Source organism: Nothobranchius furzeri, chromosome 7 (assembly GCF_043380555.1).
Source record: "Nothobranchius furzeri strain GRZ-AD chromosome 7, NfurGRZ-RIMD1, whole genome shotgun sequence".
NCBI classification, from domain to species: Eukaryota; Metazoa; Chordata; class Actinopteri; order Cyprinodontiformes; family Nothobranchiidae; genus Nothobranchius; species Nothobranchius furzeri.
This window is the reverse complement of record NC_091747.1, coordinates 40,287,219-40,431,397: the sequence shown is the minus strand read 5'-3', so window position 1 is coordinate 40,431,397 and position 144,179 is coordinate 40,287,219. Positions and strand designations below refer to the sequence as shown.

General features: G+C 40.9%; 2 protein-coding genes across 12 annotated transcripts; one reads left to right on the top strand and one right to left on the bottom strand.

Annotated features, from left to right (window-relative positions):
• Positions 1 to 17,180: 17,180 nt before the first annotated feature.
• rnpc3 (RNA-binding region (RNP1, RRM) containing 3) lies at positions 17,181 to 30,544 on the bottom strand. 2 transcript variants are annotated; one of them, XM_015954907.3, is made up of 16 exons: positions 30,454 to 30,544; positions 29,676 to 29,829; positions 29,554 to 29,601; positions 29,352 to 29,461; positions 29,163 to 29,246; positions 27,849 to 27,960; positions 27,247 to 27,315; positions 26,616 to 26,758; positions 25,251 to 25,376; positions 24,826 to 24,968; positions 23,809 to 23,985; positions 22,925 to 23,019; positions 21,815 to 21,873; positions 19,320 to 19,452; positions 17,594 to 17,666; positions 17,181 to 17,469 (listed from the first exon to the last, which is right to left on the bottom strand). In XM_015954907.3, the coding sequence occupies exons 2-15, from the start codon at positions 29,823 to 29,825 to the stop codon at positions 17,598 to 17,600; spliced, it is 1,518 nt and encodes a 505-aa protein (XP_015810393.1). In that variant the 5' UTR covers positions 29,826 to 29,829; positions 30,454 to 30,544; the 3' UTR covers positions 17,181 to 17,469; positions 17,594 to 17,597. The 2 variants fall into 2 exon arrangements, with proteins under 2 accessions (XP_015810393.1, XP_015810395.1); XM_015954909.3 differs by having other exon boundaries at positions 17,181 to 17,245.
• Positions 30,545 to 61,764: 31,220 nt separating this feature from the next.
• On the top strand, positions 61,765 to 137,189 carry col11a1a (collagen, type XI, alpha 1a). 10 transcript variants are annotated; one of them, XM_054751317.2, is made up of 67 exons: positions 61,765 to 62,037; positions 70,413 to 70,577; positions 70,733 to 70,946; positions 74,995 to 75,157; positions 81,980 to 82,102; positions 84,906 to 84,998; positions 86,017 to 86,109; positions 88,111 to 88,395; positions 89,257 to 89,316; positions 89,470 to 89,511; positions 89,583 to 89,645; positions 90,141 to 90,215; positions 90,300 to 90,383; positions 90,998 to 91,054; positions 91,786 to 91,839; positions 91,922 to 91,975; positions 92,492 to 92,545; positions 92,628 to 92,681; positions 93,245 to 93,298; positions 93,604 to 93,648; positions 93,738 to 93,791; positions 93,877 to 93,921; positions 94,299 to 94,352; positions 95,198 to 95,242; positions 95,534 to 95,587; positions 96,436 to 96,480; positions 96,793 to 96,846; positions 96,927 to 96,971; positions 98,045 to 98,098; positions 98,196 to 98,303; positions 98,388 to 98,441; positions 99,965 to 100,018; positions 101,479 to 101,523; positions 101,658 to 101,711; positions 101,889 to 101,933; positions 105,101 to 105,154; positions 105,615 to 105,668; positions 107,660 to 107,713; positions 108,227 to 108,334; positions 109,156 to 109,245; positions 110,232 to 110,285; positions 111,882 to 111,989; positions 112,075 to 112,182; positions 112,573 to 112,626; positions 112,754 to 112,807; positions 113,164 to 113,271; positions 116,900 to 116,953; positions 117,031 to 117,084; positions 117,196 to 117,249; positions 117,543 to 117,596; positions 119,256 to 119,363; positions 119,762 to 119,815; positions 119,915 to 119,968; positions 120,549 to 120,602; positions 124,505 to 124,558; positions 126,279 to 126,386; positions 126,670 to 126,723; positions 127,012 to 127,065; positions 130,792 to 130,899; positions 131,677 to 131,730; positions 133,128 to 133,163; positions 133,241 to 133,294; positions 133,395 to 133,635; positions 134,224 to 134,336; positions 134,541 to 134,609; positions 135,058 to 135,291; positions 136,903 to 137,189. In XM_054751317.2, the coding sequence occupies exons 1-67, from the start codon at positions 61,923 to 61,925 to the stop codon at positions 137,047 to 137,049; spliced, it is 5,415 nt and encodes a 1,804-aa protein (XP_054607292.2). In that variant the 5' UTR covers positions 61,765 to 61,922; the 3' UTR covers positions 137,050 to 137,189. The 10 variants fall into 10 exon arrangements, with proteins under 10 accessions (XP_054607292.2, XP_054607291.2, XP_054607293.2 ...); XM_054751316.2 differs by having other exon boundaries at positions 89,254 to 89,316; XM_054751318.2 differs by lacking the exon at positions 84,906 to 84,998 and having other exon boundaries at positions 89,254 to 89,316.
• The last annotated feature ends 6,990 nt before the right edge of the window (positions 137,190 to 144,179 follow it).

Genomic DNA, 144,179 nt, shown 5'->3' with positions numbered 1-144,179 from the left:
TTTATTTATTGCAGATGGCTGCACTGATTATTTTTTACATGATTTGTTCTGTAAAAGTTGGCATTTTTGGTAGTCTACAGTTTTTTTTATGTCAGTTTAAATTACAATTTCAGAGGCAGTTCTAAAATATTATGGATCATGATAAAGATCTATATTATGTATATTGCTTTACATTCTGACAGCTTCATAGCAAGTCACCCCTACCAGATTCTTACTCAACTCCCACTTCCTGTTTGAAAAATGCAACAAATGCTGTTGCCTAGCAGACCGAGAGGGTAGAGCCACTAACAAATAAACACACTCATGACATTGTAACATCATAATGTACCATCTAACATCATAGTGTACCTCTTAGCCAGTAGCGATGGCAGATTTAAATTCAAATGCAGTGCTGAGTTTTTTACCTGGCGACGGTGGAACACTGAGTTTTAGGCAGAACATTTAAAATTTAACACCTACAGGTGGTTCAGAATGCCTGTGCTCGGCTTCTAAACAAAGCCTCCAAACACACCCACATCACCCCACTTCTCCTCCAGCTTCACTGGTTGCCAGTCAACTTCAGGGCTGATTTCAACATCCTGGTTCTGGTCTATAGGGCCTTACATGGACAAGCACCATCTTACATTGGTGATCTTCTTAGTCCCTACACCCCCAGCAGGTCCCTGAGGTCCAGTGATCAAAGCCTACTGGTTGTGCAGCACCAGGCTAAAGACCAAAGGTGACAGATCATTTGCTGCTGTGGCCCCCAGACTCTGGAACTCTCTCCCCCTGAGCCTGAGATCAGTGGACTCAGTGGTCTCCTTTAAAAAGCAGCTGAAGACTCACTTGTTCAAGCTGGCTTTTGTATGACCTTCTTCACCACTCTCTCTTTATTCTGCTCTCCCCACCTATTCCACCTTCCTCAGGATCCACTGATTTCCCTCTTTTCCAATCACTCTCTCTCTTTCTTAACATTTTTTTAAATCACAATTGTCTCATTTTATATATATTTTTAACCATTTTCTAAATTCTTTTTTATATTTTTACTTTTTTTTGTTTTGTTTTTTTGTGAAGCACCTCGTGATTTTTATCTTGAGAGGCGCTATAGAAATGATAATTTCTTCTTCTATACAATTTAAAAACAGTCAGATAGAAACATTCCAGTAAAATAGATAAACAAAAATAAAAATAACTAAAGATGCAAACATGTCTGGGAACTTTTAAGATAAAGTTTAAGGTGCTTTTTAAAGGAGCTATAAGTGGGATACTCTCTGATATTCGCTGGGATATTGTTCCAAAATTGACTCCCTCTAACGGACAGTACCATTTGTCCAAACGTTGTTTTTTCTGTAGGGCAGGGGTCGGAAACCTGTTCCCATCAAAGAGCCATTATTACCAGTTTCCCACAGTAAAGAAAACACTGGGAGCCACAGCAGCCGCGGCGTTGTGGGCGGGGCCTACCCTCAGACAGCAGAGCTGCTTTAACCAATCAGAACAGGTGACAGCAGCCAGTACCGGTCGCTCGTGTACGTCAAAGTTATCTTTCATAAGACGATAATCAATAAAACGATTTATATAAAGTGGATCCAGAAGTTGCAGCCCGTCTCTGCTACAATATTTTGATATTTTTCACCCTGTTTGTGGTTTTACTGAGCAGGTGCCACTTTTGTCATGCATTTCTTTTTAAAACATGTTTAGACTGTTCAGAATACAAATCCAGGCTCTGTCACGTTTGATTGTTGTAATTAAACTTTGTAGGTGGGGAAGGTCAGAAAAGGATCCGATCATTTTGTTTTTCCCTCATTTACAGTGACGGAGATAACGGCGCAGTGCGCCTGGCTCTGGTGTTAATCAAGTTAAATTTTATCTCTTTGCAACTATTTTCACAAGAAAACAGAACAGTTAAAAGCAGGGTTTGTGTTGACCGGATAGTTCCCGTATTTGACCGTTTATTTTTACGGAGAAAGAATAGAAAGAATTACCCCGACGCATGCAGACGGACTGACATTATATTCGTTTCGCACATCGCAGATGTAGCTAAATCACTCAAGAAAAGATTCCCATCTGAACATCTGAGCTGGACACTGCTCAGCGCAGCTCACTGTCAGCATGTACGTAAGGTGCACAGGTCCTGGGTCGACTCGGGGGCCTCCTGCCGGCAGGACACGCCCGAAACACCTCCCCGGGGAGGCGTCCAGGAGGCATCCTGACCAGATGCCCAAACTACCTCAACTGGCTCCTTTCGATCCGGAGGAGCAGCGGTTCTACTCCGAATCCCTCCCGAATGTCCGAGCTCCTCACCCTATCTCTAAGGCTGAGCCCGGCCACCCTACAGAGGAAACTCATTCCGGCCGCTTGTATCCGCGATCTCGTTCTTTCGGTCATTACCCAAAGCTCATGACCATAGGTGAGGATTGGGACGTAGATCGACCGGTAAATCGAGAGCCTGGCTTTCTGGCTCAGCTCCCTCTTCACCACGACAGATCGGCTCAGCGGCCGCATCACTGCAGATGCCGAACCAATCCGCCTGTCGATCTCCCGATCCCTCCTACCCTCACTCGTGAACAAGAGGCAAATGAATGAGGCAAATGTCCTGGAAATCCACAGGAGTAAAGACAGACCATGACTGAGAGTGAGGGGGTTGGATGGGGGGTAGGAAGTAGATGGGGGTGGAAAAACTTGCCCTGATATTTCTGATTTTATCCTCAAAGAAAGCTAGAAAGTTGTTAAAGTCAGTCTTTGAGTAAACTGGCAAGAGGGGCGTGAGGTGAAACAATCTGGTTTATGGTGTCAAACAGGTCTTTAGAGTTATTATTGTTTACAGCAATCAGCTGAGCAAAGTAAGTGGCCCTGGAAGTTTTCATCGTCTCATTCAGAGATGTTATCAGTTCTTTAAAATGCAGCCTGTGACTTTCTAATCTAGTTGACTTCCAACGTCTCTCTGCTCTGCTGCATGTCCTTCTGAGACTGTAAATGTTTTGATTAATCCAGGGACTTTTTCTCTTGCTACAAAAAGTAATCTGCTTAACAGGAGCTACTTTAACTAAGATACTGCAACATTAGATAGGACATTAAAGAAAATGCAGCTGTGGTCACTCACATGAACCTCATCAACATGTAAATGATTTATTTTTAGTTCCAAAGAGAAAACAAGATCTAGTGTGTGGCCCATTTTGTGTGTGGGGCCTGAAACGTGCTGCTCTAAGTTAAAAGACTCCATAATAGACATGAACTCCACTGCTGTGCTACAATTGGGATCATTAATGTGTAAGTTAAAGTCACCAAGGATTCAAACTTTTTCTAGTTTGATCATTGATGATAGAAAATCTGCTAATTCAGAGAGAAAAGGGCCAGCTGGACCGGGAGGTCGGTAGATTAAAATACAGTGAAATACATTTTGTAACCCTGCTTTGATGACCTGACATTCAAAAGTTGTAAAAGGGCCATTTTTCACCAGATTACACACATGTTTGTCTTTAACGCTTTGATGCATGACATCTTCAACCATGATTTTTTAACAATTTTTTTCACACATCTTCTGGTGTGAATGAAATAAATTTCAACTAATATTTTTTATAACATTTAATATTTTACTAATAATTTATTACATGTCCACCTCAGTGGACAGCGTGTATTCTGAACATGAAATATGTGTGCTTGACTTACTGAAGTCCAAATAGAGGGGCTCAAATGCAATAAAGTCTTCAACAGCTGTGCTTAACAGCAAAAATAAATAAATAACAATTTTGAGTACCTGTCCACTGTAGTGACCATTATGCATCAAAGGGTTAAAGGCCACAGCAAGACCTCCATCACGGCGTGTCGGGCGTGGTGTGGTAAACACAGAGCAGTTTGGTGGACATATTTCATTGAAATGTACAAAATAGCCATCTTGCTGCCACTTCTCCGTGAGAAATAAATAGTCCATCTTTTCTCTGGTGAACAGCTCATTTAAAATAAAGGATTTATTCAAGATGGACCGGGCAATAGAGGGCATAGCGCTTTTCGGTGGTATCCTGCCATCATTACACTCATGTATCCGGTCCATGATAGTATGTTTACTATTGTGTTTATATATTTCAGAGACTTTCTAACACAGACGAATTTGTTCTTCATTCTCCTCCACCTCTAAACATATGTTTCCCATCATTTCTGTCTACGAATAAAACGTCTGCAAACTTTTTCTGCAATGCGTTCTTCCATCTGTTCGGCGGGGCAATGGCGGTGCTGTTGACAGATTTACAGGAAGCAGTGTCCTGACCAATCACAAGCTTGCAGTCTCTGTCACTTCCGACGAATGTTTAAGATTTGGGGCATGTCTCCATCACCCTCTGTAAGCCTGTCAGAGAGCTCTTGCGCCGACGCATAATGGCGTTGCGTGTCTTCGCAATGACGCAGACGCATAAGTATAGATCAGGCTTTAGGGGTGGAATATCCCTTTAAGAGCTCCCCACAATTTCACTAAACATGACTCAACTTGACCTATCCTGAACTCAAATGACTGAGGCTCTAGCAGAATACCTGTCTGTCTGATTGCTGACGGGCAGACAGACTTTGCTAGAGTTGGCTTTATCTCCTCCTCACTCAAGAACAGATGGCTGATCGGGTCCCTAAAGTCTCGTGTGTCTCGTCCTACTCAGTAAATTGTCTTGTTTTGTTGGGTTCGGCTACCTTATAATAAAACAGTGACGACTTGGGGTTTACATGGAGCTCTGAGGGGGTTCATACACGTGAGGCTTTTTTATACAACAAGTGACCTGACTCCCATTAATGAGCATTAGAGGAGGACTTCCACACAAAGCTAATTAGTGAGCCCTGGCTGTCTGTCTATCATCACAGAGACAACAGAAGAGAATAACAAAGAGCTGCTGTGGGAATGAGGGAATAGCTAGACAGGATTTATGTAAACAAGTGAGAAATGGTTGTTGATGAAGTTCCTTTCTGCTCAGGGGCGATTCTCTAACACAAAGACACGAATTAAGCAGTGAAAACCAACGTTGAGCTGCTGTTTGTGTCGCTGAGTTCCCACCGAGGGACCAAAGCACCTGTTGGATGATAAAACGAACAAACTGCTGGATCACCTTTCCTGAACATCCCTGTTAATTATTCTTGATACAAGGATTATTATCTAATTTGACAGGATGGCTCTTAGTTATTAACGCTGCTACTGAGAGAAAACCTGCCAGGATTACTCCAGCTCACTGATTACTCTCAGCCCAGGAGCTGATTGAAGACTGTGCTGCAAGGTTTACTCACCACATTGATTTCTTTGCCAATATTGAGGATAGAGCTCTCATGACATATCACTCTGCTCTCTCCACTTAGCTCTCTGTAAATCTTATTAGAGGTGGAGCTGATGGAGGCTCCTTCCTTGCACGACAGTGAGATGATCAAAAGATGAAAGAAGAAGTAAGTTGTTCTGAAGATGATGTGATAAATGCTGTGTCCAGCTAAACCCAGCCATATGAGGAACTAAACCTATATTGACTGTTAGTGTTAACACAAGGCAACTAATCTGCTGGAAAAAAAAGAAGATTCTTGTTTCATTATAGTTATAGTGTTTGTGTTAATTAGATGGTCAACTTTGCAGAAGCAATTAATGCTTATGCATAATGATTTTAAGGAGGTCCCATTTCTTCTGATCAGAGTTGCGTACCTCTGAAAACATGTATAGTTCACTGAATGAAACATGTCAGTTTGTCCATCAATCCATCCATTTGATTTCATCTACTCGTCAACTTGGAGATAAAAGATTTAGGACAAAATCCCTCTTTCACAAAGCCTCTCCAGCTCTTCCTGAGGGATCCCAAGGTGTTCCCAGGCCAGAGAGATTAGATAAGCTCTATAGCAAGTTTGCTCAGTGAGGGTTGGAATATATACAAGTGAGTAAAACAAGATCTTTGCCTTTAAACTCAGAACAATGTCTCGTTATGGCAGACAAACCCCTGATCCATCAGTCCATCTCCTGCTCGATCCTACTCAGATAGATGAACTCTTTAACTAGAGGCAGGGACTCCACTCTGACCCAGATGGAGCATTTAACTTTTCTTGTTGAGAAACAGGGTCTTGGATCTGAAGGAGCTCACTCATCCTGGAAGCATCCCACTGGCCTGTGAACAACCCAAATGCATGCTGACAGTTGAGGCTTTAAGAAACCAACAGAACAACATCATCTGCGTACAGCAAAGATGAGTATCCATGAGCACATGACCAGGATCAAGGAAATATGAACTGGTTTCCACTTCACTCTCAAATTCACAAATTCTTGAGTGAATATACAGTGTGTACTTATGGTGCATTCTAAACACCATTGTATTTTATTTCATAGTCAACAATTTACATACATCAGTATGTTAGGACACAGAAGCTCCTTACCATGCATGAAGGTTTCCAACTCCAAGTCCAGCACCCCGAGACTGTATACTAGCCGTGAGTAAGGAGGATGAAGATAGTGAGGGTGAGAGCAACTGTCGAGGATGAAACATCCAAGATCCATTAGTAAATCAAGGATAATGCCCCAGCAGATAATGGGCTCAGTAAGTGTCTCAGACAACAGCAAACAGAGGAGATGCTGGATGTACCACTGTGGGAGGACAAACCCCTACATGGGATGTACCACTGACAGATAATCAAGAAATCCTACCAATGGCTAGAAGGAGGTGGTCTGAAGGACAGCACAGAGGCACTCATCATGACTGCACAGGAACAGGTCCTGAACACCAGAGCCACAGAGGCCAAGGTCTACCACACCAGACAAGACCCAAGGTGTCGGCTATGACAATCCACCACATAGGGTGCAAGATGCTGGCAGGGAAAGCTTTCATGGAATGCCACAACCAAGTGACTGGCATCGTGTACAGCCGGGGTGGGCAATCCTGGTCGTCGAGGGCCACTATCCCACATGCTTTACTGTTTTCCCTGTTTCAACACACCTGATTTCAATCAGCAGGAGATTAGCTGGCTTCTGCAGAGCTCGATGAGCTGCTGAATCAACTGTGTTGGAACTGGGAAGTAACAAAAAGATGCAGGATACTGGCCCTCGAGGACTGGAGTTGCCCACCCCTGGTGTAAAGGAACATATGTGCAGCGTACGGACTGGAAACCCCAAGGTCAAAGTAGGAAACACCCCCTAAGGTGGTAGAGAACGAGAGAGCCAAGCTCATGTGGGACTTCCAGATCCAGACAGACAAAATGGTGAAGGCGAACCAACCGGACATTGTGGTGGTGGACGAACAACTGAGGACAGTCGTTGTGGTTGATGTGGCAAAACCAAGTGATGATAATATCAGGAAAAAGGAACACGAGAAGCTAGAGAAGTACCAGGGCCTCAAAGAAGAATTTGAGAAAGCCTGGACAGTGAAGATGTTGGTGGTACCCGTGGTCATAAGGGCACTCAGGGCAGTCACCCCAGACTGGAGGAGTGGCTAAAGCAGATTACAGGACAAACATCAGACATCTCAGTCCAGAAAAGTGCACTTTTAGAAACAGCTTGCTCCTCTGGTAGAGGACCCGAGCTTGGAAGGATGACACCGCCGGCTAAGGGTGAGATGGTAAAATCTATAAATATATATATGTAAAGAAATGTTTTTTTATGCATCAACTGTATCTCCACCTGTAGAAAACCTACATTTTGTAAGTATATAACTGAAGGAACAGTCACTTGAGCAGTCTAAAATCTTCTGCTGCATTCAGAGCATCAGGTTGTGTCATTTTCAGTGCCAGGCAGAAAGTCGTTGGCTGTGGTTGATAGCACTTTCAGGGTGAAAAAAGACATTTGATAGGTCCCAAATCAACACATATTGATGAGTCAGATCAAAATCAGCAGGCAGCTTTCATTAAAATGTGCAAAAGCTGTGAAAGTTTGATTTCTCCTGGAGTTTTAACAGTTGTGCACTGCTGCTGTTAAGTACCGAGGTATGTTTGTTTATTCTACTCTTTTATGACTCCAAGTCCAGAAACACTGTTAAACTCCTAAACACACACACACACACACACACACGCGCGCGCGCGCACACACACACACACACACACACACACACACACACACACACACACACACACAGCTCATTCCGGTCCCTGTTGGATTTTAGCAAATAGTACCAGCTCATGGTTGATGGATGGCCAGGCGTAGCCTCACTTCAGAGGTGAAGGCCAGCTTACCCACATTAAAAGCACAAAAGCATCGCCATAGCACTGTTTGGCATGCTGCTGGGCTTATGTGCGTTAGTCACACGGAGGCACCCGGGGAATACTTTCTAACACTACTGATCACCGGCCTGCAACTCCTGGCCCTGAGAAATCAACAGCCAGGATTTATAGATTTACCTTAGATTGGCTGTCCCGCATTTGTACCCCCATAAATACTTTTACAGCTTCGCTAATGCTACTGTTGGGAATAAACAAGGTTACGGCGGACAAGATGAGGCTGAGATTTAGTCGGCACGGGGCAGAGCGATGAGAAATGAGGTGTAATGACAGAAAAGGAAAGGGAGGGACGTTCCATTGGGGATGAGCATTTTGTAGGATTGCAGGGTGTATTTTTACACGCCAACATACTTGTTACTGCTCTATTTGTATACCTACTGCATCACTTTGAAAAAAGTTTCTTTGCAAATGTTGAATCAATGAATTATTCTGTAATGTGCCAGACAAATTCCCATCAATAGGATTCACCACAAGTTAAAAGTTCAATTAGGACAAATAAATAAACAAACACCTTAGCTTAAATAAATCGATGACCTTGAACGTAGTTCTTATCAAAGACATTACAGATGAATTATTCAAGCACATTACTTCACTTCAGTTTTAAATGTTACTCATTTGGACAACTTCATGAATCTTGCAAAGTTTAAAGTTCATAAAATATGCAGGGTCAAGCCATCACCCTCTTTATAATGAATAGGCATACATTAGAATTGACACGGTCACTCTCAGCAAGACCGTCGTAGATCGTAGAGTGGACAGAGAAGCACGTGTCATCCCTCTATTTGTGTCTTTAACATCAGCAGAAAGCCCAGAGTTGAGTCAGTCCCAGAAGGAAGGAAATTTAATGAGTTGCATGCTTTATTAGGCTTCCAGTTGAGAAAGAGGTCAGCGAGGGGGAGGAAGTTATTGTTCAGGAGAAAACTCATGTTGTGGTCAGAGGTTTAGCCATACTCACATGGCCATGACTAAAGGAAGAAAAGAAAGAAAGGAAACTATCTTTCCGATAGTGCCTCAAGATCAAAATCACGAGGCTCTTAATTAAGAAAAAAAAAATTTAAATATAAAAAAGATTTAAGAAAAATTAAGATAAAAAATATGGTTAAATGAGAAAAAATGTGATTAAAAGTGTAAAGAAAGTTAAAGAGAAAATGAATAGGAAAGAGGGAAATCATTGGATTCCAGGAAAGCCGAAATAAGAGCAGAACAGGGAGAGGGTGGTGTTGAAGGTCACACCAAAGCCTGAACAAGTGAGTCTTCAGCTGCTTTTTAAAGGAGACCACTGAGTCCACTGATCTCAGGCTCAGGGGAGAGAGGTCCAGAGTCTGGGGGCCACAGCAGCAGATGATCTGTAACCATTGGTCTTTAGCCTGGTGCTGCACAACCAGTAGGCTTTGATCACTGGACCTCAGGGACCTGCTGGGGGTGTAGGGACTAAGAAAATCACCAATGTAAGATGGTGCTTGTCCATGTAAGGCCCTATAGACCAGAACCAGGATGTTGAAATGAACCCTGAAGTTGCCAGTGAAGTTGGAGGAGAAGCGGGGTGATGTGGGTGTGTTTGGAGGACTTAAGCCGGGCGTACACTGTGCGACTTTTTCACACGCAGCACTCAGCTTCACCTCAAACTGTAAGACTTTCTCGCAGAGCAGATCTCACGAGCCAGGCGCTCACACTGTACGACCCAGTTCTCGGATGCGACCTGACTGCTCACACTGTACGTCTGGTAGCAACACGTCGGCCCTAAAAATATGCTAAAAATAGCAGTTTGTACACAACACTTTTTTGGTCTTGTTTTGCCTGTTGTCCTTCAGGAGTGCTGCAGGAGGACACACAGGGATTTATGGGGGTTGGATGAGGAAAACGAAATAAAGAAAGTAAATCTGTGTTTTGTGATCAGTTTAATTTGACATGAACACGACAAACACGCTTTCTTGACAATCTTTGTGAGTAAAAAAAAACGTGTAGAAACAAAAACTAACTGCGTGTGTTATCAGGGAAATAGCGGGGAGCGGTGTTGATGCAGGATTGCGCATGCGCCGTGAGCGGTTCTGATACATTTTGGGTCGCAGCTGCTCGCAGCGCCGCTTCAACGGTGCGATACCCTCACGAGGGACGAGCGAAATATTAAACACGCCAGAAGTCCGTGCGACCTCACAACTGCTGATCGGCAGCTGGTCACATGGTGTTAATCGCCTCTCGTAACCCCCTGTACACTACACGACTGCTCGGCGCAAAACTCGCCCCGATGTCGTGGATTCTCGCACGAGTGGAAAATCGGCTCAAAAAAGTGAAAAAGTCGCACAGTGTACGCCCGGCTTTAGTCAGAAGCCGAGCACAGGTATTCTGAGCCACCTGTAGACGGTTCAGGGAGGTTTTGCTCAGACACGTGAAAAGAGAGTTACAGTAGTCTAAGTGTGAGGAGATGAAGGTGTGGATAACAGTCTCAAGTTCAGAGCGAGACAGAATGGGACTCAGCTTAGCAATGTTCCTGAGATGGAAGAAGGAAGAGCGAACAAGAGAACTGACATGAGAATCCAGGGTGAGAGCTGGGTCAAAGGTCACACCAAGATTCCTGACAGAAGGTTTGGTGTGAGAAGAAAGCTGACCAAGAGAGTCTCCACCTTTGGGAACCAGCTTGTCTGGGGCACAGATGAGGATCTCAGTCTTATCTTCATTTAGCTTTAGAAAGCTCCCCGCCATCCAGGTTTTAATAGTCTAAGCAGGAGTGTAACAGCTGCAGCTTAGACATCTCATGGGGCTTACAGGAGATATACAGTTGGATGTCATCTGGTGGGAGAATCCTTTAAAAGAACTCAGGATGTGTTGAAGTAGAAGCAGATAAAGGAAAAGTAGAGGCCCCAGCACAGTACCTTGTGGGACACTATGGGTGAGGACTGAAACTTGGAGGTGGCCACAGAGAAGGAAAACTCAGACAGATAAGTGGAGAACCACTCTAGAGCATTTCCTGATAGACCCAACCAGTCTTTCAGCCTATCCAGTAGCAGTTGATGGTCAACCCTTTGTGTGTCAAGCAATCTTGAGCTCTTAAAGATTTCTGTCTTTGTCAAGGATTGAATCATGTTTAAAAACAAGAATTGGGATGAGACATTTGAATCTATGGTGGGTTTTCTGCTTAAATTGCAGCTCCTACGTGTGTGTGGTTGTGATGCCAACATTTCTTTGTTCTGTCTCCTAATGAGACTGAGAGTAAAACCTCCTTCTCTAGTGGGACCAACTAGAACGTCACTAGTTCAAACATCTTTTACAAACTTGCAGCGACTCTGCTGTGTTTTGGGAGATGGATCATCTGATTGACTGATTTTTATTATTTTAACATTCAGCTGCAGTAAATTTAGAAAGTTGCATGACTTTAAAAAAATCAGAACAAAGGAGCCTATGTAGTCAGATTTAGTTCTTAGGGGGTATCAGGAGATGGTTTATGGCCTGAGACATGTTGATGTTGTCTTGAGTTTTTTAACTACTTTAACAATATTTTGGGTAAACATGGTGCTTGGTTTGCATGGAAACCATTCAGACCAAAACTATAAATAAATGCTGAACCAACGGCGATCACGGCCTGCAAGTCAAAGAGTGAGCACATCCATGCAGCAATAACAGCTAAAGTAAATCTAGCAAACACAGTGCACACCTGGTCAAGACCAAGCTATGAAACACATCATCATATTACTACTCGCAGCATTAGACTGAAATGAAGCCTGTGCACGGCAAAGGCAGAGCATACATCTTTATCTGTGTCCACTTACAAAAGGTTATCGTTCATTTTGCTCAAATGCTACCTGATAAATGTTCTGGTTACTCTCAATATTTCCACTGCGGGGGTACATTTGTCATCGTTGAGATGGCGGGCAAAGTAGGGCACAGATGGGAACTCCTCCCTCACGCCGATGTTGAAGTATGAGCTGCAGGCTGAACCAGACGAGCGCATGTGATTGATAGGGCTCAGTGACGAAGTTTCAACCGGAGAGAGGCAGAACTCACAGTCAGGGTCAGGAACTCATGAACTACAGCAGAGAAAAAGGCTGAAAGTCCCCAAAATGTATTTTTCAGCCTTAAATCAGACAGAAATGTATCCAGAAAAATGATCTATTAAATGCATCTGCAACTTTAGCAACAAATGCCTTTGTAAATAAAGACCCTTTTTCAGTTATGTTTTTATTTTATTTTTCAGCAAACCAGTTCATGATTTTTTAATACAAAAGAATCAGACAAGATTAACAAAAAAACTGTAATATGGTAATTTAGATTAGATTCATGGTGGCACAGTAATGCTACTGGCGTAGGAAGGTCAAAAGTTCCATCATGAGTTATTGTTGTCCAAAGTTTGCTCCATTTGTACATGTTTGGGTTTTCTCCTAACTCTCTAGGATACAGACCAAAACTATGCTTGTTGTATTCAGATTAAATGGGACATATTCTGCAAAATTCACCTGTTGCATCCGTTTGCAGAAGCATTCTTCACTGATAAAAATCAAAGAGTGTTTCACAAACACCAATAAAACTAATACGGTTCGGGCTAGTCAGCAAAGAAAAAAACAAGCTAAAAGTAAAAGGTGGAAATGACAGATACATTAACATTATAATAGCAGAGATTCAAGGGGGGGGGGGGTGTACTAATCTTGCAATCGTAGATATAGTAAACAGAGAATACAAATAACGGCCAGTCAACTACAACAAAAATCAAAACTAAAGGGTCTCACGCTTCTGTACTGCCATGTGGGCCTCTTCTCTCTATAAATACTCCAAATGTGAAACAAATCCAAGCATTCCTTTTTTGTCAGTGTTTGGTTTTAGGAATTAGGACTAAAACAAGCTATATCAAAAGTCACTGTGACATCACGAACGGGGACTGTTGAATACAACCAACTCACCTGCAAGAGAGAGCTGCTGAGCCCCTCCCGGATATCGACTCTTTGGGAGGAAGGGGCGTGGCCAGCACCAAATTATTTTCCTTAAAGTGGTTAAAATGTGTATTTTTACCTTTAATCTCTGGAAACATCTATTAAAATGTTGTTAAAAATGACTAAAATGATGCCCAGTTGTTGGAAAATATTGGTGGCTTCTTAACCATAAAAATCAGGTCTAAAATAAATGGGAGCAGGTCTAAGTTAGGCGATGCCATAGTAGATGCTGTTTCCTTCTACGGGAGCCCTTGAGGACAAAATGCATTTACTGATTTGTAACAAACGGTTTCAAAACTTTCACCATGCATAAACATTGTTGCTTGTGCTTGTTATTTTACTGAAGTTTGCACTCTCCAGGAGCCTCATTTATCAAGCTTGCTTACGCACAAAACGGGGTCGGAAAATTGCATGAGCAACTTTCCATGCAAACTTTGGGACTTATGAAAGAAAACTTAGCGGAAAAATGTGCGCAACTTTAAGTTGACTAAGGACCTGGCTTACGCACATTTTGGACATGGAGAGCACCTGCAGTGCTGCTGCTGAGAAGGATACAATTATGAAATCCTGCAGCATCATAACTTGTACTGCTTCGTTTTCACACAGAACAAGACCCCCCACACGCACACACACGCACGTATACACACGTGCACTCACACACATGCGCGCGGGCACACACACACATACACACAGCCTGAAGGGCAGAATACGGAATGCAGAATATCAGCAAGGGGACAGATTGAGACAGAATGTCATGCGTCTCTGACAGTATGTGTCCTGTCACTGTGACCCGATTGATCATGCGCCCTGGCTACTTGGACAAGGGAGATTTAGGTGACTGGTTTGCGCACGTGACTTTTGCCCGGGAGTCTGGGGATCGAATCCTGATTGGTCCCTTTTTTTTAATATCTGCCACAGTTGTCTCTGAAGAATTCACAACATTGACGGCTTCAGCAACGCTATGCCACTCCGTGGATTTTCTCATTTGTTTTGCAAAAGCACTTCCTTTCATTTCTCCACCTCACCCACAAGTACCTCAACTTCTGCTTCTGTGAAATTGAGCTTTCTTGATCTGCCTTGATCTACAGTCGCCGTTGTTATTGGCGGAGCGCTGCAACAGCCGGCTTATGTATATGCACGAGATCCACAAGGCACTTTGCATTGACTATTTATGGCAGAAAGTGGGCGTGGTGAGGGCGGGATGTGACTAAAATGCAGCTGAGAAACATTCTCGTTAGTCTCCGATTTATGAAGCGGCGATTGTGTGCAGCTGTGCGTACTCCATGTTTGATTGATCACAAACCTACTTGGCGTAAGTACATTTTTTTTGGCTGAACTTAAGTACGGTTTTAGTAAGGATTCTACGCAATGTTTTAATAAATGAGACCCCTGGGATTTTTGACCCTGATGGGAATCCATTGTTAAGGTCTTACGGCAACACAAAAATGCAGCTTGCTCAAAACAATTTAGGTATCTACTGCCCCCTATCGCCAGAAAAATACAGTGTCACTTTAACTCTTTCACTGCCAGCTATTTCCTGATCAGAAAAACCCTTCGCTGCCAGTGTTTATACTGTTTTATTAAGAGTCACAGTTGTTGTGTGTCAGGATGATGTCAACACCAAAACTAACAAAAGGAGACTCACCTCTTACATCAGGAAGAATCTGTGTGTTTAGAGCGTTATCTGTTCTTTCATGATCCGTTGTCGAATTGTGATCGGCGAAGCTTTTCCGGTTCACGCCTCACTTTTTTTACAGCAGCGGCCCAAAATTATCTCCTAAGACATGGATTTTCTTTTTCCTGATCTCGTGACGTGTGATGTATGAGGATGAAGATCAGCTTTAGAGCTGGGATGTTTGTTCTTGCTCATTCCGAGGACAACACATTAAAAAAAATGCAAATGACAACTTTAGACGTCATTGGCAATGAATGGCTGGATTGAAAATGTTGACTTTTGTCGTCAATGGCAGTGAATGAGTTAAAGTGTCAGAGCCCTGAAATTGCTCATTCTGGAAGGTACTGAAACTGTGAAGAATAAAACTACATAAAAATCTTTATGTGAGGAATTTAGTGCAAAAAAACCAGGTCAACATTATTATAACTTTAAAAAGTCATATGAACCTTTTAAAGGCTTGTAAAAAAATGTGTTCAAAATTTGTTAAGCAAATCAAACTAATAAATCATTTAAGTCAATAATAGTCAATCTATAACTAAACTATATTAAATAATGAGCAAAGACACCTTAACCTTTGTATTGTGTTAGAAAGCTGTTTACACATGTGGTGTTGACGGGGCCATTTGGACCCACGATTTAAAAATGCTTAAAATCACCAGTTTTCTTCAAATGTTGTTTTCAGCTAATTGCTAGCTTAGTATGTATTCATATAAATGGAACCAGTGTGTGAATAGTTTTTTAGTTGGCTCCACAGACAGTATTTTAAAATATACCACTTGTTTTGATTGCAAAAACTGTTTAAATTCACTAAATATGTGTATTTTTCATATAGAATGAGTAATAACAAACTATAGATGTGTTATAAACTAATATTAGAGTACACCTACCCCAAAAAATGTAGGCCTATAATTTTTTTTTTTTTTTACTATTTAAAATTATTAACAATAGTGAGATCTTTGGTGTTTCGGGTCAAAACGGACCTGCATAGATAAATGGTAGGATAAAGACAAGTCAATTTTTTCCCATAAAACCAACTTCTATTTAACCAGACCAATTAACCAAAGAATTTAACCATAAAATGAACAATGATAAACAACACTGTGTGTGGTTGTGTGCACGCACATGCACCTGCATTGATCATAAACTGAACATTGAAAATATGTTGTTAGCGCAGGTATGTTTTTCTGAATTAACCATAATGTAAACAATGGAAACAACCCATAATTTGGTGTGTGTTGGTGATGTGGGCTGATCCTCAGAGCAACCCATGCATACAACAGCCAGTTTTCTCTGCTGGGTCATTTTGGATCCGTAACACCACATATGTAACTTTTTTTTTGAGACCTTTAGAATTTACCTAAATTGTGAAAATTGATTTTGCTGCATTTAAATTGGTGTGTCTGAGGATTAGATGAAGCCTCATTCCAGGACAAAAAAGGAAAGTGTACTTTTTACAGTTAAACTTGAAAACGGGTCAATTTTGACCCCAAAACAACAGAAGTGTCAAAGTTCGTGAGCTTCACATGCTGCTGGAAGAGGCTGTTTGTTGTCATCTGTGCTTTGAGGCAGCATAAACGTTTGCTTGTGGGAATTAGGATGAAAAGTTCATGGGTGGTCAATCATCTTTTTTTCTGCTTTTAATCTACATCTGCTGGTATTAATGCCCTGTAGTTAAACTGCAACAGTGTTCATTTCTAGCCACTGATGGTAACATGGCCCTGGGACAGATCCCTGCCTCTCGCCCAGAGGTAGCTGGAGATGAGACACCAGCTGGAACAAGATTCTCAATGAAGTAAATAATTAGGATGGATGGAACATTTAACATTCATCATGCCTCAAACTACAGAATTATAAAAATGCCTAAAACAAACTTCACACCTAGTTTTCCTGAAGTTTACGTGTTACTTTGTGTGGGCAAACTGAGAACAGGACGTTTTTTAGCCGTTGCTAGCCCGTAGTGCTGCTCTGACGTATTTTAGTGGAAGCTGTTCTTCATTCCCGCTCCAGGTGATGAAAACCACAACGTCCTCTTCACACTTTTTAATGCCATAAAAACAAATTACACACACGTACCTAAACAAAATGATCACTTATCCACCCATATTCTATTACCAAAGATTGACTCAGATAACAGAGATGAAACTTGCTAGGCTTACGAAGCCCAAGCATTTTCCCACAGACAGCAGTGTTTGCTCTCTCAAGGACTCCACTTGTCCCACAGCTCTGACAGCCTACCATCTGCTGCAGAGCCCATCTAGATCTCATCTCCAGTCTGTATTTACTCTGCTGACAAGCCTTTAAGTTTGGGACTAAACATAATCAGTTGTGATCCCCCAGCTGAGGTGTACACACAATCTGACATGTGCTTCAGATCTAAATCAAATAAAAACATGACAACAGACACTTCATTAAAAGAGTTCATTTAATAATGCAGGAATAGAAGAAGACATCCTCTGACGACCACCACCTATTCAGCCGAACAAGGAGGAAATCAGTTCAAAAGAATCCAGATAAGCATAAACAGAAGCTGAAAAACAATCTTAATCAAATGCTCAGGTTTAATCTACCAGACACACACAACTGTTTAGAAATGAACGGCCTTTGCTGTCAAGGTTTGGTTGTGTCCTCCAAAGGATATGTCAGAATAAGGATACAAATGGGTCTGCAGGGCCAAATATCAAGGCTTGGTATCTTAAATAAATCAAGTATAAACACAAATTTTAAAACAGAGTTGCAGTAAATCCTGTGATGTTTAAAAAACAGCATAATAACAGTTTTAGCTGTTTTTACATTAAGACTTCAGGCTCCACCTCACCTGTTCATCGAGGTTTTGTTCTCTTTTTAGGATCAGAGTTGTCTTGTTTCGGTCTTGCAGATCTGGCAAATTGCTGTGGATTTTATAGTTAAGGTCCACAGATGGACAGGAACCCTAAAGCAGAATCCTGTGTGAGGCAACTTTAGCCCGAGTCTCTCTCCATTATAACACCTTTGGCCTAACAAAAATTTAATTCGATGAAAGGTCGCAGCTGCTTCCTCCCGACACCAAAACACTATTGGCCAAAGCCGACCTGATGAGCTCCTGTGCCGTGTTTCTTGAGGGCGCCTCACTTGGTGTGACACATTCTGCCAGTCACACAGATTAATACAATTTCCCTCTAAATGACCGATTAAATAAAAACGGTTTCCATGTGCTGCTTGTTAAAGGAACTCGTAGACTCAAATTTCAGGCAAATACAGTCTGCTGGCAAAACCTAAAATAAAGTTTTCCCATTTAAAAATAAGTGCATTCTCAGCATCAGAATGCATCTTTAACATTCACAAACACCATATGTGAAATCATTGACACGTAGCAGACGGATTAGAAAATAGCGTTTTTAGCCCCGTTGGCTTGCATTCATTTTTTTCTTTCTTCTGGGGACCCATGGTAGGCTCCCTACTGGAGCTGCCGTAGTGGCCGGCTGCCATCTTGGATGGGTCTCCATTCGCCCCCAGTATTTATTTCTACAGCGGAAGGTGCTTAACCAACTTAAACCCATTTTTTATGCTGTTTGGCAAAATCAGACATGTGGTACGACATGAGAATAAAAATAAAAATATAATTAAACAAAAAATATTAAATACAGGTAGAATAACCACTGTGATCTGCTTTCCATAGTACAGCGGTTGTTGAAACTGTAGGCTGCACACAAAAAAATGGGCATAGTTGCTCACTCTGCATGGACTCCAGCTGAGTTTGGAAAGTGAGGAACCCATCCAACATGGCGGTGATGATGTTACCCTCTCCAGCACCCAATGGGGCATCTACATATTCATGCCTATGGCTGCTACAGCTTGCTCCTGCAGATAGCTGTTGCTGCTGCTAGCTGTTACCGCCAGCTGCAGTTGCTCCTGTCAGCCATATAATAAAAAATAACATCTGCATGGACTAGTAAATTTGTTTATTTAGAATTGGCAAAACTCCATTTTGGTCCCCAGTCAGATTAGCTATTAGCTTTTCAATCAGGTCAAAACTAATCTCCATCTATAACAGGCTAATCTTTCCCACAAAAAAAGTAAACTACCCCTTTAACGCACATTAAAACAGCATCAGAGGTACCACCCTTGTTCTATAAGACAAGTTCAAAAGTTGATGCATAATTATGTGTGTAGATATGAAGGAAGAGCAGGTGGTGGTTCAGAGCTGCCAGGAATTAGTCCCCATCCTCCTGAAGGCTCAGAGTGCCTGAGCCAGTAACACATCTGTGAGGGGAGGGTCCATTTAATAAATCAAAGCACATTACTTGTTACACTCAGTGTAATAACTGGGCTTTTCCACGTGTTTGTGTTATCCTACCACCTCTTTAGATGTACTGGTTCCTTTAAACCTCACGATCTCATTTCAACAGCTTTGGAAAGAAGAACAGTGATTTCACATTTACATGTGCCTGTCTACCTTCTCACCCAAAATTAATTAAACCTTAATTCAAACACAAAGCCTGCTGTTTAACTCCTTTTACAAACCTTGTTCTGGTTTCAACCTGTGAGAGGGGATAAAAGGATACGACCACGAGGGGTTTGTCATAAAGAACGAAGCCATTGGTTTCCCGCAGGGCTTTTTCAGCGCTCTGCTCGTTTGGGAGTCCTATGAAGGCCTGCCCTTTCATCCGCCCCTCCTTCATTAACACAATGTCAAACCTGAGGAACAAAGCAAAGCAGGGACACATCGTTATCACTCTGGGCTCGTGGCCTGTCCAGCATAACAATAAACCATGCCTATTGAGCGCCAGAGGAGGAAAGTGCTATCTACCCCTGTAAGCACGTAAAACAGTCAGTGATAGCAGACCAGCTGCAGGTTTTGATTCCAAACAATCGATTTTAACTGGCCAGCAATTTAAGCTAAACGTATTCAGAATAGGACCTGCTGCTGACGGCTGGCTGTCCTCAGAGCCGCTCTCCAAGGAAGTAAAAGACGGGCAGGAAAAAGGATCCCACTCATGTTCAGTAATGTGCAGCATGGACTGTAGCACCAGAGGTTATTACAGGAAATCTGCTGGTAAATGTGATTTTAATTATTTAGCCTGACATAGTTAAGGGGAACAATGGTTAACATGACCACTTATTTAGTCCCGACAGCAATTTAAACTGATTTTTTATAATTAACTCATTAACTGCCATTGACAACTAAAGTCGTCATTTGCATTTTTTTTAACTGTGTGGGCGTCAGAACGAGTCCCTGCACCGTCAGAACTTCCCAGCTGTCAAGCCGATCTTCATCCGCGTTCGTCACATGTCACATGATCAGGAAGCAGAAAATCCATGTGTTAGGAGATCGTTTTGGGACGTCGCTGTAAAATAAGTGAGGCGCGAACCAGAAAAGCTTCTGCCGATCACAATTCGACAACGGATTATGAAAGAACGGATAACGTTCAAAAACGTGCAGATTCTTCCTGATGTAAGAGCAACGTGACTCTACGACTGACACTGTTTGCTCTGCAGTAACACAAGCCTGGAGGACTTCTGCCATGTGGTGGAACCGCTAATGCTAACGGTTAGCGTCTGCTAGCCGAGACGTTCTCTGCTGATTTCTAGACTCTAAACCAACAACAGCCTTCTCCTTTGTGAGCCAAGATGAGTGATTCTGTAAAGCCTACATGAAAGTGTGACTGATTGTAATTAGAAATAATAAGTAAAAATGCTTTTTCAGTGATCCACACCTTTAGGTTCGGCTCATGTGGGTTTATTAAGCAGATCTTCTCCTGAAAACAAAAGTTGGTCTGGATACGTTTATAAAATGTTTCTGCTTTTTTATTTTATTTCCTCCCTTCTAGGGCTGGGCGATACGCAGGGCTGGGGGTAAATGATTATTTTTAAAACGATTATTCTGACGATTATTTTATCGAATAGTCGACTATTCTAATGACTATTTAGACGATTAATCTAGCGATTATTTTTCTATTGCACAATTAAAAACCAAAAAATCTCTAATAAATTCCTCAAAAACTTTGATAAATTGTTACTGTAAGAGAATAAACACTACAGGCCTTCCATTTTGTATAACACTGCTTTTATTGTGTTGCGGTTGGTTATGTTCTGGTGACGTGTAGAACTTGGGAGTGCAGGCTGCTGCCTGAGAGGTGGTTGGAGACATAGTGTCTCCATGCTGCTTTGTTTTGGTCACTTATGTGCGTGAGGCGAGTGGTGTTACGACCCTTCAATATCACGATATGAGGATTTCACCTTGATAACGATAAATGGATGATCACTACAGGTATGCGCAGGAAAAAAAGCTGTCCACTAGATGGGGCTGTCACATGTATTGGGTACAGCTTCTTAACGAGACATGAATGTTGCCAACCTACACACATCTTTATTTTTATTATCAAATTTATTGACATGGGAAAAATTATCTCGATAAGAGTCAGAAATTTCGATAACGATACATTTTCAATTTATTGCCCAGCCCTACTCCCTTCCAACATCAAATACTTGTCAAGTTTTAGTAGCTCAAAACCTAATGGTGCTTATTTAATTACAAATCCAGGAAACTTTAGCAAGGGGGCCAAAAATGTTGACATTTTTGACCAAAATGGGTAAGTTGTAGAATGTTGTTTAGCACAAACATCAAACAGATGTTTGGAATCTGATTTTGTGTCCGACTAAAAGTTTTTGTTGCTTCAAGACAGCAGATATATGGCAACATTCAAGCTACCACTTTTCTCGATTATTATTAACATTATGATCACTACTAACTGAAGCTAACTTGGTAGCCTATTAAAATGGGAGCTAAAGGCCCAGCGGAGCCCCTGACCGAGGTTTTCGGCTCTGTTTTCAGTAGAGGCTTTGATGACTCAGGTGGAAGAGCTATTTGAAGTACTGCTGATGCACAAACATCAAAACGTCCCTCATGATCTCTGGATCAGTTTAGATACTTATTAAAAACACGAGGCAAAGTCAGCATGAATTACCAAAAAGTCTCCAGAGAAAGTGAATAATTGTTGCAGACGAGAATAGATCAACCAGATGAAAACGGGAGAGAGGCAGAGTTGTGTTTACATACATGTTCCTCTCAGCTTCTGAGGCGGGGTTAATGTATCTCCCATAGATGTACTTCAGGTCCTAGAAAACAAAATTAACAAGTGATTCAGCCCAAAGCACTTTCCCTTTCTACAGTATTAAGACTGCTGATTAATGCTGTCATCATATAAAGTATTCTGGTCCATGAGCAGCTCTCTAGTAGCCCGAGTCAGACAGAGGTCGTCAGGATTTAACTAAATTCCTGACAGGACAGTTAAAGGTGTTTCTTCTCCTCTAGAGGCAGTCGGTCTGTAGCGCTTAAACATCACTGGCTAAAGGAGATTTTTAAGTGTTGCGATTTATATAGAACCCAAATTCAGTGACTAGGGATGTCCAGGTCCCATTTTTATTTTATTTTCCTCCCTTCTAGGGCTGGGCGATACGTAAGGCTGGGGGTAAACGATTATTTTTAAAACGACTGTCAGAATCAGACGTTACCTCCTGACATCACTTTGTTGCAGAGACACTATTGGTTAAACGCTGGCTAAGCAGAACATGGAAGCAGCTTGAAGCAGAAAGCGGTTTGGAGGTATAAAGTTGATAACATTACTCTGAAGCCCAAAAGTGAAGAATTTGTTATGCATCACTTCATTGTTGAAGCTACCTCACAGAAGTGCTCTGTCTGTTAACAGAGCTGTTAAATGTTAAAATAAAATTAATTTAATAAAAAATAATAAACATCCAGGATCTGTTTCTCCGCTTGTTTATTCTTTTTTTTTTTTAAATGTTTTCTAGAAGTATCGGATCGGGACTCTGCACCGGTAGATGCTCATGATCAAATGACTCGGACTGGAGGGCAAAAACACCCAATCGGGACATTCCTAATAATGACACTGAGTCTAAGCCAGAGGTGTCCAAACCTTTTAAGACGAGGGTCAAAATCATCAAGTTCAAAGTGCCTACAGGCCACAAAATGTGATTTTCTTGATTTAAAAGTTACAAAACTTATTTGATGATCAGAATTTTCATTTGCACGGCTCAGAAAAGCCTAATGTTGGTAAAAATCTGAACAGGAAATAGTTCAAAAGCATCAACAGCCTACTAGAGGGACCACCATTCATGATTCTAGTGAACGAGCCCTAAGTGGACCTACCTTCTCCTCCACCTGCTTTGCGATGTTCTTCACATACAGCCTGCAGGTGGGCTCGCCCGCTTCATAGCTTTTATAAACAGACATCCTTTTTATCTCTGTTGAAATAAGAGGAGAGAAAAGGAATAACGTGAGAAGAATTGTAAAAGCAGGAACAAAGCAATAGCGGAGGAAGACCCGGTCACTGCAGACGCTCGGAGAACTGGGCTATAACGACTCGCTGACATAAATGACCTGATGAGAGACGAGTGTCGTGGCTGTAATAAAACAGTTCCTTCTCCTAAACGGAACGGCTTCAGAGGAATTTGAGGACAAGAGGAGAATTAAAGCAGGTAACTGGTGTGTTGAACTAAAACCCTTTTGTGATTATTAGAAACCAGAGAGGCTGAAACTTTTTGAATCTGTGTTCAAAGACAATACATCAGGACAGATGTGTCTTTGATGATCGGCTCTGAACATCTGGCACACGGAACCACGGTGGTGATGAACGGAATCTAATTATAAGTGAAACAAAGAAACACACATTCCTCCTTGGTACTTAGAAAGGTAGCGCTGATGTTAAAACCCACCACTCCACGGGGGGATGCATCAGCATCTCATTCCAAGTTGAATTTTACAGAGTTTGCACTTTTATTGTTTTGTTTTTCAGCCTCCCAACTACCTCCTGCTTTATTCTAATATGCATTTCAAACAAACGCCTGCCTCCGTTCCTGTTGCATCACCACTCCTCAGCAGAATGTGAGAGAGGAAGTTACAGATGTTGTGCTCACATGAAAGGGTGAGTGTTGTAACGGTGAGCACATTGCTCACCTGAAACGTTTTCCTCCATGTTGATTTTACTCTACGCATGCGGGATAAGACCTTCTGTGCTTTAAGCTCCTACTTACCATCTTTGGACAGCCGGCCCTTCTCCAGCTCCTTCCTGGAGATGACATCTGACATGAGCTCCCGCTCGTCATCGCTCTGCTCCTCCTGCTGCTGGAATGTCTGAGCGCTGGGATAAAGCTTCCCAAAACCTTCAGCCACCTCCTGACCGCTCTTGAGGAGTTCCTCAGGTTCATCCCCTGGAAGTCAGAGGAAACAAATAACAAAACATCATCTCTGCTGCACTTGTGACTAAGACGACTAATGAATCATGAATGATAAAATACACAGTGTTGCCAGAAGAAGTCCTAAGAGTGTTTTTCTGATTCAGAGCAGCAGGATAACGGGTAAATCCTTTGTGTGTGTGTGTGTGTGCACGTGCACATGCGTGTTGTCGATGGAAAAGAGCAGCAATCCTGGACAAATTCGGAGAAGGAAAGCAAGGCTTGTCAGACACAGAAGAAGGTGTGTGTGAGTACTGAAGCAAGGAGCTTTACAGATACACACTCTGGAGAGGACCAGATCACAGCCTTCACACCTCCTTCCACCTTACCCCCCCCCCCATTTAAATGGCTTGTTTATCAGAGCTACTCCCTCACCTCCTCCAGAACAAGTTCAATTCACAGAAAGACACCCGTCATAGTTTATCTCTCCTGCCTCTAGGAAATCCTTTATGTTCATCTGAGATCTGCTTTACCTTTTAGTGTGTGTGTGTGTGTGTGTGTGTGAGACAGAGGGAAGCCCACACACAGCGTACCCTCTGTCACACACAGATAATAGTTTAAGTTTCTGCTTTGATCTACTGCTGAGGTAAAACAGGGCTATAGCTTTAGCCGAGTCACAATTCCAGTCGACGGGGAAACAAACCATCAGTGTGATAATAAAAAGATTAATAAATAAATAAAATAATACGTACAGAAAGATCAAGAGCCCTGGAATAGCTGACAAGAACAATGACTTTATTTTTTATTACAAAAATGTATTATAAACTATGAGAAACGTAAAAACTCTAAGCAGAAATAGAAAACGTGACCTCTCACCTTTGCGTTTGTCATCAGGATGGCTGGAGTCCACTCCTTCTATGCCGGCAGCCGTTTCTGGAACTGATATGTGGAATTCTATTTTTTTCGGACCGGTGGGATTCGGCTGCTCGAACACATCGGATGGATCCAGAACCGGAGCGCTGACGGCAGCAGAGACAAAAACACTTAACCGGAAACCTGGCTTTAGGTCAGAGATATCTCTGTGGGGTGTGTGTGTTCATAACGTGGAAACATTATGTGTGACGTGTTTATAACGTGTGTGTGTGTGTGTGTGTGTGTGTGAGGAGAACATGGAACACAAGGAGCCTCAACTCGTGTGAAAAATTTGTTGACTTAAGATCTTTGCTTTTAACCTGCTCATTAACATCACCCCGACCAATCAGGCCCGAGGATTGGGACGTGCACGAGTGCTTTCGCTCTACCTTTGGGAATCAGCTTTGGGAGCATAAAGCAGATCTTTGATCTTGGGCTTCTTTCTTTTTGAGGAGGTTTTGGGTCTTAGGGGTCTCTTGCATGTTTGGTTGACAAGATCCATCAGACGAGCAATCCTGAAACAAAACAAGCGGAGGGGGTTAGGGGTTAATCGGGTCACAAACTAGAACCCATCGGGTCAGAACATTGGTACAGACCATATATGAGCAAACTCAGAGCTATAGAAAGAGAGCGTTGCGACATGTTTCGAACTCGCAGACTGTGGTTCATGGCGCTCTCAATAGTTCCAAACATCCCAGCGCCGTAAGTCCGTTTGAACGGCGTATGGTAGGACAAATCACAAAAATTGAATATCGTCACATTTCCCCTGGTGATTTTTGGTCATTATTGAATAATATTATATATTATATTATGTATTATGTCCCAATTCATTCACAAAGTAGCCTATTTATTTATTTTCCGAGCGTTTGTAGGAAGACAAACACCCGTGGCTGTTCTACATGACAGGAATACGACAGGCCTAACACACTGTAGAACACATTTAGACCACATACATTACTATATTATAGCAATAAATTTGATGTAGTAATGCAACACACTGCTCTAATATGAGCACATTTAATAACTAAGTCCTACAAGAAGCCCTAAACTCAAGTTGTAATATCCACAAGTGGTTTATTGAAAGCTAGAATTCTGCTCCAGCTTACCTTGAAGAAAATATGTAGCTGTTTATGCTTTGATTGATGATCTATTATATTATAGTTACATTTTACAATCATTACTTTATATTTTTATGTGAAGACAGTAGTACATGCATCTATAACCCAGTTTATCTGGCTTCTATAGCCTGACTAATAGCAACTACTTAAAGAAAATTTCAATAAAACTGTTTGGTCAAACACAGTAGATAAAAAAAGTGTTAATTGTTAAAAAATGAACACAAACCTTGTACAACATGTATAATAGCATTTTTAATAAAGCATTTTTACCAACATTATGTTTAGTCATTACATGTGCGCAAATAAGCTGAATAATGAATTATGAGCAATGTACTCAAGACCTAATGAAACTTTTGAATAGCCTTGCAGCAGCAGGGCTGTTTGGATCCATTCACAGCTACATGAACCACGTGACTTCTGCATCCCAGTCTTTCCATAGAAGTCTATTGGAGTGTCGTAACTCTCTCTTCTCTCTACAGCTCTGGGCAAACTAAAAGCCTGGAATGCATGTCTCACATCTTTAAGTTAATCAGGGGCAGCGCACGCACCCACACACCCACACCCACACCCACACACACACCCACACACTATTTACTAAAGGGAAGTAACGACCTAAAGGGCCCATTTGCTCCTCACCTTTCTTTGTCTTCATCGTCCCCGCTCTCGTACTCAGACTCCTCCCCACTGGACAGATCCATCTCCTCCACCGGTAAGGGGGGGTAGTCAGGAGGTAGTGGAGGGGGCATGGGGAAGGAGGGAACAGGAGGGCGATGCTCATACTGCAGGAGACGTAAACTATGGGTTAGCTTTTAAAGAGCTGCTCATTGTGGTGTCATCACATTTGAGTTTGATTGAAAAAAAAAAAGGTTTTGGTAGTTTTCAGGGAAATAATCACAAAAGAATCAAGAGCAATAGAACATGAACATACTGTTAGGCAACTACAAAACATACAGAAACTTTTTGGAAATTAACACAAAGGAAATTTTAAAAAGGTGAAAAAATAAAAAACATAAATGAGTCTGGAAAAATAAAATTATACGATACCACAAATGCTATTTTATCTGTTTTTAACCAGGTGATTACAAAGATAAAGCGGCAGAAGAAACCTTCGTCAGAACCTGTTTGTTTCCTCCTATTCTGCTGTTTTTACATGATTTAACACCATCAGTGTTTTCTCCACTCAGTGATCTGTGATGACTGCCTTCATGACAAACAGCCTCATGATCTAATAACCAGTGATGTCACCAATCCAAGTCCAGATGCTCACCAGTGGCGGTCTGGCTGTGACGGGACCAAACGGACTCGGTAGGTTCATTTTGTTCATCAGATGGAGAACCTGTTAAATTTAAAGCACACGAATGAGAGGCTGGAAATCGCCGCTATCGCAGGCTCCGTGTGTCAAAGAGCCGGTCCGACTCCTGCATACAGACACCAGGATGAAGGTGAGATACCTGCAGCAGCCTCTCTGTGACACACCAGCACCACCAAGATGCTACAACAGGAAGTACCTCTGCTGATAATCCTAGGCAGCTCTGCTCCAGGGAAATGTTAAACCCATAACTCGTGCCTCCCACTTACGCTTTATTATTAATTCTTGCTCCCAAAATTCAGATTTAAAAGGCAAATGTTTGCTGTTTGATCTTTAAGCGCTTGGCGCCGTCCTCAGACCCCGGGGACTCGTATTCCTGAATCAGCTGTCTATTTCATATCAACCCAAAGGCAATAAAACGCCTTATTTTTGTATTTTTACTGCAAATTCACACTTTCCAAAGATTAGAAAACGGGTCAGCATTCAGAATTAAAACACAGAAGTTTCACATCAGCACATAAAAGTAATAAAATTCTATCAGAAAGAGAGATTCTACTCACCTGAACATAAAACTTAGGCACACTGATGAGGGCATGTGTTATATTAGTCAGGATGCTGCTGGATGGAGGAGGGTAGAAATACTTCAGGGAGGGATTTGACTGAAATTTCAACCTGAGGGATTAAAAAAGAAATAAATTACGAAAGCAAACGTGTCAAATGAAATGGGCAACATTAAACACAAATGAAATGGGCAACATTAAACACAATACATATTCTTCAAACCTACTTTTGTGGCATCAAAATCTTAAGAAAAGTCCTCAACAAGCATTTACAGCCCTGAAATGAACCTCAACAGAAGAAGAACTCCTTGATCATCTGAGTGTTTTACCCAAAGACAAACGGAAATGTGCAGAGCTACGAGAATCTAGGAGGATCTGAGGTCTGATTCAAAACACTGGTTTGGGATTGATTCTAAAATCTAGATGGTAGAAATGATAAAAACACATTTATGTGCATCCGTTTCTGTAAAATGACTAATAAGTGACAGCAATAAGAAGGTAGAGCCAGGAGGACTTTAAATCAGAAGCAACAATAAAATGTGTTGAAAAAGTAAAGATCAAATCCGTCTAATAAATTCATTTTGGTCAATTTGAATAAATAAAAAAATAAAAAACTGATCAGAAACCAGAGATGTTTTCAGAAACCAGAGATGTTTGAAATCTAAACTTGCCTTAGGAGAATCTAAAAGTGACACTTTCAAAAACAAATGTGTTTGAAACATCTTAAAAATAATTAGCTCCGTTTTTCTAACCTTGTGTAAATTTAACGTTTTAGACAGCAAGTCAGGCGCTTGTTTTCCGACAAATTTAAAAAGAGATTTTAAGTTTTCCTTCACAATCAACTGAAGCACTAATTCAGCTGTGAGCTTTTACCTATCTGAGTTAAATGGTCACATCACACGTAAAGCTGGAAAGCTGCCCCTAATTCTGATTTCACCCCATCTGGATAGCAGGAAAGGTATTTATTAAATGCTAAATTCTTTAGTTTGTCAATCATTTTCAAATGTATGTAAATATATAAAACTAAAGTACCAGTAACAAATTATGTCGCTTACAAGAGGGAGAGGTATCAGAGACCACCTGGTCACCTCAGCCAGATAGACCAAATTCCTGTCAAAGCCAAACTGGTTGTCTACCTGGACCCAGTTAGACAGCTCCTAAATCCAGACCTCAGATCTGGAGCAGAGTCAGCCAGCCTTCAGGCTGATTCAGCTGAAGAGCTTCCATCTCTTTCTGGCTTCCTCCCTTACACTCATGACTATGCAAACATCAGTGTAGTTTGGGTGAAACGATGACAGTGAGGAAAAGGCTTACCCAAGACTGGGTGCAACACCTGTATCCATCAGTGGAATGTTTGGTAGTTTTTGCTCCTTTGTCTTCTGCTGAACTTTGACAAGACTGTGCCAAAATAAAAATAAATAAATAAAAAAGCAGAAAATAAAACCTCATTGATTTGTCATCAAGTGAAAGGGGTGACGCTCCATGGTTGATTTATGCACTTACCTGTCAGTAACTGGTTGATCCTGTAGAACTGTAATGTTATCTTGGCCTTTTGCAAACTCCACGACAAGCGTCTGATTCAGGATCTCCAACTGATGGAGCCTGCTGAGAGCCTACAGGTTTAGAGGAGTGAACAGTATTAAAAAAAAAACTGAAATAATATCCAAAAATCTCATTCAATGGCACCCGAACAGCACGTACTGACCTTTGCTGCCATCTTCTCACTTCTAAATGTTGCAAAAGCTGCATGTTTCTGTGGAGATGGACAAATCTGTTCACGTCAACTCAAAAGACATTAGACGTAGGACTTGACGAAGCATAACCTACCAGACGACCCCATTTTGAGAAGACTCGGACTGATTCAGCTCCAAAATATTTCAAGAGGTCTTCCTTCTCGTCATTGGTCAGCTCAGCTGGTAGGTGGCGGACGAGCAGCGTCCTGCTGTTAGTTTGGACCATGTCTTCATTTTGGTCCATTTCTCTGTGTGTAACAAAGCAGAAAATATAGAAGTTATACCACACAGAGTCTTGAATCAGCTGCCACTTGAAAACAGTTTTATTTTTATCAAGTTGCTGTTTTTCTTTTGGCAGTCACATCACATTTAATCTAGTAATTATTACAATTCCAGTATTTTTACCAAACATACTTTATTGCTAACATTCCTACCAGTTACAACCGTCAATGTTTGTTTATAGGTTGCTGAGATTGTGACAAAAACATTTGAGAGGATTTAAGCTTCATGTGCTGTTGCTCATGTGCTGTTGCTTCGTGAACAAATTCTTTAAAATTACGAGATTTCGAAGATAAATAAACATTCCCGAATTGAATAACCCACTCTACTGCTTCCATATACAGCTTTAAACGCATTTAAAGCATATGTTTAACAGTGAACGAGCTATTTAAAGTTAAATCACCATTTGTTTTAACGCCATTCTTCTCGACTACGAGCTAGCTTGTGGCTAATGCAAAGACAAACGAGAAGTAAATTTGTAGTTATCCTGCTAACCAGAGACACAAAAATGTGAATTACATTAAACACAAAGCAAAAATAAAGAAATAAAACTTTAACGAGCAAGCAATAAAACTAACAAACTTGTTTCATACCTGCAACCCAGAGCTGTGTGTAAACAGTACTGCTTCCGGGGTTTTCCTCTACTTCATTATATTCTGGAAGACTTTGTACGTTCAAGCGCACTGCTGCCCCCTACCGACACGTGACGCTTGTCTAGGCATTGGTTTTCTGATGTTTCACAGCAGAGTTAAGCAGAGAACGTTTTCACTTATGTAAACTACCCAACTACTAAAATGCAATGAATCCATTTCAATTGTGATCAACAAGATTAATTCTACAAGCTAAATCAATCCTGCTTAAACATATCAGATTAGTTATTAATGATCAAGTTATTAATATAAAATACAAAATAAATATATTTACTTGCAAATTTTGTTTTACAAATTTCTAGTTCCTAACCAAACATGTTAGATTAAAAACTATTTGTTTTTAGGTTCAAAGTTAAGTAAATACACAGCTGAATCTATTAAACACACTCAAGACATTGATTTTTTTTAAAGGTCCATATTTTGTTTTAAACAGGAAAAGCATAAATACATTTGGATGTCACAATAAATGTATAATCTACTTAAAAATTAAACAGAAACTGTATACAAATAAAATACAAATAGGTAAAAAAAAAGAGTTACATTTTTGATCACAACAGCTTTGAATTATATGGAATATGATTTGAAGGGTAACATGGAAGATAAGTAAAATTTAATAACACATTTTTAGTCACTAATGAATGTAGATGAAACCATCCATTCATCAATTTTCAGCCGCTTATCCAGGGTTGGGTCGCGGGGGCAGTAGCCTAAACAGGGAGGCACAGACGTACCTCTCCCCAGCCACTTAGACCAGCTCCTCTGGGGGAATCCTAAGGTGTCCCCTGACCAGCTGTGAGTCATAGTCTCTCCAGCGTGTCCTGGGTCTTCCTTTAGGCCTTCTCCCAGTTGGACGTGCCCGGAAAACCTCACCAGCGAGGAGTCCAGGCAGAATCCTTCCCAGATGCTCGAGCCACCTCAACTGGCTCCACTCGATGGCTTTCTGTAGATGAAACACATTCCCAAATCACTCTTATTCAAGCTTTAGCAACCTTCCAATAGATAATGTGTGTTTGTTAGAGCAGTCCACCATAAAAACAGACAGTCAGCTTTTCCTTTGTTCACACCGAGTGCCTCAGATCCCCTTTTTCTTCCTCACCTATTGTTTAATCCAGTTCTAACATTTTCCCCACAGACGTGCTCACTCTCATCTTTTTTGTTAATACAGACATTGTTAACGTAATATTAGCAAAACATATTAAGAACTGGCCACTTATATGCTATTCTCATTTAAAATACATGCAAATGTTGTGCAGTAAACCCACATTTAAAGTTTATTTACATGAAAATAAATGTTTTTTATGCATTTTATCAAACTCTTTTATATGTTTTGCTTTTAATTAATTAGCATTGTGGGTTTTTGCATAGCAATCTGTGATTTGTTAAAGCTGGCAGCGTTCCTCTCTCTAGGCCAAGGCAGGCAGCCCATTATAAGATGCTGCAGGTATTCTGCTTATTCATAGCTTTAATCTGCTCACCTGTAAACAAAACAGCAGCAAGGATGATTTTCACCAGCAGGTGTCAGACTAATCCTATGTTACAACACTTGGGAGTGATGTTTAAAAGTATTATAATCTCTTATATATATATATATATATATATATATATATATATATATATATATATATATATATATATATATATATATATATATCCTCTTTCCAATACTAGAATCTGGAGTTTTTTTTTCCAACTGAAAAATCAAAAGTTGGGGGAAAATGGTCAAACTGAGATTTTTTTTTCAGAAAAACTCCAGTTCTAGACCTCTGCTGACTTTACTTCTACACCTGTAGTTCATTTAACTGAAGTACAGATAGATACTACTTAAAGGAGGCATGTCCCTCTTTTGCAGTCTGATTTTCTGAAGGTCACCGCACCATTCCCACTCTGGAGAAAATCTGTCTTACACTTCTCGAGATGTCTCCAAATTCCTGGCTGGATGAAGCCTTTTCTTTGACTAGGAACGCAAGGGCATTCCTAGTTAGGGTGACACAATGCCCCCTTTCACCGTGGCCTGGCTCTGAAATTTCACAGGTGATGGGAGGACCGGTGGACACTCGACCCTCCTCCCTCATTTCCACGTAATACATCGCACGGAGGGGCAGGAAAAAGGGAGAAACGCTGCTGGGAATGCAATGGCTGCTGAGAAAAGCAGTAATGGGCTGATTGCAACTGCAGCAGCTGATCCGTGTGTGACAGTAAAACTGACCAAACGACATGTCTGACACTCTGGAGCTGGCAGACGATCACTGGCCTGTCTTACTGTGAATGAAAAACCACGTTTAGCTCACACAGACATGATTAAAGGTGGAACATCAACCAGCATTTGGTCTTTTCATTGGATAAACAAACCAACAAATCATCACACTGATGAACTTGCTGCTGTGTTCTGGCTGGCCTGCTCTAATGGTCATAGACATATACAGGTGCTGGCCAGTAAATTAGAATATCATCAAAAGGTTGAAAATATTTCAGTAATTCCATTCAAAACGTGAAACTTGTACATTATATTCATGCAATGCACACAGACCAATGTATTTCCAATGTTCATTACATTTAAATTTGATATTCATAAGTGACAACTAATGAAAACTCCAAATTTGGTATCTCAAAAAATTAGAATATTCTGAAAAGGCTGAATATAGAAGACACCTGCTGCCACTCTAATCAGCTGATTTACTCAAAACACCTGCAAAGGCCTTTAAAAGGTCCCTCAGTCTTGTTTTGAAGGCACCAAAATCATGGGGAAGACTTCTGACTTAACAGCTGTCCAAAAGACAATCATTGACACCTTGCACAAGGAGGGCAAGACACAAAAGGTGATTGCTAAAGAAGCTGGCTGTTCGCAGAGCTCTGTGTCCAAGCACATTAACAGACAGGCGAAGGGACGGAAAAAATGTGGTAGAAAAAAGTGTACAAGCTCTAGGGATAACCGCACCCTGCAGAGAATTGTGACGACAAACCCATTCAAAAATGTGGGGGAGATCCACAAAGAGTGGACTGCAGCTGGAGTCAGCGCTTCAAGAACCACCACGAGGAGACTCATGAAAGACATGGGATTCAGGTGTCGCATTCCGTGTGTCAAGCCACTCTTGAACAAGAAACAGCGCAAGAAGCGTCTCGCCTGGGCCAAGGACAAAAAGGACTGGACTGATGCTGAGTGGTCCAAAGTTATGTTTTCTGATGAAAGCAAGTTCTGCATTTCCTTTGGAAATCAAGGACCCAGAGTCTGGAGGAAGAGCGGAGAAGCACAGAATCCACGTTGCATGAGGTCCAGTGTAAAGTTTCCACCGTCAGTGATGGTGTGGGGTGCCATGTCATCTGCCGGTGTTGGCCCACTCTGTTTCCTGAGGTCCAGGGTCAATGCAGCCGTCTACCAGGAAGTTTTAGAGCACTTCATGCTTCCTGCTGCTGACCAACTTTATGGGGATGCAGACTTCACCTTTCAACAGGACTTGGCACCTGCACACAGTGCCAAAACCACCAGCACCTGGTTCAAGGACCATGGTATCCCTGTCCTTGATTGGCCAGCAAACTCGCCTGACCTTAACCCCATAGAAAATCTATGGGGTATTGTGAAGCGGAGGATGCAATACGCTAGACCCAACAATGCAGAGGAGCTGAAGACGACTATCAGAGCAACCTGGGCTCTCATAACACCTGAGCAGTGCCACAGACTGATCGAGTCCATGCCACGCCGCATTACTGCAGTTATTGAGGCAAAAGGAGCCCCGACTAAGTATTGAGTGCTATACATGCACATTCTTTTCATGTTCATTCTTTTCAGTTGGCCAACATTAGAGAAACAAACATTTTTTCATTGGCCTTTAGAATATTCTAATTTTCTGAGATACCAGATTTGATGTTTTCATTGGTTGTCACCTATAAATATCAAAATTAAACGTAATAAACATCGGAAATACATTGGTCTGTGTGCATTGCATGAATATAATGTACAAGTTTCACGTTTTGAATGGAATTACTGAAATATTTTCAACCTTTTGATGATATTCTAATTTACTGGCCAGCACCTGTAGTATGCTATAGTACAGGGGTGCCCAATCCCAGTCCTGGAGGCTGGTATCCAGCAGGTTTTGTGGTTGTTCCTCTTCCAACACACTTGATCTAGCAATTGAATCACCTGTACAGCAGCTCATCAGGCTCTGCAGAAGCCTGTTAATCACCTGCTGATTAAAATCAGGTGTGTTGAAGTGGAGTTAAAACTAAAACATGCTGGATACCTGTCCTCCAGGACCAGGATTGGGCACCCCTGCTACAGTAAATTATAGTAGAAGTTTATTAACAGACAGTGCACATTTTGACATTAACCATAAAGGAAAGAGGCATTGCCACCAGGTTATAGCAGAGATGCTAATTTCCAGTTCCTGGACAGGTTGATGTTACAGTCATAAAACTAAAAGACTAATAATCAGGATCTGCTCCTGTAGGTCTCCCTTGTTAGTGTTAATTGAACTCACCTGCACCTCATTACCCCACCCATCTATTTTCCTGATTGTCTTCGTGTATTTAAACTGTTTGTGGTTGTCGGTGTCAGATCCTCATCTTATCATCCTATCATGTCATCGTACCTGCCACTGTTAAATTAAATCAGTTCTTTCTTTACCTGCATCATTTATTTGCTCTCCTGCATTTGGGTCCCAACAACTCCACAACATGACAGAAGGATCTGACCACAAAGGTCTCAGCGGTGAGCAGGCTGGATTTTTTTGTTTGTTTTTGTTCTGCCAAGAAGCACTTGGAGATGTGAGGTGGCACACTCTGATGCATCCCGGATGATCGGACATGCCCATTCACACCTCTGCTGCTCACTCAGACCCTGCACCTGCCATCCTGCAATGCCCTGTCCAGAGGATCCAGCTGGGCCACCTGGAGAATTATTTCTCTAATCAGATAATCTCCAGCCTCATGGATTGTTGCCCCACCCCTTTTTCATGTTTTGCATTCTGCAAAGCACGTACGCAAACACAGCTTTTAGTTCCAACAGTTGCAGGTAAACAAATAACCAACTTATTGGCATCTAGGATGCCATGACAGGAGGACAAGACGAGGATCTGACAGATGAGCACAAAGGGTTTAAATACATGAGGATAATCAGGGAAACGGGTGGGTGAGGTAACGTGGGGCAGGTGAGTCAATCAACACTAACAAGGGAGACACCAGACACACAGGAGGCTACAGGAGCAGACCCTGACATTAATATATGTCCATATCATTACTAAACATTTATTACATACATTTAATTTACACATCCTGAAACGAAAGTGGATGACTGTAGCTGGGCGTGCATTTGCTCTGCCACAGGATGTCAGACAAGCCTGCTTGGTGGAAGTTTTCAAAGCTAAACTGGAAACGCACCTTTTATTAAAGTGTTTACTGATTGATCATTCAGTTCTTTTTAGGCATTTTAACCTATTTCCTGTTTGTAGCTTATTTTATCTTTGATTTTATTGCGTATGTGTATTTTACTTGTAGCTGATGCTGTTTCTATACTGGGGTACTATTTATCTTTTATGCTGTGCAGCCCTTTGTTTAGAGGCGCTGTATAAATAAAGTTATTATTACTAATCTGATCAAAATTAAAACTATGGTTCCAAATCAGATAAAATGCCCTGCTATTCCCAAGAGCAGACACCCACTCATTCTGATCTGATGAGGTTGTTGTGTGGGGTTATGCTGATGCTCTTTGGCATCAAATGTTGAGACCAGAAACTTGACGAGTTGTTGAGTTAATGATCATTCGGCAACCAGACTTGGTGCAGCGTGGTCAGTTTACAACTCCAAACTGCGCCCAACCTTTCTGACTAAAGTGGCGCCAACTCATTGTGTAGGAGTGACTTGATTTTTATATTTAGCAGAAAGATGAGAATCGGTTTCTCAAAGTTTGAGACCATGGTCAGAACACGGTAGAAGGTCTTTTCCGGGTCAGGGATTAGGTCCTGCGTCCTGGGTGCCTCACTGGTAAGGTTTTCTGGGCACATCCAACCAGGTGGGGACCTAAAAGAAGACCCAGGACACGCTGGAGGGACCATGTCTCTCGGCTGGTCAGGGAACGCCTTAGGATTCCCCAGGAGGAGCTGGCCCAAGTGGCTGGGGAGAGGGACGTCTGGGCCTCCCTGCTTTGATTGCTGCCCCTGTGACTCAACCCAGGATAAGTGGAAAATAGATTATTGGCAAACATAAAAACATTCTAAGATCAAAAATAACAGAGTAAGAGGCCTGAATAAGGATTTAGATACATACTTCTAGCATTCTGGGCTGTCTCAGACTGATCTGCTGTGGCAGCCATCTTTAATCAGGTGGACTCCAAAGAGTATCTGGTATGGATGGTTGTCCAGTGTATAATTCATGTTTATTATTTCTAACACACACACACACACACGCACACACACATACACACACACACACACACACACACACACACACACACACACACACACACACACACACACACACACACACACACACACGCAATAGGCAAAATATTATGACCAATTTTTTATCCCTCAGGTTGTGATAATCAATAAAGCAGCACCATATTTGTGTTGGTGAGAGGAACTGCAACATCAGGTAATTTTTATGTAGTTTTGTCACCTCAAGAGACATCTGTCTCTTGAATACACATTGAATTAGTGGACTCAGTGGTTTTCTTTTAAAAAACAGCTGAAAACTCACCTGTTTAAGCTGGTTTTGGTGTGACCTTCATCGCCCTCTCTTTGTTCTGCTCTCCCCACCTATCCCACCTTCCTCAGGATCCACTGATTTCCCTCTTTCCTATTCACTCCCTCTCTTTCTTTACATTTTTAATCACAATTGTCTATTTTCGCTCATTTTAAATATATTTTTAATCATTTCTAAATTATTTTTTATATTTTACATTTTTTGTTTTTGTGAAGCGCCTCGTGAAATTTATCTTGAGAGGCGCTATAGAAATATTTTCTTCTATAAATGTCAGACAGGCTTCCCCAGAGTTGAAAATTTCTTGATCTTAAACAAGTCGTTCTACTTGCATTTCTTGACACACAAGTTGAAAAGATACACTGAAGTAAAGTACAGAAGATGTTGGTTCTACTTTCTCTAGTGGACTGGTTCCGGTTCAGATTCAGTCTAATGAAGATGATGCTAGCCTCATCACACTGTAATCTTCATGCAGAGCCACCTTTATTCTATAGGATATTTTGCATCATCAAGGACGGTCTTAAAGTTAATAGTGTGTTGAGTAATGAGCAGGAAACATTTTAGAGTACAACTAATAAACTAAACCAAATTAGAGATTTAGGAGCAAATCAGTCACACACACACACCGCTGTCTAAACCGCAGCTCCCAGTCTGTCACACTGAAAGTTACCTAAAGGTTGCTCCAGTTCTCATTGGTTCCTGGTGGTTTGTACATTCCCCGGCTGAACACCAAGAGAAGGCTAATACACCTTAGCACAGTAAACTGAGGTCATGCCCAGCTTCCCAAGCTGTAAATGGCCTCTTTCATGATTCAGCCGATGAATGGGGCTGAGAGGCCCTGTGTGGTGGGATCGTGTGGATTTCTACTAGACCGTATGGAAAAATTCAGTCTGAAGAGTGTCTGAAATTATAAATGAAACAAGCACCCGACCTTGGCAAGTCATGCACGTTGCTACTGTGTGAAGGGGCAGCTGTTAAGGGCAGACGATAGGATCTTAATAACGCTACACATCTCACGTTGAATTCATGCGTTAAAGTTGTAAAAATGTGGCTATCTGTTAAGACTTACTCTGAATCTGTCAAAGTCTCTTTATTATGACGGAAATGTAAAAATAAAAAGTTACTTCTGTAAGTCATCATTAGATGTGATGCATTCATGCTCTTTCATGCTGCTCTGTGTTCACAGGCTAGACTGAAGAGTCAACGCTGGGAAGGTTCAGACTCGAATCCCAAGTCACTCAGAGCATTCCTCACCAATCCGAGAGACGGGCTCTCTCATAAAAACAAGAAAGAACACATAAACTCAACATAAGTGAGAAGAGCCATCATTGATCAGATGGATGTCAATAAAATGAAAAGTGTTTTTGCATCCTTTGTTAAATTTGCACATAAAGTTTGAAACTGGATACAGAAGCTGCTTGAAATTGCACATCAAACAATCTGCATCATGTTAGCACCATCTTCCAGCACATAGCTGCATCCTAACAAGATCCGTGCTGCTAAAAAAGAATTTTATGGAATTTCCTGTGTTTTTACAGCAAATCTGCAAGATGTTCCACGTGTCATGTTTTTATTATCACTCCTGTGTTGTGGCTGATTTTCTGGATCCTCAGGGCAGACCCTTACAGATCTTACGGTCATGTCCTAGTCTCCTAACATCTTGAATAAAACCAGAACATATTGCCAGATTATTTTTTGAAAAATAGGCCTGAGATAAAAAAAAACATTGATCAAGTTACTAGGTTGGCAAATCTGGACTCAGCTAGGCATCAGCTCTGTGAGGAAGTCACGGTGTCAGTCTGCTTCTCCCAGATTTAATGACTCCATTGTGAAAACCAGACAGACAACGCCTTGTTCAGGGGTCTCATTTATCAAACATTGCGTAGAATCCTTACTAAAACCATTCTTAAGCTCAGCAAAAAGATTTACTTACGCCAAGTAGGTTTGTGATCTATCAAACATGGAGTACGCACAGCTGCACGCAATCTCCGCTTCATAAATCAGAAACTATCTAGAAAGGTTCTCAGCTGCTTTTTAGTCACATCCCACCCTCACTACTCCTACTTACTGCCATAAATAGTCAATGCAAAGTGCCTTGTGGATCTCATGCACATACATAAGCCAGCTGTTGCAGCATTTCAATCACGATCGCAGATCAAGGAAGCGCTATTTCACAAGCAGAAATTGAGGTACTTGTGGGTGAGGTGGACAAATGAAAGGAAGGGCTTTTGCAAAACAATTAAGAGAAAATCCACGGAGTGGCACAGCGTTGCTGAAGCCGTCAATGTTGTGAGTTCTTCAGAGAGATCTGTGGCGGATATAAAAAAAAGATGATCCAATCAGGATTTGATCCCTGGACTCCCAGGTGAAAGTCATGCACGCTAACCAGTCACCCAAATGGAGATCTCCCTTGTCCAAGTAAGCAGGGCGTATGATCAATCGGGTCACAGTGACGGGACACTCACTGTCACAGACGCATGACATTCTGTCTCAATCTGTCCCCCTGCTGATATTCTGCATTCCGTATTTTGCACGTCAGGCTGTGTGTGTGTGCGCGTGCGTGTGTGTGCGTGCGCGTGTGCACATGTGGGGGGTCTTGTTCTGTGTGAAAACGAAGCAGTACAAGTGATAATGCTGCAGGATTTCATAACTGTATCCTTCTCAGCAGCAGCACTGCTGGTGCTCTCCATGTCCAACATGTGCGTAAGCAAGGCCCTTGGTCAACTTAAAGTTGCGCACATTTTCCTACTAATTTTTCTTTCATAAATCTCAAAGTTTGCGTGGAAAGTTGCTTACGCAGTTTTCCGACCCCGTTTTGTGTGTAAGCAAGCTTGATAAATGAGGCCCCAGATCTCCAATCAAAAAGTCTCGAGGACATGTCTACAGCTCCAATACAGCTTGTAAATTATCTCTGAGCAGCAGACATGACACATTGTTCAAATGTAACGATGTCCAACCATGTTCGAAAACCATCCTGCTGACAGACTCCATAAACTCAAGTCTCTAGTGACCCACAGATGGGACACACAAGTAACTTTTAATACGCTGATTAAACATCTGATGACAGAAATAGTTGTGTTACATGTAATTGTCAATGTGCAACAACTTTGTTGGTTCACACACATGGCTGAGAGCAGAGAGAAGCAGACTGTGTTTGCACAAGCTGCTAATAAGGGCACAAAGCTGATCTCAGGCTCCAAGCTAACCCCCTAATTCTCTGGTCCATCAGAGTGCAGACAAAGACAGAAATAACACAAACAGCAGCTGCCTTTGTTTAATCAGCATCCAGCGACAATCGTTTGATAACTATTGACTTAGAGGAAATGGCCGAGTTGGGCTGGTTGGTTATATTTGATGTGTAGGTACCAAATCAAACCAAACACACACTTTATGAGCAGGAACTGTGCATTAGAAGGTTTAGAGCTGTTCCAAGGCTAGGAGGTGATGAAAAGTTGCCAGAAATGAATCTGGTTTGATGTAATTAAATGAAACAGCTAAAACTTTTAAACCGGACCGGAGCGCGCACATTTCAACTACAACAGAATCTCATTAGACAAAACTAAAGCCATTTCTTTCCCTGATTGACTAGCAAAGGACTTGGTGGAGCTCAAACCTAGCCTAGTGAACTAGACCAAATTCTTGCTTTGCAAATTTTGGTCTAGGAACGCTCCACTGGAACCTCTGCAGCTCTAACAGCATTCTGGCTGGCCAATCACAGCTCTCTAGAGGGGTTACAAACACATAAAGACCTGTGATTGCTCCATAATGGTGGGCCAATCATAGTGCTCTATCTGCTTAGTGAACAAATCACAGAGCTTTATCTGCTTTGTGGGCCAATCAGGGCACTCTATGTGGGTGGGATGATGCAACAGAGTGAAACAAGAGTATGTCACATTCATTGTCCAGCAGCATGCGGAGATCATTTGAAAGACAATGGTAGAACCCGCCCCACAACCGAAAGCCGTCAGTGGAGCATTGCCAGACTAAATAGTCTGGCTTGCCAGGCTAGCTCAAACCTGCTGTCAGCGTCTGATTGGGAGTGAACAGAGGTCAGGAATCCAGAGCTGACTGCGAAATGTTGCCTCCAGACCCAAGAAGCAGAGCACAGAGATAAGCATCAGTAGAGTTAAGGCTCAGGGTCAAAGTTACAGGCTGAGACTGTTCAGAGAGGCGTGAATACAGATATTTTAGTTTCTTGTCCAACTCTTCCATTTTTGACCGTCAGACTACGATAAAATGACTTTCCACAATGAGAAATCAGACCATTTACAGATTGTGGTGTTTGATTGTGATTATTATTATTATCATTGTTATTGTTCAAAATTAATAATGGAAGGATGAGGAAGCCAGCACACAATTACCCACAATGATATCAAGCTAAATTCCGGTTGTTCAGTAATCGGAAGGTTGCAGGTTTGATCCCAGCTTCCACCAGAGAATGCTGCTGTTGTGTACTTGGGCAAAACACTCAACCCACCTTGCCTGCTGGTGGTGGTCGGAGGGACCGGTGACGCCTGTGCTCGACAGGCCTCGCCTCTGTCAGTGCACCCCAGGGCAGCTGTAGTTACATCGTAGCTCACCATCACCAGCGTGTGAATGTGTGGATGACTGATTGTGTTGTGAGGCACCTTGGAGGGTTGCAGAACCCTAACAAGGCACTATACAAATACAGGCCATTTACCATTTGTGTGTGTGTGTGTGTCTACATGTGTGTGTGCGTGCGCGTGTGTGTGTACTAATTCAGCAGTTGTGGAAGAAGTACCGGATGTTCTAGATAAACGGGTAAAATATAAAGTATTCAAGTAATGTTCAACTAATATAAAAGTCTAGATTTTCAAATGTACTTAAAAGTAAAAGTTTTGAACAAACTGTGTAAGTTCATTTTGTGTAATCCTTACATTATTATTATTATTATTGTTATTTTTATTTTTATATTTTTTAAACACAGCGTAGTAGTGGGGAAGGGGGCTAAACACACATTAAAGTACTTTTACTTTTTATGAAACGTACTGGAGTATTAGGCACAAATAATTCCTTTGTGGAGTAAAAGTAAGAAGAAGACCAAGTAAATTATTTCATTAAAGAAAGAGAAAATTGTACTTAAGTGTAAAGAAGTACTGCTATTTTGTTACATTCCACCTGTAATTCTGTAAGAGTTTTGCTGTTTTAACTGCTTTTGTTTTAAAGGTTTTTGGTTTTTATGTTCATACCGATTTCACGTTTCCATGTATTACTGCAATTTACCCGGGTACTAAATCTAGTACTTTGGGTCTGATTTTGAGTATGAGTATGTTTTATTTTATAATAAATGTGAAAGTGTTTTATTCAGAAATTGTGCGTGGTTCCATCCTAGAACAACAAAACTACCGGTTAAAAAGTTTGTTTCAGTCAATAAAAGAAAGCAACTCTGTTCAGGAATGATCCAGGAGCCTTTAAAGGTTAGTTCACAACCTTTTAGATTCTGTGGAAAATGTCAAAAAATGTAATACCTTACCTTTAGATGAAAAGCTTTGGAGAAATAGAGATTAGTTATGGTGAAACATAAAAACATTTAGTCACACTGAAACTATTCCAGTCGCCGCTGTTTTAGCTCTGAGGAAGGCTGCAGTGTGAGTCAAAACGTTAGCGAAACAAGGTCAAAACAACTCTTTTTGCTGCATTAAAAAGAGAACCAAGTAATACAGTTGGAAGAAACCCACAGAATGAACAAGATGTTCAAAGTGAAGCCCAAACGGGTTTTATTCAGCAGCTGTAATAGAGGGATCCACCAACTTCTGCACAGCAGGTCAAAACTTCTCATGGACTTTTTAAAACAACATTTAACAAAGTAAAGCGTGTGTGTAACGTTCTCTGCTTTCTGTAAGGCAGAATAACCAACAACACTAATCTTTCAAACTGCAATGTCACAACAGGAGCTCTGTCCTCTCAGAAACCAACATGTTTATGGGGACACACCTGCTCTATTTCTGCTCCCCATCCCAGATTCACAAGTTCACTGAAGAGTCTTGAACTCTGCACTCTGCTGTGAGATGTAGTCTCCCCACACCATCCCGATCCACCCATTCAGCCCGGCTGCCCTCTCCAAACGCTTAATTATCTCACTGATGCAGGGCACCACCCTGAGCTTTGATTGGACCACACGGTGAAAGACGGTGCACAGCTGGAGCGCAGCAGGCATCCTGTGCTTTTTTTCCAGCAGGAATCATGCTCCATGGGAGACATGCTGAACCTTTGAAGGTTGTCTTTCTTGGCTAAGGCAGCATCTGAATGCTTGTGGCAGTTTTTTTTTACAATAAAACCACGACTGTTTGTTGTGTTCTCTGTGATTATGACTGTTGTAAGAACACATTTCATTTTGGGTACATGCTGACATCACCACAGAAACTCCCCCTAACATTTACCTTGGGGATGGTTAAGATCTGAAACCAACAGGGTTTACAAAACAAGAACCCTCACTTTAAATCATCAGATCTTTAGGGTTCATCTTGCAACTGTTAAAAAAAACAACAAAGAAAGCTCCACTTTGCTTTAACAGGACTTAAAATGTACCATCTGAGACTGGAAATTTGTGGTAACAACAGGGTGCACATGTGGACATGATTCACTACTAACAGATCCCAGATGGATAGTTTCAAAGTTTTCCTCGAGACAAGTGCTGACAGAGATGGACAGCTGCAGTACTGCTAATGTTTCTCTTTCTTGTCGTGGTGTCTATCTTTACATATATTTGAATAAATGTTAATCTTGTTCATCAATCCATTCATCCATCATCTGTCACTTAAATAGAACTTGGTCACACCTCAAGCACATCTCCAGATGTAAATATTTCTGTCCTCCAGCTTATCCTGAGGGACTTTAAGGTGTGATAGTGTCTTCATAGAGTCTACAGTAGGTATGGAAAGTATTCAGACCCCTGCCAATGTTTAACTCTTTGCTAAAATCACTTAAATTCATTTTTGTCCTCATTAATGTCCACACAACACCCTGCGTTGACAGAAAAACACAGATTTACTAAAAAGACTAATTCAAATGTCACATGGTCCTAAGTATTTAGACCCTTTGCTGTCACTCTTCTATTTAAGGTGTTTTCCATTTCTTCTGATCATCCTTGAGATGGTCCAACACCTTCATTGGAGTCCATCTGTGTTTGATTATACCGATTGGACTTGATTAGGAAAGCCACACACCTGTCTAAATAAGACCTCACACACTCTAAAAAGTATAACTGACATTTACTTAAATTTCTTGATGCAACATTTTTATACTTAAAAATAATGAGTAAATGTAAAACCAATCAAATCTCTTTAATTTACCATATCAATTAAGTAAATCAAACTACGATGAAAGAAGTTGTTCTGAATAATTAAAGCTGCCCTGCGATGGACTGGCTATCTGTCCCGGGTGTACCCCGCCTGGTTGCCCATTGACCACTGGAGATAGGCACCAGCCCTAGTTATGTCTCTCTCTTTATTTACACTCAACAAAAATATAAATGTAACACCTTTGTTTCTGCTCCGATTTTTATGAGATGGACTTAAAGATCTAAAATTAATTCCAGATACAGAATATTACTATATCTGTCAAACATTGTTCACAAATCAGTCTAAATGTGTGATAGTGAGCACTTCTGCTTTGCTGAGATAATCCATCCCACCTCACAGGTGTGCCACATCAAGATGCTGATCTGACAGCATGAGTGGTGCACAGGTGTACCTTATACTGCCCACAATAAAAGGCCACCCTGGAATGTGCAGTTTTGTCTCACAGCAAAATGCCACAGATGCCACAAGCATTGAGGGAGCGTGCAATTGGCATGCTGACAGCAGGACTGTCAACCAGATGTTGCTCGTGTATTGTATGTTCATTTCTCCACCATAAGCTGTCTCCAAAGGCGTTTCAGAGAATATGGCAGTACATCCAACCGGCCTCACAACCGCAGATGGCGTGTAACCACACCAGCCCAGGACCTCCACATCCAGCAGGTTCACCTCCAAGATCGTCTGAGACCAGCCACTCATTTTTACCGTATTTACCAACATCCCTCAGAAAGCCACGCCCTCCTCAGATACAAAGATTTCTTAAAACTGAATAAGAATCTTTAAAACTATTGTGTGAGGTGCAATTAACCTTAATGAGTATCTTATTTTAATGTGTATGGTGCAAGCATTGATTAACTTGTTAAATAAAACACATAGTGATTTGTGATATACCGTATTTTCTGGACTATAAGCTGCTACTTTTTTCCCACGCTTTGAACCATGCGGCTTATAATGAGGTGCGGCTTTACTGAAGATTTTCCTTCACCTGCCAGGGGGCGCTTTAGCAGAAAGTGAAACAGGTGGAAGTCAAAAGTGGAAATCGAAGAAAGTGCTCATTTTAATTTAGCTCATGCAAGCAGCCGGCACGACGAAGAATTTTTTTTAAATCCATACCCCCTCATCATGGTAACTACACGTATGAGTTCCTTTGTTGACACATTTAAATTGAAGGCCATCGAGTAAAGGAGGAAAACAGTGCTGCCGCACGTAAGCTTGGCATGAATGAATCCATGGTTCGGCGCTGGAGACGGCAGCGGGAAGAACTCATTCAAGCCAGCTTCACCCGGGGATGATGACAGCAAGACGGACAGCGACACTGACATCGCCACAGAAAAGGTCTGTGACGAAGCTCTTCTGAAGGTGTTCAACTCCGACACTGAAGAAGATGACTTTAATGGCTTTAGTGCACAAGAGGAAGATGAGAGCGAATGACTTTTTCTGGTTTTATTTACTAACAGGCATGTTTTGTGTGCAGTTTTTATTTTCTAATCATCCAGGGCTTATTAATGCTGTCAGCGCTGTTCTTGTCTTCTAAACATGCATGCAAATTACCGGTAATAACGTGTCAGTGCTGTTTTTATTTTATAACCATCCAGAAATATGAATGCTATCAGTGCTGTTTTCTAAACTTGCAGGCACGTTCACCCGTGTTTAAAATTCGTTTTGTTGAATTAAAACAATTTACCTCAGCTGCACCTTGCCCACTGCATCTCCACGTAAGTTTTGTTGTATTGATGCTTTGTTTGGGTAATTTGTTTGACACTCTATAGTCATTGTTTTTCTTCTCCATCACCTAGTCAAAGCTACAGATAAAGCAGCTTTATGAGGGACTATTGTTTTGTTTAGCAGCCTTGGCCAGCGGAGCAAGGTAAATGTAAGAATATAATCTATTTTCTGTTGTGACATTGAATTTGTGTTCACCTTTATTTATGCTTTGTATATCTTTAAACAGTTTTCACGGTGCAACTCATGAAGTGATGTCCAAGGCATTGGACCAGAGAAACAAATAAAAGGTTATGCACCTGTCGAGGCTCTCCATTCGTTTCTTCAGGGGCAGCTACATATCTAACTCAAGAAACCACGTTGGTGATATTCAGAGATTTAATCAAGGTCATCTAAATTATAATTATAACAATATTTACTAAGCCCCTTAATTATGGTTTTAGGGTGCAACTCACAATGCATGTCAGAGCAAATTAGAATCAGGAGGTCAAAGGAACTGCCTAAAGAGAACTTAAAATCCGCAATTTTTGAACACTAAAGGAATAAGTTGAGTACATTTTACGCTTCATTTTATCTACTAATCTCTTATTCCTACTGTGGTATATTCACATATAGGTTTGATTACTAACAACACTGATTTACATTTAAGTGTTTCATCTTCTTTATATTACTAGTAACTATATTATTGATTCTTTAAACAGATAAGTTCACAGATATATTTCTGCATTATTTCATTACAGCTGGTTTGTTTTCCTCAATTCTATTATAATCAATTTTATTTTGATTGTTACCAGTTATGGGCTACAGATTATTTTGCCCTTCTATTTAGATAACATTGTTGCTCCAAGCATTGATTCTCCCTTACATATATCGTAGGGTTATGTTCATTTTGTTCTTTTTGCAACACTTTTCCAGTACACGTAGTTTACTGCATCCATTTCTCTCACCTGAACTCCGTTCACATAATTTGCTTCACATAGCACGTATAGGCACATATAGTGCTAGGTTTATTTTTGTTTATTTTGCATCAGACGCAATCTATGTGTGTCTACATTGAAGTGCCCTGTCTCTGCTCTTCCCTTCCTCTGGGTTCGCCTGTGGTCCTCGCTTCCTGGGAAGACCTCTCTACGCCTGATTCGGCTGCTTGCTGCCCTGAGGGTTCTGTTCATTTGGGTCTGGACGTCTTATGGTTCCTGCCTAATAAATATTTGTTTATTACCACTTATAATAATTATAGTATGATGAAATGCTTCATTAATCTGTGCTCACTGAATGGATGTTATGTTACGTTTATGTCTACTACAACCTGCCATGTGTTCAACATGTTTTGACGACGAGGTCCTCACATCTGCACTCATACAATAACAAGTACGGCAAAGTTAAACTCCAACACATAGAGACTTTTAAACCAGTCAGAACATCCTGTATCAAGAAGGCGTGTTTCTGAGTTGTCTTGGTAACGTCTCTCAAACTTGTCAGCCTGTGATTGGCTGTGCAAGTCATAAAATCAAAACCTTAAAACTGGATCATCCTGAGTGATTTGACAGTTCTAGAGAATCACTTCAGGCCGGCCACCTGTAGTAAACCTCTTTAACCATCAAATGTTTTGAAGCGTTGTCAAAACCTTTTTGCACCTGCAAAGCTGAAGAGCAAACAGTTCCTGCAGAAACAAAGCTGATATTGTTAGACTCCTTAAGAGTCCACCAGACGCTCGGTTCCATCCAGCTGTTGTGACCCGAGACATCTCTGGACTGAATAGTCGGTACCACGGCATTCTACAGCCCTCCAGTGCCAGAGGTCAGCCGACCCCTGCGACTTTTGGATCCACCAAGAGTGCTGCTCCAAAACGGGTGAAGTAGACATGGCAGAGTGTGTCTGATGTGCTTCTGATGATAACAACTTTGTAGCTTAGAGCAAACCGAAATTGTTCTCACCAGAACTCAGCTTACTTTGATAAGGAAGCTCTGACTGACATCGCATTCACACATAGGTTCCTTCATCAGGTTTAGTTAGTTATTAGTCATGTTTTAATTGTTTACAAAATAAATTCTCACTTTTAAAAACCTGACTCTTTCTTGAAGTAACACAAAGTATGGTTGATCACTGAAAAAGCAAAGAACCTAGATCTTCTGAATTAAAACCTAGAATCTTCTGATAATTACAATAAAGAACCTAGCAGGTTAATATTTTATATTTACATAGAATATTACATCTTCCTGGTCATAACAAATAAATATCAATTAGCCCACGCTACATTTAATGACGTAACCAGCCAGGCTTATTCATATCAATTTACACTTCATGACAATTCTCTCATCCATTAAAAGCTGAGCTGTGCAGCTCCTCTCTTTTCCTCTCCCAAGCCCACGGTGAGGGGAGGATTTATTTTTACTTTTAAGGGTGCCTCTCCGTAACTTCCTCTCCCGAGGAGACAAAGTGAGAAAACCTATTTGGTTACCAAGTCTGTATCATCAAGCGTTTGCTTTCAACTACTCTAAACTCCTAGAAGTAAGAGTGTCCTTTTGTAACATGTGTGTGTTCATCTGAATGCATTTTTGTCACTGTCGTAGGCTTGTGTTAATCCGGTAGCTTCTACAAAAGCTATTAAATCCAGTTTACACTTGTAGCAACATGAATGACCTCATATTTGTGACCCAAAGGTCACACTTTCCCAGCTGGGTCGAGCTGTAACCCATCAGGAGCCGGGATGTCTGCTAAACACCATCTTTAACTGCTGCTGTTCCGTCCCAAGATGAAGGACACTTCAAGATTTTAAAATAATAATTTAATAAACTGTTTTACTGTTTATCACAATCATATAATAATTATCATAAATAATCATCTTGGTTCAGTATGAATGTAGTTTATTACTGAAATGACTTATTATTCTTTGGGTCAATAATAATTATTATTTATGATAATCAGTAATGTGTGATCATCAACCAGAAGGTCAATGGCATGTGTACACATCATGCAGAGGGGCTGATCCAGGGTAAAGTTAACCACCTCACATGTCTTTACTCCATAACATCAAGCTTTCTGACGCTGAGAGGGCGTGTTCTGAGGTTTTGTTAAAACCAAATCTCTGCAGCTGAAGTTCAGTTCTTGAACCATCCCAGAGGACGAGGGTCGGCCGCCTGACTCCTCACTAAGCATTCTGTCACGCCGATAGAATTGCTCCGAATAAACGCACCTGTAACCAGCTGACGCAAAAACTCCTTCAGAGTTATTGATTTTGAGACGCAAATAGTTTCATGAGTCGTTGTGACCCACGGAGACATCTCAGGACCGTTTTGAGTCGCACCAAGGTCCCTCTACCAACCTCGTGTCCGGAGGACATCATCTCCACCTGACATCTCAGATCCACAGAGGGTCTCCTGAACTGGGTTAGGTAGACTTCCCGATAGATGGCGTCTGTATTCTGTTCTCTCTAAGAAACCATCAGTTAGCTGCGAAACAACGTTTCACCCAGATTGCTTTCTCTCTCTGAAAGAAATCTTCTGAGATTCATTCACGCATCCAAACCTTGCATTTCATTTTAGTTTTCCATTCAGACACAAGTTTTAATATCGAGCTGTTACAAATTGTCAGTTACAAACTGTCATTTTTAAAAGTGTTAGTAGTAAATTCTTAACTTTCTAAAACCTGACTCTTCTTTGAAATGAAACACAGAATGGTGTATTCGGTTACTGAATAAGCAAAGATTCCTTTAAGCTTCTGCTTCAATAAATAAACTTTTGCTAAATATTAATTTAATTTTCTTAAATTAAAAATTAATCTTTGGATTAAATATAGAACAAGCTCGTTGGCATATGAACTTTGATTGAATATATTAATATCCTAGATATTTATATATGATAGAAGCTTCATTTGCTAACTCGTTTGATCTTCTTCAGAATCTAGCAAAGCTGATAGCAAACAGTGTTAATTCTAGTATGTAGTTTAACCACGCTACACACTTCATTTAAAACAAAATTAAGCATTCTGTGGCATCTCCAAGATGGCTGTAGATAGAGATAAACTTTTGATGTGTAGTGGTGTAGCCCTGTCAAAATAAAAAAAACAAAAACTTCATTCTGGTACACTTTTGATAATGAGAACAGCCATTTTTACCGCAGTTTGCTCAAAAACATCAGTTCAGTCCCTGTGATCCACTCGCTGTTTACGTCCTCTCTCTCTCCTCTCCTGTGGGTTGGCACGGTTTCATCAAATCCATGCATCTTTTTTCTTGGCTGGGATATATTTTAGATTCCTGGAAGGAGTGGAAGATCATATGCCTCTCTCAGCTGTCCATTGAGGACATCGAAGACCTGTCGATATTTGGTCTAATGATCACTGGATTTCTCCCGATTGGAGTCGGAGGATATCTAGTTTTCTGGAAATTTGGGAAGACAGGAGTGATTGGAGGGCGACCCGCACCCACGGAAAGCACCGTCCGTGTCGAGACTTCTCAGACTGGGACGTTACTCGAGGTGAATCGTAAGCTAGACAATGTTCTAGCTGCGATACCGATATTAGTGCGCAAAATGGATGTCATCTCAGAGAGAGTCACCGGACGGTCTGGACAAGCTTAAAACCCAAAATTGGCTTCACTGAAGGACTGGAAATGATCAGTTTAAAGACAGAAGGCAGAGAGGAAAATTATCTCAGGCTGACCCAAACAAATTCTTGTTATCTGAATCTGACGCCCTGGTAGCCTTGAGCCGCAAGCAACTAAAACCCCCATGAAGGAATGCAGACAGATGCTGTGACCCCCCCCCCCCCCCCCCCCCCCGCCCACCTTCGGAGTGGTGGACTTCAGCCTGGCTAGGTAATCAGCTGGAGGAGTCAATGTGCTCTTCGCTTCTCCCAAGATCTCCCTCCCACCTGTGACTGTACAGTAGATGAGTACAGTAGATGGCTGCTCTCGCTGGGGGAAACAGGATCCCAGCCCCCCCCCCCCCCCCCCCCCCCCGCCTTCCTATTGGAGTCTCATGTTATGTTGTGTTGTCTGAAGTCTGTTGCATATCTGTTTGAGGTGTTTTTTTGCAGAGCAAAACTGCCCTCCCAGTGGAGGGTAACTCCGAAGTACCTTTTTTTTTTCCCTCGACCAGAACTAATCCTCATGTAACCCTCTTATCTCTGTTAAGGTAGCGCAACTCGGGTTGCGTATGACCACAGTCACCAATTATTGTCATGTGTCTTGCTCATGTATATCTGATCTCTGAATTGTGTGTACTGAAACTTTAATTTCCCTCTGGGATTACTAAAGTACTGATTGATTGATTTATTGATTGATTGATTGACATGAATTAGACATTTAAGTCAGAATGATTAGATGAGGTTTGTCTTCTCTGAATAAAGTAGCTCCTTCACATCAGTCTTTTCATGCTTTTACCTACATGAGGAAGCTTGCCCCTGAAGGCTGCTGAAGCATTTCTGCCAGATCCTGACTGTGCAAATGAAAATATAAGTAATATAAAAAAGACAGTTCAGACTGAAGGTGAGAGCCATGTGACTTACGTTTGTTGTGACCTATAAACCTTTAAGGTCAAAGGTTAAGCACAGCAGCTGCAATCAAAGTCAGCACAACACTAAAAACTTTCAAATGCAGTTCATTGGCAGTGAGTTTTTGGATTAACAAACATGAAACTCATTTATCAAACAATATTTTTATTCAAATCTTTCTGATGGTGGTGATGGTTTTCAGTTGGGTTAATGCAAAATCTGGACAGTCAATTCAGCTCTCTAGGATGAGCTATTACTCTCTCTCAAGACATACAAGACACAATTATGGGTTTGTTTAAGGATATGAACACATGATATGTGTATTTTTATGATTTGGGGGTCTTTGCATCTTTCATAGTTTTTGTTTTAGCTTAAAAGAGAGTCATTGGCATGAAATAAAAACCTAACATTAATAGTAAAGTAATAACTAACTATTGTGTGAAGGAAATGGTTAATTACCTGGTCATGTGGACATTGGATTGGTCTCAAGGGGTTTTATGCATCATAATACCAATAGCTTGGTAATGTTTGTATGTTTTAAGTCTAACCTGAGGCAGTCAAAGGCAGACAGACACTGTCATTATATAATGTGAATAAAGAAATACAGTTTACCTTCTACAATGCAACATTTGCCATCCATCTTTCTGTCTAAAGGCAACAGTTTTTCAGCGCCACTGCTGTAGACACACTCTGTAAGGTTAGAGGACAGTCTCAAAAAACCCTTCACACAGCAGGAGGAAAGATGCATGAAAAGAGGCATTATGAATGAGGCTCAACGCTGCTGCCCACAGAGCAGACCAGGAAATGTGAGAGAAAATATTTTAGGAGGACAAACCTCTGCTTCTTATTGGTAACACATGTGAAGCCATGGTGCTTGATAAGATTCATATAACTACTTATTAAAAATGTGCAATGCCTGTGTTTGACTGACTGGCCTGTCAATTTGTAAAACATCTCTCTCTCTCTCTCTCTCTCTCTCTCTCTCTCACACACACACACACACACACACACTCACACGCACACACACTGGTTCTAACCTTATGAAGGAAATGTTCACAGTGTCAATGAGCAGTCGACGTAGGACCCAAGTGCAGCAACAGGTAGCTGAAGAGCTGCAGAAGATGGTATGGTTTAAAAACAACAAAAGATCTTTACTTTAGGAGCTCAGGTATGGGAGCAAAAGGAGACAAGATGAACCAAAAGGGAATAGAGACTGAGCTGGGACTAAATGGGGTGCCCAATCCTGGTCCTGGAGGGCAGGTTTCCAGCATGTTTTAGTTTTAACTCTGCTTCAACACACCTGATTTCAATCAGCAGGTGATTAACTGGCTTCTGCAGAGCCTGATGAGCTGCTAAACAGGTGACTCAACTACTGAATCAAGTGTGTTGGAAGAGGAACCACCACAAAACCTGATGGAGACCCACCCTCCAGGACCAGGATTGGGCACCCCTGAAATAGACTGTGACATGAATAAAAAGACCATGGAAACAAGTGAGATGATTGCTGATGACAAAGGGCCTGCAGATGTGACTAACTGACAGAGAAATGGGAGGCAATACAAATACACAAGAGGAGGAATGAAAACTATTAAATAAAGGAATCCAAACATGAGGACACTTGGGAATTGGGAGAAAAACATGGAAGGGAATGGGGGGCACGGGACATGACACACAGTTCTATATTCATCAGTTTGTTCCCAATTGATCCTAATTTCATTCACCATCAGGTCCCCTAAAACTTGCAGTGGGAGTGGTCGCCCCTGGCTCTCGGGTCATTGGGTCCCGGGCTCGGCCGGCTAGTGGGTGGGAGAATGCGGGCGGGCCTGTGGGCTTGCCACCGATATCTCCCTGGACTCTGCCGGCTGCTGGTTGTGGCCCCCCGGGGCGATCCTCTGCGCCTCTGAGGGGGGCGGGGGCTTTTCTGGTTGCATTCTCCCTGGAGTTCCTGTGCTCTGGGGCAGTTCCTGGATCTCTGAGACTTGGAGCTCCCTCTGTCTCCTACACATCTTTGGGGGGCAGATCTGTGACCCCTCACACTCTCTTTTGGACGCTCCTATAGAGAAACCTTACATATACAAGCGCGTGTACACACACAGGTGCTCACATGGTGCTCTCATAAGTATGGACTTGGGCACGTTCAACACATGTCGTAAGGCTGTGGTTGGCACTAAATGCACTGTGATTTATTATCATGTGATTGTTCAGTTAAACAATGTTGATTATATATTTCTTCATCAAGTTGACGCAGTGATAGCTTGCTCCTGATGTATTGTTGTTGTGTCCCATTTTTTTGTTTTTTGTCTTCTCTCTTTCTGCAGGTCTAGAAAGTCCCCCCCCCCCCAATCTTTTGTCTTTTCCTTTCTCTTTCACCTCTGTCTCCATGTCTGGTCGGAATAAAAAAAAACACCAACAATAACAATAAAGTTTTAAGTATCAGGCGTGACATTAAAAGCAGAAGCTTTGATGCTCCACCTGAGAGTAAATCTGTAAGGCTTGTCACCAGCATTCAGACATCAATTCTGTTTGCTTCACAGCCAGAGAGGACACACACACAAAAATAAATACTTGCAGTGATTTTTTTTTCTCTCATCTTCAAACTCACAGCAGATTTCAGTTTTAACTCTCATCACCATTTCCATTTAGCAACTCGTCGTCACGGCTGATACACTTATATCGGTTAAGCTGCATCTATAGATGCCCCCCAGCTTCAGAGTATCCAGACCCGTGAACATTCCTGTCTTTGTCACACGTGCAGTCAAAGCAGCTTGGTAAATGTCTGGCTGCAAGATTGCTGCTTTCTATCTGCTATGTTCCGATGAGTCGAGCTGCTTCCTATTAGGAACACATGCAGGCCTCACCAGGCTGATTCAGACCATGACATAGCACTTTCATTTTCTGCCAGAGTCTCCTTTTAAACTAGGAAACACAAGTTTATGTTTTTTACAGTGTACTGTAGCTAGAATAGTATACATATATTTAGATTTATACGATTGTTTAAACTGGAATATGCTTGCATTGTGTTCCTATAGAATCTGACAGTAAAGTAATTTTTAAAATGTCTATGTGTATGTTTCATCAGCCCACCAGTGCAAATGTTTTCACTCCAACAACTTGTGAGGATTTTTACCAACATGCCTTTTATGGATCTACTTTTAGGAGTGCACAAGAAAAAAATCCATTAAATCATTTCAGATTAAAAATGCTGTTGTCCTGGGGGACTTTACTGCTCATGTGGGCAACAACAGGAGGTGTGGTTGGGAGGAATGGCCCCTGATCTGAATCAGAGCAGTCTCTCACTCACTCACTCACACACACACACACACACACACACACACCCACACACACACACACCCCTTTTGCATACACAGCCAGTTTAAGGTGGAAAAATGTAAAAGTATAAATGTAAACATGGTAATAAGAAAAGTTCAAACTACAGGCGGAAATATAAAGTTAAACTAATATAAATGTAAACAGTCACATGTTGAGGTTTCAGGATTGACTAGCTTAATGTGAAGGTCCTGCAGAGCACTAATTGTCCAGCAGAATCACTAGTGTGTGACCTTCTAGCATCAACATCCAGCACAGTGATGAACACCATTTTCAGGCATAAAGGTGGATTTCTAAGCACAGCCAAGGCGTTGAGGGCATCCGTTTTGGTGGCCTAAGGATCAGGTCTCTGCTTTTTGCAGATAATGTGGTCCTCTTGGCTTCATTAGTCAGAGAGCTCAAGCTTTTGCTGGAGCAGTTTCCAGCCGAGTGTGAAGCAGTTGGGATGAGAATCAGCTCCTCTAAATCCGAGACCTTGGTCTTGAGTCGGAAAAGGGTAGAATGCCTTCTCCAGGTCAGGGACGAGGTTCTGCCTCAAGTGGAGGAGTTTAAGTATCTCGGGGAGATCGATAATCGGATTGGTGCTGTGTACAGTACTGTGGGCAGAAGCCGGAAGGCAAAGCTCTCGATTTACAGTTCAATCTACGTTCCAACCCTCATCTATGGTCAGCGTTGGGTAGTGACAGAAAGAATGAGACCACAGATACAAGCGACCAAAATTTGTTTTCTTCACAGGGTGTCAGGGTTCTTCCTTAAAGATACAGTGGTGTGAAAAACTATTTGCCCCCTTCCTGATTTCTTGTTCTTTTGCATGTTTGTCACACAAAATGTTTCTGATCAAACACATTTAACCATTAGTCAAAGATAACACAAGTAAACACAAAATGCAGTTTTAAAATGGTTTTTATTATTTAGGGAGAGAACAAAATCCAAACCTACATTGCTCTGTGTGAAAAAGTAATTGCCCCCTGTACCTAATAACTGGTTGGGCCTCCCTTAGCAGCAATAACTGCAATCAAGCATTTGCGATAACTTGCCACGAGTCTTTTACAGCGCTCTGGAGGAATTTTGGCCCACTCATCTTTGCAGAATTGTTGTAATTCAGCTTTATTTGAGGGTTTTTTAAGGTCATACCATAGCATCTCAATATGATTCAGGTCAGGACTTTGACTAGGCCACTCTAAAGTCTTCATTTTGTTGTCCTTCAGCCATTCAGAGGAGGATTTGCTGGTGTGTTTTGGGTCATTGTCCTGCTGCAGCACCCACGATCGCTTCAGCTTTAGTTGACAAACAGCTGGCCGGACATTCTCCTTCACAATGTTTTGGTAGACAGCAGAATTCATGGTTCCATTTATGACAGCAAGCCTTCCAGTTCCTGAAGCAGCAAAACAACCCCAGACCATCACACTACCACCGCCATATTTTACTGTTGGTATGATGTTCTTTGTCTGAAATGCTGTGTTACTTCTACGCCAGATGTAACGGGACATTTGCCTTCCAAAAAGTTCATCTTTTGTCTCAACAGTCCACGAGGTATTTTCCCAAAAGTCTTGGCAGTCATTGAGATGTTTCTTAGCAAAATTGAGACGAGCCCTAATGTTCTTTTTGCTTAACGGTGGTTTGCATATTGGAAATCTGCCATGCAGGCCATTTTTGCCCAGTCTCTTTCTTATGGTGGAGTCGTGAACACTGACCTTAATTGAGGCAAGTGAGGCCTGCAGTTCTTTAGAAGTTGAGTCTTCTGTGACCTCTCGGATGAGTTGTCTCTGCGCTCTTGGGGTTATTTTGGTCGGCTGCCCACTCCTGGGAAGGTTCAGCACTGTTCCATGTTGTTGCCATTTGTGGATAATGGCTCTCACTGGGGTTCGCTGGAGTCCCAAAGCTTTAGAAATGACTTTATAACCTTTGCCAGAGTGATGGATCTCAATCACTTTTGTTCTCATTTGTTTTGAATTTCTTTGGATCTTGGCATGATGTCTAGCTTTTGAGGTGCTTTTGGTCTACTTCTGTGCCAGGCAGCTCATGTTTAAGTGATTTCTTGATTGAAACAGGTGTGGCAGTAATCAGGCTTGGGGGTGGCTACAGAAATTGAACTCAGGTGTGAAATACCACAGTTGGGTTATTTTTTAACAAGGGGGCAATTACTTTTCCACACAGGGCAATGCAGGTTTGGATTTTGTTCTCTCCCTAAATAAAAACCATTTCAAAACTGCATTTTGTGTTTACTTGTGTTATCTTTGACTAATGGTTAAATGTGTTTGATGATCAGAAACATTTTGTGAGACAAACATGCAAAAGAAGAAATCAGGAAGGGGGCAAACACTTTTTCACACCACTGTAATGTGAAAAGTTCAATCATCCGGGAGGAGCTCAGAGTAGACCCACTGCTCCTTCCCAATTGCAAATAAAGAGACTATAGGCAGTTTTGTCTTGCTTTTAGCACCCCATTAGTGTTTGTTTAGTAGATCCAAAACTTATCTCCTCACTGTGCTTTCGTCTTTTCAACACTTCTATCTGAAATGCCTCCCCAACCTTCGTTAGTGTCTACAGGAGCAGTTAATCACTAAATTAAACAAATCTGATGTGTTCATGATCTAAAAACATGCAGGAAACTGTCATGTTCTGAGGTAGATGTCTAACCCAAGACATGCAGAATCAGAGACGGAGACGTGGATAAAGGAAAAAATAATAATATTTATTTTAAACAGGAGAAACTAAGGGCGCACTGGAGGTCCAGTGGATGAGGAAGCAAACAGGAAGCGGCGTCTAGGGGAAAACAGAGGTGAGTATTAGGAATTGTAGTTCTGAGGGGGATTGTTTGGAGATGGACTTATGATGCGGAAGTTCAGGAGGGAAATGGAGGGGGAGTGAGCCTAGGTGATATCCAGAGAAATGATTACGGTCCAGGAGGATGAGTAATGACGAGAGGAGATGAGGAGGTTGATCCGGAGAGGGAGCGTGAGCGTGATGGAGAGCGGGACGGCTGAATGAATGGTGATCCAGGAAACGAACCGGAGAGATGTTCTTCCAGAGAACAGCAGAGGATCCAGAGATGAAGCAACCTGAGGTAAGTATCTAGAACAAGATATCCACATTAAAAACGAGTCTTCCAAAAAAACATGCACAAAAAGGAATCGAGTGACTAGCGAACACAAATGGCAAGAGACTACCAGTCAGTAGTAATCATCCAGCGTCAGATCATGATCACAATCCTCCTTTTAAAGCCGACCCGCTGATAACGCTGATGTGGTTCAGCTGTCGCTCCCTCTCCTGCAATCAGAACACTCAGAGATGGTGAATAGCGTGAAGAGTACTCACCCCGGCTCATGACAGAAACGTGCTGGAAGCAGACTTCAGTGCCAGCTAAGTCATCTCCATTTTTTTATAAATCCAGCAGACCGGACCAGCGCTCTGAAGTTGCAAATTGGTGGGGGTCTGAGTGGCCTTTCATTAACCCTTTAAAGGGTCATTTTAGTCCATACTGGCTCAAAAAAAAAAATTAAAATATGAAAAAGTTGCAGAGTATTTTACATGATGGTTAAAAATAATTTTTTTTGTTCTTTAAGAGAATATATGTCCAACAAATAGAAAAACCTGATTTAAACTAGCTAAACTAAAAGCTATAAAAGTGAGTTTATACAAGATCATGGAAACTGTGTTCCTACGACCAAAAATAATCCAAGAGAAGTGAAAGGTGTTTTTTTTTTCCTGAAGAAGAAGAACCACTGAGTGTAGAGAAAGAGCTCTTTATACTCCGTCTGTAAACAGTGACAGGCAGTAAGGTTTACTTGTGAAAACTGCTGGATTTTTTTCACTTTGTAACAAAATTTAATTTAATATTTTTGGGGGTATAATGTAATATGCTATTAAAATTTTGAGTCACTTGTGTTTCAGTGCAAAAACAAGCAGTTGTTAGTTTATCTATTTTACTATAAAACACTGATCATTAACTTACATTATTATGTGAAAGCTTTTCTTTAAATTACAGTTTTCCTGCTTCTGTTTTAATGGTTATGCTTATGCCCCCATAAATACCAGAAAACATTACTCTTCAGATGTGAATGCTTTTCTAACCTTTACAAGCCCAAAATATCATGTATTTATTTATTAACCCTGAACAAGTGAGGGACACCTTGAATGGGTCTCCATCACCTAGGCACAACATGGACACCCCCACTTTCTAATCTTTCTAAGTTCAGCATCTCTAAGCTAATATTCTTAAGCACTGGTTGAGATACCTACTGACTCCATCTGCACAAGCCAGTGACCTGCAGATGTGAGCCTTGAATCTTTCTGTTGGGTTATTAATGAAATTGTGATGCACCTATATGACATTTTTGGGCCGATACCGATATTAAGATCAGTGTTATGGCCGATAAGTGATATACTGACATTAATGCTTCTTTTTTTTCCGTGTCCTGTCCGGCTGTGAAGCAAACAGGGTTCCACAAAAATAAACCATCAATGATAAACAGGGGCTCTGCTTCTAGACCTGCAGAAAAGGGGCACACAACAATACAACATGAGCAAGCTATCACTGCATCAACCTGATGAGGAAATATAAAACCAACATTGTTTTACTGAACAATCACGATAATAAATCACAGTTCATTTAGTGCCAGCCACAGCCTTAAGACATGTGTTGAAAATGCCCAAGTCCATGCTTATGAGAGCACCATGTAAGCACCTGTGTGTGTACACGCGCTTGTGTATGTAAGGTTTCTCTATAGGAGCACCCAATAGTGTGTGTGAGGGGCCACAGATCTGCCCCCAAAGATTCGTAGGAGATGGAGGGAGCTCCAAGTACCAGAGATCCAGGAGCTGCCCCAGAGCGCAGGGACCCCAGTGAGACTGCAACCAGAAAAGCCCCTGCCCCCCTCAAGAGGCGCATAGGATTGCCCCGGGGGGCCACAACCAGCAGCCGGCAGAGTCCCGGGAGATATCAGCAGCAAGCCCACAGGCTCGCCTGCAGCCTCCCATCCCCTAGCCAGCCGAGCCCATTAATGCTTCTAAATTTAGCAGATTTTGTACAGAATGAAAATTATTAAAACTGAATATACATTATTTTGTTCACACAACACACACATTTACAGTTCTGGAATGTTTTCATCCACTGTCACATGACTAAACCATTACACATCACCCTCCATCGTCTGAAACAGGCAAGCAAACGGAGACGAGATGGAAAAAATATAGTTTGTTAAAATTGGTCCGGTTTTATTTATCGAACTGATACATCGGCCGATACCGACATTGATGCAGATATATTGCCCATCCCTAAAATGAAAGATACATTTCGAAGCTTTAAACTTCCTAAAACCCATCTGATTTTTTTCTGCTTTTGTTACATTTTATTTTTCATTTCTATGTGGTTATTTTGAATTGCGCTAAGAAGCCACTGCTGTCATCTTTTTAAATTTCTGCCCTTGTTTAATGAACCAGAAGGATAAGATGCAGCATGAAACCCTTTCTGTCCATAAATAAATCCTCTCCAGACAGATAACGCATGCCCTCTGCCACTGGGCACCGAGGAGCAGCATCTGATACTACTTTGGCTGAAAGTGGGTCGAGTCTGGCTGGCCAGGAAGGATGAGCTGCCAGATGGAGAGAGCTTGGTCAGCATCTCTTCCTCCTCAGAAGAGAGCCAAGAGATCTCATTCACAAAATAACTTTGAGATAACACTCCAATGAAATTCTAGAAAGCTGGAAAGATGTACATCCTGAATTTGTATCTCATAATATGGACCGAGTCACACAAAAAGGTTCAGAAAACATCTGTCACAATATGTGACCATACACACGGATGGATTTCTATTAATGTTAGACTCAAAATGAATAGCTGAATATAGCTAGATTTAATTTACCATGAAGTAAAATGGGATGTGAAACTTTTAAAGTAGTTTTTTGCTAATTCAGACTGGTGTTGTACCAAAGCAGGGTGAAGAGGTCCCCTGTCTAACACCAGGGAGTTCATTTGATGGAGTCGTTTCAGCCGTGGATTCCTTCTCCACTTTAAAGTTAAGGCTCTATCAGCACATATAAACAATCCCTGGTTAAATACTCACCTTTATGTTGGGTCTGATTTGTTAGTGAAACCCCTTTGTGATATATTTCTTTCTAGATTTAGACTTTCAGATGTAACTTTACATATTTGGATTTGATTGGCTTGTTTTTAATTACATTTAAAGACAAACATGGTCGAATACATCAGTTAATGCATTAGTTTAGTGTTGAAACCCCATATTACCTTCTTTAGAAAAAGTTTGTCTCCTGAAGTTCAACAATTTCCCCAGTTGACCTGTTACTGATTTCAGAGAAATTTTATTTTAATTTTTTTATTTCTACACTGAAACGTATCCTCCTTCTGAGTAGATCTTGGTGTTCCAAAGTTTTGATAATTAATTTAACTCTTGTTAACTAGCTGTTTCCTCTACCATGGCGCACTTCTGCTGGATCCCGAGACGCACTGAGAGTTGACTGCTGGGGGCGCGTTACCGAGCCAATGGGAGGACCCTTGGGAGAACTTCCAGCCCAATGATTTGCTAACCGGGGGCCGGTTCCCGTGTCACTCTCCTGTAATCGTGGCTCAGGTTTGCGGAGCTTACCCAGCCCTCCTGTCCGGGCACGCACCGAATGTAGAGGCTGCGCTTGAGCGCGTTTTGGTTAGAGCCTTTTACTGTGAAGGCTGGGCGCTGGGAAGGAGGACCGGACCCTGTTTGAGGCTGAGAGAAGAGGCTGAAACTCCCCACATATGGCTCTTTCATAGGAACATTTACTTTTTTTTTTCTTTCGGGATCGTGGAGAGGAAGTGAATTTAAGATAAATCACTTGAAGTCGCCCAGAAGGTGAATTTGTGGGCGAATCATGGAGATGCAGAGGTGGTCCACAAGGTGGAAAACGAAAAGATGGTTTATGGATTCCACAGTAACAGCTTTCATCACTTTAACCCTGGTTCTGCAGGCTGCTGATGTCAGAGCAGGTAAGATGTTCAGGAACCAAAGCAACGAACCTTGTGGGACCAGATGGAGCAGACTCACCTGTCTGCGTGCTGCCACATCCACAGCAGCATTAAACGCGCCAAACAAAATATTACAACTTTTAAAAGGCTTTTCAGATTTCTGCAGTGGTGTTTTTACGCATGAACGGACGGCCCCAAAAGATAAATATCACTTTGCTTAATTAAACTGATCCTAAACTGCTGGTATGTGCTTGGGAAGAAAAAAATACAGGGAACAGGGCAACATTCCCTGGATTGTAAGATCCTCTCGGGCTCATAGGGACCTCTTTGTTTGGGTCTGTGGTCCTCCAGGTGGAGCAGGGTGGATTCTGCTGCTGCTGACACAGAACAATTTACTCCAGTCACTTTAACATCATATCTTTGGTTTATTGGGTCAGGCTGGATTCATGTTTAAATTTTATGCGGTGAAAAATAAAATTTCATATTGAACATGCTCCAGAGTGGACACTGTCCCATTCCCTGGAGAGGACATGCTCTGCTGGGTGTGGGATTAATTTAAAGTTATGGTGGACCCAATCTGAGATTAGATTAACTAGATTGAAGCTGACTTTGACAGAAGTGGTCAAGCAGGTTGACCCTATCTCCAGACTGTCCTGGTCCACACTAAAGCCCAATTCCCCCCCCCCCCCCCCCACACACACACACACACACACACACCTCACCACCCCCAAGCTGCTAAGTTTGCACTTAGATGTTTGGTCGGCTGCAGGACAAGGCTGAGTTGTGTGATTGGTGGGAATGCTTCCTCAGTAAGTACTGAGCACTTATTTGATGATGGTCCTTGTTGCCCTTCCCTATGATTTCAGAGCCTTCAAAGAGCAGGCCTGCATATCGGCCCGGCTCACAGCCTTAATAGCTACTCATCTCAGGGTTCGGGATTACTGAGGCCTCACACGTTGGCTTATAAACTAACTCTGAGGATTTAGACTTTAATTCTAGATACTGGTAGTCTCCATGACAGTGTGCGAGTAATAGCAATGGGGTTTATGCAGTTTGAACAAAAATGGCGGACTAAATTCCTCCTCACCTTGAGCATGTTGCTTACAAATAGTCCTACAGTTCTGCTGGCTGATTACTGGAGGAGCATGTTCTGATGAGAGAGAAAAAAAACTCTCCAATTCCTGCCTCTTGAGGTATTCAGCTGCAGGCTCGCAGTCAGCTCCTCCTGCCCTTTCTAGTCATCAGAGCTGTTTCTGCAGGGTGCCTTCTCCATCTACAGACACGTTTTCTCAGCCCCTGGGGCGCAGGCTCAGATGTGCATTCCAACAGACAAAGCTAGCATTTCAGAATCCTCTGCTTCATTTGTTTGACTTGGAAATTCGGCTTGAATAAAATGAAGTTTGCTGAAACTCCAAAGCAGCGATTACAACATAGTATTTTCAGAAACAAGGATGGTTTATTTTAATACCTGTTTGAAGTTAGAGAGCAGGTTTACATGTTGTTGAAGAGCACATGGTCCTGTTTTCACCATAAAAGCAAGCGTTAAATACGTTTGTAGGAAAAGTCACATTTGAGGAGTGTAGAGGAAAGGAATGCTTTGAAAACCTGGGTAGGTCCTGTTGAAGTTTCCTTGGTCTGACACCAGGATAAAGCCGTCTTGTTTTAGCCGGCAGCATGATGGGAGCTGGAGGAAGCACAGAGGGAGCGTTGGGGAGAGGGGGCACACACTGACTCTAGGTGTTGAGTCTCAGGGAGCTGCAGGGGAAAAGGTTCCTCCTTTATTTACCAGCTATTTACCTTGTGAAGACATTAGTGGGATTAAGGAATGTGGATATGACACAGGAGCAGCTCAGGGTCGGGATTTGGCTTCAGCCCAGATAAAAAGGGTTACTTTAACTCTCAGAACATGGATTACAGTACAACCATAAACACAAGAGGCGATGTGATGTCTGTGAATGTTTTAAGGAAATAATGATGAAAGATGGATCAAATCTGAGTGTTTGCTCACCACCCAACACCAAACTCATCAGCAGGCTTTTAAACTCTGCACACACTCATTGGACCACCTTAACGGGCCGACCAGTGTTGACATTTTCTCATCACCTCTGTGTGAAGTTCCCATCCCGGTCACATCTGGGACACACAGGTCCAAAAACACTGTGGTGTTCTTACAAAGAAATAGTTGATTTTGTTTGTACTTTGAGATTTTTCTGCTCACCCCACTCCATCAGCTTGATACGCATCACAGAAGGACATCAATGCTTTTGAGGGACCACGGATTGATGGTGATTGTGAAATGGTTTGTAGAGATGGACTGAAACTGAGACTAATCCGTTCTTGTGTCCTGCACCATGGCTGGCAGCTAGCCATTTGGTAAAGAATCAGTAAAGTCACATAAAAATATATAATTTATTGGATTGTAAGAAGGTTCTGTTTAAATAATGTTTACTGAGCCATCCCTACTCATACTGTCTACATAAGTGTGTCATCTCTAAATTCAGCATGAAAATATGAAATTAGTCCTTAAAGCAACACAAAGTACACTGTTTAATTCTACTAGATACTAATGGAGAGAGAGAGAGAAAGAGAGAGAGAGAGAAAGAGAGAGAGAGCGAGAGAGAGAGAGATGTGTCCCACATATCAGCTTGTTGGACAAAGTTTCTGAGTTTACTGACACTGGCATTAATGTCTTTCCTCAAAAACACATTAATTTCATTATCTCAGATCCCCTCTGATCATAGTAGAGATCCACACTCTTGTACGATGTTTGACTTGTAAAAAGACCTAATGGTTAGGTTTGGGATCAGGTTTCTCATGAGTTTTAAATGCGTATCTACATCATTTTAAAGGATTCTGTGGAAAAAGTTAAAAAAAGAAAAAGTACTTTCTTTCTTTTGATTGAGAGCTTCATGAATTAGGGTTATATACTGCTAACAGCTAGTCTAAACACCTCTAGGACCAAAGTGTGTGTTTACCACCTTAACCCTCCCACTGTCCTAATGGGTGTGACCCTGTGAGGAAAGATGACCATTGAGCAGGGTTGATGGTTTATCGCCTGGATCCACGTGGCAGGGGTGAGGAGTGAGCACCACCTCACCCCTGCCACGTGGACCTCAAGGGATAAACCATCAATCCTGCTCAATGGTCAACTTTCCTCGTGGAGTCACCCATAAAGACAGTGGGAGGGTTAAAGGTGTGTTCCACTCATTTAATCGATGCATTTGCAGTGGTCCCTAGTAGGAGTGAATGCCTTGTAAGTCGTACTCTGAGGAGGAAAAAAGCTCTGATGCACCTGAATCAGGAAGTTCAATTCAGCTGGAGGGAAAAGTAGCCAGGATTTGACAGGATTTGGAGTCTTATTTCCTGAAATTGGGACACCTCGCCTCTGATTGGCTAACAGCAATGCAATTCTTTCACTGACTGTGTTTTGCAACGTTGGTGTTTTATCTCCACAAACAACACAAGCCTGAAGGACTTCTGCTGGAGTTGCTAGTGATTAGCTTCTACTAGTCGAGACGTTTCCTGGATGCTAAACCACAACAGCCTTCACTGTTGTGAGTCAAGATGAGTTAGTCCATGAATGTTAAATGACAGTGTGACGTACTGTACGTAGATCTGTCAGGATTTTCAAATCCTAGAGTTTCACCGTCTATTTTCAATCAGAAGCCAATTCAGGAGATAGGTGTAGGAGACTATTTTCATGTTCAGCCTGCATGAAAAACTCACTGTGTCCGATTATAATCAGAAACAATAAATATGAAATGTTTTTTCAGTGTTCCACACTTTTAAAACTTCCAAATTTCACACTAGCTCCTGCACAAGCCATTAATCAGAGACTATATGTTTATTTACATAGAATACATGCATAAAATTCCCCAGCAAGAATGAAATGTAGCATCTCTGTTAAGTTCGTTCTGTATTGCTTTTCCAATTCTGTTTTCTACTTCTTATACACAGAGTAGTAAAAGCAAAAATGTCAACCCAAAAGGTAAAAACAAAGCTTCTACTACTAAGAACTAAAAATTGAACTGAAATGTGGTAGTACTAGTTGAAAAAAATCCTCAGATTAGAAAACCCAGTCAGATCTATGTTACACTGTAAATTAACATTCAAGGACTCACCCATCTTGGATCGCTATGCAGAAGACTGTTGCTGATTTAGCATGCAGGAGAGAGCAGAGCATGTCTTGGCTAGTAAGCTAACTGTAAGCATTAGCATCTCCACAACATGGCAGAACTCATTCAGGCTTGTGTTATTTGTAGAAATCACACTTCAATGTTGCAAGGCAAACTAAGCTGGTGGTAGAGTTGCATTACTGTTAGCCAATCAGAAGAGAGATGTCTGAATATCAGGAAATGTTGCCATCTGTAGCTCACCTCAGATCACTAACTTCACAAGGCATTCATTTATATTAGAGAGCACTGCAAATGTGTTTAAAAATTAATTAAACACTGCCCTTGGTCTTTAAAATACAGAAGCTTAAGTTTTAATCCCAGACTGTTTTGTACTGAGTGGTTTGTACATCGCCCCAAGCCCTTTGGGCTGCACTTTTAATAATAAAGTCTTTATGGTTTGTTTTTTCACTGTTTTTGTCTTGCTAACATCGCCCAGGCACTAATGATTCCCGGTCAACACTTTAGATTCTCCCCAAAGCTGATGTTGTGTTTTATACTGAGAAGGTGCTTTGACAGGGGGGCATACTTATAACGCTTTCCCAGGGGTCTCTATGGGCACTTACACTGGCTCCTTTATTTTCAGAGCACCAAATTGAAAAGCCTTATCAAGGTAACCCAATCCAGATGGGATAGAACTTGAACTCTGCTGGCACATTGTTCATTTTGGGCTCAGTATGTAGATATTTGCTGCCAGGTGAGCCTGAACCAAATATTCCCAACTCTTTAGATGTGTGACAAGTTTACAGAGTGCTGCCTGGAGAGATCTGACTCACACAGGATCGGATCTTGCTGTGCTGTATACTATCAGACAGGGTCTTGGCAAGGTCTTGAGCTGTACATTAGAATCTAGTGATACAGACGAAATTAGAAACATTTGAATATGGTGCAAAAGTTAATTTATGTCAGTGATTCAACTTAAAAGGTGAAACTAATATATGAGATAGACTAATTACATGCAAAGCCAGATATTTCAATCCATTGTTTGTTATAATTGCGATGATTATAGATTACAATTTAAGCATAGAACTGCCATTAATTTTGGATTATTTAGACTTGGGCTTTTCTTTGAGGCATGAACAGACAGATGAACTTAATCCTTTATTTAAAAAGAAGATGTATTTGCTGTTTTGGCAATGGGGAAAGTTTAACCTACCAGTTGGCTGCAGTGATAGCTAAACGTTGATTGTTTTCCAACGCAAATAATACGCTACAGTATTTGTTGCTCTGATTGGTCTTAGTGCTGTCCAGTTAAGTTCAGACACTTTGATGGACAACTGTTGATTTTGCCCATATGAGAGCTATTTCAATGGTTCATGGTCAAACTGGAAGTACCCAGAGAGAACCCACGCATACAAAAGGAGGCAACACATTCTCACTTCCAACGCGTCGAAAACAAATGCTTGGTCAGCCACCCACTGCATCACATCCCCAAACACCAAAAGTGCTCCTTTTTGTCACTTGTGTACGAAAAGGGTTTTTTCCCGTTTCTGACTGCAGATCCTAATGCAGCGTAAAGCTAACGAGATGGGATGTCCGCTGCTGCGGCACCAAACCAGCTCATTTAACCGCACCCGAACCATAACATTTTGCTGTTTATAACCTTCCCCTCACCCCCATCCTAATCGTAACCCTCTTGCTACATAAAACGTAACCCTCACAGTGACCAAGCGTTTGTTTCCCACGCGTTCTGACTGTGAATTTTCTGGTTTGCCGCCCAGGCGAGGGGAACATTAGAACATACCATCTGGCTAGGGGTAGGTTACAACTACCCTCTACGTCTAACCTCCCCCTTGGTAGTTATAACCTCCCCCTTGCTAGATGATATGTTTCAAAGTCATCGTTGCCTCGGTCCAAACCCAACTAATTTTCTGTGGAAGCAAATGCTTTGTCACTGTAAGGGTAACATTTTAGCTAGCAAGAGGGTTAATGTTAGGATAGGCAACGAAAAGGGACACTTGGCATATGGGGTCTGGACGCGGAGGGTGGCTGACCAAGTGTTTGTTTTTGATGCATTGGGAGTGAGAATGTGTTGCAGGAGAAAATACCAAACTCCAAGCAGAAAAACCCAAGGATGGAGTTTGAACCCAGGAACTGGGATTTGAACCCAGAACCTTCTTGCTGCAAGGCAACAGTGCTAACCATTGCACCACTGTGCAGCCCTGCTTATGAAAACTCCAAATTCAAAATCTCAGAAAATAAGAATATTGTGAAAAAGTTCAATAATCTAGGTTCAAAGAGTCTCTCTCTAATCAGCTAATTAATTTAAAATACCTGCAAAGGGTTCCTGAGCCTTAGATGGTGTCTCAGTCTAAGTTGAACTACTGAAATGAATGGAATTTTGCATGATAATCTAATATTTCCAAGTTTCACCTGTAGAGTGTAATACTTAGTTCCACACTGGTTATGGGCACAAACCAAACTCTGGTAGTGATTTCATTGTGGTTCATCTTTAGATCCTGGGAGAAGCATGGTGGAACACATTCTTGATGCAGAGTCCATTAGTGCACCTATTTTTCTTGGTTGTTGAGATTTTGAAGGCTCAATGACTTCATGCCTAGATCAGCATTGTTTTAGCATAGCATGAACTGTAGCATGTAGATTCACCATGAGCTCCTAGAAATGTTTGCCTGCATGACATGCAGAGATTGGTGCATCTGTGGAACACTGGGGATTTTGGCGTAAGAGTGTAGCTGCATCATGTCGGTCCTCACCATCGACATATATACTGGACAATTCATTTCCATAGGCTCCAATAACACATTTTTGAGGCTAAATGGGAGGTGGCCACCACCGCCATTTTGACCGTGTCACAGGTTCCGTGAAGCCCAGACAATCCCACAAAAGGGAAGAGAGGTGGAGCTGAGGGTGTGGCTGTAAGGCTGGGATCAACTGACGACACCCGGTCGAACTAGCTACAAGCTAACCTGAAGCTAACCCAAAGCTAACACGGAGGTGGGAGCTAAGCTAACGGAGGTAGCAACCTAGCTACAACCGGAGTTAATTGTGCACAACACCAGAGCTTCTGAGTCAGAGATACGCTGGGCTGACTGCTGGGTAAAACCGGGTCGAACACCAAGGTCTCCCGATAGCTGTTGAAAGCCGGCAGCCCGCGCAGCAGACAGAAGCCGCGATCAGACAGAGATGCGCCGAGCTGCGGGGAGGGGAGAAACGGGTGGAAAACAGAGGTCTCCCGAGAGCTCCACAAGCCGATAGTCGGAACCCAGCTCCACCAACATGTTATATTTTAACCCATTTTCTAAAGTGCAGCATTATGTTAAATGCACTGGGTTTACCCTATTACATTTAAATTTCATGGTTAAACAGTACATGATAAAATCTAAGCTCAGCTCGGTAGTGACCTAAAATACATAAATGTAATTTTACTTACGGAAAAAAATGAAGTGGAGAAGCTTGGACGCTCTATTAGTGCAATTAATGCAACAGCAAGTCATTTTGTCCAACAATTGCACAAAAAATATCCAAAAAAGAATACACAAACACAGAGACTCAAAATCCCAGAACAGTTTCCAGGCCAGACCGAGGCTCTACTGAGGCCTTTCCACTGAGCTAGCTCTGTGGTCACGTGGGTCGGATGCTCATTAATTATACAGAATTTTAGGCTTTTAATACACTTAAACAGAAGAGTGAGAAAAAAATTCACCCCCCTCAGAGTTGTCATGAGTGTAAACTAGATAATTTAAACCAAAAACATGTTTTGGTACCAGGCTGTAAGCATGTTTATTTCTGCTGTGAAATTGGTATTTTTAACATGGGAGTCAATGAGGATTTGCTCGCTTCTGACACCAGCCCCTAGTGGGTGAGGGTGGAACTGCAATTTTTGGTACTTCCAGTTGGCCTCAATTTTTGAGCCGCATTGTGGGGGCTTGGTCTTCACACAGAAGGAGGCTTTTGTAAAAAAAATTTTATATTCAGCTCATAGAATGTCAGTAAACATCCTTGTCTGCAATCTGAATGTAATATAAATGTACCTCTGCAGAAGATATTTTAATAATAATAATAAGATGTATGCAAACTGTGCACACAGTAACAAAGTTAATTCAACTGATGTGTGTGCATTAATTTATGTATTAATAATTGTTTATATGTGTTTTTGGTGTCATAAAACTGTTGTGTTTATTTTCTATGTGATGGTCAAGCTAACTATCTCATTAAAAGGTCTCCTAAAACAGAACTAACTTTGTTTTTTGTCTCTTCAAACAGCAGAACCAGTGGATGTCCTAAAAGTATTAGCATTTCAAAATTACCCTGAAGGAGTGACGAGAACATCGGGATTTTGTACAAACCGAAGAGCATCGGAGCCCGACACAGCTTACAGAGTTTCCAAGCAGATCCAGATCAGTGCCCCCACCACTCAGCTGATCCCTGGTGAGATCAAAGCCCAGACTTCACTAAATGATGGTTTCTGTTTGACTTAGTTTACTAAATTATTCATTTCCTTTAAAATTATATTTTTATAAAATCTCTGATCATTTTGTAACATGTTGCAAGTGTTGACCTCTTTGGTTTAAAATGCTTCACAGGTGGTGTTTTCCCTGAGGACTTCTCCATCCTGACCACAGTGCGACCAAAATCCGGCCTCCAGTCCTTTTTGCTGTCCATTTACAACGAGCAGGGAGTCCAGCAGCTGGGCGTGGAGGTGGGACGCTCACCTGTTTTCTTGTACGAGGATCAGACGGGGAACCCCGCCCCCGAGGACTACCCCCTGTTTCGGGCTCTGAACCTCGCTGATGGAAAGTATGTCAGATCTCAGACATGTAGTCAAAATCGGAAACACACTCAAAGCCTCCCAGCTGTATCTGATTTTATAACCTAGAGTAAAGACACCGAGGTTTTGGTCTTCAAATCCTAACAAAACATTAGTGTTCTGCTGTTTTTACAGCTGATGGAGCGTGGTTGTAACTTCTGATGGTTCACAGATGTTTTAAAGTTGCTGCTTTCATTTATTTCACTGGTTAGAATTTTAAAAACATTTATTTCTGGAGAAAACAGTTGAACTAAAACACAACTTTTCTACTGAATAAAACAAGAAAACAATTCAGATCTTCCCCTTGTTGCGCTACAGGTGCCCGTTCTTGGATTAGCAGTCCCATCGGGGGTCTTTGGGCACAGACGGGTCAGAGCCAGAGAGACGGTGGATTATTGAGGCACAGCAGGGCTGTTGTGGGCAACCTGACCTCCTCCATGAACTCACTGCCTCTGTTATTTTAGAGGAGGGAAAAGGAAGGAGGGGACTGAGGCAACCCTACCTTTCCTTTCCGGCCTGTTGGGTTGCCATATCCAACCAGAAACAGTGCTGCTAACCTTTCGGCATAAACCTGATTATCTTCTTCTCTGCTCAGAATCCCAGAGTTCAGCCGAATCAGCCCTCACGAAGGAGCAGAGTAAAACCAGTCAACAAATTCTGAGAAAGCATCTGTTACATGATCATTTCAAATATTCTCAGTGGTTCAGTCAGAGGTCAGCTTTACTTAGTACTCTGTAAAACCACAGGTAAATCCTTTAAAAGGAAAACAACAACTCCTCAAAGAAAAAAAAGAGACTCTGAGCTGTATGTTGTGACAGGTTTCTAAGCTGTTTTGTTTATTGGGGCCATTTTTATGGACTACTGTCCATGAAGTGGTGCTTTCGGTGAAGGATTGTGTTAATTCCTGGTCTGGATGAATTCCACGACTGAATCCTCAGGCTGTGTGGATGGATTATTTACAGCTGAGAGGGGAAAACTCCCAGAAGAACAAGGATTATATAGATGCGATTTGAAGTGTTCTGGTCTTTATGGACTTGTAATCATCATTTCCAGGATAAATTAGTTCCCTTTTCTGATTTGGACAGCAACATCTGATCATTTGATAAGAAATCAGAAGTATATGTAGTTGTGGTATTGCCAGGTCTCCTCTTGCACCTCAGAACGGTGTCTTGACTGTGTGTCTCCTGCCCTGTCCAAGCAGGCACTCCTGGATCTTGGCACACACTTTCCACAATGTTCACCACGTCTGTCATGCAGAGTTACCCAGAAGGAGGATTAAGTTTGGAGTTTAATGAGTGTAATCCTGTGTTAAACAGGGCCAAAGTGTGGGGCCAAGAATGTGGTCCGCTGCTGCCTGGTATGCAATAGCTCTTAAGTGCAAATGGTCCAATGGGAAGGGGCGGTGTCAGACTCACGTGTGACCCTAGTTAGCCCTGAAGCCTAAAGGGTCTTCGTGTTATCAAATATTCTGTGGGCGTTCAGGAAAACCCAACATTTTCCTGCATTAAAGGGATTTTAGTTTATTCTTCAGGACAGAACAGATTTGTTTCTTCTCACAAGATGCTCACTTTCATTCCTGCCACAACAGTTCAACTAAGGTCAGGACTTTGACTTGGGTGTTCCAAAACATCAACTTTATTCTTCCCTTAAACCGCGTGAGTCATAAAACTGCAAGTCATCTCCGTGCATGGCTCATTTTCTGTTTGGATTCAGCTCTCAGACAAATATTGGTGTTTAGAATTTGCTGCCATCATTCAGAATCCACTGAGCCACCGCTGAGTTTAGCTTTCATCCCAGTTCAAGCTTTTCCCCATGATCAGTGATTCAGTTTTACTCCTAACATTAGCCAAGGAGTTAAAACTGTTTCTCCATAAATCGGTAGTCATTGGGCTGCAACTGTCGATGATTTGGTGGAGACACAAGATTGCGAGAAGTTTTCACTGAACTCGATGTGACACATTTAAGAGATGTTTTAAACGTGATCTCTGATGCAAATTAAACAACTGTAAATTAATTGGAACATCCATGCAATTGTTGCAATTGCAGATTCCATTGTTGCACTATAAGCCTGGCTCCACAATTACTATAACGGCTCTGAAGATAATCCTACCATCTGTGCTGTGTTAGCTGTCTGGTTTGCTCGGAAGGTCCGTAGGACTGCTCTGAAAATAAATCTGGGCTTTCAAACATGTTGGATTGCCTCGGTCTGATTTTCGTGCTGTCTGTTGAATGTGGCATCTAGCCAATCAGAAAGTGAGGTGTTGGAATCGTGCAACATGCTCCTCCACCGCCATGTTTGTTTACTTCAAAGTTACATTCTATCTTATGATATTTTTTGTCCAAGCCTTTCTCTGGATCCCATGATTACCTTTGATTTTTCTTTTTTTTTCATTTTCCCCCCTTTTCATTACAATATATGTTTAATCATATATATATATATATATATATATATATATATATATATATATATATATATATATATATATATATATTGCTCTTGTGAAGCACCTTGTGATTTTTTATCTTGAGAGGCGTTGAATAAAAATAGTTTATTTTCTTTTATTTAAAAATTCTGCCAATTGAACCAGGCTTTAATCACAAAGTATCTCAACTATAATTAAATTATTTATCCTTTTACCTTCATTTTGTTTGCAACATGATCGTCAAACAATCTAAAAATTGCTGCACACAATTTTCACTTGATGTAGTCCAACAATTAATGATAAATAGTTAAACATTTTGCCACAGACCCTCTTTGTTTTCAAAGTTGCCCCAACAGAGAAAAGTGTGGTTTGCTCAAGCCTGGTTCACACCATTTTATAATACCTCCTTCTGATAAGCATAATAATGCACTTTGCTACTCTAAAGACAATCTTATCAGATATTCCTACCGTGTGTGGTGTGTTAATGGCACTCTGATAGAAAAATCTGAGACATTCAACATGTTTGGTTGTCTTGGACCGATATTACAGCCTTTAGGTTGTGCCATGGGAACAAACAAGCGTACAGTCTGTTTAATGTGACATGTGGCTAATCAGAAAGGGAGGTAATGGAAGTACGGTAAATCCAAATCCTACTCCTCGTCCACCATGTTTGATTTACTCTGTTGTTTGATGTTGAGATTTTGTGAGATTTCCCATCCGACCTGGAAATTTACGTGAGTGAAATGGGTTTGTATGTGGTTTGTTGTCTTTGGTCTCACATAACATCCATCCATCCATCCATTGTCTGAACTTGCTTCGTCCACGTAGGGTTGCGGGGGGGCTGGTGCCTATCTCCAGCGGTCAATGGACAATCAGGCGGGGTACACCCTGGACAAAGAGCCAGTCCATCGCAGTCTCACAAAACATATCCATGATTTTTTTATCCACATGTGTGGTCTCATGTTTTACAAATCTTTATATAATTTTAAAATCTTGAACCAGGCCTAAACTGCAGAATTAGTGGACCTTTCAGTGTTGCAGCAGGAAACTGTAGCACGTTGTGCCAAATCCTGTTTCTAATCTTTTAATAACTGAAACACACAAACAGAATCCTGTTGCAACGTAGACGTTTGACCATTTGGGCCAAACTCAGAAGTTTGTAGACTTGTATAGAAAATTAAAGATGACAGAAAATCCCATGTTGGTGAAGTGACCTGTTTTCATGGGCATTTTCCATTTATCTTTATGATTGTTGCCTGATGTTTTTCAATTTTTATCAATGATGTCCAGTCCTGGTCCTGACACTGTTTTTCATGATTTGGAAGTCTGTTGTTAACATACTGAACAGGTCAATTAACCAATGAATCAGGTGAATTAGAGCAGGGACACGCCTAAAACAAGCAGGATTGTGAACTTCGCAGTCATGTTCCACACGACTGATTCCACCTCATTTATGGCAAGAGAGTTGATTGGAACAGGGAAGTCATTTGTATCTGAGATGATCTGATATGTCCGTAACATCTGCACTCAGAAGCATCATCTGATGTCTTTGATGCTGCCTGACGTTTCCTTCTTCTTTTATATACAAACATCTGTCTCTGCTGACTTTTGCCAGGTGGCATCGAGTGGCCATCAGCGTGGAGAAGAAGACGGTCACGATCATTGTCGACTGTAAGAAGAATATCACCAAACCTCTCCTGAGGAGTGAGCGGGCCTCCATCAGCGCCACCGGCATCACCGTGTTCGGTACCAGGATTCTGGACAAGGAGGTTTTCCAGGTAAAGCTGGATTGTGTAAACACGCTCCACATGAGGGTTATTATGGGACTGACATCAGTTTGAAATCATTCACTGATTCTCCTTTGCTGGTTTTTATTTATTTTTTCATTTTTGTGATCTAATTTAATGTTTGGCCTGAATGCTTTTAGTTTGAACCTATTGACTCACAGCTGGACCCTTTTGATTCAGCCAAAAAGGAATGTGGAGCTGATAGAAACCAGGACAGATGCAAGGAGAGACAGGCTTTTTGGATTTTATAAGGACCTTCACACATGTATCTATGGTCCTCTTCACACATCCGAGGGCTTGTATGACAGCCGGCTGACCTGGAGTCTAGTTTGATTGCTGTCAGTCTTTTTTTTCTCTATAAAGAAAATGATGTTTCCTGTTTGTTTGGACGCTTTAATGACATTTACTGCAGATACTTTTTTATATTTTGTGCTCATTTTTTTCAAAAAGTGATGAAAATGGGATTTCTTGTGGTGTTTTCTGACACCAAAGTCATTATAAACTTTTCAGGTTCAACTTCTGGTTTGTTTGCTTAACTTTATGGGAAAAATCGAGCCAAAATGACAAGGAACTCATTACACGTTGCTGTACTTTCTGACCTTGTGAGTGAATGTGTAGGTGAATCTTTCTATTTTAGGGTTTGTTTATCCTGCTGTCATTCGAAAGTTTTACTAAAAGGACAAACAGCTGATGAGTCGTAGCATTTCTAATCTTTACTGTAAAAGAAGGATGCTTTCTGAGCGGCTGTGTTGGAACTGAATGAACATTTGTGCTGCTGTAATGTTATAGAAAACGTTTCCTCTCTTGGTGAGGGAGAACAGGGTTTTTCTGTCACTATGCTCGTCCAGACAAATCTGGGTTGTTTGGATTGTAACAGACTCTCAAATCACAGAAACTTCATTTTCGTTCATAAACAATCAGTAACATTAAAGATATGTTGCCTCTTTTAATCTATGAGCTATTAGAACCAGGAATATTGTGTCAAATTACATTTTTATAAGCTGATTTATGCCCAGATTTGTTTTTATTTGTAATTTTGCTCTAATTCCTGAAAGATCTCTGATACCAGAGAATAAATCATACAAACCAGTGCAAAGGACAACATAGGAGACACCAGTCAGCTAACAGGGTCTTTTCTTTGGAGGTTTTGGAACAGATCAGTTGTTTTTTTTTAGTCCTAGCCCTCCTCAGAGATCCACAGGAGTTTTTGCATGCTGGGGTACAGAAATGTTTAGGAAGGAAATAAATATCTTGGCCAGAAGTTAGAATTAAAGTCTGCAGAACATTCTCTCTCTCTCTCTCTCTCTCTCTCTCTCACTCTCTCTCTCTCTCTCTCTCTCTCTCTCTCTCACTCTCTCTCTCTCTCTCTCTCTCTCTCTCTCTCTCTCTCTCTCTCTCTCTCTCTCAGCTCTGATTACTCTATTTTTAAAGTTAGGATTTTCTTTTTCCCTAAAGGAAGGGAAATTATGTCTTATAATTATAAAATATAAATACTGCCAGTTTCTTCTGAAAAAGTCCAGCATTTTTTTTAGAACCTGACCTCCATTTTTCATAATCGTCTATTCATGCCTACCTGCTCCAGGTTGGAAGCGACCACCAAAAGGATGAAGCTTAGATGAATGGAAGTCTTTCATTCCACCATCAGGCCTCCCTTATTTCCTCAAATAGTCCCCTCCCTGTGTACTCTCCACTGCTGCTCTCCTCCCCCTCCCTCTCCTGCCACTTGGAGCCCCCCCCCCACCCCCCCCACCCCCCTGCTCCTGAAGCATGAGGCTGCCTGTTCATGCCCGGCAGACATGGCTGCTTTGAATCGGGCTCACATGTATAGACATACCTGTTCCTGAAAACAGTCATCTGAGCTGAAGGAGTTGGTTTTAGCTGAACAAGCTCCTGCCTCCACCGCCAGCATCGCCAGGGGACCCGGTGCAAATATATGCATTCAACAGTGTTGGATGCATTCCTAAAGAGAAGACAATATTCTCTGTGCTGTAATGGGAAATCAGCACTAAATGGATGATTATACATGTTTTTATACAAACTTTGACTGTCAATTAGAAGTTGATTGATCCGTTTTATCCTTAAAATAATTCCTTATTCGTGTAGCAAGACTCATAAACTAATTTAATCAAATATACATCTGATATATCAGAGCTGTTGATAAATTGGAAACAAGTTCTAGATCTCAAAACCAAAATGGGGTCGTTTCTGTTCAATCTGCCTTTGTTGCATCTTCTTTGTCTTGCTTGATAATTAACAGACGATGAAGACACAGCTGAGCATGTGAGTCAATTATTTGACTTACTTCTGAAGCAATTTTTCAAAATGTGTTTGTTTCTGTATCGTAATTTATTTTTATAATCTTGATCTCTCAGTTATGGAGACACACACATGTCCGATCCTGATTTATACACTAACGGAACAGGACCGTAATGACATGCTGTGCAGGATATCCAAGCATTTCGGAGCAGCCGAAACCAGGATTTATCCACGAGTTGTTCTCTTCTCTGCTGCTGCTGCAGTTGTTGTACATTCTGTCTAATTATAGGTGAGTGCGGTTGCACCAGAGGTCTGTTGCTCTTGGCTCTGGGTTATGTCCGATTGTGGTTTTGATGCCCTCTTCTCAGGATAATTGCAGCATGCTGAAGTATTTTAGTTAAGATGATTTGAAACATGAGCTTTGCTCCACGCTGCACTTTCCTTCTCGCTACAGTGACCTTTCACTTCCTCCCATCCTGTAGTGGCTTTTTATAAGGAGCAAGTCATGTCTGACCTTGACTGAATTTCATTGCTGATCATTAACCAACTCCTTTATCTCAAAGACAAACATCAGCTTATGTATAAGTAAATTTGAAATAATTTTTCTGAGACACACAAAAGCTCCAGTTCTACATATTATACAATAATGATACAAATAAAATCACCTGACTTCACCAGAAGCATAATAAATCAGTGTAGTTACGTTGCTTCCCTCACTGACCTTTGACTTTGAAGTCAGCAAGGCTAAACTGCACTAAACTGCAGATCCTCTTTGAGATGTCAGAGGCTTGATTTTATTTAAATGTTTCCATTATGATATAAATATGGTACAAGTGAACCTCTCTTATCATGACAGCTGCATTATAAAATCCTTTAGATTTGATCCTTGTGATTCACTGAAGGAAGACGTGTGTGCATGAATTCCAGTTAAACCACAAAATATGTAAACTAATTTAACAAGGTTAGTAATGGTAATCTGACTGATGCAGGGGCTTGTATCAAAATAAAATGTGAAATATATTTTTAATGCATCCATTCATCAGTGATAATCCTGTTACATGTTATTCTGTGAAAAGGTGAAAGGTGTGATTGATGTCAGATGGGTCACCTTATAATTAGTTTATCATATATTAATGTAAGTTATGTGCAAACATATTTTTCTCTAAATAAGAGTCTGCAGCATCACTGGGTTCTCTAGCGGTCTAAATGTATTGTTAGTTACTTATTCTTGATTACAGTACTATGATTCATAATGCAACAGTGACATGTTCAGTCCATCAGTGTTTGGTGGAACATGAGGTTTAGCGCCTGGTTAGCAAAAGTCAAAGTCAAATTATTCATCACACACTGGTGAAACCCATCGCTTTGGGGAGTGGTGGGCTGCAGCTGTGGCTATTAGGTGGTTTAGAGGACAAACAAGTGACAGGCTGGTGGTAGTCTGCAAGACAAAAACGTGACTCACCCAGCATTTGAAATGTTGGGCTTTTTTGTTTCTATGAGTCATTTTAATTTAACTTCAGACATGATGAATTTTTGAAGAAAATACAAAAAAAAGTTAAGAATACAGTAGGTTTGACCGAGGCTTTTATTGTGAAAAGGTTTCAAAACAAGGAACTGATGCTGTCAGAAAAATAAAAGTATTATTTAGGGTCATCTAATCAAAGTGAGTTTTTTTTCCCATTTTAATGAACACTTGTAACCTCTGCTTGTAATAACGAATGAGATTTGATGTCTGAGCCACAAGTAATACCATTAACATCTTATTTTACATGGTGTCAGGGTGGGCTCACCCCTGATGGACTGCTGGGTAGGTCATTCATCCCATCTGCAGTAAGAGTGTAAAACTCCTTAGTTTAACTGGTGCTGGCATTATACTGGTACCCAATAACACCACTGCAATAGTCAGTATTTGTTCAATACTTGTGCAATACCGGATGCACATTAGTATGTGTGTGTCCTTTATGCTACATAGTTCTGGAAACACAAGTTTACTTTTTGTTTGTTATTTTTAGATGTTACAATACACGTTACAATAATAGCTTACTGCCTTTGCGAGTTTACTTGTAATATTATTTCCTTCTTCCTTTTCTCTAAGTGTATGTGCTGCTGTAGCGAGTGAATTTCCCCACTGTGGGATAAAAAAGTCTATTCTATTCTATTCTATTCTATTCTATTCTATTCTATTCATGTTGTCCATAAGGATCTTAGGACATGTTTTCCCCCCTTTATAGATGTTAGAAAGACCACTGGAGCACATTTTCTGCTGTTTCTTCATGTTTAGAGCATCAGTCACCACATTCTGTGTTAATTGTAAATAAATCTTGAAACTTTAATGCTAGCTACAGGAAATGTCACCATTGAGGCTGTTTCATCAGGATCCAGGTTAAACTCTCGCTTGTGTGCAGATGAGCGGCTCTTAGACACGTTCTAATTAGAGCTGACTCAAGGCTGGGTTCAAGCATCCACTGTTGCTCTTGTGGTGACACATGAGGTAATGCATGTCAGAGTGGTTCAGGAAACAGTTTGATCTCTTTCAGGCTTCTTAATGATCACAGACACACACACACACACACACACACACACACACACACACACACACACACACACACACACACACGCACACACACATGAACGCACGCGCACACACACACACACACACACACACACACACACACACACACACACACACACACACACACACACACACACCTGAGTTCAGATTTACCCACTAGTTCTACATCTATAGCTTTAAATATGATGTTTTAAGTAGATGGCTGATTAATGTTCTTGGTTTGGGAGAATAAAGTTTGAATTCTTCAGGACTGATAAGCTAACAGCTAGTCAGACAAGACCAAAGGATATCGCTGCCTCCTTCAAACCGCTTAATTTTAAAAGGCCAGTGTTGTTCAAGTAAGCACTATTTTTAATCTTCACAACCATGTGTTTCAGATCATTTTACATAGAATTTTATTTAAAGTCTTTGGACTTGGCTGAGCTTAGAGGCTGGTCAGAAAGCGATGGCATGCATTTTAGCAATGATTTATCATTTTTACACATGAAAGACGGTTATAAATCCCTTTAAACGGAGATCATGTAAACTAGGCCCATTGCTGTGGCTGATACTAGATATTGGAAATGTACTCAGACTGTAAGAGAAAGTCGAAACTGTGGTTCTTCCTCTCAGACACATTCCGAGAGAATTCTCTGAGCTGCCAGACTTGAGCAGTGAACCAGGATGATGATGGATAGGTACACAGAGAGAGCAGCGCTCAGTTTCTCCTGGAACATGCCTCGGCACAGCGTTGTTTACTCTAAGGTACATATTAAGGATCCATAGATTTGCTCCTTAGACTTGAATGAGATACAAACACCACACACACACACACACACACACACACACACACACACACACACACACACACACACACACACACACACACACACACACATGCACGCACACACACACATTCTCTTGACAAGTTGCAGCCTGCTTGATTGTTCCTGGATTTTGTTCAGATCCTTCTGACCAAATGTATTCCCTGCTGACTCAGATGCATTTAGGTCTGGTCAGCTCCTTCCTTACCTGTTTATGCCCCTCACATCACCTTCATACACACTTGTCAGCTCTCAGTAAAGAGTGTATGAAGCTTTATAGTAACTCAGTTCAGTCAATAAGAAACTCCTAAAAGGTCTTAGCATGTTCCAGTGCTATGCTAACTGTCCTGCAGCGAGCCACGAGCTTTTGCTGAAGGATTTGTAGGAAAAGCTCTGGAAAGGCATCAGATTGAGTTATTTTAAGATAAAACTGTTGGATTTGCTCATCCCAGTTGTTTTAATGAATCGTAGCCTACATTTAACCTACATGACAGATTTGAGCTAAAAACCGGGACAGTTGATGCATTTAAATGAAGATGTTTATTTTTATTTTTTTGGAAGAGTTGCAAAACAGTTGTGTTGATCAAACGTTTAATCGACTTGGCATACTTTTCAAATGGTTCAATTTCTTTTTGCAATCCATTTTTTTAAATTCATTTTTTCCAGATCCGTTCGATTTAATTATTTTCAGTGACACAATTAACTGAAATTATGCAGCAACAAATGTGGAAAAATGCATCTAAAGTTATAAATGAGAACAAAACTATACAGAGTTGTCGCCGTCATCCTTGATCAGTACACACTGTGATTGGGTGGGTGTATGGCAAATATGGTAGCACTTTGCCTCTCTCATGGACCAGGTGTTGCTTTAATCTTGGTGATAGGTCTTCACCTGATTACTTGAAGTGAAGCCAGTACTGATAACAATAATCCCCCTAGAGCATCAGGTTATTTTCCTCCCTGCATCATGTACGTGTGGATACGGGAGCCAAGTGGTTTATTATACAAGCGTGTTAAAGTCTGCCAGACTCCATAAAACCTAAGAGATCACATCCGTGATTAAAGATTTTTATTTCTGCTTCTTTGCTGTCTGTGTGAGTGAACAAGATGAAACGCGTCCTCCTGTTAGCTGATAATAATCTGGTTTCATCAGCTCATCAGTAACTGTTCTGTTTTCGGCAGGGTGACATCCAGCAGCTCCTGATTGTTGCTGATCCCAAAGCAGCGTACGACTACTGTGAACACTACAGCCCGGACTGTGACACCGCCCACAGGGACTCCCTGCAGGCCCAGGAGCCATCAGAGGTCAGGCGTCAAGGGCGGGTGGGGGAGGTGACACCAAGCACACGTCAAGGCTTCTCAATAACTTTTCCTTTGAACATGATTTACATTAACATTGATGGGAGCGTATAAACATTAGTGGTACCACATCATTTATTGAGTTATTCCATATATTCAAATTACAAAAACATTGATAAAAAATTCTAACTAAAGCTGAAGGCTCAGATCTTTTGAAATTTCCTGACCTGGTTGGGAAAAAAAATCAAGATTTTTTTATAAGATTGATCAGCTAACGACTAGTCTTGAACTCATGCTAAAGTAGATTACTGGTGCACTTAAACAACTATTTATTTTATTAACAGTTCAGGTCAATGCCACTTCTTTAACATGTATTTTTTAATGTTGCTACTAGAAGCTTTGCAGCTAGCTGCTACATGCATTTGTTCAAATTCATATAAATGTGACCATCTCATTATAATTTGACCATTGTTATGTATAAAGTATAATTTTCAATGATTTCTGTAAACATTATTTTATGCTAGTAGTAATCTAGTCTGTAACCAGTCCTGCTCTGACCAGCCGTTACCGTGTCCGTCTAGTCAGAAATAACATCTGTTTCTATGTACTAAGGTTACTCAGCGATCACATTTAGGAGAGTTGTTGTTCATAACCACTGAACTCACTTCAAAAGGTCTGATTTAAATTAGGTGATTACTGGACAATTCAACTGCTTGTACAGTATAAATTTTAATGTTTTTATAGTTTCAAGTCAGCACAGGTTTTTTCTACCCTTGTCAGTCTTGAAATTTGCGCCTCGTGATTTTTATCTTGAGAGGCGCTATATAAAATATGGTTTTCTTTTTAAAATTCCTTTTAAATGTCAGTTAAAGAGCAATAAAATAGAACAATTATTAAATACATAGAAATAAGTGCATCCCATGCTAAAGCCAGCCACAGGAGCTGCTCAGCATTCATCATATTGTAAGATGCTGATTTTGAATTTTTGTTCAAATCAACAGTAATTAACCCGCTGTACCCCCAACCTCTTTCTGTGCTTTTGGATGCCTTTACTGTGCAGATATATTTCAGCAGCTTACTAACGCAAAGCTTTTATTCACAAAGATTGGAATTAGGATTAAACTCAGCATCTGCATATTTAACATAACGCTTAAAGTGACAGTGTGTATTTTTCCTGGCGATAGGGGGCAGTAGATACCTCAATCAATTCAAGCAATCAGTATTTTTGTGGTGGAGTAAGACCTTACCAACAGATGCCCATGAGGGTCAAAAAGCCCTGGGGGGTGCAAACATTAGCAAAATAAAAAGCACATCAGACTTCCTCTCATCACTGGGAGTAAGTGAAGTAGTAAATGTGTAAAACAACAACATTTAAGAATGATGAAAGTTTTGTAACCGTTAGTTACAAATCAGTACATGCATTTTGTCCTCATGGGCTCCCGTAGAAGGAAACATGGCTTCTAATATGACGTCGCCCAGAGACTTAGACCCGCTCCCATGTATTGTAGACCTGATTTTTATGGTTATATGTTATGAAGCTGCCAATATTTTTCAACAACTGGGCATCATTTTATTCATTTTCAACAACCTTTTGATTGATCTTTCCAGAAATTAATGGTAAAACCTACACAATATCTCTTTAATTTAACAAGAGTTGAGTTGAATGTTGCAAGTTGCATTTAGCCAGAGTACATACTTTCTGACACGAATCAGTTTAAGACGAATTTATGAACTTGTTAAACTGATAAATAGTTTAATTTTATAGTTCATATGTTTAAATGTGGGTTCTGCAGAAAAGATGTAAATAATCAATATCTTGTACTTAAGTAATACATTAAATCAGTAAAACAATCTTAGTTATAAAGAAATGAGTTTAATCCTCATTTGATTGACAAGCTAACAGCTAGTTTAAGAGTGTCCAAGACCAAAGAGGTTTGCTGTCATTCTAAAACAGCTTCAGTCTCAAAATTACTGTGATCATTTATGTAAATGATAATTTATAAACCTTTAAATAACCATCAGATCTGTGTTAAACGAGTCAGAAATATCATGAAGCTCTAGCAAGGTAAGTCTCAGGCAGCGCTAGAAGTGCTACAGCTAATTATTGCTATTTGCAAATAATCACATAATCCTACATAAATACCCGTATAAAGCTATGCTGATGATAAGACGTACATTTGTTTGCTAGTTTTGAGAATCCATATGTTCTTGGATGTCTGTAATCCACTTTGTTCTAAGTTCTGTTTTAACTAGCTGTTAGCTCATCAGTCAGGTGAACACTAACCTCTGCACCTCCAAACTCAAGTTGTTCTAGGAACTTTCTACAACTTTTAAGATAGTAAACCTTTCCTCAAAACATTGCTTCAGTAAATCCTTACCTTCTTCTTTACATTTGTGTCCTGATCCAGAGGAAGGTGGCAATCTTGTCTAAAGTTAATCTCCATCTTCCAGCTGCTTCCATGTTTTCCCTGAGAATTTTCCATGACGCTATCTCGTTACTGCAGCCAGTAATTTAGTTTCTGGTATCTCTGCTTTTTATGAGCCTTTTAAACAGCCCAGCTGCTTGTGGGTAAAATCTCAAACAGCAGGTTCCAGCTTTTGTTTACTACTTTTATGCATCTTTATCTTATAAATGTTTGATGTTCTAGTACAGGACATGTAAATAGAATTGGAACATTTTGAAGATGCATCTTGGTGAAGATAACACACCGACTCTCAGCTTAGCAGAAATCATGTTCTGCATTGTTGTTGCTTTTCGTGCATACTTAACCCCCCCCCCCCCTGTCTCTCTCTTTCCCGACCCCTACAGTACAATATTGATGATTTAGATTACTCTCAGTTCTATGATTACTCTGAGGGGCCAACAGACGTCGCCCCCATCGATGGGTTATCTGAACCACAGGTAAATGAAAAAATTAGGGAAAATAAAGATGTTTTGTGTCGTTTCTCTGTCTGATTTGTGTGTTATCTCAGTGTTTAGTGTGCATGCACATTCAGTTTCCTAAGGTCATGTTACAGCTTTTCAGTAATAGTTCATTAATAGCTAATTGGACAGTCAAGTCTCTGTTGGTTAAACTATAGCTGTCAGAGCCTTTTGTGTACACCATGTAAACACTCGATATGTCTCTTTGTCTTGTGTCTGTTTTGTCAGTCTGCCGCCATCTTTGGTAATGCCGTCTTTTCTAAACGTGTTTCAAGTTTTGTTTCAAACTTTACCTTCACGCCAATCTGGTTATTGCAATAGTCGTAAAGAGCTGCTAGTAGGAAACATTGTTTTTTTTTTTGTGCTGTTTTATATGTCCTCAAAACCTTTAGCATCACGAAAAACACAGACCACAATTGTTCAGATGTCCCGTTATGATCCGTGTTGCAGCGGCAGCCCTGGTAGATGATGTCCACGAGCGATGTGTCCCATCAGCTCTGGGCTGCTAGAGAAGCACCTTCAGTCTGACAGCTGAGTTGGAAATCACTGTGATGAGAGCTTTCAAATCATTTCTGTCTTGGTGTTCTTTTGTCACCACCACCTCTTCCAGAGAAAGAAACGTAGTGTCGCCGTGAAAAAGAAGATGACCAGAAAGTCCTTCAAAAGGTCTAGACCCAGGTTTTTAAAGTTGATTCCTGCCAGAAAGTCGCCAGCTAAAAGGTTTGCCCAGAAGAAGCGGCAGATGTCTGGCTACCAGGCCACAGCGCCCGAACAACACAGTTTTAGGGTAAACATCAGTCCAAAGAGAAGTCACTGAATCCCATCAAGATTTTCCAGCTCTAAATGATGAAGAGAAAATCTGTGATGACCGACGTAGCGCGTCCCTAACCTGTAGAAGTAGCTGAGTGTATAGCCTTGAGAGGACCTCCTTTAACACCCTCTGCTGTGAGTCTTTATTAACTCACATTCTTCTTTCCTTCTCTCCAACATGACTCAGCTAAACAATGTAGAGGGAGATTACAATACAGACTACAGGACTGTAGATGCTACTCAGACTCAGTCCCCCGTTGACCCGAGTGGACCCAGTGAGGTAATCTTCTCTTTCCTTCTTGTTTACTTTTAAAAGCTTCTGTTTGATGTTTTTGGAGCCTGAAGAAAGTTCTTGGTATGAGATGGTATGAACGTGTCTTTTATTGTTTTCAATTCTGGTTTGTGGCCAAAGTGATGGACACAAGACAGTTTTACAAACACTAGATAATAGTCCTCTACTGAAACATGCATTAGTTTGGTTCTCAACCCATCAGCACATGCATCAGAAGTCAAAGCATGTTTTGAAGCGTGTTTATATGTAAAAGTTATCAACAGTTATTTATTTACCTGTTGTAGGTTCCTTCCTCTGGTCCTAGGCATTAGAGTCTATGTCCTAGAGGACAGAAGGAATGCCACTCTTGAAAATGTCAGTGTTTCATGCAACACAATTTTTTACACATGGCCGTCAAGTTTGCATTACCTCTGGACTTGACCGTAGAGCACACCAGAAATATCTCATTTTGCTGCTGACAGATTTCTACTAAAGGGGACATATTATGAAAATCCAATGTTTGTGCTATAAACACTTAAAATGCAAAAAAAAAAAAATAATAAAACGTTAATCTGTTTAGTTAATTTCTGCTTAAAACAAGCTGTTTTCAAAAGTACTTGTTTGTGATGTTCGCTAACAGAAAAAGTAGATTTGAACCTCCTCTCACGCACAAGAGCTAGAGGAGCAACAACGTTACTCCAAACCTCTCCAAGATCTGTAAGCTCATCGCCACATGGCAGGTTATGAGTGGGCGTGGTCAGTTCCAGCTTGTTTTCTCAATGTGCCCTGAAACGGCTCATTTTGGAAGATACTAAAATGTCACGAATATAATTGTTGAAATCGCCTCGTGGGAGGGAATTAGTGCAAATAACTTCGTAAACATGTTTGGTATTAACGATAGAACTAATATAAAGTCATAATTTGTCTTCTTAAACCACAGACTACCATGTAAATAACTATGTATTGTGAAACTCAAAAGTGTTGTATATTATGTCATTGACTGTGCTTAGACTGGCCTTTAGCTCCTGCTCTTTCTCTAAACAGAAGCCGTTCAGGAAAAGTGAATTGGGTCAGAAAGTAATGAATCATGTTTTCTGGTGAGGAACAGTATAGCATGGCAGAAAAATCCCATTTACCATGTTTTAGATCATGTTAGAATAGAAAACACTTCTATATAAAAAAGAACTGCTTCGATAAGAGACAAGCTGATCCATTCCAAAGGTCTGTTTACTCGCAGTAGCTTGTTAGAGTTCTAGCTCACATAAAAATGGTGATTTGACCTCATTCAGGTCTAAAAGAAACCAGCAATGCTCATAATGACACAGATAATCTGTAAAACATGTCCTGCTGTCCATCACAACACAAGATTGTTTTTGGTGAATAGTTCTGTTATTTCCCTCCAACAGAACTATGATCAGCCTGCTAGGATCATGCTTGGCCTGCTGCATTATCTGACAAATTAGATGTGATTACAGTCTGATTTAAAAGAATAATTTGGCAGGATTTATTGCTGTCATTAACAAAGTGTAATTACATCTATTTTGTCTTGCTCTAATGTCTAAATCCATGTTGATTGCCTTGCAGAAGTATGGAAAAGGTTGTGCCAGGTGTTTGTTGTTCTGGCTCCAAATTGAGTGCATCAGGATAAACGGAAAGACACAAAACATTTGAATCAAAATGATTTGTTGATTGATTAAATCTGATCTTTGTCTTGATGCACGGCTGCCACAATGTTATTAATTTAATACATATGCTAATTAGGATGACCTTTTTCCCTTTGAGTTACAGTAGAATGCTGTTAGTGACAATGATAACACTTTATTTGTTATTTTGACCTCAGAATGATTTACAATGTTTTAAATAAGGTGTTATTTTGTCACTATACTTTTTTCTGCAAACATTGCTTTTTGCTTCTGTAGCCTTTAAGTGTAGCTTCTGTTTGCTTAGCTAACTGTTCCCTCCGTTGCTCATTCCTTCTTTCTCCCCCTTTGTTCGTGTAACACCTGCAAGGCTGTGGAGGAGGAATTTGTTGGTGCGTTTGTCACCGAGGCCCCTCCCGTTGCTCCTGAGCCCAAAAACGTCCCCGAATCGGTGGGCAACGTGGACGCTGGTGGAGAGGTGTATGACTTTAAGGAGTATGATCTAAATGAGTTTGACTTGAGTGAGACAGACAACAAGCTGTATGACTATGGGTCCTATGATGAGTTCGGAGTGGCCCCATCCAAACCCCCCGCAGCCTATGAGGAGGAGGTGGGGCCAGGGGTTGCCGCGGAAACTGATGTTTCTGAGAGTAATGTAAGTACCACACCCTGACCTGGTGAAGCAGGGGTGTGTGCATGACTGCATGAGGAATGTTATTGTTGTTTGATGAGGGACGATGCATGCAGAAGATGTTGGGATAAAAATGATGTTTCCTCACTGAGGAAACTCGTGTCTGGTGTATAGACTTATTCTGTCACACTTCATCTGTTCTCTCCCACACAACCTTCAATCAGAGGATGTTAGTCCAGCCTTCACCACGTCCATAAATACTCTCCCCCCCACATGTCTCTCAGCAGTCAGATCCCATCCCTCCTCCTCCTCCTCCTCTGTTTTAGTGAGGAGCGTGTGACATGTATCTCCCTCTTTGCCCTGACTTCAGAATAAATCATGGGAGTCTGCCTGCACACACACACACACACACACACACACACACACACACACACACACACACACACACACACACACACACTGCAATGCTCTTTGAATGAGAAACCAAACGTATACAAAATCTGGAACAAAATTCAACTTTTTGAAAAACATTTAGGGTTTCTGTACTTTAGACACAGTTATTTTTAGAATAAATGTTTCTGCACAAATGAAAGTTGATAATTTCCACATGTCTCAGTAATACTTCACTAAATCTCATTGTTTAATATTCACATTTAATTATTTCCTGTCTGTGAAGTAGATGTGGGTTTTTGGTCCTCCGAACTAACATTTTGCCTGTTTGTCTCAGTATCATCCACGATTCACTCTCAGATCACCAACTAGCTAATTAATACCCTCCAAACATTCACACCCATTTTTCTCCCAGATACCTCTTTTTTGGGGTTTGTTTGTTTTGTTTTTTGTCTATGCTGCGTGAAAACTTACATCATATTCTCTTTCTAGCAGGTTGTTGAAGCAGCTTTTGGGCAGAAGGGTGAGAAGGGCGAGCCGGCTGTGATTGAACCTGTAAGCGGCAAAATATGAATTTGTTTTACTAACTTAGTGTGGTTACATGAAATCTGGAGCTAGGAAACATTTGCTCACAAAGTGCAGTTTTCTGACTCATCCTGAGTTTGCAGAAGTCAGGCTTGGTGTGATACGAGTGTTTGTGGTTTTTAGGGCATGCTGATTGAAGGGCCACCAGGGTCACCCGGCCCAGCTGTGAGTAGAAAAATGAAAAAAATTTTAGAAAAAAATCCAGCTAGTCGGTTTACCTAGACCTGCTCTTCCAGGGCCTCCCAGGACCATCAGGCCTACAGGGACCCCCGGGTCCTGCTGGAGATCCTGGTGACAGAGTGAGTTCATGATTAATTCCCTAAACCAGACATAATTTATTTGTGTGTGTGTGTGTGTGTGTGTGTGTGTGTGTGTGTGTGTGTGTGTGTGTGTGTGTGTGTGTGTGGTAAATTTGGTTTATGATTGTTCTAAGAAGAGCAGCTTTATTTAATGATAAATCATAAAATATAAAGTTGATTTAAACTTTTAACGCATTAGTCCATTTGTTTAGATGCTGCAACGCTAACATCAAGATCAATAACTAAATAAAGGATGGATGGTTTTTATGAACATTTCCTTTTTTATGCATTAAAACTCAAACGGGAAAATTCCTTCGTGACCCTTTATCTCTCTTCTCTCATCTCTTTTATCTCTGAGCGACTGCCTTAATAACAACAACTTATAGGCTCAAAGTTCATTTCTTTGCCTAACAGTTATCTGCTGTCACATTTCATATTTGATCTTGTTAAATCCATCAGCTGAGTTGTTTTTTGGGTGATGTTGCATTCCTGCAGGGTCCTCCTGGTCGGGCGGGTCTGCCTGGTGCTGATGGTTTACCAGGACCTCCTGGTACCATGTTGATGCTGCCGGTGAGTTCTCTGTCAGATCACTGAGTGATCATAACAGAGATGATAACCGTAAGTGTTGCTGGTGTGTGTGTGTGTGTTGAATAGTTCCGTTTTGGAGGAGACGGTGAGAAGGGTCCTGTGGTGTCGGCTCAGGAGGCCCAGGCTCAGGCTATTCTCTCCCAGGCCAGAGTAAGTGGAGAGGACACTGGGACGGTAACAGCTTGTGGACAACTTATTTGCACACAGCTGGGGGTGGGGGGTGGGGGGGTGGACTTTGGTCAAAAGTAAGGTTAAAAGGAGACCTACTGAGGTTTGCTGAGGAGCAACAAAATAAAAATAAAAAGCCACTTTTAGGCAGATAGACAGGAGAGAGCAGTAAAAACACCCTGAACAGCAACAGGTGTAGAAAATACACGTGTTAGATGAGAAGCAGGGTTCCCAGACCATTTCAATTCTGCAGCTTCTGACTCACGGATGTTTGTTGGTGTTTCCTGCAGCAAGAGATAACGAAATCATTTCAGTAATTGGCCCAGAATGTGGATCATTTCTAAATTAATAAATTGATTTAACTTTTTTTTAATAAACTGTAGCTTTCAGATTTAGAAAAATCAGCAAGGTCTACATAGCCTGGCTCCCAATAAAGACTTGTGATGAACAGGATATTTAACGCAGTAGGTCATGAAAGCAATGTGATTTCTTAGTTTGTGTTTCATTTCTGTTACCTGATGCATGAAAACCAGAAACAGCAGCATGATCTCTGATTGAAATCTGCTTTTGGGTTTGTCTCTGTTTCTGGCCTGCAGCTGGCTATGAGGGGACCCCCTGGACCAATGGGTCTGACTGGAAGATCCGGGCCTGTGGTGAGTCGTGGTTTAAAAGATGTTACCATTTGGTTTGCGGGATGGTTTTGTTTTAAAACAAATTCCTTAATGTCAGTTTGGATCAGACATGTTATAACCCTAACCCTTCTTAGAAGTGGTTATAAGTGCACATTTTACAACTTGTTATTATTTCACTTCACTGTTTGAGTGCAGCTTTAAGGTCTGCTTATTGTATTGATATTTTTAGGAGGCTTGAACATTACCCCACAGTCTTCATTTCTATATTTATGATGGTCCCACAAAAGAAAGAAAAACACAAACATCAGTAAATCTGTTAAATGTGCTCTAAGTGAATGAAATGAAAATGAAAATGAATGAAAAGCTTTATTTGTCCCAGGGAAGGGAAATTAGAGAGGTGGAGTGATTTGTGGTTGCAATGATAAAGTTCTGGGGGTTACGCTCAGATTTATAACCAAACTGGTCTGATAGGTTCTTAGACAAATAAATAAGCAAATAAATAAACAAATAAATATGTGTGTAAGATTCAGTTAGTCCATGGTGTCCGAAACCACCCTACTGGCTCAGAGCCAGTAAAGCATCTTCTTCAGATGCTCTGCGTTTCCATGTCAGCAGATCCTTGCAGAACATGTTCTCTGGTTAAATGTTGCCCTCTGCTGTTTCACTGAAATGATTTGTCTTCACTTTTTCACTACCTGAGTGTTCCAGCAGCACAAATCTCCACATAGGCTACGTTTGGTTTGTGTCTTTAGGGTCTGCCTGGTCCAAGTGGGCTGAAAGGGGAGAGTGGAGACCCTGGTCCTCAGGTGAGTGAGGAGTGATGATGCGTCTTCCCCAGGTTAGGTTAAGTTCTGTGTGGCTCTAAGTGTTGCTGGTGTGTCTGTGCAGGGGCCCCGCGGCATCCAGGGGCCTCCAGGACAACCGGGCAAGGCTGGCAAACGGGTGAGTGAACTCCCTCACCTTCAGTGCGTGTGTGTGTTTGTATTCGTGGCCGCTTCTCAGATGCTGAGAGGATTATTCTCACCCCAGAAACAATCTGCGTGATCAGTAATGGCCCGTGCTGCCTGCCTCTAATCCTGGGATCAATGACCAGGACAGTAATCCGTCTGAAAATGCCAAAATGGGAAAAACTGGCTCTGAATGTGGTTTGTCACGATGCTGCGAGACCAAAAACACCCGGACCCATTCTGACACCATCAGACAGAAGACAGCTATGGACAAATTAGGATTACAAGGCTGATTAAACAGGCGGTTATTAACAAAATCCTAATGCAGGAATAGAGACTTTCACACTTGGATGTCGGATGTAAACGACTTCTTTAAGGTTTTATTATAATACAGCTGCTGCTAACCCAGATTCACTGAACATAAATTCACATAAATTATAACTCTGTTGTTAAAAATAAATCATAATTGATTTAATCTGTTTTAAATCCTCTGTGATATTTTGATCTTTAGGGCCGTGCCGGCGCTGATGGAGCTCGCGGGATGCCCGGAGAGTCAGGCGCCAAGGTATCAACACGTAGTTTTTGGAAGTTATTTCATTCTTTAGCACCGTGGTTCTGATGATGTCGTCTCCTGTGACGGTTACCAGGGTGACCGAGGCTTTGATGGACTTCCTGGGCTGCCTGGTGAAAAGGGACACAGGGTGAGGAATGCCATCTTGTTTGATACGTTTAGAATATTTTAAAATGTGAAGTGTTACAAAGGTGGATTTTATATTTTTTTGGGGGGGAGAAAAAACTGATAAAATTTGGATTTTCACTTTTGTTGGATAAGAAGTTGAACTTCTTGAATGGTTTTAATAAAAAAAAACATGTAAAATGAAATTATATGATTGTCTTAGGTTTGTTTTTATTATTGATTTGAGTTTTAACATGTTAATTGAATCAGTTAAAACACAAGTTTGAATGCTTTTTGTATCATAGGTGAACTACATTTGCAACAATGAATGTTTATAAGAAGTAATAAGGATAAAGAAGCAGTTAGTGACCATTCAGAATCTGAGTAATTAACCAATCAGATCTCAACTTAAGTTGATACCAAAATAAAATGAAAAACAACACAAACAAGCTGGTCTTTTCAAATTAAAACTCAATGATTTCAATATAAAAAAAATATTCAAAAAACTTTTTAAGCACACCAAACGGATAGTCAGAAAAATCTGTGATTTGCTCCATTAACGACTAAAACTGAGTATGTTTTTCTCAGGGGGAGCCGGGGCCCATCGGACCAACTGGAGCTCCTGGAGAGGACGGTCAGAGAGTGAGTTCTCCCTCTTTAGCTGCGTCTTCACTGGTGACCCGCTGACAGTCCTGTTTAAATCAGCTGAGCTCATCCAGCTCAGGCCAGGGGAGGAAAAAATGAACTGAAGGGGAGGAGAAGAGTTCAGCCCTCCCCCCCTCCCTCACTCCCCCACCCTCACCTACCCTTCACCTTCAGACTGCTGATTCTAGACCGTCACTAATAAAAAACATGAATAAAGTTATGATTGTTTACTTTGCTTGTTCAAATCAAATCATAACATCTGCATCCTAAAGCAGCTCAGTTCAGCATGTTTCTGTCCTCAGGGTGAAGATGGAGAGATCGGACCCAGAGGCCTGGCTGGAGAGAGTGTAAGGCCTAACCGGCGCACGTATAGTATGGTCTGAAAGCATTATTTGTGTATTTCAGTTTAACACTAATCTTTTTTTTTCCTTTGTAGGGTCCCAGGGGATTGCTGGGACCTCGTGGTCCTCCAGGACCTCCTGGATCACCTGTGCGTACCATTCATTTGAACACTTCTGACATCACTTCCTATTGGTTTAGTAAATCCTGAATTTTTGCTGATGTGTCCTCTTCAGGGTGTTGCTGGAGTCGACGGGCCTCATGGTCCCAAAGGAAACATGGTACAGACTTCCTGACTTACCTGTGCAGATGTTCTTATTGAGCTTGCTTTCTTGGTGTCAGTGTTCTGACTTTCAAAATGCCTCCAGGAAGCACAGTTGTGAGGTTAAAGGTCATGCCGATGCATTGGAGCAAGTGAAAGACAGAGTAGAGGGTATTGGAGAGGGGTTTTATTTCCATCAGAGGTTTATATCCCAGACAAGCCCCCAATAAAACAATGAGAAAAATAAAATTATGCCTAAAAAGTATTTCCAGTATTCATAGACTTAGGCCACTTAAAATTATTAGATACTTCAGTTTGATGTGAAATTACACAGAAATGTGCACAATGAGTTTATGCTTTAAGATTTATTTTTGACTCTGATGATCTTTCTTTAAGGGGCCTCAAGGAGAGCCAGGTCCACCCGGTCAGCAGGGAATCCCAGGAACACAGGTGAGCAAATCCATTATAGATGCATGCAACCTCAGTATGCTCATCACGTCGTCCAACTGCAACAGAGTTTATTTAGAAATGTTGGAGGTATTCAGTCAGCTTTACTGCTTTTTTATGATAGGTGATTTTTGGTTGCTGTATGGGCGAACAAATGAACCTACCAGAGAGTTACTTTTATTTGACGATCCCAAATTTGAATTCAGAACTGATTTTGTGGTTTCAATTTGCTTTTCATCTTTGCCTTTTCACACATTTTCGGTTGCTGCTTACATCCTCTGGAGACAAAAAAAATTCACACAAACACACTTTTACATATGTGTTGTGTTTATTCTGACTCCGGGTTTTTTTTCGGAGGTTGAACGATGTTTTATTCCTGCTGCTAGATTTTCTGTAAGGTTGTCACACCGGTTAGAGGAGCGGGCAACGCTTCTAACTTCACCTCTCAGAGATGCAGGCAAACACACCCACAAATATTTAAGTGGTACACAAACTAAGCACACACACACACGCACACGCACACACACACACACACACATGCACACACACACACACACACACACACACACACACACACACACACACACACACACACACACACACACACACACACACACACACACACACACACACACACACACAAACACACACACACACACACACACACACACACACACACACACACACACACACACACACACACACACATTTAGCTTAGTCCTCTATCAGCTCGACTATTTACAGCTCCAACAAGGTCTTCAGTTTGTTCAGATTGTATACTTGAGAGAGTTTGCAGTTGCCATGGTTACAGATGCTCATTTTCCTCTGTATGTGTTTTTGTTTTGAAGGGTCTTCCTGGTCCTCAAGGTCCGATTGGACCTCCTGGAGAAAAAGTATGTTTCTACAGTATTTCAAAATACTTGTCATGTAAATATTTGTATTGAGACAAACATATTGAAGATGATATTCAGCATATGATTTAATAATATTAATGATTGTTATATTAATATTTCAGAAATAATGTCTAAATAATGTTGCAGCTGCTAGATTAAATACATATTTATGTGACAAACACAAATCACCATCCTGTCTGCGGTCAGCGCAATGATGGATCTTTTGACTTAATTTTCAAATGAGACGAATCTGAAAAGAAGTGTGAAACACGTCTCCTTCTGTCATCACAGGGACCCCAGGGCAGGTCTGGACTAGCTGGGCTACCTGGAGCTGATGGACCTCCTGTGAGTGCACTTCTCGCCTCTTACGCTACATCACAAACACCTAAATCATCAGTAACATCCACTCAGACTGTGTGTATGAGTGTTGCTGATTCTCAGATGTTTTTGTTTTTTTTAACACATGGACAAATCCCTTCCTGTTCACAGAGTTTAAAATCTATTTGAGGAGTAGATAAAAATAGGTGCATTAATGATCAATACTAAATGCAGTAAATATCCATTTTTCATTGCTCATCCTTTTATTTCATTATTATTTTAGGGTTTCTCATGTTATATTTTTTAGTTTTTAATGTTAATTGGCTTCACCATGAGATGTTCTGGACTCCAGGCCGGCCACTCCAACACCTGGACTTCAGCTATCGTAGTCCTACTGAAATACTTGAGATCTGCTCTGATAAACGGCAGTTTGCTCATGTCATCTCAGGGTTGTGCTATTCAAAGAGACAGGCGCTCTCAGAGCTGCCCTCAGGTCTTAGAGCTTCTGATTTACAGCTCTCTGCATCAACCTGCCAGGTGTTCACAGCTACAGGTTTATAATGTTTTAGACTTTTCATCATGTATTTTGTTGATCTATGTGGTAATGCTGAACTAACAGAACTGGGTTTTCTAGGCGTAAACAACAGAACAGTTGAATATTTTTCAGACCTCAGTTGTTCAATTAGATATAAAGCCTTTCGATAAAACTGAACAATTCACATATGTATTTTGGATTTGAAACACTAACCTCAGGGTTGGCTGCTGATCTATTTTAGTCATAAAATGTTTCTTCAGCACAAAGTCAGGTGACCGGAGCTAAATAACATTTGTTTTCACCACCACTGCACATGAAGATGAGCTGTTTTGTTTTACAGGGACATCCTGGCAAGGAGGGTCCATCTGGAGAGAAAGGTGCACAAGTAGGTGGCCTTCAATAAAGCAGCACCTGCACTGTGACCAAAGTCTAACCTAGCTTTATATGCTTGAAGGTTTAGCAAATAGTGTTTAGATGATTAATTCAGATTGATTGATTGATTGATTGATTGATTGATTAATAATACACATTATATTCCACTGTAATGCAAGTTGAGTCTTTAAGTGTAGTATATAAATGAAGTAATATCAGGTATGATAGGGATTTTTGTCCATCTTTAGCTTGAAAAAGAATAATGGGATTTTCAAAATAAAAGCTTTCAGCATTTAAAGGTTGACTGACTGATTCTTTGCAACAGGGTCCTCCAGGTCCGCAAGGTCCTATTGGTTATCCTGGCCCTCGAGGCGTCAAGGTGTGTTATTTTATGGCTGCTTGATTGAATGATCACATGAATCATCCATCTTCCCATGATGACTCACATGTTCCCAACAGGGTGCTGATGGTGTCCGTGGGCTCAAAGGGTCAAAGGGAGAAAAGGTATGCTTTTACTTTTAAAGCTGACAACACCTGATAGGAAGTGTATATTTTTTATCTTGCACAATAAAGTTTTGGTTTCTTTAATGAAGCGCATCTGCACATATTAAATGCACTGATCTGTGATGACTGTCACATTTCCATCTAAGAATAAAAACATTTTATGAGATTCTTTTTCACAGCCTGTTAAACCTTTCATAAATGTGACAGACTGTTGATCTAAATTCACTCTGTGCTGAAAGAAAAGGCAGGAGGATTTGATATAAAAAGCTTGAGCGCTGCTTGTGAGCGTGTTCATGTCACAGAGATTCAGTCTGAAACTTTGGCCACCTACCTGTCGGCTCCATTTTGACACATTTAAGCTGAAGTGGACGTCTGAGCAGGCAGAGCACAAAGCCGGGGGTCATTCAATGGGCGTCCTCGGTGGAGGCAGGATGTCTCTTTGAAGTGACCCTCAGCCACTCGGCGTTGGATCTGAAGCTTTCCTTCTCAAATGCGTTCGGTTTGAGAAAACTCTACAATCAGACTCGAGCACTTCTGAAGCATCGCTCCTCATGGCTCGATGCTGAATTTAAACTAGCTTCAACACAGAGGATTTTATTTAGGATCAATACATTTTTAAAGCAGGATAAAATCTATTATCTGACTGGAAGCTGTTGTTCTTGTGACTGTGACAGACACTGAATTATTTATGTCAGGAGGAAACGCAGACCTTGAGGAGAAAGGTTTTGCTATGAATAAAGGATGTTTTCTACCTGAGGTATTTGCATGTGTCTGGGTTGGTCTTCTACAAGCATGCTCAGTGCCGCATTATGCATCAAAGATAAGGTGTCTAAGAGAATGGCTCCTCGGAAAAAAAAACAGCGTGAGTTAAGTGTGTATAATTAAAAAGATACTGATGTAAGGCTATAAGTTACAGATTTCTCCAGTTGTTGCCATGTGCCGTTCCGCTTTACAGCCAGCAGATGGCTGCAGCAAACCTGGGATGCACTGAAACAACAGCGATGCTCTCATTCAACAATTGAACCTCTTTTCAATCATAGATCAAGCAATGTTTGAATTACTTCTCCTTTTAGGGTGAGGATGGTTTCCCAGGATTCAAGGGAGACATGGGAATCAAAGGAGACCGGGTGAGGAGCTGGGATAAAAATGACACAATCTTTTGTTTATATTTACATTATTCAGTTAAAATAATACCGATATTCTCTGGTTGTTTGTTGATCCCAGGGTGAGATTGGCATGCATGGACCTCGTGGAGAAGACGGTCCAGAGGGGCCTAAAGGCAGAGCTGGTCCCAATGGAGAGCTGGGACCTCTTGGTCCAGCTGGAGAAAAAGTAATGAAGCTTTTTCTTTCTTACTTTGATCTGTCTTTTTATATTATGGTTCTGCTCTTTACTCTTTTTTTTAATGCATCTCAGGGTAAACTGGGGGTACCAGGACTGCCAGGTTACCCTGGAAGACAAGGACCAAAGGTATGTTTGGGTCACTTTGACTAATACAAATTATTAAAGAATCAGAGCAGTCTGGGTAGAATATGTGTGGTTTCATCTCGTTTTGAAGGTCAAAGGCTCTTTTTAGGTGCTAGATGTTTGAGTAGGTCACAATACATCATCCATCCATCCATCCATCCATCCGTCCATCTATCCATCCATCCATCCATCCGTCCATCTATACATCCATCCACCCATCCATCAATACACCCACCCACCCACCCATCCATCCATCCATCCATCCATCCATCCACCCATCCATCAATACACCCATCCATCCATCCACCCACCCACCCATCCATCCATCCATCCATCCATCAATACACCCACCCACCCACCCACCCATCCATCCACCCATCCATCAATACACCCACCCATCCATCCATCCATCCATCCATCATGTAGTGAAACATGGTTCAGTGAGTAAGTTAATTAACAAAGCTAGCTCGGTTCTGAGCTGCCCACTGGATTCAGTTGAGGAGATGTGTGAAAGGAGGATGCTGGTGAAGATAACCTCCGTCTTAAAAAAATCCCTCACATTCACTGCATTCCACTGTGGAGACCATGGACAGCTCCTTCAGCGGTAAACTCAGACATCCCAGATGTAAAACAAAATGCTACCACAGGTCATTCATCCCCTCTGCAGAAAGAGTGTACAACTCCTCAGTTTAACTGGTACTGGCATTATCCTGGTGCACAATAACACCAATGCGGTATTCATTAGTGTTCAATACTTGTGCAATACCGGATTTATATGGTATGTCTGTGTCCCTTACTGTATGCGGCATAGTTCTGCGACCATACTTCATTTTTATTTTTGTTTTCTGGTGGTCGAAGGTTACAATACTAGCTTACTGCCTATGTGTATCTACACATACTTTTGTTATTATTTTTCTTCACATTCTCTACGTATTTGTGCTGCTGTAACACGTGAATTTCTCCATTGTGGGATCAAAAAATATCTTCTATTCTATTCTGTTCTATTCTATTCTATTATATTCTATTCTGATGCCAGTAAAGTTTTTTGTAATGATTTGATTTCTAATAAATCTCCCAATGCAACATGTGGTGTGGTTCTGCAGAATGGGTAAGCTGCTGTTTGTCTCCTCCTCATTGAGTAGAAGGAAAAACACATCACGCCACTTTGTCTTGTGCTTGCAGCTGTTGTGTGTGAGATGATTCATTGTCGGATAATTCTCTGTGATTTTTCTGTTTGAAAATGGTGTTTTCTTCTGAAAACCATCTTCTTTTTGAGCTATATAATGCAGAGTGCTATTCATTACAGATAAAGTACAAACCTGTTTTTCAGAGAAACAATAAGAACTCAGACTGTAGAGTGTTACAATAATGATATGATCCGTTTCCTAAATGAAATTAAAAAACTCATATAACATTGTTGTATTGTTGTGGTAGAAACATGACATCCATTATTACTGCAGCGTTTTGTAGAAACTAACCTTTCTTGTCCCGTTTTCATCAGTGAAATCTCTCTCATCTGTTGACAGGGCTCAAGTGGATTTCCTGGGTTCCCTGGAGCCAATGGCGAGAAAGGAGCAAGAGTAAGAAACACACACATGCACACATACTCTGTCAACACATTGATTGTGCATGAAATCGTATCATCACATTTCTCCGAAACAGAATGTTAATTCCTTTTTAAATGCTTCTGGATGGTGATTTGGTAATAATTATCACTGGCAGGAAACAACTGATGCACAATCTGTTTTGATTGAGCTTGAGGGCGTGAATAAAGAATTCCCATACATGGTGTAAAGGTTTCTGGAAGCTTAAAGGGCCTATATTTGATTTAGCGCCTTCTACAGTCCTGGAACCATCCAAGGAGCTTTACAACATAATCAGTCATTCACCCATTAACACACATTCACACGCTGGTGGGGCTGAGCTACGATGTAGCCCCAGCTGCCCTGGGGCACACTGACAGAGGCGAGGCTGCCGAGCACTGTCGCCACCGATCCTGACGACCACCACCAGCAGGCAAGGGGGGTTTAGTGTCTTGCCCAAGGACACAATGACAGCGAAAAACTGAGTGGGGCTCGAACTTGCAACCTTCCGATTATGGAGTGAGCACTTCAACAGGCTTTAACAGCCTCGCCTCTGTCAGTGCACCCTAGGGCAGTTGTGGCTATATGGTAGCTCATCACCAGCGGTGTGTGTATGTGTGTGTGAATGGATGAATGATACACTGTGGTGTAAAGCGCTTTGGAGTCCTTACTCTGAGAGGCGCTATACAAGTGCGGGTCATTTATCATTATCATTTAACTCCTGTGCCGCTGTCTCCCATCTTATATAAATCGATTGGGACATTTTGACTAAACGTAACAGGATAACTTCAAAATATTGTTGCTACCGATTTTATAACTTCTGTCTTCCTCTTTATTTCATCAAAAACATGCATGTGTTACATTATGACTACGTTTTTTTGGTTTTTTTGCACTGACAACTCCATCATTACATATCAGCATCCTGTGTTTAATCACTTTGACACCCAATGAGTGCTTTTTACTAGCAAGCACACAACTGTAATCTCATTGTTTAATCATGACAAAGAGATGGCTCAGATTCACAAAACAGCTGATTTGATGCAGGCACCCTCATCCATTCTGACTTACTTTTCCTGACACGCCTGCCCCAATTTTGTAACGGCAACTGTTCAGTGGTTTGTTCTTCCTCATATTCCTCTGCTGCAGATAACAGAAGAAGACTAAATATTTCACATAACTGCTGTTTACAAACACAACAGGTCTTTGGGGGATTAAAAACGTTAATACTAGCTTAATTACATAGTTATGGATGGGAATTCCGCTAATACGTCAGGATAATTTTGAGAATTTTTGAATCCAGGCCTGTAGTTCTGATATCACACTTTGTTTTATGGTACAATAATGGAATTGGTCTGTTTTTATGGGCCAAATGTTAAAATCCAGTAAGAAGTGGGTGATGCTGGGTGATGGACTAGCATTGTAGGTGATTAAAATGTTTTATGTTTATTTATTAACAGGGAATTGCTGGCAAACAAGGTCCAAGAGGTCAAAGAGGTCCAACGGTATGTTCTGTCTGCTCTATCACTTCTTTGATTTATTGATTTGATAAAAACTGTTAAAATACATGATTCAATACAAGTTTTGTTGAAGTTTGACATCAATAAATTGGAATACTGTCTTGTTTATTCCTCCTTAGGGGCCTCGTGGTGCTCGAGGAGCCAGAGGTCCTACTGGCAAACCTGGACCAAAGGTGAAGACTTTAAACCCATAATAATAAAACTCTGTACGAGGATTTTTTCAGTGTAGTTTATCAGTCAGTGCAGCATTGTGTTGGAAATAGTCGTCTTCTCTTGTTTAGATGCCTATGGAATCTGACTAGTAAAACCTTATTAAATATTAACATGTGATGATTTGTTGTGTGTTTTAGGGAACAGCAGGCAACGATGGTCCTCCGGGTCCACCTGGTGAGAGAGTAAGTTTGTAAAATAAACAGATTTCTGTTTGCAGGAACATGTAATTATGATGAAATGATTTCTAAAATATTTATACATTCAATGGTATCCGTTTCAATTAGTGTTTTGTGTCTGATGTAAAAGTGGAACATATTTTCCTAGATGCACCTCTTTTGAGCCAAAGCTGAGTGAGGACATTCCACCGGAGTGTCTACCCCATGTTTGCTGCAGTTTTTGTCTATGTTTTTACTTCCTGTAGTGTTTTACCATCAAACTATTTTTCTAGAAAGTGTTGGAGCATTTTCATTTTTATTTATTTATTTGATTTGGCGGCATGGCTTAGATCAAATAAATGCTATAATTACTAGAATTAGACTGTGTTGGATTTCTGGTGTTAATTTTATTTTATGAGTCAGTTTCAATGTATTAGATCATGTTTGGATAGTGTGAAGTGGGTTTTGGAGAAAAATTATAAATGAATATGAACTTCTGGAAGTTCTAGATGGCTCTTTGAAGAGATTCAGTTTGAAAAAAGTTCAGATTATTTCTGAAAGAATTGACAAGCTAACAGCTAGTCCAAATGGGCTCATGACCCAAGTTATTTACAGTCATTTTAAAACAACTCCCACCTTAAAAGATTCACACTGGCTCATGCAGACACTGTTTTCTTGAATCTACACCAATAAGTTAATGCATCGCATGGTTATTTAGTAATGATTTTATGGTTGTTTACTTTGGAAGTTAGCACCAACAGCTACTGTGCAGCCAGTGCACGTCCTGCAGGAATATTACTTATTGGCCAGGGATGTCCGATATTATCGGTCTACCGGTATTATCGGCCGATATTGGCCTTAAAATGTAATATCGGAAAATATCTGTATCGGTTTTTACTCCATTGTGACCCAACGTTTACATACCATTCGCATATTACCCCTCAATCTCTTCAGCTTCATCTCTTCTCTCTCAAAATGCAAAAATATGACAGATCTAAGGTTTAGTTTTTGAGATTTTGGAGTTTTATTTGGCACAGCTGAACTGAAAAATTAGGAATTGTGTAGTGAGGATCTGCTGTTCTTTGCATGTAGCTGTGTGTAGCTAGATAGCAAACAACTAAAATAGACCCAAGAATCTTCACCCAAGACTTACTTTTCTTACATAAAGATCTTTATAAATGTTTAATCGCCGCAACTACAATATACAGTAACAGAAAAAATACATTACTGACGTCTACACATGTTTTAGCGCTACTTTTAGCAATTAGCCTAGCTTAGCATGTGTACACTAATGCTGCTTATATTGAATCAACTAAGGACCTTTAACACACGCCCAAACATTCCCATAACAAATCAATACTTACAAAGACAAATGCTAACTTGCACTGTTTAATAACTTATTCCCGTTATGAACTCAATAATTATTTGAGGCTTAACAGCATCACAAAGCATTGCTCAGGATTATATCTAGGAGAATGCCATTCAGCTGCTGTTGGAGACAAATTAAACATGACATTTGTTTTATTACTAACTTAAATTGAAGTGTTAGTCACTTTGCACTGATAACGTTTCAAGCTTAAATCCATCACATCAAAGATACGTTATTAATCCCAGAGGGAAATTAGAGTTTCAGTACACACAAGTCAGAGATCAGACATACATGGGCAAGACACGTGACAAGAATTGGTGACTGTGGTCATTTGCAACCATGAGTCGCGCTACCTTAATAGAGATAAAAGGGGTTTACATGAGGGTTGGTACAGGTGGAGGGGGAAAAAAGGCACTTCAGAGCTACCCTCCATAGGGAGGGCAGCTTTGCTCTGCAAAAAAAAAAAAAAAAAAAAAAAAAAAACACCTAAAACATATATGCAACAGACTTCAGACAGTACACAACATAAGTGTCCACTAGGTGGGGTGGTGGGTTGGGACTTTCCCCACTTCAGTTCCTGCAGCCACGATAGAAGCAGCGCATGACACCTCAGTGTGGATAGGGGGAGGAGTATTGAGGGTTGGAGGGTTGCAGTGACCCTGGAATGTTTTAGCTGCCTTCCCGCAGTCCCGCCCAGGCTGGGAAAGGAGACAGAGTTGAGTTGCCATAGCGACGGCACATTCCACATATCTTCTGAGGGGGAGTTTTCGTTGTAGCCTTGCAGGCATTCATGATAGGAGATATGTGATGTCAGCAACCCAAATTATTTATTTTATTTATTTACTTATTTTTTAGGGGGGACCCAGCATATATCTGTATTGGTTTATAGCGGTATTGGAAATTAAGAGTTAGACCAGGGTTAGGCAATCCTGCTCCAGGAGTGCCGCTATCCAGCATGCTTTATTATTTTCCCTATTCTAACATATCTGAGTTAAATCTGGAGATAATTAACAGGCTTCTGCAAAGCTTGTTAACTGGATGAACGGGTGAATCAACCATTCATTGTGTGCTGGAGCTAAAAACTACAGATGGGGCACTTCCGGACCAGGATTGCTTAACCCTGAGTTAGACAATATCAATTATTGGATATCGGTAAAAAAGTCAATATTGAGCATCCTTAATTTTGGCCCGAATAATCATTTATTGTTAACTAGATTACAATTTTGAACTTGAATAAACCAGTGTGATATTGTTTTTTTAAATTGGAGTTAATTTGAAATGTTTACTAGCTGTTAGTCTGTCAATCTGGCTAGAAATAAAGTCTATTTCAATTCAAACAGCAATCTACAAAAAGTGCTCTGCCTATTAGCTTGTTCTCTTCCTACATGTATTTTTGTTCCTATTTCTGCAGTAATGGTCCTCAGATCCAGTCAGATCCATCGCATTTCCTTCCTCCTAGATATGCTGAGTAATAGAATTCCCCTTCTCTAGCCTCCCACACTACTTCACCCCTGCAGCCTGTTTTAATATGTGACATTATGCACCCACGCAAAATAATTATATTAAAATCTCTGGTGGACTTGAAGTTATCATAAATGTTTTCTCCAGTAGATTTTATTAGAAAAGAAAAAAAAATGGACTTAATTCCACCAAGCAGTTACCTCAGCCTGGTTTTATCCTTTCAGGTGGACAATGGTAGAATTGCGCCTCCAATTTGAAAATTATCATTTCTAACCAAGAGGTTCTTTCATTTTAAAATATCCAGACTCAACACAAATGTTGTTTTTGCATCACAAATCAGGCCAAGTGTTTTTTCTGATTGCAGGGACCTCAAGGGCCACAGGGACCAGTGGGATTCTCTGGACCAAAGGGTCCCCCAGTAAGTTTGTCTCTTTTCTTTATCCAGGAAACACTGGAAGCTGTTGACAGTAAAATCATGAAGCCCAGATATTTCAGCGCTTTTCACTGAGTCTAAACTATTCTTCATTTCCTCTTCCTGCTGTTGGAAGAGAAAATTAGTCCAGTTGAGATTATGATAGACGGAAATGGAGGCTTTCATGTGATGTTATATTACATATCCGTACTATTGGTGCTATTGAAGCAGGTCTATTTTCTCACACTCCAGTTCAAACAAGCAGCACTTTCCTCGTATTGATTCCAGGTAGATTTATAGCTACCTCTCAGGCTTTGATTGAGCCTATTGTTTTATTTTGTTTCTATCAGCCTGAATCTGACTTTTCTGATCTGCATATCTTATGGTGGATTGGGCCCATGTAGCATACTTGCATCAAGAGGTAAACCTTTAAATTATGTTGATGATGTTGATGTCTGTCTAACAGGGACCACCGGGGAAGGATGGGCTGCCTGGACACCCTGGACAGCGAGGAGAGACGGTGAGACATTTGTCCTCTGTTCAGGCTCAATCTTTGTCCCCATACTGATTATGGAATTAATCAGCCGGACTAAACAAATATTGTAATGTTTAATCCAGTCATTAGATGTCTATTTATGTATAAACACAACTTAGACTGTTAGGAAGCCCCAGATTTGTTAGATTGCATCCACATTTATTTCATTCAGGAGCTCCTGGATTGGTTTCGGTTTGTTTTTATGTTTGAAGCCATCTCTGCTTTATAGCTTCCTCCAGGCTGCAGGTTTCTCTGTGTCGAGGTGATGACTGCAAACCGTTAGAGAAAAAAATGTGTTTTGTTATCACATTGCAACACCCTAGTTGTTATTTTTTGCATGTATGTTCATGATTTAATCTCAAAGATGTAAAGATTCTAAACACTGAATTACCCTGTAAGACCTTCCTTAAAGTTTTGATTTTATAAACTTCCTCTAAACAGCAGAATAGATCAGATTCCCTCAGTCAGTGGAACAGTATTAACATTCATCTGTGGCTCCTTGGAAAAAATCAGGATAAGACATTTGAGTGAGTAGCCGAAGGGCAGTCATGTGTCATAAAAGATGCAAGAACAAACTTCAGAACGTCGTTTGAGTCGTTTTTTCCCTCATCAGTCAAATGAAGCTTCTTACATGTCGTTTCTTCATGTTTACAAATATCCTAGATGGAAAAAATAAGTTTCCCAAATGAAATAAAACAGCTTAAGTTTGAGAGATAAAGTCACCAAGGGGATTAGCTTCAGCAGTATTCAGCTGTAATTGGTTTGTAACATCTGAGATCAGAATGACAAACGTCTGAACTAAACCTAGAGTAAAGATGCATCGATGCAGTGACAGAACAAAAAAGAAAACTATGTTTAAATTGAAAAGATCTGCTACAATCCCCCAGCTCTCATCTTCGACCCCTCTCTGTTTAGTATGCATCACTGAGCTTTAGCTCCACTAACCTCAGAGGCTACAAATTCGGCTACAAGCTCGACAGATCATCGACTCCATTATTTAAGCTTTCCCCTCCACCTGGCTCTGTCCTATAGATAATGTAATGCAGGGGTGGCTCCCTGCTTTGGCTGGGTGTCAAGCAGCAAATGCTGGTCCTCATCGGAAAGATAATGGCTGCAGATTTATGAGCTGATGAACAGCACTGCAAGCATCCGATATGAGCCGTGATCACAGGCAATAAAGGTGATTCCGGGTGACCAATCTCAGAAAATCAAGTCGAATTTGAGAAAGCGGAAATCTTGGTTTGATGCCAGTGTTTCTGTTGCTTTGGCCTCACATCTTATTATTATTAATAATAATAATTGGTAAATGGCCTGTATTTGTTTAGCGCCTTCTTAGGGTTCTACAACCGCCCAAGGCACTTCACAACACAATCAGTCATTCACACACTGGTGATGGTGAACTACAATGCATCCACAGCCCTGGGGTGCACTGACAGAAGTGAGACTGTTCTCCAGTAATCAGAAGGTTGTAGGTTCGATCCCGGCACCTCGGACCAGACACCTCACCCTCCTTGCCTGCTGGTGGTGGCCTGTGCTCAGCAGCCTCGCTTCTGTCTGTGCACCCAGGGCAGCTGTGGCTACATCGTAGCTTATCACCATCAGTGTGTGAATGGGTGAATGTACTGTAGCGTAGAGCGCTTTGGAGTCCTCGGACTCTGAAAGGTGCTCCACAAGTGTGGGTCATTATCATTTATCAAAAATAACAATAAGACGAAGAGGCAGGGGTTTATTTATGAGCATCCATTAGACCTGACGTGTTAGTGTGTCTCATTGTGGACATTTGTGTCTAACGATGTTGGTATTTGAGTCAAATGTGCTTTTGAACTTTATTAATTCAATAAAAATAATAAATAGACATGATCCAAAATTAGATCAGATTCAAATGTGATTTTCTTTCTATTCCTGTTGTAAGAACTGTCATAACTAAATGATGTATTTTCATGATGATTGTTAAAAGTTTCCGGGTGTTCTTTCAGGGTTTCCAAGGAAAAAATGGTCCGCCAGGTCCCGGAGGGGTTGTTGGTCCCCAGGTAAGAAAACCTTTTTCCACAGAAAACAATCATTTTTTAGTAAACAGAAGCCCTAAAAATAGTATCATAATAAACATTTATATTGCACCTAACCCTAACACTTAAAGCTACCAGTAGAAAATCAGTTCACCTAAATGTTAAATGTTTTAGATTACTCGGCATTTTAGCCAAGTTACCTAATGCTGTCCCGATTTCCCTCAAGGTTAAAATGTGTACAGTATAAATATAAATAAGGAACTCGTCTTTTTTTTCTTAATTAAAAATGAAGGGGAATTAATGAAGACGCTAACTGTAACCACTGTAAATATAGTTATCTTTGTTTATAGAATTTAACAAGTTTTCAACAAGAAAATAAGCCTTAAATGTTTCCAAATGTACTGATCACATAAATATTAAGCATTAAATAAGGTTTATGGTGTGAAAACGTATTATTCCTAACATGCCAAGCCACTCTGTTTTTGTTTTTTATGGCAGACATTGGACTAATAATCTAAACGTGTTTTAACTTCTCAGGGACCCACAGGAGAGACGGGGCCTGTTGGTGAGAGAGGACACCCAGGACCTCCAGGCCCACCTGGAGAACAGGGTCTTCCAGGAGCTGCTGGCAAGGAGGGAGCCAAGGTATGCGTGGGCAGGGAGGTAGAAAGTTGATCATAATGATATAAACGAGGGTTTAACACACTCTCTCTCTCTCTCTCTCTCTCTCTCTCTCTCTCTCTCTCTCTCTCTCTCTCTCTCTCTCTCTCTCTCTCTCTCTCTCTCTCTCTCTCTCTCCAACATAAGCTTTAAATTGAATTCACGTTATAAATTCAGATTTAATTCCTCAGATTGCTGAACAAACAACAAATTCCATCACCTATAGACGGTATTTATTTAGATCTCTTCTAGGGTTGGACGATATGGTCTAAAATCAACATCACGGTATTTTGAGAACGATGAATGAACGATAGCTACATGTATGCTCAAAAACAAAAGGTGCCCACTAGATGGCGCTGTTACATGTATTGTGTTTACTCACATTGTCATGTGGCTGAGGCGATACAAAGGGACATGATTGTCGCCACCCTACACACCTTTTCATTTTATTATTACACAATTTAAAGATATGGGAAACATGATATCGGTTAGAGTCAGAAATTTTGATAGCGACACATTTTTTATTTATCGCCCAGCCCTAATCTCCTCCTAGTTTTGTTCCCTCACTAATCCCTGCAGCCGAGGGCCCATTTGTAGCAGAGATCCCATGTTCTGTACAGAAGATGCGCTGTTCCAACCAAATCCCATCCTCCTGACACCATTCTGCATCCTCCTCTTCTTTTTAACTGTCATGCCACCTCTTTTCTTTTCTCCCCCAAACTGACAGTTTAATAAAACCAGTCAGCCTGTTTAAACTATGTTTAAACATTGAAATAAGTCTGTGTGTGTGTGTTGTGTGCATGTAGGGAGATCCTGGACCACAAGGATCCTCTGGTAAAGACGGTCCCCCAGGCCTCCGCGGGTTCCCCGGAGAGCGAGGTCTACCTGGTGCTACGGTAAGAGCAGGACTCCCTCTGCAGCCATCCATCACAGTTTCACTTTATGTGTTCTGTTGGTAGAACGTGATGGACCTCTGCTACATAACAAGTGAAGCAGCATCAGTGTCGAGCTGCTCACTTCATTAGAGGCCGCAGCCCTGGAGTTCACTCGGAGCGATCAATCTGCTGCAGGGGAAATCTGAAGCGACATTTTCCAAATAAACAAGGAAGCTTCTGCACATGGACTCTAGAATTGAACCTCTCAGCGGGAAAATGAACCTGTTACATCACTTTTAGTTAATCTTTGATTTTATTTCAAAGTGCGGCAAAATAAATTTGCATTATTTAGTGAACTAATCGTTATTCCAGACCTGTTGGTAATTAATGGAAGTTTTGTGGGGTTGGATTCACGGTAGATTTGTTTTACTTCTTCTGTCCTCAAGGTCAGTGAAACGCTGCAGGACAGCAACACACCTGATTGCTTTCTGCCTCTGTGATTTACCCCGCCACACAACCTCCATCTACAAAAACCTCATTACCCATACGGGTGTGTGCTGCCTTGTGGCTCACCCGGTAGCTAAATACACACGAGTGTCACAAGCACACAAAAACACACAAACACAAGTCTTCTGAAAACGCACAACAAAAAGTCACACCTTTGTTTGGATGAAGAGAAGAAGAAACAGATTGTTTCTGCCTGCTTAAACACACAATGCTAGTTTAACATTTACATTCAAACAGTGTGCAGGAAATCCTTCTGTTTAGGTGCAGCCTCTGTGAAAACACAAATATAAAGTTAGTTCCCCTGAACGTGTTTTCCTGTGTGTTGGATTGTCTTTCATCCATGTTGGTCTGTAACCTCCCTACGGTGTACCTGGTTTTAGTTTTAAACATGACAACAGCGTCTGTTTCAAGTGATAAACAGTAAACAGGAGACTAATTCAGATTTATGGCTCATTTATGCAGTTTAACAACTTTTTTTCTGTGATTTTGTTTCACCTCAGGGTCCAGCAGGTTTGAAGGGAGGCGAGGGTCCCCAGGGTCCACCTGGGCCTGTTGTAAGTACCCCGTGTGACTCTGTGTGGCTGATTAAATCAGACGTCTGTACAGTTTGTCTCGTGCTCCAGTTTGTATAGTTTAAAAAGGAAAGTCGTTAAACATGTTGTGTGCGGCCAATAATAACTCATCAGTGTTTAATTTATTAACTGCAGCTTTAATGGTCTCCAGCCTGATTTGAGTCAAAATGGACTTTATGCTAAAACACACACTCACACACACACACACACACACACACACACACACACACACACACACACACACACACACACACACACACACACACACACACACACACACACACACACACACACACACACACGGACTGTTCACTGCTTTAGCGAATAAATGGACCTTTCCAAGGAGGTTTCTTCCTGTTAAAGGGGAATTTTCCTCTCCACTGTCGCTACATTCTTGCTTAGTATGAGGACTGTGGTAAAGACACTAACACAAGTCAGGAAGCTTTCAACTAACTGTCATGGTGAACTGAAGTCACTACACTGAAAAAAAGCGCATTTGGAACGTTTACTTTGTGAAGTGCCTTGAGACGACTCTTGCATTGATTTGGCGCTGTATAAATAAACTGAACTGAACCATAAAGAAGTCCAGATTGCACCCTGTGCTGATCAAGCATGTACTTCATCTGCACCGTTAGTTTTGACTGTAATTGAGGCTTTTTGTTCGCATGTCTCTTTGGGACATGGAGACACAAACAAAACAGAGATGATCAGCAGAACCACACAGCCAGCAGGATCCATCTGTTTGGTGACAGATTCTGGTCCTCGGAGTATCTCCTTCAGTCTCACAGGTTTCCTCTGGAGCTGCAAACATGTTGGATCTGTATAATTCAGACTAGTACAGATGATCTATGAGCTTGTTTCGGGGTTATTAGTTTATTTTTATTTATTTTGCTTCCACATAATACATTTTAAACCCATGAAGTCAAGTCTCTGGGCTTTTAAATGCCTTAAAGTAAAGTAAAAAGTAAGATTTTTATGTAAAATCCATAGTAATAAAAAAGACATTTCACCTTGCTGATATATTTAGTTTTATTATACATTTTTTTTTATTTTGTTCATCTTGGTTAAAAAAAATTGCAGCTGTGAGACTCCACCATGATGTATGTGCTCATTAGTTTTTACCCAAGACTAAACATTTTTTACATGAGACAAGCTTTTATTGTATTTATCCATCTGTTTGTGTATTTATTATATCTTAATTAAAATCCTCCAATATGTATAATCTTGCAAGAAAATGCTTGATGCATTTTGCAACAACTAATTTGTTTGTTTCTTTACTTTCTGCTATCGTTGTAGATCATTAGTCCTTTTTGAGTGGGTTGTTGTAAAGTTGGATTAAAAGAGATTTATGTGTGTGTGTGTGTGTGTGTGTGTGTGCGTGTGTGTGTGCGTGTGTGTGTGTGTGTGTGTGTGTGTGTGTGTGTGTGTGTGTGTGTGTGTTTCGCCACTGTGTCCTCTTTAAGGGTTTGTTAATGCTGCATGCATCGATCCGTTAGCAGTAGAACTCAGTTGGGTCGGTCAGAATCTTCATGCATTTACTCTGTGTTTTATTTTACTGGATGTCTTTAATGTTAAAAGGGTTCTCCTGGTGAGAGAGGTCCTGCTGGTGCAGCTGGTCCAATCGGTCTTTCTGGTAGACCTGGTCCCCAGGGTCCTCCGGGTCCAGCTGGAGAGAAAGGTGCACCTGTGAGTATTTTAATTTACTAAATTATCTTTTTTCTCATTTACTTTTAATATATAAAGGTTAATTGGAATCTCTTTGTAATTTTAGGGTGAGAAAGGGCCTCAGGGTCCTGCTGGTCGTGATGGTGTCCAGGGTCCTGTGGGTCTGCCGGGGCCCGCTGGACCACAGGGACCACCGGGTGAAGACGGAGACAAGGTCAGTTGGGATTGCCACCACCATTTTCATCAGTACTCATGTCTGTTTTCACTCAAAGACCAGCAAATGAAAACAGCCCAGCATTCATCTCTTCTTTTCTCAATGATGTCCATCCCTTCTCGTGTCTGAGTCGATCATAAAAATCTTATTTAGTCATCTTGCTCGGTTCGTATCAGAATCTTGTTGAGCTGCGAGACCCAAGTCGCTGCAGAACCTCACCTCACCATGAACCAGAATGGACAGCTTGTCTTTATCTGTGCATGATCTATACAGAACCATCAGGATTACAGAAACAGCTCTGCACATGAGGAGCATCAGTTATGTTGGCATTCAGAAAAGAAGAAACAAAACTGATGTGAGACAGCAATCATGTGTGTTTCTGGTTCACAGGGAGAAGCCGGCGAGTCTGGACAGAAAGGAAGTAAAGGTGACAAGGGGGAGCAGGTGGGTCAGAGAGTCACTACAACCTCTAATCAACATGCATATTTCAGTCTTTATGACATTAATTCTTGGTAAATTCTAATCATCGAAAGATGTTTGTCATTAACGTGGTTTTGGTTTGTTTGTTTAGGGTCCTCCTGGACCAGCTGGCCTCCAGGGTCCCGTAGGAGCCCCGGGTCCTGCTGTAAGTACCACGGACCTAAAGGACCGTTACTTTAAAAATGAACCTGTAAAGAGACATAAAGGCAGAGAATTCTGTCAGTTTTAGAAGCAGTTGCTGCAGAAAGCTCTCTTGTAAAAGTTAGGATTCATTAATCACTTCTGATCGAAATACCAACAAGCTGTCACATGTAGGTGGAAGTTTCAGCAACACATGAAACATTTAAACAACGTGCCCCTTATCAGCTGTAGAAGGTCAAAAAAAATCTGTGTGTGCGTGTGTGTGTGTGTGTGTGTGTGTGTGTGTGTGTGTGTGTGTGTGTGTGTGTGTGTGTGTGTGTGTGTGTGTGTGTGTGTGTGTGTGTGTGTGTTGTTTCTCAGGGAGCTGATGGAGAGCCCGGTCCCAGAGGTCAGCAGGGTATGTTTGGGCAGAAAGGAGATGAAGGCCCTAGAGGTTTCCCTGGGCCCCCTGGTCCCATCGGTCTGCAGGTTCGTACCAGAACCCTTTACAGTTAGACTCAAGGGCGTTTCACTGTTTGCATTATAGCCACAGTGATTACTCTGTGTAAATAATATGTTTTTCAACCATGAAATGTGTTTTAACAAGACAACAATCATGTTAAAGAAGTCCAGACCTGAAGCACATCAGCCTTCACCGGTTTCGTCTGTAAATGCTTCACCAAACCAAACCAAACAGCTTTGAATCTGTTCTCCACAGTAAAGGACTTCTGACTTTCAAGGTGTATTGAAACTTCATGTTTCTGATGCAGATTCATTCACTTTCTACAAGTAATTCAGTTCATTTATAACTCAGCAGACTTAGCGTCATTTTCAAGTATTTAAATGTGTTAAATCCGCCACCAGTTCCAACTTTGCTATTTTAGCCAAGAACATGAAAACTTGTTAAAGTCCAGTTCTGAAAACGATCCATTGTTGGTGAGTTTTCTCAGGTTTCCTCCTTTTTGTAGCACATTGATAGTGACCCTTGTTTTGCGACATTTGCTGTTCATGCCACCTCAGACAGGAAGAGACGACACCCTCCCACCCCCCATTAGAGCAAGCTAGTTAGTGCTTTTAGCCAAACAACATCTGAATGATTCCTATTTTGGTTTTTTAGAGAAGTTCACTTCGCCTTCAGTTTCTGACATCAGTAGCAGGCGTAATCACATAAAAAAGATTGTGACTTTTTTCTTAAACCATGCTGCAGTAGGAATAAAGACAGACACACACTCTCACACACACACTGCTGCCTGTGCGGTTTAATTGGATCTGCGGGGCATGGTGTGGTGACCTGCAGTGATTACACCCCTCACCTCTGTTCAGAGGCAACATCCATCTTTGATTTCAGCCAGCGTTTCCTACTCAATCCTGTCTTAAAAATACGAATGTGGGCTACATTTTTCTGTCATAAAATCCATGTATTGATTTAATAGGATTTGTTTATTAATAGGACTCATCTCAGGTCATAGAAAGCATTTCAGCTTGGATTAAAATCGTTTCCTTAAAGTAAACGACTCTTCAAGCTGCTTTGCAATCAATTTTCCTCTGGGATTAATAAAGTATTTTTGAATTTGAATTTGAATTTAATGATGTTTTGTTGCACCATGATTGAGATCTAATGATGGAGGACCTTTCCCACAGTTCTACTCAATTTATGTGTAATTATCTGTTAAATAGTAATCAACTCCTTAAGCCAAACACTTTGAAAGTTTCCTGCCGACTTTGAGGGTCATTGTCTTGATGAAATTACTGCAACTCCTGATCATCATTCCTCGGTGCTCCAGGATCTCAGTGGGATTGGATTCAATGGACTTTTAATTGGGAGTAAATTCACTTCCCACTGCAATCTCATTAATTGTGTTGACTGACCCACTCCAGCAGCCTGTTGTTCATCAAGCACATTCAATGGGCTGCATAATTAGCACCACGCTAACTGATTTTAAGATTAGAGAAGACCTTTGCACTGATGATGGCTCTCTGTGTGGGAAGAGTTGACATGCAGCTTAAACCGAAAGCTCAGATATTAAGTGGGTTTCTGTGCAAAGGTTAGAGTAGTGTTTTCAATATTTATGTCAGCAGGGTTAGTCTTCCCAGCTTTGCAAGTTAGCTATATTTAGTGAGTATTCTTTTTTATTTATTTATTTTTTTTGTCACTAGCAACAAATCTAGAAACTTATTGGAGATTGCTGTGAAAGCATGTGCCATTCTGTTGCACTGCGGCTTTGGAATGATCTTTTTTATCTGTGTGCAGTAAAGACAGTCTGGACACCTTTAATAAAACAGCTGAAGACCCTTTTATATAAAGCTGCTTTTTAGACATCTGATGGGGCTTAAAGGAGATGTACAGTTGGATGTCATCTGCATAAAGATGGTAGGAGATTCATTTAAAGAACTCTGGATGTGATGGAGAGGAAGCAGATAGAGGAGGAATTGTAGAGTGAACCTGACTGAACATCAGCACGGCCTACACTCAGTGGATCATTGCTTACAACAGTTGTAATTCTGCTTTTAACCAGAAGAGAGAGAAGTGGGAAACTTATTGTTACTTTAAGAGCAGTTCTGAACACACTGATGAGCTAATAACTAGTCTGAACGAGGCCAAAACGTGAAGTTCTGCCACCTCAAAACATTTCTAATCACTAATATGTCACAATCCTTCATCTGACTGAAGTGCTTAAATTATTATTGGATTTGCAAACATAAACACGCTACAGGATTTTTGGTAACACATTACAATAAGGGTCCCTTTATTAACGTTTCTTAGTGCATTTTTAAACATTAATAGACCATTAAATAAAGTGTTAACAACAGCTTTTATGCATTGCATGACATTAATATTATTTAATGCATTATTAGGCAGTTAACTAATGCATTAACCTTAGTTAATGCAGTACTAAGCTATAACTAACACTTGCATTGTTTAATTTCTTTGCATAACGTGTGTTAATTACCATGTTAGTTAATTTGAAAATTAACTCTTAATAATTATTAACGTAATCATGTATTATGGTTGTGTATTTGCAGCAAATAAGCAATAAGTAGCAGCTAGCTAATGCATCCACTTATCCTACCCTGTACCTTGGATGTTACTGGATGGGCATTAATAAACAAGTAATTAATGTCTTACTAATGCTGCACTGTGTTTTTCATTAGGAAGCCCTTACCTGACCTTAGGTAAGGTAAAAACATCAATCTCCTTTGGAAACACTTTATAAATGCTTAATAGACTCCTAAGCATTACTTAATCATATTGAATCATTACTGAATGGACTTTAGATCCTTATTGTAATGTGTGATTATCTATCCCTTTCGGAAACTCTTTCTAAATGCCTAATAGACTCATAAGCATTACTTAAGCACTGCCTAACCATAGTTAAACATTACCAAATGAATGTTTGGCCCTTATTGTAAAGTGTAAACATTTATCTATTTATAAACACTTTCTAAATGCTTAATAGATGCCTAAGAATTACTTAAGCATTACTTAAGCATAATTAATCATTACTGAATGGATTTTGAACCCTTATGTTCAGTAATAGACATTCGTTAACTGCTTAATGACGCATTAAATGATATGTTTAGTAATGCTATGTAATGCACAAAAGCAGTTGTTAACACTTTAATTAAAGGTTTGTCTATGCTAAATAATGCACTAAGTAATGTTAGTAAAGGGACCGTGCTGCTCATTGTCCATGCATGACTGAACTCACTGTGAAGAAGTCACTGACTGTAGGAAAAAGAAACCAATTAGAAGATGTGTTTTTTTTACATTGGAGTGCAGAGGTGAAGACTAAATGATACAGGTTATGCATGACCAGACTCAGGCCACCTGTTGAGGTCAGACATTAGGTGTAGCAACGTGTCCCTACAAGCCTGTCCCACTATGGGTTTTAATCCAGTAATGTTATTCTTGAGTGGCTCTGCATCAGATTATATGATGTTCCTGTGAACTGATAATTGGACCAGTTAGCAGCTAAAACATGGACTCTGACTGGTCCACAGATTTATTTAATATCTGCTACAATGTATTCCTGCTGTCAAGACACATTTCAGCTGTCGTCCACAAAATGGAAACAAATATGGAAACTTGACTGTGTTTACTGGTAATTGTCTCCAGGGTCTTCCAGGACCTCCAGGTGAAAAGGGAGAGAATGGTGACGTTGGGCCTATGGTGAGACACCCGCTCTTTGACAGCTCCTGTGACCATGTATTTAACTATTCTGATGTAACACTTAACTCTTTGTGCAGGGTCCTCCTGGTCCCCCTGGTCCTAGAGGTCCTCAGGGTCCAAGTGGAGCTGATGTATGTAGGACCAATGAGAATGAACCACACATTGAGAGGGTTTACCTCCCAACTGAGGGTGTGGAACATCATCAGAAATGATGGAACATCTTTGTTTTTGTCATTCTGCAGGGCCCACAAGGTCCTCCAGGTGGTGTTGGCCCAATGGGATCTGTTGGTGAGAAGGTAAGAGTCTTAACACGACATCCTGGTTTTACTTAGTTGATGCGGGGGGGGGGGGGGGGGGGGGGGGGGGGGGTTAAATGTTGCTGCCCTCATTTGTTTCCACCTGCTGATGATTCATCTCACAAACTCAGCCTAAGACCTGAATTAAAGCTTTGACACAAATAAAGTCTGTTCAAGACAACCTTAAACCCTTTTCTTCGTTTGGTTGTTCTTTCTTTGTTTGGGTTTAGAACCTCTGCATGTGTCAGTTTGAAGGTTTATCTGCTCAGATGCTGACATTTATTTAACCACAGGGTGAGCAAGGTGAAGCTGGAAACCCTGGACCACCTGGAGAGCCCGGCACTGGGGTAAGAAGACTCTTGTTTGATGTTGAGTCGAGATGAATGTGTAGCAGCATTGTCCTGTGTTGTATGCAAGTGTGTGTGTGTGTGTGTGTGTGTGTGTGTGTGTGTGTGTGTGTGTGTGTGTGTGTGTGTGTGTGTGTGTGTGTGTGTGTGTGTGTGTGTGTGTGTGTGTGCTGCAGGGTACGGGTTTTGTTTTAAGCACAACTTGAACTCAAATCTGCATTCCCCTAACTTTGGGTGGATTTATTTTCGCTACAAGATAGCTGACGGTGTCAGCAGCATATATTTGGAGGTTGTCTCAGATGGAACATTGTGGATTGCTCAGGGGCAGAAAAGAATACAGTCTAATGAGGAGAGGGCTGCTGTGTCCATCAGTGAGAGGAACCGTTCCTCCCATTTAGGCTGGTAGATCGTCTCAGCAGGATGCTCTGGTTTGCACCACATGTGGGCGGGGCTTACCAAACCAAACACTTGTTGGACTCTTAAGATATGATTATGAGGCTGATGCATCTGCTTGGTCAGACCTGAAGTTTTTTTTTATTTCACATGTTACATTTAAATGATTTTACCCTGTATGGTGGCTTGGGATGATCCAGACAGAAATAGGAGAGACAAGTTGGTAAACAACAGTATACAGAAAAATGTGCCTTTTTCTGGCAGAGAGCATGGTTATAACTTACAACAGTGTATTTATTTATGTGAAGGTTGATTTGTTACAACAATTGTGTTCCATAATCCAGCATAATCCTGTTTTATACTGAAACTCAAAAAAACTTAAAAGAAACAAATGATAACTAAGATGAAATTAGTTCACACACACACACACACACACACACACACACACACACACACACACACACACACACACACACACAAAAGACCACATTTTTGAAAAGATAAAGGGAATTAATTCATTACCCATCAACAAATACATATGAACATGAATCAAGTCAGTAATCATACTAAATGAAAGATGAACTCTTATATTTTATTGGTTGTTTGTCTCGAAGCAATTAATTTCATTATGTTCTGGTTTAAACTGAAATATCTAAAAATATACTGTATTAATGAATAAAAATTAGAAGAACATTTAATTTGAGTCAGATTTATTGCAAAACAACTGCTGATTGTTTCATATAGTTTTATTAGTTTCTGCTCCTCCCATCTACAGGAAGCTGTTTTAGTGAGAAAGCAACAGTTTTGATGTCTTCGTTCGGTTTAAAACTCAGAAACGTTTAGTAATAATGATGCTGCAGCCAATTTCACACATGTTATTACAGTTTTAACCTGTTATTGGGTTTCTTTTATAGCTGAAATGATCAATAACTGAGGGGAAATTAAAACCTATATCAAAGTTGTGATTGCTTTTGTAAAATTAGCTAAACTGAAAATATTCTCTAAAAAATATGCTTCAAAGATTTTCATCTTTGAAACATATTTTTGAGACGTAGAGACTTTTTAAAAATCCCAACTTTAAGATTAGTTTCCTCTTCTTGGCACTGAGCCATCATGTCTACGACGACAGAACATCATCCTGTTTTATTATTTCAGTTTTGAGTTAGCTATGTGGATCATCCAGGGTCCTACAAACACCAGCATCCTACTTAGACCTCATATCTAGAAATGGCAGCCTCAGCAGTAAAGACTCCTTCATCTCTACAGGGACCCAAAGGTGAGAGAGGAGAGAAAGGAGAGGCTGGCCCCCCTGGAGCTGCTGGACCTGCTGGTGCCAAAGGACCCCCTGGAGATGATGGTCCAAAGGGCAACCCTGTAAGATGAATAAGTATATTAGAAATCTGTTTTAAAAAAAAGGACGATTTCTGATCTCAGTCACACTCAACCTCTAAAGAAATGTCTGCTGCAGCCAGAAGGCTGGCATTTTTATTCTAGCACATGTTACAGAGCTATAAAGCTGTTTTCTATTGAAGGAGATTATGTTTCTGCTGCATGGCAATGGGATGCAGACAGAACTTCCTTCATGGCTTTACGGCATCATCATTAAGTCTATCCAATTTCCTTCACAGGTTGTAACCAGGTGCACCACGACTAAATCACTGTCCAAATTACTAACCATGTCCTCAGTTTCCATTTCCACACAAATGATACCCCATCAGCAGTCCTTCAGGCGTGTTGTTCACACTGAGCCATCTAATTTCACTCTCTTACAGGGTCCTGTTGGATTCCCTGGAGACCCTGGTCCCCCTGGAGAGCCAGGTGTTGCTGTAAGTATGAAGCTTTGCACAGGAGGGTTTTGTGGACCATTTTATATCCACAAATTAAACAGACTTAAACGTTTTTCTAACTTCTTGACTGTCTGGCAGGGAACTGATGGAGAACCTGGAGAGAAAGGAGAGGACGGTGAAGCTGGTCTACCAGTAAGTTACTGGATAAATAAATGCATACTTTTAAATTATAATACGTTTTACAAGGATGGTTTACATTGTGATGGTCTTTATTTCTACTGCTAATTATCTATGCTGCAATGTTTTCTCTCTCAAAATTTGTTTAAAACCGCAGTTATGGAATTTTACTTTATAATATTTAAAATTATTCTGTAGGCTCTTAATATATAAATGATTACGTTATATTTGGTCATAAGAATATTTTCTTCCTATCCCATTTTGAATATAAAACTGAGCAGTTTTGTTATGACTGGAGTGACATTTCTATTGCTTTTACATGTTATTGTATCAATATTTGTTTTTCACTCTTATTTTTCAATCACGTTCAAAATAAACTCATAAACTAATTTAAATTACTTTTGTTTTTGTTTAAAAGCTCTGATGCTTCCTCAGACCAAGTAATCTCATTGAAAATCACTAGGAATAATTACAGATTACTCAAAAGTTAGTGATCACGAGTGTTTTAAAAAAACCTAGTGTTTCTGTGTGTTCAGAGCAGAAAGATTTGCAGGATTCAGCTGATGTCATTTTCTGTTTCTTTGCTTGTTTTCAGGGATCTGCGGGTCCATCTGGAGAGGCTGGTCCACCTGGCCCACCTGGAAAGAGAGTAAGTCTTTTACTGCAGTGTTTTTTCATATATTGTGGCCATCTTTAAAACGAGTAAATTGCTTCGATGTGCAGCATTTTGGTTTGTTGCCATCATCGTGTTTTAGTCCATTGTGTATCTGCTGGCATTGTTGTTCTTGCTCTTTAGCCGATGGTTTAGCATTGGCAGCAACTCGGCAACAACAACTCGGTTTTTGGCAGCAAAGCTGTTGCGCTTCATTTTCGTTAGAAGCAGAGAGCTGAGAACAAAGTGGGAGACTTAGGGAGAGGGGGTTTACGCTGTCCGTGAAGCAAAGCCTGTTGAAAATAATCATCAGGACACAAAAATCATGAATCTCAGTTTAAAATTAAAAGCTCTTACCATGAGGGAAAAAAGCTGGAAAAGCAGAGTTTCTGTCCTTGTGGCAGTCATGAAAAATGGGCGACGTGTAGTGAGTCTGATGCTTTATTGATCGCTGGCTGCCTGACAGACAGCTGCAGCAAAACAAAAACACAGCGTGGACGGCTGCGGTGAAGTCGTTAAAAGGTTCTCAGAGAAGCTCCAACTTCAGAGGAAAACAATTAAATGGAGCTTTAATCCGTGATTGGGATGTGATTATCCTGTCATGTATTTTGTTTCTTGCCTTTTATCTTCTCCTGCAGCCAAATCTAAAATGTCAACCTACTGTCAGAATGTCACGTTGCGGGTGTAGGAGTAGATGGACCATGTGTGGTGGAGCAGATCAGGAGGTGAAGATGCAGGCTTCAGATAAAGTAAAATGGTTTTAATGGTGGGACGGGAACGAACAGCACAAGACAACGAAGACAAACGACCACAATGATCTGACAAAGACTGATACAAGGAGGGAGGTATAAATACACAGGGCAAATGAGGAACACATGGGCAGGTAAACAAGGGGCAGGTGGAAACAATAAGGACTAATCAAGGGCAGGAGAGAGACACAGTCAGGGAGGCAGGGGCAGACCGTGACACAGAATGAAACGACTTGAGCAGAGCAAGAATAACCAACCGCCGTCTCAGCTGGGGTCTGCGTGTCTGGCTTCAGAGGCAACATCAGATGTCTATTTTGGTTTGAACTAGGGAATGTCAATCCCATCTCAAGAATCAGATCAAGGGCTCTGCATCATGTCTAGGCTTGATAGGGAGCTGGTGGTGGGCTCAAGGACATCCAACAACCAGTACAGATCTCGGATTTAGTTTCACTTTCACTCTGTTTAGGAGAAAACACTTCACTTTAATGTGTCTGCCATTTTGTTTGTCTTGAATGACCTGTTAGAAAGTTAAAGGGGTTTAGAACACATCCAACTTTACACTTTATAAACACGGTCTGAAACAATGCTTCTAAACATTGGTAACTATTGTGACATCACCAGTTAGTGTTTCTGTATCCTTTCAACAGTAGTGTATAATAAATATGTATATATTGAGGTGTGGTTGGTAGCACTGTAGCCTCACAGTGAGAAGGTTGCTGGCATAAAGCCTGACCATGACCTTTAGGCATAGCATTAGCATGTTCTCCCCATGCATGCGTGGATCTTCTCCAGGTACACTGGTTTCCTTCCACTGGCCCAAAACCTGTATGTTGGGTTAATTGGAGACTTTATATTGTCCCGAGGTGTGAGTGTGTGAATGGTAATTCAAAAGTTTTCAGCCTCACAGCAATATGGTGCGATCATGTGTTTTTACAAAAGATAAAGCTGCATGGTGGCGCAGTTGTTAGTACTGTTGCCTCGCAGCACAAAGGTTGCAGGTTCGAAACTCGGCTACAGCCTTTCTGCGTGGAGTTGCGTGTTCTCCCCATGCATGCGTGGGATTCCTCCGGGTACTCCGGTTTCCCCCACAGATCACAACATGCCCTATAGGTTATAAATTGTAAGTCGCTTTGGATAAAAGTGTCTGCCAAATAAATAAACATAAACATAAAGCATTGGTGATATAAAGGGGGTGGTGTCGGTGAATTCTTTTAGCTTGGACATAACTTGTGTTACTCCAAAGGATGGCTGTCCTTCTCAGTCCCAATGAACTGTCTGGTGATCTGGGCTTCAGCTCTAATGGCCAGACGCTCCTGGATTTCTTCATCGCTCAGCGATTGGAGTACCTTTGACATGTGATCACGGCATCACCCTCTTTTGCACAAAGATGTGATTCATTATTATTCATTCAGAAGCTTGCTGTTGCAATAATATTACTATCAAGCTTGGTGGCACGGATAGTGCAATTTTCTCACCTTGCCATTCCACTTTTACAGAACACACCCTGATATGCCGTCACAGTGTGCCTCTTGAAATAGACCTGTGTGTCCCAGTGAGGGACTCGAGACCTGGTAAAGGTGTCCCCTCTATCTCACCTGATGACCGCTGGAGTTAGACACCAGCTCACTACTCAAACTGAGTGGGAGTGAGTTTTACAATTACCAATCAGAAAACATTGGTCCCCCATTGTTCATAATTTATCCTTTCATCCATCCATCCATCCATCCGTTTTTGGCCACTTATCCGTGGTCGGGTCGCGGGGGCAGCAGCCTAAGCAGGGAGGCCCAGACTTCCCTCTCCCCAGCCACTTGGACCAGCTCCTCCAGGGGATTTCTAAGGCCCTTCCTGACCAGCCGTGAGACATAGTCTCTCCAGCGTGTCCTGTGTCTTCCGTTAGGCCTTCTCCCGTTTGGACATGCCGGGAAAATCTCACCAGGGAGACGTCCATGAGGAATCCTTACTAGATGTCTGAGCCAGTTCATAATTTAGAACTTTTAACATCTATAAACTTCTAATTTAAACTCACAACAAAGACACTACATTAACATATTTCCTGCACTATGTGAATTTCAAACCAACAAGCATCCATTCTTCAGAACTTGGATCAAAAATAACAATTCTGAGTCACTCACTGCATCTCAAGGAAAGGCACCACATCCTGCTCCAATGGGAGGAAGCGCCTCTGGTGCATTTTAAAACCTGAGGTTGATTGCTTTCCTAATGCGTCCATAGAAATTGATATTCTGTTTACTTAGCATGGTATAAACATATGCAGCACCCAAATAGCCTGGGAGATTATTGTGGAAGAAGGGCTATTTTTAATCACACTCTGGTCTTAAATGGCTTAGGAAGAAAAGAGGGTCTCAAACTGGTCACTCCTCTAAATGTGTAATTCTACAAATAGGGTTAAAATTCACCTAAAGCATCGTTTCAATTGGGCATTTTCTCATTTTCATCCTCATGCCTTCATAGTTATTTAACTAGAACCAATGAGACCTTTTCAAAACTCTGGAACAAAAGGTTATTTTGCAGCCTTATTGACAAGAACACAGTTCCACATTGACACATGTTCTGCTGTGTTAGAACACAACTGTAATGGTTCGTTGTAGTGATGAAGAGTCTGCCTCGTTGCCACTAACAAGAGGCACAAATCAACAGAAGATAAAAGCTTGAGGTCTGAGGAGAGCTCACGTTGCCTCTGAGTCAACAGCGCTCTGGCTGCCGTCGGCCAGATCAGAGTGGAGTCTGGGATTTGAAGGTGGAGGCCACAGGTGGAGTTGAAAGGAACCCCCATAGGTTTGTAGGAATAAGATGGAAGATGGCCGACAGCTGCATGTGTTCCATGTGAAAAAGAAACCGCCGCCCAAATTTTACTTGACACAATCTGTCACACATTCTGTTTGAAGAAAACATCAGGTGTGTATTTATCAAGACAACTCAGCAGAGATCAGTGGAAATCTAATAAATCTCTTCTGATAGACAAACCTGACTCGACGAACTGTAGCTTTGAATGCTGATTGTTTTTTTTAAACACGTTCTTTCAGATTTATCAGCTAAAGAAGCAAAACCAGCTTTTCTTTCATCCACGTCTTTGTGATTCTGTAAAGTATGTTGTGTTGCTGAGACAGTGTCCTGTTTTGTTCCTTTTAGGGACCTCCCGGAGCGCTCGGAGCAGAGGGCAGGCAAGGAGAGAAAGGAGCTAAGGTAACGGAATCACAGAGGAGTCATCTGGGCTCGTCCTGGGGTTGCTTCTCATGAAAATATAAAAATAAAAGCATAAGAAAAGTAGTTTTTATTACAGTTTGTTTTACCATCAATACAAATTTATTTACACATATATTTAAGATGATATGCATTTGTATTTTATTCTAAATAGCTAGAATTAAAATTAAAATTGTTCATTTCCTAAATAAATTAGGAGATGCAGTTACTTTCAAAGTTTATGCCCCATTGTTATTGCTACAAGGAGCTAAAATGTTCCAGGAAATACTTAAGAGAACCTCTTTTTTGCTACTGTTTTAACAACAAATGTAAATCTTTTCAGCACATTTTATTGTGCAGATGTATTATTGCATTACTGTGTCGTTCATTAAACCCTTTGTTCAGTTTTAGTTAGTTGCAACCATAACTTTTGTTGCCTCCTGACCAGGACGCCCTTGAAAATGAGGATTTTAATCTCAGTGGAACATTCCTAGTGAAATAAAAGATAAACAAATAAAAATACATTTTAAACCCTGCTCTGATGGGAATCATTCTGGATTCTTGAACAAATCCTGTTTTATGTAGCAGCTTTTCTAGATGCTCTGAAGCTGTAACTGACTGTAAAACTATCCGCACAGCTTTGCTCTGTCTATAATCTGCACTCAGCTCAGATTTGGTTTGTTGTTTTTTATTTTTTTCATGTTAACATTTCAGCTTCCTTTGTATTTTTTGTACACCAGACTAGGGATGCACCGATACCAATTCCAGTATCGATATCGCTAAAAGTTAACCGGTACCAGAAACCAATACCAATGCAGTTGCCTGAAAGTGGCTTCACTGTTTTTGTCATTTCTAGTCACCTAATATTTTAGTTTTGTGATCATTTCTATTAAATTTAATTTATTTCAAAACATTTTTATCTGCCTCACAGTCTTCCTGTTGAAACAGAGAAGAACATAAAACCTGTATTCCAAATCATTGTTTTTTTTTTTGTTTTTTTTTTTTTGTGGTAGAAGTATTGTTATCTGTAATTGGTATCAGCGAGTACTCAGATCTAAGTATCGGTATCGTATCGGTTTGGAAAAAAGGTGTATCGGTGTATCCCTACACCAGACGTGTTGGTCAGTATTCATGCTTAGTTACATTGAAGATATTTGTGTTCATGAATGTCAGAGTTTTAGGTCAGAGTAGTCCTGAGGAGCAGAACAGAAAGATGCAATAGTTGCTTTTAAAAGCAGAAACACACACAAGCACAACTCTAGTCTACAGGTGAAACTCAAACAATTATAATATCCAGAAAAATATCATTAATGTCAGTAATTCAACCTAAAAGGTTAATCTATTGTATGAAATAGACTCATTACAAACAAATCCAGATATTACATGCCTTTATTTGTTATAATTATGACTTCAAATCTATTCAGTATATTTTGAAAAAGGTTCAAATTTATAGACTCAAAGTGTCACACTCTAGTGAGCTAATTAATCCAAGGGTGACTGAGCCTTTAGTGGTTTCTCAGTTTAAGCTGAATTACTGAAACAAATAAGTAAATCTTTGCACCACATTCTAAATTGGTCTGTGGTACTGGATCGATCCAAACCTGGCCTTTGGTCTCTATAAAAAGTTAGATTTTGTGCAGACCTTAATGGTCTCATTAAAATACACAGCTGGTATAATTTCACACCTGAAGCTTCAACTAATAATTCTATAATCCACCTGTAGGGTGAAGCAGGTGCCGAGGGCCCAGCGGGTAAAACTGGACCAGTTGGCCCCCAGGGACCTCCTGGAAAGCCCGGTCCAGAGGGTCTACGTGGAATCCCTGGCCCTGTTGTAAGTCACAACAATAATGCTTGCTCTGCAAACACAATCAGCTGAAATACAAGCTGCACACTTGAAGTCGACACACATAAAAGCCCTCTTAAGCGTGATGATAGACTTCATGGAATAATCAATACTCCCATTTGGCTTATACTTTAGTTTTACTTGTTAATTCCAGCACACTTTGCTCCCTGTTTGGGCTATTAATCATGGAGTTGGGCACACAAAATCAATGGTAGACCAGAGAAAACACAGCAGCCCATAATGCTCACTACAACTAAATGGCTTTTCACAGGGTGAACAAGGTTTGCCTGGAGCACCGGGACAAGATGGTCCACCAGGTCCACTGGTAAGTACATAGCCTGTCCTCCCTGCATGGATTTGTTATCAAACTGCAGTTTGTTTGTCTTCTGTGTGAAGTAAACATGAACTTCAGGACCAGTAGTCTCAGTGAGCTAAAGCAACAGTGACCAGAGCTCCTGCTTTATAGATTTGCCCTAAAAAGTATGATGTTATGATATAATTCATTTATATTGACATATCAGTTAATATTTATTTCTATTTATTTGTTTTGTCATATTTGACATTCTTTCTCAGTGAAACAATTTTTTTTTATCTTTTATCTGTCGTTACCCAGGGACCTCCTGGTCTCCCTGGCTTGAAAGGTGACCCTGGATCCAAAGGTGAAAAGGTGAGCCTGGTTTGTCTAATCATATTATGGTAATGAGTAGGGGTGTAATGGTACGCTAAACTCATATTTGGTTCTGTTCAGTGTTTTGAAGGGCGATCAATTCGGTTTTCGATTAATTTTCGGTATATTATTTATTTATTTTTATTTATTTATTGGTTTGTTTGTTTGTTTATTTAATATCTGAAGCAGCTCCTATAGTGAGCACAACCAGGTGTCATCACAGGCTGCTAATCTAGCATGATGTATTTAATTATTTCACAGAGTATTTGGGCCACAGACATATGTACGTAGATGCCCCGTGAACCAAGGGCGCCCCCAAGGGGTGGCCAGGGGTGGTCATGGCCACCCCTAGAAAATTGCTGGCCCCCTCAGGAAAAGCCAGTGTTAACAAATTATGTTAGTGTTCAGTCAAACCATATATTGATCTTGTTTATTCAACACATAATTCTAAACAAAATAAAAATATTACAATTAATGAGTAAAGAAATAATCAGAATTTAAAAAATACACATGTGTCTGCTGCTCAAAAATAGTTTTTTTTTTATCTCCATAGGTTTTCTTTAACACAGCAACAGGTGAATTAACCCAAAAATATATTTTTAAATTTAAGTATGGATACCATTTTAAATAACTGAAATATATATTTCTGAAATGTTTGTGTTTGAAAAATTTATACGTACTGTTAATTTAATAAAAACGAATAAAGGAGCAATGCAGTACATTGCCACAGGCTAAATTCTCCCAGCCTTACCACAAGGACCAATTTGGTGTGCCACCCCAAAAATCTCTTTAGCCCCATCTGGCCACCCCATCAAAATTTTCTGGAGGTGCCGCTGCCGTGAACTGGTGCTGTCTATTGGAGATGCCGTAGTGGCTGACCCCAGTGCATTCATTTCTACTGAGGAAGGTGCTTACCCAACTAAAAATCACGTTTTATCAAGATTTTTTTTTCACATAATCAATCATAAGGTACAGCATGATAATTCAAATATAAATATAATTAAATAAAAATGAATATTAAATATAAAATCCTATCAGGTAAGCTAGAAAAGTCACTAGTAATCCCATGTAATCAGTTTTCAATTGTATGCTGGTTGTTGTTACCGTAGGCTGCACAAAAACGGCATAGTTGCTCACTCTGCATTGACTTTGGAGAGTGAAGAGACCCATCTAACATGGCGGTGACGCTGTTACACTCTCCAGCACCCAATGGGGCGTCTGCATACTCATGTTTACGATTTGAGCAGCTCACTCATACAGATGTGTTTGACGTGTTTTTATTTCTTAAAAACTCACCTCACACTGCCAGAGTTTCTTCTTTAAAACTCGTATTAAATAACGAGCGTCCTCCGCGCCGTATTTTTCATTGTGAGATGAAAACTTTACATCAGTTGTATCAGCGGACAAGTTCAGCAGGCATGTTTGTTTACATGTTTGCCGCTGCATGCCTGCACACTGAGAGAGAAGGGAGGGACAGGCGACACGATCGGAGTCTCTACACAGACTCCACAGCAGCAGCGACAGTCAGCTGGTTTGATCCGCTCCGAGAGATGTTGATCAGAATTTGAAGATCATATTTTTTGAATGGAGATCAGATGCTCGCAGCCATTATGCATCACTCAATACAGCGTCCATGCGAAAACTCACCGAGGAATTTTCATCCGCTGCACTTAAATGACGCAAATGTGTGAAAAATTAATTATTTCATGGAAAAAATAAACCGTAACGGTACGCAAGTGGACCGAACCAAACTGCCCGAAACGAAATGGTTAAAAAAAAATGGTGAACCGGTAATGAGTAAGGGTGGGTAATTTGATGAAGTGATCAACAATTTTCGATTAACCAAGCCCTTGGACGATCATTTTTTATGAGCGATATATTAGGCCTATGACTTAGTCTCGCAGATGACACATTGCAAACTTCCACGTCAAATCGTCGTCTAGATTTTATGGAGACCTTAATGGTCGTAAACGTATTTAAGTTACACATCCTCTGAATGCTAGAGTTCTTTTGATTCCAGTGACATGTGGCATTCAAGGAAACACGCTAATTACTTTTGTCGAATCATTGAGAAATTCTAAATAATGCCTGACTTACCATTCGTAGCCTCACATCATTGACAGAATAGAGCCATCTCCAACAACAATGGTCTTTTAAATGCAGAAGTCCAATAAAAGTACTCCAATTAAATAGTTGGTTTGCATCAAGTCTTGTGTTCACAATTCAGCATAATAGACAACGAAAACATTTAAAATGTCCCTTAGTTGCGTCTCTCATAGCCTCCGGTAGCATGCTAATGTTAGCTTCAAACTTTTGAGGGACATTTTCTCAAACTAATAGGTGAAGGGTTGCCTACCCCCTGCTGGGGCAAAATCATCAGCTATTGGCTGACAGGTCAGAAGTACTTCTCTCTGTTATATCATGTGTGTAGCGTGAACCAACTGTGACACATCAAATAACCAGTGAAATGTGGAAAACAATAAACTCTCACATAGAACCCTCATGGATTGCTTCTGCACACTGAATAAAAATGATTATGATTGGTGGAGGGCTCCATGCAGTTTGTCTGGCCCACAGAACATCAAAGTATCTCCTGCATGAGTGTATCACCCTTTATCATTTTTTGGAATGAAGATCTTCGCTGGGAACATTTATATACATCACCCAACCTTAGTTATGGGTATCAGAGGTGACCAATGTGGCCTTTGTCTGTGAGCGTTCAACACCAAAGGCCTTTCTAGCCCATTTTTGGGGGGTGCTAATGCACCCCTAAGTGGATGTCCTGCACCTCTAAAAGTGAAGTATTGTGTTATTTGTGGAGATAAAATATCAAGGTGGTGCTGCTGTTAGTCAATCAGTGGCGAGATGTCCGAACATCAGAAAATAAGAATCTAAATGGTGCTGTCCTCTGCTGCCTAGTCCTTCTGGCTCACTTCTAATTCCTGACACTGGAGTGCCAGGGCTTTTTTTCCACATAGATCGACTCATAAGGGATTCATTTATATTAGAGACCATTGCAAATGTATTTGAAAATAAAATAAAAATAAATAAGCACCTTATGTTTTTCCTGTGTTGAGAATAGCTTGGTTTTGGTTCTGGTTCTGTTTTGGGCAGCTTCATGTTGTGCTTAAGCTTTAGAGATTTTGAAACATCTCCCGAGGAATAACAGGGTATCAATTTAGGTTAGAAAATTCATTTGTCGTCCCTGCTTCTGTAGCAGGAAACACTTTCACCGGATTCAAAATGATGCGTCACTCAAATCTGGCCAATCTTGCCTTCTTGTTTGCTCCTACTGTCAGGTTTGCTGCTGAAGAAAAACAGCGTTGGATATTCAGACAGCGTGCATTTATGTGTTAAAATTGTCTCCCACACCCTGACTTGATGATTTCAGAGAAAACACTCACACAGCAGAGGCGCTCCCGTGTGTGTTTTCATTGCAGCCGTGCTGAGAGTTTGCCTGTTTAAAAGTGCTTCTGTTTGTTCCGTGAAATAGCCTCGGTCACTTTTAAATTTGCAGACAAGTTCTTTTGTGCATGTTGTAAAGGAGACGTTTCATTTACCTCCCTGAGGATCGTTTCCTGTAATGAAAAGTCGCCCCTCTCAGCATCACATGAATATTTTAGTCTTGTGAATGTTTCCGTTGTCAGACGTGTGCGGCGTAGCTTTAAAGTCTGTGAGGTCATTTCTGTTCTATTTAACTGTTGTGTGTTTGTTTCCACCCTGCAGGGTCACCCAGGTCTGATTGGTCTCATCGGACCCCCTGGGGAGCAAGGAGAGAAGGGAGATCGAGGTTTGCCCGGACCCCAGGGCACTCCTGGTGGCAAGGGTGACTCTGTAAGTGGCTGATGACTCTAGTCCCCTGAATCTTACTGAGCCTCTTGGCCTCAACCTTGATGACTTTTTAGCCCTTTTGCCCTCGGCCGTGGCGGCAGGTCAGACCACGATCACGCTGGACTAAAGTTGACTGAATTGTTCACTTAAAATTTATACTTACGTAAACTTCTGTGGGTAACCAAGACAACTTGTCGCCGTCAAACTATAGCATTCTGATGATGATTTAATGTTCCTAATATTAAACGATATGCTATTTTTCATAAATGTTTTGCTGCAGGCACCAAAATGTGTTCATTTTCTCTCCACGTCCTGTCTTTTGTGTTCATTGATTGATAGAAACAGGAGCGTCATTTGCTCCTAGCCACACTATTAACATTTGAACAGATTCTTCTTCTTTTCTCTCTGAGGAGCCGTTTTAAATGTAGGATCTGGACCGACGGCTGCCTTCATTCATTTCTAAATAAACTCATCAGAATGAGCGTTTAGCTCAGCCTGCCCTTCCTCAGAGCTTTAGAGTGACGCATTAGATTGAGACTTGGGTTTATGAAAACTTAATGTCCTTTTTTAATTCAGCTTTATACAGTTTTCATTCAGTATTAGGTCACCTGGATGGGGATATTTTGTTTTTAGACTTAAGATGGAAGTTTTTGAATTAATGTAAACACGTTTTTTATTTGTGTGTTTAGACTTTTACTGAGGAACGTTAGTGCTTCGGTGTCAGTTTTATAAGCTTATAAATTGTGTCTCTGATTTATTCATCTTCTTCTCGTGTTACAGGGTGTCAGTGGAGCTTCTGGGCCTCTTGGTCCCCCAGGCCCCCCTGGTCTACCTGTAAGTTGTTTACTTAATAACATTTATTTAATGATGTAGAGTTAGACTACAGATGTATTTTGGGTTTTAATTATGATCAATCAGATGTGATGATTCTATATAAGGATAAATATAAATATAGAGTATCCACCGTATTGATCTTTGAATGTTTAACCAAAAGATTTAGAATTCTTTGTTTATTCAGGGATTGTAAAACACTTCGTATTAATTCAGACAGAGTAAAGTAAGAAATTTATTTTCTAAACAATTAAAAACATGACAACTTGGAAACACTTTATGTTGCGGATGAATCTAAGTGGATGGATTGTGAGGTGTGATGATGTGTGAATGTGATGTTATCAGAACCTTCGTGTCTGAAGAACTGAGTTCTGAGTGGGAGTGAATTTGGTCTGCTATAAACTATGAGCGATGGTTTATAAAACCACATCAGACTCAGTCTGTCGAGTCTACTTACCCTTTCGAAGACCCCTACGGTAGATCCAGAATGTGCTGAAGTCTGTGGACCCCAAAGGTACCAAAGTCCGTAGGAGAAACCGCAGCACCACTAGACCGGTCTTCGAGTTGTCTCCAGGTCACGACAGGTCGTTATTTGTGTCTATGGAGGACTCTTAAGGAGTCGGAACTGGTTAGCTTTATTCTGAAGGAACCATTTGCGGTCAGCTGTAGCGTACAACAGGTTTTGACAGCTTGTCAAAAGATGCGATGGGAGAAGAGTTTTCCTCTGGTGGCCAGTCCAGAGTAAGGCTCAACTGACTCAACCCGGGAAGGGATTTTAGTTTTATTAACTTATATTACGATTTACTTGGCCAACCAGAATTTGACATGTAAATGGGTTTTGCCAACAAACCTCAGAAACCACACCTTACATCAGATACAGGAGTTCTGATTTGTGGAACAGAAAGCAATGTGTCATGAGATTACTTTAACCTTGTCTTCGTCATGTGTGTGAGTGTGTGAGCTGTCAGTAGATAGCGATTCACTTGTTAAATCAAACTTTACTGATCACAACATAATAATATTCATTTCAACGTCAGTAATTTAAGCACAGATTAATCAAAACATTGTTATTATTCTTCAACCATTATTATTCATTCAACCATATGATTATTTACGTATTTCATTGCATCATCCAGTATTCTTTATGATAAGGTACATTCTTATAAAAGTTCATTCTTCCTGTTCTGTGAAGCAAAGCAGATAAAGATAAGAGGAAACTTGAGTGGGACCTTGGTCAAGCAACAGAATATTTCTTGCAGATTGAAGGTTCCAGTTAAGGCTTATGTCTCCATATGACCGGATACTGGAGAGGTCAACCGTAGATGAAAAACTGGTAATTTCTGGACGCTACAATGATGATATAACTTTAACCAGTCAATGTTGTGTACTTTTTTATTTAGGGCCCTCAAGGTCCCAAAGGATCCAAGGGATCATCAGTAAGTTAAACTTAACTATTGTTTTATTAACAAAGAGGAATTTAGATACAGGTTGGGTAACGGTTTTCTCTTCATAGGGTCCTGCTGGTCCAAAAGGAGACACTGGTTCCATAGGTCCTCCGGGTCCTCCTGTAAGTGTTATGGACCAACATTTTCCTTTAGTTTGTGCTATAATACGCTGTCGGAATTACATGATGTAAGGATGTAAATAATTGTTTTCTACTAAATTAGGGCCCACCAGGCGAGGCCATCCAGCCCCTCCCCATTCACTCTCCAAAGAAGCGCTCCACTGACGTGCAGTCAGATGCAGCAGGTACCTTCATGGATTATGGTGAGGGCATGGAGGACATATTCAGCTCACTCAACAACCTCAAACAGGACATTGAGCGTATGAAATACCCCATGGGGACACAGAATAACCCGGCCAGAACATGCAAAGACCTGCAGCTCTGTCACCCAGAGTTCCCTGACGGTGAGTCCACCTGAGGTCCAAAACCTTCATCTTCTTGCTATAAAGTATTCTTGATGTTCTAGACTAAAGGTGCATCTAAGTATGCTTCATCTGCTCAACTGGCTGACTAACTTGTTGTCTGCCTGATGTTGAAGCCATCATTGGCCCTTTTTATATAATTAGTACTGGCTATACCTGTAGCTGATTACCAGCAAGACAAACACAACATGGAGTTAATCTGATCTTTTATTGGAGAATGTTATTCTATTGCAGTATCAACCACTGCGTCCTAAAGATAAGCAGATTCATCTTATTTAGGTCTGTTTCTTTCTTTTTAACAGCTAATTGCAGGAAGACAAACAAAAATGGCACCACTGTTTTTTCTGTACTTTTAGAATCATGACTTAAAAAATATAGTGATTTGTCTGAAAGAGAGATTTATCTCTACATTACGGATTTATTTAGATTGAAAACTAATCAGATAAATAAAAAATTAAGTTTGCTTTGGTCGTAATGACATGTTATACACTGTAAGTGTATGAATGCATCTGACACCGTTTTATGTGGACATGAGTTGAAATGGATAAACGGGTGTTTGGTTCCTCTCAGGCGAGTACTGGATCGATCCAAACCAGGGCTGCTCTGGGGATTCCTTCAAGGTCTACTGTAACTTTACATCTGGAGGGGAGACCTGCATCTATCCTGACAAAAAGTCTGATGGAGTAAGTTTGTGATGTTAGTGAGATGCTGAGCGAGTTACCTTGTTTGGCCCCAGAAGGATCCAGTGTGAAAAAGATACTCCTGTTTCATGGATTTTGAACTTTTATGCTGTTTTGTTCAACAAACTGATGCATTTTATGAATAATTCATAACAAATGAAAAAAATCCCAAATAACACATGCCTAATTTCATTTTGTTGTGCACAGGTGAGGTTATCCTCATGGCCCAAAGAATCTCCAGGCTCATGGTTCAGTGAATTCAAGCGCGGTAAAATAGTGAGTTTTCCTTTTAGTTTTCATCTATCTCTGTTCTTCATCCTTCTTTAGTGTAACAACATGCTCGGTAAATCACAGCTTAATACTCCCAGTGATTTGATTATTACATTTTTATGAAAAAGAAATAAGAACATGTTGTTTGCTGCCTAACTGTGGTGCATTTACAAACCAGAAAAGTCTTTTTTTTTTGTTTAAATTGGCTGATCTCTAGTCAAGTTGAAATCTGCTGGATTCCAGCTGATTTACTAGTAGAGGACTAGTAAGAGAGGACTGACGTGTACATTTGTTTCTGTAGAAACAGTCACAAAGCTGTCATTTCGTGGTGTTTTGTTTTATCTCACCACCTTCTGAAACATGTTTATTATATAATAGAATAAAACCATGTACATGTATTTGTAACCTTGGTTCTTCTCCTTTCCACCATTTCTCTTTATTTCTGTTCTGACAGTTTTCCTACGCCGACGTTGATGGAAACTCGATAAACGAGGTCCAGATGACCTTCCTCAGGCTACTAACAGCCTCAGCCAGGCAGAACTTCACCTACAGCTGCCACCAGTCTGTGGCGTGGCACGACGCCTCCAGCGACAGCTACGATAAGGCGCTGAGGTTCCTGGGCTCCAATGATGAGGAGATGTCTTACGACAACAGCCCATACATTAAGGCCATCTCAGATGGCTGCTCGGTGAGTTCTACATCTCTAGACACGGTTGGATCTTCTGTGTGGTGATGCGCTGTAAGCCTGTGGTCATCACCTGAAGATGTGTGGGCTGGATGGGGTCCATCAGTTCCTTCATTTAGGCCCAGGAGTATTTAAATAATAATGGATTAAAATTAATATGACATGGTAATTTTTACTTCCTATTTTGGATGCTTGAACTTTTTAAAGTGTGTTAAAAACTGGAAACACAAAGAGTAAACTAGCCTCAGTTATAACCCTGACTTATATAAAATGTAACAGAGTATTTTATTTGCTGATTCAATTTGTAATAATAGTAATTCAATTTATTTCATTTAGCCGCAGTATAATCTTCAGCAGTAATGAACCATCTTTCTTTTAGGGAAGATTGAACTTTTATTCAGTGATCTTCAGCTTTCGCTGGAGCAGTTCGCAGCCGAGTTTGAAGAAGCTGGGATGAGAATCAGCACCTCTAAATCCGAGCTCACGGTCTAGAATCGGAAAAGGGTAGAATGCCTTCTCCGGGTCAGGGATGAGGTCCTGCCCCTATTAGAGGAGTTTAAGTGTCTCGGGGTCTTGTTCACGAGTGAGGGACAGATGGAGCAAGAGATCGATAGGTGGATTGGTGCTGCGTCTGCGGTGATGCGGGCAGTGTACCGATTTGTTGTGGGGAAGAGAGAACTGAGTCAGAAGGCAAAGCTCTCGATTTACTGATCAATCTACTTTCCAAACCTCAACTATGGTCACCAGCTTTGGGTAGTGACAGAAAAAACGAGTTTACGGATACAAGCGGCCAAAATAAGTTTTCTCTTCAGAGTAGCCAGGCTCTCTCTTAGAGATAGGGTGAGAAGCTCGGTCATCCGGGAGGGGCTCAGAGTAGAACCGCTGCTCCTCCACATTGAGAGGTGACAGTTGAGGTGGCTTGGGGCATCTAGTCAAGATGCCTCCTGGACGCCTCCCTGGTGAGGTCAAACCTGGAGGAGACTTAAAGGAAGACCCAGGACACGCTGGAGGGACTATGTCTCTCAGCTGGCCAGGGAACGCCTTGGGATTCCCAGATGAGCTGGCCCAAGTAGCTGGGGTAAAGGAAGTCTGGGCCTCTCAGCTAAGGCTGCTGCACCCATGACCTGACCCCAGATAAGCGGCTGAGAATTGATATATGAATCGATGGATGGACTTTTATTCACCATTTTTAGGTGTTCTTCCTATTTTGTTGTTATTAAAGATAAATTCCAGGCAAAGAAGCTTTAAAAACCTTCTAGTTCACAGAAAAACTAAAACGTATTCATTTTAATTTGATGTCACAAAGTCTTGGCTTCTTGTTCTTCTGTTTTATTGCACATATCTATTTACACGTTCTGTGTTCTTTGGAGATGAGTAAAAACAATCATGTGGCGATTTTCTTGAGATCACCAGTCTAACACCACAGAGTTTCATTTGTCACTATGTATGTATGAAAAAGGTCTATTCCTGACATGAAAACACTCTTCCTATTTATCAGAACTGTAGCTAAAGTAAATATTTTGATGTTAAGCAAGTATTTGTTGTAGATTTTATGCTCTTGTATTTTTCTGAAATGACCTTGTGTTAATCTCTGTGCTATTTCCCCTTTTTCAGACAAGGAAGGGCTATGGAAAGACTGTGATGGAGATAAATACTCCTAAAATCGATCAGGTTCCGATCGTTGACGTCATGTTGACTGACTTTGGGGACCCAAACCAGAAGTTTGGGTTTGAAGTTGGACCCGTCTGCTTTCTTGGCTAAATAAAAATTATAAAGTAAAAAAAAAAAGACTTGATGAGGACAGCAAAGAAAGTCAAGTCGAGACGTTCTGGATGCCACCAAACCCCGTTTTTAGCCCTCACCCTTTCTTTGCCACATGCAAGTTTTGAGTATAAGAGATGGTGTAGCAAACATCTTTCCATGTATGTACGCGTAACCCAGGAAAATCCTCGCCGCCCTCGTAGGGCTCCAACCATATGACTCAAACACGTTATGGGACAAAGGTGCAGGACGAAGGAGAGCGTGGCAGAGGAGGAGGAACCGGAAGGAACCAACAAAAAGGAGTTCTAGTGACACTAAATTCTCCAGGTGCTGTATGAAAATGACTACAATGGTGCTTGATCTAAACACACAAAAAGTATATAGTGGTGCTAAGAAAGAAGATGTATTTTGATAATTATTACAAAAATGTAATTATTATTTTGTACAATACTTTTATTTCTGAATCCACTCTCAAAACTTGCATGTGTGTCACATTCTGATTTGAGTCTTTTATTTCAGTGGTTCAAACATAAATGGAGAACGTTAAAACCAGAACCAATCAAACGTGCATTCCTGACAGCTTTGTTTCATTCACCACATTCTGTCTACATGTCATAAAGCAAATAAAAACTTAGCATTCCCATCATTTTCCATGACTAAACTAGACTGTAGGCCCTTTGTATATACTGAAAACAGCTGCAACTATCACACCAGCACATTAACGGTAACATCTCCCACTAATGTGATCCTGTGCTTGTAGGAGGCAATTACGACATCCATTTTCCTTTATTTAATTCCATTTGTTGCTTTTTTTTCCTTTGACAGGCTTCTGTTTTGGTTGTATACCTCAAACTTTCTTGATAACCTTTAAGTTGAAAGGATACTAAGCCCTGTATATACCCTGTTAAACAAATAAGTTTATATATTTTGGGTGGGGATTTTTTAAAGAGAGAAATAAGTTAACTGTTAGACATCCACTGTTCAAATCCTTTCTGTGAATGCAATGAGAAGCCCTTGCGGTGACCCATTTTTGTAACTAAAGTGAAAAAAATGTTTTATTGTGCTGTTTTGTTTTGTTTTTTAGTTCATTTAAATATTAAAAACTGGATTCTAAACAACAGTGAGCTGAATGCCTCCATCATGTGTGAAATATCTGGAACAGACTGACTAATGTACTCGTCAGAAGCTTTAAATCAGTTCTGTCTCATGTAACATTAGCGATCATGGGCTCGTGCAATCCCCATCTCTTGAAACCAACTGACTACAAAAACTCAATAAAAAGTCTTCTTCACCTGCTACAGATTGGAGTAAAGAACTATCTGTTATTTAAGCATCTGCTTGTCTTTTATATGTGGTTAAAACTGTTTGGGTCCTTCTATTGAAGACGGAATGGTCACAAAGGTTTTGAGCTGGCAAAATTAATAAATTCCAAATTTCTGGAAATCAGACTCTGTTTTTAAATTGTGCTTGAACTGAATATTAAATAAAATAATTCTAAATGAACGAATCAGACCAGAACCAAAGGGAGTGCTGTTAAAGGTTTGTCTCATGTAGCAACATCCAATCACATGCTGTTGATGAGTTGCTTTAACAGTGCTTTCCACCTCAGTTGTCTTCTAACCTGTTCCTTTTAACTCAAACAATAACAGACAATGAGACCAGGGCCGTTTCTCAATATGCATACTTGTCTGTCCTTGTGTATTCACGTCCTGTGAAACGTCATCAGCGATGGCCCAAGGACTAATCCAATCCTAAGTATGCATCATGGCAAATTCACTCAAAGTTCCCGGATGTGTTCTTGCTCCACCCATTGTATCAAGGATGCATCAATGCATCCTTTTGCGGACTTTGGACAGCAGTTTCCCACAATGCATTGCGTCACAGCCTTTATGCTTCGAATATCAAAGGAAAGATCTAATAACTGTAGAATTTTATATCAGAAATACTAATAAAGAAATGTTAAGTTGTCTGCTGTTGTAAATAATTGTGTAACCTGTAATAGCTGCATTTGGGTTTTACTTTTCACAATACCTCAAAATGCTAATCACCTAACCCACTTTCAAAATAAAAGCAGAGTATCTGTTTTGATCAAAATAAATAATTTTTTATCCACTTAACAGCGGGAAATGCTGGTATTTTATCAGTTTTGATCAAAAGTGGACCAAATTAAATACAAATAATATGTTTTCATTGTTATTTTGTTATTTAAGGACCAAACTACATTTTTTTATACCAGGTCTGTTAAGCTAGAATCAAGCAGCTGTTGGAAATAATTCTGTTGAACAGCAAGCTTCACTGGTTCATTTTCAATCTTTTAAATGTGTTATTTAAGTGGCCATTATGGATTTTCAGTCTTTAGTTAAAGTAACAAACACTCACAGACACAAAGCTTAGGACTTTAAGGCTCCAGTGGGTTAAATGTTCACACAGAAATGATACTTAATAGATATAAAACATATTCAGTCATTTCTTTATGATATTCTTTTGAGCAAAACCCTAACAGAATGAAGGTCTCGTGAAAAAGACTAGTCTTTTTTCCAGGATTAGAATTAAACAGATAAATAGTTATTGTAAAAATAAAGAACACAGTTCTTTACATTTCCCTAAAGGGTTTCAAGTATGTCTTTGTTCATTTAATCCCACATTTTCTCCATGAAATATGTTAATAAGTCATTAGGTTAGTCATGTTTGTCCATTCTTGACTATTGCATTGTGTGTGAGCAGCTAAAAGTCTTAAAAGGTGAGGTCATGAAACAGAAGTCATGACTCAGAATGCAGACTCTTCAGGGATCCGATGGTAATTCATCTGTGAGGACAATAATGTAGGGTTCCAGAACTTGTGCAATGTTCTGAATTGGTCTAAAAATCAACAAATACTTCTGGACTCAATTATATCAAATTGAAACATTTAATAGTCCTATGTCCATCTTAGCAGTTTCCCTGTTTTCTGCCAAAGCTACTCTAAGCAGCACTAGCTTCTCATTTTGCACATGAAATAATTTTTATTTCCCTTGAAAAAAATATGTTTAATCCTTTTTAGGACTAAATGTATTTTTGTGCATGAATCTTTGGCAACTTTGCACGTTGCTAAATCACAGCACACTCCTCTCTTATAATATGGGATAAATGAGGTCTAATTCATACTCAGTCCTCTCATTTCTTCTTGAAAAAATGTTAATGGTTGGCACCTTCAAAAGATTGACCACCTCTAAACCTTTTCATTTCTCTTTGAATGACCGAGAAGAAATCCACATAATGGCAACTGTTGGGTGTGTGATTTCATGTTTCCTTTTTCATTGAAGGTCTGGGCTTAGAGGCACAACCAAAGACTTGTGATGTGGAACCACTCACAAGAAAAACAATGAAGAAATGTCCTAACGTCACAAGAGATCTGATCTTTACAGTCCAAGCTGCTTTCATCCTGCTTTTGGAGTTCTGTCCCATTTGTCTTATTTTTTGCAGTAGATTACTTTTATCTGTAATCCATTTTAAGGAGTGAACCTTCGACCAAATCAAAACTAATCTTATACCTGCATCAAGAGATATTTAAGGATTGTGTTTTCTTGGGAGTACAGTTAAAAGACACATTGCTGCAAGGAACTTGTTGATGGATTTGTTTATTTTTATTATTTCTTTAGAAATTAATAGAAGTTATTATTAAAGAGAGGAGTTCTTGATGGCAGCTGCAGTTCTGATCTTGGATCTGCAAGTCTCACCTCCTCACAGGACTTGAGGCTTGTGGTGTAATCTGTTTGAGTGTAACTGGGTTTTATTGTGAAGGGGAAGGGGGAGGAAGTGATTCAATAAAAGATGGAGTTTGTGTGCTCGACAAGGTGTCACTGGAATCCTTGATAAAACACGACATGGTGTCAGAAGTGGGATCACAGTAAGTCCCTTGTAATCGGGGAGTGACAGCAAAAAGATTTGAGAGCGGTAAAGAGGTTTTTTTTTCTCCAGACGATAAGATGTCGGACGAAGAAGCGGGAGCTAGCGCAACGGCTACACAGCCTCGCATGCCACTGCCTCACCAGCAAGCTAACAGCAGCTACAATGCGAACGTCAACTCACCCCCGAATGCCACATTCACCATCCAGCCTCCAGAGCAGTTTGATTTCTCAAAGCCACAGCAGTGGGAAAAGTGGATAAGGAGGTTTGAAAGATTCCGACTTGCTAGCAACCTGCATCTTAGCTCAGAGGCTAACCAGGTAAACACACTCATCTACTGCATGGGGGATGAAGCAGATGATATCCTCAGAGGGCAAGCTTTATCGGACATACAAAGGCAGCAGTACCAAGCAGTAAGAGACGCTTTGGATACATACTTTGTTCCCAGGAAAAACATTATCTATGAGAGAGCCCGCTTTAATCAAAGAACACAGCAAGCTAATGAGGCAGTTGACTCGTTTGTCACCGCACTTTACGCTTTAGCTGAAAACTGCGGGTATGGGGCGCTGCACGATGAGTTAATAAGAGATCGCCTCGTAGTGGGACTGAGGGACATCAGCTTAGCAGAGAGACTTCAGATGGACAAAGATTTGACTTTGGAGAAAGCGGTTAATCAGGCCCGGCAGTCGGAAGTCATCAAAAAACAACAGACGGACATCAGAGGGGAAAATAAGTTGGAAATAGATGCTGTGACAGCGAAGCACAGGGAACAAAAGCGTTCAACATTCAAGCCCCGACGAGAACGTAAATACACAACAACGGATAAAACACCAAATGGGAGGTCATGCTACAGGTGTGGGAAAACCCCTGCGCATGGTAAAGGACAATGCCCAGCAAAGGAGACAATATGTCACTCATGTGGTAAAAGAGGACACTTCAGTAAAGTGTAAATCTGTTAAATCTGTGCATGTGATAGAAACTGAGGAATGTGATGATACACCCGTGTTCCTTGGTTCTGTAGACGCAGGTTCAGACCCTTGGTATGCAGACCTTACTATCAGAAACCACAAGGTTAGATTTAAGATAGACACAGGAGCTGACGTCTCTGTTATCCCAGCCCAAATGTATTACTGCATAAACCAAAATGAGACAGGGTTATGTGAACCAGATAGACCATTGTTTGGTCCAGGTGGCACTCCACTTGATGTGTTGGGAATGAGCAGAGAAACAATTTGCAAAGGTGAACAGGAAATCCAGGAAAATGTGTACATTATCAAAGATTTGCACATAGCACTGTTAAGCAGGCCAGCAAGTGTAAAGCTAAACCTTGTGTGTAGAGCTGACAGTATTGACATGAATGTGTTAAACGAGAAATACCCAAAACTGTGTCAGGGATTAGGTTTAATGCAACAACCTTACACTATTAAGCTGAAACCCAATGCTGTGCCTTTTTCCCTGGCCACCCCAAGACGGGTCCCCATCCCTTTGTTAGGGAAGGTGAAACGAGAACTGGAAAGAATGGAGTCCATGGGAGTAATCAGCAGAGTTGAAGAACCAACAGAATGGTGTGCAGGTATGGTCCCAGTGCCAACAAAAAATGACTCTGTGCGTATTTGTGTTGACCTTACTCACCTCAATGAAGCAGTGTGCAGAGAAAAATACATCCTGCCTTCTGTTGAGCAGACACTTGGATCCCTGGCTGGAGCAAAAGTCTTCAGTAAGCTGGACGCAAACAGAGGCTTCTGGCAGGTTCCGCTGTCACCAGAGTCAGCACACTACACAACATTTATCACACCCTTTGGGCGCTTCTACTTCAACAGACTTCCCTTTGGAATAGCGTCCGCCCCGGAACATTTTCAGCGTAGAATGTCAGTGATCCTTAATGGGCTGCCAGGTGTGGTTTGTCACATGGATGACATCCTCATTTGGGGACAGGATCAGCAGGAGCACAACGCCCGGCTGCACACAGTGCTAAATAAACTGCAAGAGGCTGGTGTCACTCTAAACTTGGAGAAATGTGACCTGAGTAAACAGGAAGTGAAGTTCCTCGGACACGTTTTGTCTGCAGCGGGAGTACAGCCAGACCCAGAAAAAATTAGAGCAGTCACAGCAATGAAAGAGCCGTCAAACATCAGTGAAGTGCGCAGCTTTCTCGGGATGGTTAACCAATTAGGCAAATTCATCCCAGGACTGGCTGAAAAAGACAAGCCCCTAAGAGACCTGCTTTCGAAGAAAAATCAGTGGGTTTGGAGCTGCTCACAGCAAAAAGCATTCAATCAGCTGAAAGGCGATCTGACGTCAACTCCCATTCTTGCACTCTATGACCCAAACAAAGAGTTAAAACTGTCTGCAGATGCTTCCTCCTATGGACTGGGAGCAGTCCTCTTTCAACAAGAGGGAGAGCAATGGAGACCGGTAGCATACGCGTCTCGTTCTTTAACAGAAACAGAACAGAGGTATGCATAGGTGGAGAAGGAGGCGCTTGGACTAACGTGAGGTTGTGAGAGATTCAAAGATTTTCTTATCGGAAGACACTTCTCTCTAGAGACGGACCACAAACCACTGGTCAGCCTGCTAGGGCAGCAAGCTCTAACTGAGCTTCTACCCAGAATCCAACGGTTCCGCCTAAGGCTCATGAGGTACAGTTACACCATCTCACACATTCCAGGCAAAGAAATCCTCACAGCAGATGCGCTGTCACGTGCACCCGTTGACCATGACTCTGATTCTAAGGCTACAGCTGAACTACTGGAGGACACCAATATATATGTGGAAGATATAGTCAAGTGCATGCCTGCTACCCCATCATACATCACACAGTTAAGAGAACAGCTTAAAACTGACAGCATATGCTCAGATGGCATGGCTTTTTGTCAGAGCAGCTGGCCTGAATACAGCCATCTCACAGGCCCAGTTAAAGCATATTGGCCACACAGAGACACATTAACAGTACATGACAATCTGCTACTCAAAGGCACCAGACTAGTTATCCCTACTGCTATGCGCCACTCTGTCCTCATTGCCCTACACGAGGGACATCAAGGAATGTCTAGATGCAGAGAGAGAGCCAGGGAGACAGTATGGTGGCCTGGTCTGAGTGGGCAAACAAATGACCTTGTGAAAAATTGCACCATATGCATCAAAGAGCGTACCAACCCAGTGGAACCTTTAATGCCAAGTCAACTCCCAGAGAGACCATGGCAAAAAGTTGGAGCTGACCTTTTTACGTTTAACAACAGCAACTA

What these genes read in the sequence shown, in the direction of transcription:
- col11a1a (XM_054751316.2), top strand. Translation starts at nt 61,923, where the DNA reads ATGGAGATGCAGAGGTGGTCCACAAGGTGGAAAACGAAAAGATGGTTT. An exon ending in AGGCCCAGGAGCCATCAGAG is followed by an intron (nt 82,103 to 84,905) that starts GTCAGGCGTCAA and finishes CGACCCCTACAG; the next exon opens with TACAATATTGATGATTTAGA. An exon ending in ATGGTCCACCAGGTCCACTG is followed by an intron (nt 126,724 to 127,011) that starts GTAAGTACATAG and finishes GTCGTTACCCAG; the next exon opens with GGACCTCCTGGTCTCCCTGG.
- rnpc3 (XM_015954907.3), bottom strand. Translation starts at nt 29,825, where the DNA reads ATGGACCAAAATGAAGACATGGTCCAAACTAACAGCAGGACGCTGCTC. An exon ending in GGTGTTGCACCCAGTCTTGG is followed by an intron (nt 27,961 to 29,162) that starts GTAAGCCTTTTC and finishes TTAATCCCTCAG; the next exon opens with GTTGAAATTTCAGTCAAATC. An exon ending in TGCCTAAGTTTTATGTTCAG is followed by an intron (nt 27,316 to 27,848) that starts GTGAGTAGAATC and finishes TAAATTTAACAG; the next exon opens with GTTCTCCATCTGATGAACAA.